The sequence below is a fragment of the Pelophylax lessonae genome (assembly GCF_965119305.1).
Source record: "Pelophylax lessonae genome assembly, chromosome: 10".
Lineage (NCBI taxonomy): Eukaryota > Metazoa > Chordata > Amphibia > Anura > Ranidae > Pelophylax > Pelophylax lessonae.
Window position 1 is genome coordinate 235,947,032 of NC_138777.1, and position 144,179 is coordinate 236,091,210.

Here is a 144,179-nt window from a genome sequence, read left to right on the forward strand (position 1 = left end):
AGCAGGCGGCTCCGATTGCCGCCTGACACCCGCGGTCGCTCCCCGCTAAGAGAGAAGGACGGTCAGCATTCCACCACCATGGGAGGCCCAAAGATGGCAGGAAGGGGACCCACTGCAGAACTTGTAATAAAGGGCCCCGCAATGAGCAGAAAGGGCCTCAGGATCAGTGGGAAGAGCCCCAGGCTTGCACTGGAGCCCTGAAGGTTCTAATTACGCCTCTGTCCTGAAAGTAATCAGAATCTCTGATAGCCTCTCCTGGATATAAAGGAGGGGGGGGCAGTCTTTATAAAACAGATTTTTTTTCAGCCTGCAAATATTTATAAAGCCCACAATGTGGCCCTTGTGCAAAAGAGTTTAGAGACTCCAGACTAGACAAACACTTGTTTTGTTGTGTCGGCTCCTTTTGCGCCCCCTGCCTGGAAATGAATGTACCATCCTCCGCAGTCGGCTATGGATTTCTTAGTAATAAAAGACTCCGAGCAACACAGAACTTGCAGCAGAGAGAGTTTTAGAAAGTCACATTGAATGCATTAGGCAGCAACAACAGATCAGCCGACGTCTTTCATCCTTGAGAAGTTCATCTAGTTGTCGGTGTTTGTACCCTGATCTCCGGCAGCCAACTGCCGTTTGATCTGTTGCTTATGAAAGCGTGGTATTGATTGAGGGATAATGCTGGATGCCGCGGATGTGCATGCATTTGCTGATGTTTGAAATCTGAATGTACTGGAGTCAGCTTTCGGAATTTGCTGCTGGCACTTTTCAACATTTGAACTTAAAAATAAAACGATATAAAGATGGAGGGAAGTGTGTGAAACTGTGAATAGCAGTTACCTGAACTAGACGGAAGTTCGTATTGTTCCAAGTTTTAGGAGAAAGCAAAGTGTTTTCAGGGAGCGCAAATTCTGCGGGTTCGCTGTCATGTTTGTCTTGGAGTGATTCTGTGGTTGCCTTCACTTTGTCTGCTGTACCATATTTCCATTACTGTATTCCATATACATAGCTCCCAAATAGTGATCAACCGATATCGATTTTTTATTGGCGATACCAATATTTGGTCATCGCATATCGGTATTTTCGTACATTAAAATTTTTTTTTTTGACAGGTACTCTTTTGGAGGGATCTGGGGGTCTAAAAGTCCCCAAACCCCTCCTCTGCACTTAAAAGCATTCAAAACGCCAAGTTTGGCTGTTTTGAATGCTGTAATTTTTTTTTAATCTGGCACCGAGTACCCGGAAGTTACATAGTTAGTGAGGTTGAAAAAAGACATCAGTCCATCCAGTTCAACCTATGATGTGTGTGTGTTTGCTTTTAACCGTACATTGTGTACCCCTGTATGTAGTGGTCTCCAAGGTGCCCATCTAATAGTTTTTTGAAACTATCAATGCTCCCTGCTGATACCACTGCTTGTGGAAGAGAATTCCACATCCTTACCGCTCTTACAGTGAAGAACCCCTTACGCATTTTAAGGTTAAACCGCCTTTCCTCTAGTTTTAGTGAGTGGCCAAGTGTCTTATTGTATTCCCTTTCTCTGAATAGTTTGTTCCATATGCTAGGGTCGCCAGTACAGTATTTGTACATTGATATCATATCCCCCCTCAATCGTCTCTTCTCCAGAGAGAATAAGTTCAGTGCTTGTAGTCTTTCCTCATAGCTGATGTCCTCCATTCCCCTAATTATTTTTTTTGCCCTTCTCTGGACTTTCTCCAGTTCCAGCACATCCTTCCTGAGGACCGGTGCCCAGAACTGGACAGCATACTCCAGATGTGGCCGGACCAGAGTCTTGTAGAGCGGGAGAATAATCTCTTTATTTCTGGAGTGAATCCCCTTTTTTATACATCCCAGTATTCTGTTGGCTTTGCTTGCAGCGGCTTGGCATTGCATGCCACTGCCAAGCCTGTTGTCTACCAGTACCCCCAGGTCCTTTTCCATCCTAGACTCACCCAGAGGTTCCCCCCCTAGTGAGTAGCTTGCTTTCTGGTTTCTGGCACCCAGGTACATTACTTTACATTTTTCAACATTAAATCTCATCTGCCATGTAGTTGCCCACCCCGTTATTTTGTTCAGGTCCGCTTGCAAGGTTTCCACATCCTGCATAGAAGATATTGGCATGCCTAATTTAGTATCGTCTGCAAATACTGAGATTGTACTAGATATCCCCTCCTCTAGATCATTTATGAATAAATTAAACAGGATTGGTCCCAGGACAGAACCCTGGGGGACCCCACTTTCCACACCCGCCCAATCCGAGTACTCCCCATTAATCACCACCCTCTGGACTCTCCCCTGGAGCCAGTTCTCTATCCAGGTACTCACCCTATGGTCCATACCTACCTTCCTTAGTTTGTACAGTAATCGTTTGTGGAGAACGGTGTCAAAGGCCTTTGCAAAGTCCAGATACACCACATCCACCGGCTTTCCTTTATCTAGGTGGCAGCTCACTTCATCGTAGAAGGTTAATAGATTGGTTTGGCAAGAACGATTTTTCATGAATCCATGCTGATTACTACTAATAATACAGTTTTCATTACTAAAGTCTTGTATGTGGTCCCTTAACATCCCCTCCAAAATTTTGCAGACTACTGATGTTAGGCTGACCAGCCTATAGTTACCCGGGATATATCTCGGCCCCTTTTTAAATATTGGTACCACGTTGGCTTTTTTCCAATCAGCTGGCACCATACCCATCTGTAAACTATCCTTAAAGATCAAGAATAATGGTCTGGCAATCACCTGGCTGAGCTCTTTCAGAATCCTCGGGTGCAAGCCATCCGGTCCCGCTGATTTATTTATGTTAAGTTTCTCTAGTTTAGTTTTAAGTCTATCTTCTGTTAGCCATGGCGGTATTTCCTGAGGTGTGTTGTTTAGTTCGGTCATGACATCACTTTGGGGATTTTACATGGAGACCCGATCAGAGCCGAATGTGGCTTTGATCGGGTATTCTCTTTGTCGGCCGTGCAGGCTGGTTGCCTGGGTCTCCCGGTGGGATTGGGAGACGCGGGCGAGCTGTGGAAGGCAGCGGGAGGGGGTACGTCCCCTCCCGCTCCTTGTAATGACAGCCGAGCGACTTCTCAGCCGCATTGGTTATCATTACAAGACAGCCGACCGTTGGCTATGGACGCCAGTACCGGGGTGATGCCTCTAGCTGCAGGCATCACTCTGGTACAGCACTTTCCTGAAATATCGGCAATATCGTTACCCTCGGAGGCCGATTCCGATATAGCGAGGAAAGTGCACATCGGTCGATCCTACTCCGAACTGTCCCGGATTTTGAGGGACTGTCCCGGATTTGGAACAAAGTCCCTCTGTCCATTTTTCCTCCTCCTTTGTCCCTCATTTTGGTCTGATCTATAGAGCTGTATATACAGTAAAATGTACCTTTTATCTTTCAAAAAGTGTTCCCCAGTGCTAAATCTTGCATACAATTTCTAAATTGCTGCATATGTAAATTTCAAAAGCCAATATAAAAGAATAGTGGTAAAAAAAAAAAAAAAAAAAAAAAAAAAAAAACATCTGTGGGTCTAACTAATCATTCTTTTTTGTGTAGCCCCCTCCTAGGTAGGTGCTAGTGAGGACATGGCTCGGTTTGGCGGGGGGTGAGTGTAGCCCCCTCCTAGGTAGGTGCTAGTTGAGAGAGTATAGTTTTGAGCTCTGTCTGCCTATCAGAGGGGCTGCAGGGAAATTTATATTGCTCTCTGCCTATCAGAGAGCAGGATCTATTAGTAAGGTCTGCTCATTGTGCTCAGCATGCAACTCTGTCTAGAGAGTGTTTCACGCTGGTCCAATAGGGAGGCATGTTGGACAGTGGGAGGAAACCTGACGAATGGGTGCATAGGCTTTTGATACAGTCCTATGATTGGCAGAGGGAAAGTTTCCTCAGTGCGTGCTGGGATACTGTATAAAAGCCAGGGTCACATGTGTTGCGGGGTCTTTCGTTTAGGGAGCGGAGTCCCAGAGGGAGGGGGCGGCTGCCTCCTCCTCTGCAGAGGCGCCATGCGGCCTCAAGGGGTCGTCCTGAGGGCCGGAAGAGTAGCGGAGAGGAGCTGAACCCAGAGGTGCAGGGAAGCTGGCTGACAAAGGAGACACCGGAGCATGGGCGTCCGCAGAACTTTTTTCAGGGGGGGCATCATTTTAAAGTCACCCATGCTCTGCCCTACATAGATCCAGTTTAGAGGAGGGTCCCCATAGATCCCCCTTTACAGCAGGCCAGGGCCCCCCATAGATCCCACTTTAGAGCAGACCAGGGCCCCCATAGATCCCACTTTAGAGCAGGCCAGGGCCCCCATAGATCCCCCTTTAGAGCAGGCCAGGGCCCCCATAGATCATGTGTATTAAACACAACATAGGATATACAGTGAAGGGGTCAGATATATAAAACACAACGTAGAACATACAACATAGCATATGAAACACGCACCTAACCCGGAAGACATCATGTCTGACGAAACGCGCCAGTGGAGCTACATGTTGACATCATCATGTTTCCTAGAAGTGGAGCCGAGCTGGTCCAGATTACTTTTTACTGCGCATTGACTTTTCTCTTACATGTAAATGTATTGTATGTGTTCAATTAAATTTCTCTTTGGGTTTTTTTCACTCTTTGGAGGGCTTGGTCTCCTGTTTAGTCCTTAACATGTACTGACATAGTGAAGGTTGATGGAGGATACCTGTGGCCAATTGTGCTTCATGTTAGAGGTTGATCCTGCCAAGCAGATCCAGGAACCTTATCTTTGGATGTCCAATATTTCCACGTGTTTTATATGACTTCTCTATAGTATGAGGGTCATACATTTTCAGTAAGCCTTCATTCGTGACCATATGGTGGTGGAGATCTTGTTTGGAGTGGGATACACTATTCAAATTTTCTCAAAGACACTTGGAATTATGTATGATTCATGGTGGACTGTTTTCACGTGTGGATTGGACTTCTTTTCTGGGTTTTGTGGGACTTTTAATTTTTTCTTGATATTTACACAATTTAGCGCAACACAATACAAGAGTATGTTGTGGTTACTATGGCGTTTGCAACCTTACTTGTACATTTATTAAAATTTTTCGATACAAGCGCGGTCTCTCCCACTGACCACCAATGAATGGTGGCACTTCTATCACTGACTACCAACATAAGGGGACACTCTCTTATCGACCACTAATGCAAAACAGCAGTCCTCATGCCAACCATCAATGTAAGGTGTCACTTCTCACACTGGCCACCAATGTATGGAGGCACTTATACACTGACCTCCAATCAGCGCTGCTGTTAGAAAAGGACAGGGCATAGTACAGCCTACCTGACCCGCACTCCATCCTAAACCTATCCCTTGTACCCAGGCTGGTTGGAGGGAGCAGAAGAAGCTATCAGCACTGCTGGAGGGGCACATGGGGGGGGGGGGACGGCGGGAGCAGCGGGAAGGAGATTATCTACAGGAGTGGTGATTGGCGCAGTGGGGGGTATTTACTAGAACAGATCCCCTGTAGTTCCCCCCCTGCAGAAGCTGAGAGGAGAGGAGATGAAGCCAGCAGCGCTGCAAGAAAAGGGGGGGGTGCATACAGGGAAGCACAGTCAGCAGGGGCATGGGGGAATTTGAACATGGACAGAAGGGGGTGATCAGGGCACTGGGGGAGGGGGGGACTGTCAGGAGAGAATTACAGGAATAGATCTCCTGTATGCCTTTCCCTACAGCAGCTGAAAACCAGCTTCTCCCCCCCCCCAGCAGGCTTTCAGCTTGCAGGAATAGGCATACAGGGGGATCGGTTCCTGTAATTGCCCCCCTCCCATCACCCATACTGTCAATGATCCTTTTCCTCCTTTGCCCTGCTGCAGGCTTCATCTCCTTTCAGCTGCTGCAGGGAGAGGCATACAGGGGATCAGTTCCTCTAATTACCGCCTCCCCCCTCACTGATCGCCCCCCTCCTGTCCATGATTCCATTCCTCCTTTCCCCTGCTGCCTGGATCCCCCTGTATGCACTCCCCTTTCTTTGCAGCGCTGCCGGCTTCATCTCCTTTTCCTCCTACCAGCTTTCAGCTGCTGCAGGGAGAGGCATACAGGGGATCAGTTCCTGTAATTGACGCCTCCCCCCCACTGATCACCCCCTCCTGTCCATGATTAGATTCCTCCTTTCCCCTGCTGCCTGGATCCCCCCTGTATGCACTCCCCTTTCTTTGCAGCGCTGCCGGCTTTATCTCCTCTCTCTCTCCTACCAGCTTACCCCCCAACTGCATTGGTCACCTCTCCTGTCCATGATCCAATTCCTCCAGAATTAATGAGGTTTGGGCCTCATGCAGGAGGACCGGTGGTACCCCCTTATTATCCCTGCCTCCAATGTCATGGAGCATTTTTCCTTCATGGTAAAAAGGCAGAGAAAGGCTTTATTAGAGGTAAGAAGGATCACGGCTGCTCTACAGAAGTGAGTACTGAGTCATTGTCAATGGGCTAAGAGTGGGGGGGGGGGGGGGGGGGGGTAGCAGAATGGCTGAACAGAAGCAATTCACCTGATAGGGCAAAGGGATCAGTTACTACATATTACAGTTTATTGTACAGCTGCTTCCGAATCACATGTAGCTGAGAACACATTTTAAAAATTCACAGAACCACTCATTAAATATCTGAAAGCTGGTAGTTATGAAATGGTTCATGTAGATGAGGTGCAGCGGTTTTGGCACTTTCTTTTTACATAAAAGTCCGACACCACAAGGCAGCCTTTTACTTTGCCAGGCCGGTCGTTCTGAGGACTCACAGCTGCCGCTGATATTATTAAAGTTACATTAATGAGGTATTGGGAATAGAGTGCAACTCGTCTCAATATCCTCCCCTGCTCCCAGTCATTGGACTGAATGTGAATCCGGTCTAAAAAATGAATACCTCTGTAGTGTAAAGGCGTCAGTGATAACAAGGAAATGTGCGTCATATTCTACAGAACAACAAAGCGCAGCAACCAATCAGAACCCATCGTTCCAAGACCTGACTCAAGCAAAGAGAAATTTGGTTGCTGCACTCTGCTCTTCGGCTTCTGTTCTGGTTGGTTGGTTGGTTGGTTGGGTTCTGTAGTGCCTCTGAAATGTGGAACCAGATTATTGCACACAAGAACATCCTAATATAACTGAGGAATAAATACAGTAAAACAAATTTGTATAGGCAACGAAGAAATCATATCATTGGGCCATTAAAATCTTAAATTACACTACACTGAACTGGGCCATTGACTAGACTCTGCAAAGTCTAGGTGGGCAACATGGGCCATAAGAAGTGGCTCTTTTTATATATCGGCGCGGTCAGCAGCTGACTTTGGCATGTGGAGCATGGAGTCTATTCTGTAAAACTTGCACCATTGTTGTCCACAAGTAGAGCCAAAAACCAAGGCCAACGGAGTTGGCTTGAGAAAGAGGCTTGAAAACATGTAGCCCCACCCCCTGATGTCACGTACGATCTACTCTGGCTTCTTTGGTATGCAGAGTAGACCGGAAGTGATGTCAGGAGGCAGGGCTACATGTTTCAAGGCCTCCCAAGCCTCTTTTTCAGGCCAACTCAATTGCTCTTTGTTTATGGCTCTACCGGAAGTGATGTCAGGGGGCCAGGACTACATGTTTCAAGGCCTCCCAAGCCTCTTATTTAGGCCAACTCAATTGGTCTTGGTTTATGGCCCTACTTGTGGACAACAAGGCTGCAAGTTTTACAGAAGAGACTCCATGCTCCACATGCCAGAGCCAGCTGCTGACCATGGCGATATAAAAAAAAAAGTGCAATTTCTTATGTACCATGTTTGGTACAAGTGAACACACAAGGATTGCTGGTGGCTAAGTGTCCTGCTATTCTGGAGATCACCACCAGAGGCCCTTACCTATTGATGAGTGAGTTCTTCTAATGGTTTGTATAAGTTGGCAACAATCCTTTACTCCAATAAATACATTTTATATTACACTTCGAGAATGAAGTGGCTCTGAGTGACGAGAGAGCGAGGAGAGGACGTGATCTAAGGAAGTGCTCATGGGGCCATAGGTCAAGTGTGCATTTGTTCTTAAATTACACTACGCTAAACTGGCCAATGACTAGACTCTGCAAAGGCTAGGTGGGCAACATGGTACATAAGAAATGTCTCTTTTTATATATCAGCGCAGTCAGCAGCTGACTTTGGCATGTGGAGCATGGAGTCTATTCTGTAAAACTTGCAGCATTGTTGTCCACAAGTAGAGCCAAAAACCAAGGCCAATGGAAGTGGCTTGAGAAAGAGGCTTGAAAACATGTAGTCCCACCCCCTGATGTCACTTCCGCTCTACTCTGGCTTCTTTGGGATGCAGAGTAGATCAGAAGTGATGTCAGGGGGCAGGGCTACATGTTTCAAGGCCTCTCAAGCCTCTTTTTCAGGCTAACCCAATTGGTCTTGGTTTATGGCCCTACCGGAAGTGAGTCAGGGGGCAGGGCTACATGTTTCAAGGCCTCCCAAGCCTCTTTTTCAGGCCAACCTAATTGGTCTTGGTTTATGGCCCTACCGAAAGTGATGTCAGGGGGCAGGGCTACATGTTTCAAGGCCTCCCAAGCCTCTTTTTCAGGCCAACCCAATTGGTCTTGGTTTATGGCCCTACCGGAAGTGAGTCAGGGGGCAGGGCTACATGTTTCAAGGCCTCCCAAGCCTCTTTTTCAGGCCAACCTAATTGGTCTTGGTTTATGGCCCTACCGAAAGTGATGTCAGGGGGCAGGGCTACATGTTTCAAGGCCTCCCAAGCCTCTTTTTCAGGCCAACCCAATTGGTCTTGGTTTATGGCCCTACCGGAAGTGATGTCAAGGGGCAGGGCTACATGTTTCAAGGTCTCCCAAACCTCTTTATCAGGCCAACTTAATTGGTCTTGGTTTATGGCCCTACTTGTGGACAACAAGGCTGCAAGTTTTACAGCAGAGACTCCATGCTCCACACACCAGAGCCAGCTGCTGACCGTGGCGATATAAAAAAAAAAAGTGCAATTTCTTATGTACCATGTTAGCCACCAGCCCACCTTGTGTGTTCACTTGTACCAAAGTGTCCTGCTATCCTGGAGATAACCACCAGAAGCCCTTACCTATTGATGAGTGAGTTCTTCTAACGCTTTGTGTAAGTTGGCAACAATCCTTCACTCCAATAAATACATTTTATATTACACTTAGAGAATGAAGTGGCTCTGAGTGAGGAGAGAGCAAGGAGAGGACGTGATCCAAGGAAGGGCTCATGGGGCCATAGGTCAAGTGTGCATTTGTATTTAAAATACACTACACGGACCTGGCCATTGACTAGACAAAGTCTAGGTGAGCCGGTGGGTAACATAATACATAAGAAATGGGGCTTTTTACTGTGCGTGCGCATATATATATATATATATATATATATATATATATATATATATATATATATATATATATATATATCCTGGTTGTCAACAAGTAGAGCCAAAAACCAGGGCCAACCGAGTTGGCTTGAAAAAGAGGCTTAGGAGGCCCAACCCCTGGCCTCACTTCCGATCTACTCTGGCTGCCCAACTCCTTTGGGATGCAGAGTAGACTGGAAGTCATATGAGGGGGCGGGGCTACATTTTTCAAAGCCGTCCAAGCCTCTTTCTCAAGCCAACTCGGTTGGCTTGTAACAACAAGGCTGTAAATTTTGCAGAAGAGACTCCATGCTCCACATGCCAGAGCCAGCTCCTGACTGTGGTGATATATAAAAAGAGCTATTTCCCATGTATCATGTCACCAACCAGCCCACCTAATGTGTCCACTTATACCAAGGTGTTTTGCTATGCTGGAGATTACCATCAGAGAACCTAACTTATTGATGAGCGAGTTCTTTTAAATGATTGTATAAGTTCCCAATTGTCTTTCACGCCCATAAATACATTTTATATTACACTTAGATCACACCCTCTCCTATCCGTTCACTCAGAGCCACTTCAGTCTCTAAAAAAGTGCTCATGGGGCCATCGGTAAAAAGTGTGAATTTGTTCCTAAATTATACTACGCGGAACTGGCCATTGACTAGTCTAGGTGGGTAACATGGTACATAAGAAATGGGGCTTTTTAGTGTATATATCACCTTGTTGTCCACAAGTGAAGCCAAAAACCAGGGCCAACCAACTTGGCTTGGCAAAAAGGCTTGGCTTGCCTCCATGCTAAACTTGCCAGAGCCAACTGCTGACCGTATTGATATATAAAAAAGCGCCATTTTTTATGTACCATGAGACATCCCAACCTGCAAGTAAGTCATTTCAGGGAGGTGGCACTCCACGCCGCCGCAACAACGTCAATACCCCCCCCCCCCCCCCCCCGGCCTGCCCTCTCTGCGCACCCTTCCCCCCAATGTAACACAACTATAGAGGGATGAAATGAAATAGTGCTGGGCTCGGTTGTATGCTGAGGACGATTTCCTGGCTAGTAGGGCAGTGTCAGAGCTGTCATGATGAAAGAGAACAGAGTCGCTATTCGCTCCCGAAATCCCAGCTCACAGGCGGAGTGATATGAAGTGCAATCCACCTGTGAGAGGAGGAGCCATACAGAGGAAGCACACGGCTGCAGTAGAGAGCAAAGCCGTGTGCTTCCTCTGTATGGCTCCTCCTCCCACAGGCGGAGTGCACTTCATATCACTCCACCTGTGAGCCGGGACTATGGAGCGAATAGCGGCTCCGTTCTGAGTCATTATGACAGCTCTGACGCTGCCGCCCTGCCGGGATATCACCCTGTGCTCGTGGGTGTCCGTGAGTGCAGGGCGAAATGCGGGAGTCTCCCGCAACTTGCAGGAGACTTGAGATGTCTGATGTTAGCCACAAACCCACTTTGTACCAAGGTATCCTGCTTTGCTGGAAATTACCACCAGAGGCCCTAACTTATTGATGAGTGAGTTCTTTTATGTTCCCTCAGAGCCACTTCATTCTCTACGGTGGTGCTCATGGGGCCATAGGTCAAAAGTGTGCATTTGTTCTTTAAATTACACTACTCCAATGACTAGATTCTGTAAAGTCTAGGTTGGCGGGTGGGTAACATGGTACATAAGAAATGAAGCTTTTTCACTGTATACATCACCTTGTTGTCCACAAGTATGGCCAACCAACTTGGCTTGACAAAGACAATCGGACGGCCTTGAAACATGTAGCACCAACCCCCCCCTTCGATGTCACTTCTGGTCTACACTGCATCCCAAAGAAATCCAGCCGCCCCATTTGTGGACAAGGCTGCAAGTTAACAAAAGAGACTCCATGCTTCACCTGCCAGAGTCAGCTGCTGACCGTGGTGATACATAAAACGTATGATATCTTATGTACCATGTTACCCTTCAGTTACCAAGGTATCCTCCTATGCTAGAGAATACCATCAAAGTCCCTAATGAGCAAGTTCTGTTAACCGTTTGTGTAAGTTGCCAATTGTCTTTCACACCAATAAACAGATTTTATGTTACACTTAGATAGCGACCTCTCGTTTTTTACACCAATACATTTTATATTACACTTAGCGATCGGGCCCTTTCCTCTATCTGTTCACTCAGAGCCACTGCAGTATCTAATGAGGTGCTGCATCAAGTGTCTGAGGCCAGCAAGAAGACTCCCCAGATGCTCCAACTGAACTAATAGAGTTTTTGTGAACTCATCGTATCATCATTATACACACAACACTCATTGCACCATATACCCCCCTTTTCTATCAATGGCTGTTCATTGCCTAGGAAGTTGATATCGCTCAGCAGAAAGAAGGGGAGGTGTTTGCCAATGTCTGTACAGGCTTAAAAAAAGAGACCAGAGCAGAAGGATGACGTTTGTTTGGCGAATGTCTGAAATAAGACATCACGAGGAGAATACAGATCCTGAAGAACCATTGTTAAAGAATTACAACATTATAACTGCAAAAAAGGTAACATCTGGCCATCTGATGACATCATAGGTAGTGCACGAGTTAAGAAGGAAGCCGACGTCATAGGGCCATAGACCACGGTCCACAAAGTGACAAACCCTTGCCTAGAATGTTCAGATTCCTTTTATAACTTACTGTTCTTTTTAAACTGAGACACCAAGCTGAGCACTTGGTCGGAGGCTTCAATGTGTTTCATCCTGAGATAATTAGAGCGGTTGGCATTGGTGTTCTCCAGAAAGTAGCGATAGTTCACCATCATGCCGCAGGAAGAGGTGGCTCCTCGGGGGCTGGTATCTGCCATCCAGTTCAGTCTCCACATGACCGCCCCGTTCTGCAAGTGAAAGTTAGCTACAGGGTTCAAGGCAAAGCCGCGGTGCTTCTCGCCGTACAAGTACCAAGCACAGAGTCTCATCATGGGATCCTCTAGGGCCTTGACCAATCTTTCCGATCTCATCCACTCGTTGTTTGCAAAGAGACGTTTCAAGGCTTCGGCAGCCGGCGCTCCGGTGATGTCCGATATCTCTTTACATTCTGACTCCAGGAAGAGCTCCATCCTGCCGCTTTCCTTTGTCTGTGAGTTTAGAGTTCCGAGAAGCCACTTTGTAAATCCAGGAATCGGGGACAGGCTGGAGAATGTGGAAATCTGGGGAAACTCAGCCTGAGGAAAAAAATAAAAAATACAATTAACATGAGCTTTACGCTAATAAAAAATGTCCATATGGTACTTTTTAAGACTCGTATACACTGTGGTGAGACACTTAAAGTAGTTCTAAAGGCTGAAGGTTTTTTTTTTTTTTAACCTTAAAGAGGAAGTAAACCCTCCTCTACAACTTGTACCTATAGGTAAGCCTATATTAAGGGGCCGTACAAAATATATGCATAAATGCAATAGACATTGCTTTGCGGCAAAAAAACGCTGTAAAAAATTGCGTGACTTTGAGGTCACAAAAGTGTGAAAGGGGCCTTCAGTAATCAAGGTATAGTGTTCCCCCTTTCAATGCAGAGTGACCACAGCGGGCCCCCTTTCAATACAGACTGACCACAGGTGCCCATGTTTAATGCAGACTGACCACATTGTGTCCCCTTTCAATGCTGACTGACCACAGCGTGCCCCCCTTACAATGCAGAAAGCCAGTGCTCTTACCTGCAGTGGCAGCTTCTCCTCGAGTCCTCCCACCTTCTCCTCGACCAATGGCATGTGTTCAACTTCTCGGCCAATCGGGAAGCGTGTTTCAAACTCGCTTCCTGATTGGCCAGGGGGAGGATCCATGTTAAAATACCGAATTTTCATTTGCTATTGTCACACAAATGGGCGGGATCGGGCGCACTGCTCTGCGCCCCGGGTCCACCCTTTTCTGAGACTCACACTGTTAGGACGGAGCCATCAGCTCCTTCTGACACAGCGGCACGGGGGGGGGGGGGGGGGGGGGGCGGACGCAACGATTGTGCGGGCCGCAGGTTCCCCACCCCTGGTTTAGGAGATATTTACTTTGCATGCAGCCAGTGACATCACTGGCGCATGCGCTCTGAAGGAACGGCCGCTCGTACCGTTCCTTCAGAGCTCGTGCCGTTACCGTCGGTTCCCGCGCGCATGCGCGGGAGTGACGTAATCACGGCTCCAGCCAATCAGATGCCCGGATGCCGCAAACCCAGAAGAAGGGCGACAGAACATGTCACCCATGGACAGGTAAGCGGTCGGCACTGCGGGGGCTTCGTTCTTAGGTAAGTATTTCATAATAAGCTAGTATGCAATGCATACTAGCTTATTATGTGTTTTTCTTTCAGGTGTTCGTTTTTTAAAAAAAAAAAAAATCGGAGGTTAACAACCTCTTTAAAGGATAAGTCCACCCGAAAACTAAAACCCTGCATCTAAAGATCTCCACAATCTATAACACTCGCCTATCTAGCCCTGTAAAGAAGAAATCAGTATACATAACAGTTTTGAAGCCATCCTGACCTGATCTTCAGCGGTGGAAGCTCTGCAGAGAACATGGCCGACAATGGTTTTGAAATGAATGGGAAGTGACATCACCCATAGAGTTATTATGGGGCTTCCGTTGTCAGATGTGTCCTCTGCGCCCGCTTCCACAGCGAAGACCCGGCTGACAGCTCAGCGTGGGATCGGGTCGGAGTGTCTTCAAAAAAGGTAAGTATATGAATTTCTTCTTTACAGGGCTAGATGTGTTAGATGCAGGGATTTTAGTTTTAGGGTGGACTTAATGTATTTGCTGACTGCAGTTAATCCCCCCCCCCCCCCCTACACCTATACTTATACCTATACTTGTACATGAGCCCCAGCGATATGGTTAAAGACAGCAGCTCGTTTGGCTCTTTCCCTCCTGATCCTGGTTCAGAGACAGCTGTCAATCACAGCTAGTGAGGGGGAAGTTGGGGGTAGGGCTGAGATGTGCTCTGTGTGTCTATGGACAAACAAAGCCGGCATTGGGAGTGAGCCTGTACATGTGCCCCCATAGCAAGCAGCTTGCTATGGTGAGCACTCAGCAGGGGGGGGCTAAGAGTATTTTTCCAACAATGGTCGCCAGGACAAATAGAGAGAGTGGATCTTCCTGGTAGGGACTCTAGGAGTTATAATCCTTCCGTATTCTATCCAATACAAAAAAAAAAAAAAAAAACACATTTGGCTGGGCATGCGCTTTAATACAAGTCAAGTAAAACAGTTGCAAAAGTGATCAATCTCTAAGTTTTGAGGAACAAGTTTGCCCCTCACCCTGCTGGCCCCAGGCACTGGCCCAGATGTGCCATTTTGGAAAAAAAAAGCCTTGCCTAGAGTTGAATAATGGATTGGAGACTGAAGTGCCCACACCGTGAGTTAAAGGAGAAGTACAGGGAAAGCTCTTTTGGCTTTACTTCTCCTTTGGATCACAGGAGTTAAGTCCACTCTGATCTTTTTACCACAGGTAAGCCTATAATAAAAGTGCACATCTAGGAGATATTCACCCTGGATGCAGCTGGTGAGGTCACAGCCGCTGTGAAGGTCCACCATACCGTGTCTGGTGAGGTCATGCGCTCTGAAGGTCCACCATACCGTGTCTGGTGAGGTCATGTGCTCTGAAGGTCTAGCATACCGTATCTAGTGAGGTCATGCGCTCTGAAGGTCCAGCATGCTGTGTCTAGTGAGGTCTAGCATACCGTATCGGAACTTCAGTGCTTCCTGCCGGACCTGAGGACATGTGTGGGAGATACATCATCATGGTTTCGGCCACTCGTACAGCAAGAGCCCATGAACCCGGAAGGAAGACTGGGGGAAGATGGAATCATGCAGCTGTAGGGCTTCATTCTAAGGTAAGTATTTCATAATGTCTTTTTTTTTTTTTTAAACTGCTACTGTTTACTACCACTTTAATGCATAGAATGAATTAAGATAAAAAAAACTTAAGACTTTAGAACCACATGAAGGTAAAAAACCTGTGGTCAACTCGCCCATCTCACTTCCCCAAATACGTACCTGAGCCCGATCTCGATTCAGCGCTGTGCTTGAGAGTAGCGGTGCTGCTTTCTCTTCTCACAGGGCATGCAGGCAGCAGCAGGAGCCATTGGCCCCTGCTGCTGTCAATCAAATCTAGTGAGGAGGAAGCGGTGGGAGGGGCAGAACTGTGCTGTGTGTGTCTATAAACTCACATGGCCTGGCTTGGGATTGAGCCCACACAAGTGTCTCCATAGCAAGCAGAATGCTATGGGGGGCACTCGGAAGAAAGGAGGACGTGGGAGTGCTGGTGGGGAACCCCAGAACAGAAGGTTCGGAACTGCTCAATGCAAAACCATTACACAGAGTGGAGAGGTATAACCTCTTTCTAATAGAATAAAAAATAAAAAAATCACTTTAATGACACCAATTTGATTCAAACCAATTCCCGAGAGCCCAGGTTGTCACGGTCTCACCCCCTGGGCTTACAGTACTGCAGTACAGAAAGTCTCTCAAACGTCATTGTGCGATTGCCGTTCTGTTCTGTAAGAAGGACCATGTCAGAGGAGAGCAAAGGTCCCCTGAACACACTGGATTGGCCAGAAGACTGCGGGGTTTAAAACAGGGATTTTTTTCTCAGAGAAGAGGAGCAGGAACTCCTTCCCCTTCTGAGTCACCCCTTGTTTCCACCCACTACCCACCTCTGAGCACTGTCCCTTGGTTCCACCCACTACCCACCTCTGAGCACTGTCCCTTGGTTCCACCCACTACCCACCTCTGAGCACTGTCCCTTGGTTCCACCCACTACCCACCTCTGAGCACTGTCCCTTGGTTCCACCCACTACCCACCTCTGAGCACTGTCCCTTGGTTCCACCCACTACCCACCTCTGAGCACTGTACCTTGGTTCCACCCACTACCCACCTCTGAGCATTGTCCCTTGGTTCCACCCACTACCCACCTCTGAGCACTGTCCCTTGGTTCCACCCACTACCCACCTCTGAGCACTGTCCCTTGGTTCCACCCACTACCCACCTCTGAGCACTGTCCCTTGGTTCCACCCACTACCCACCTCTGAGCACTGTCCCTTGGTTCTACCCACTACCCACCTCTGAGCACTGTCCCTTGGTTCCACCCACTACCCACCTCTGAGCACTGTCCCTTGGTTCCACCCACTACCCACCTCTGAGCACTGTCCCTTGGTTCCACCCACTACCCACCTCTGAGCACTGTCCCTTGGTTCTACCCACTACCCACCTCTGAGCACTGTCCCTTGGTTCCACCCACTACCCACCTCTGAGCATTGTCCCTTGGTTCTACCCACTACCCACCTCTGAGCATTGTCCCTTGGTTCCACCCACTACCCACCTCTGAGCACTGTCCCTTGGTTCCACCCACTACCCACCTCTGAGCACTGTCCCTTGGTTCCACCCACTACCCACCTCTGAGCACTGTCCCTTGGTTCCACCCACTACCCACCTCTGAGCACTGTCCCTTGGTTCCACCCACTACCCACCTCTGAGCACTGTCCCTTGGTTCCACCCACTACCCACCTCTGAGCACTGTCCCTTGGTTCCACCCACTACCCACCTCTGAGCACTGTCCCTTGGTTCCACCCACTACTCACCTCTGAGCACTGTCCCTTGGTTCCACCCCTACCCACCTCCCACGCACAACAAAATACCTCACCTAGCAGCAAAAGATCCACCCCAGCACTATTAGACGCCCTCCAGTAGCAACAACGGCTCTCCCAGCAACCAGTATCAATAGATCAGCCAATTATTAACCTCTACCTCAACAGGAGATCCCTACCAACAACATAAGACCCCCAGCAACAATAGATCCACTAGCAGAAACAATAGACCTTCACACGATAACAGATCCTTACCAGTGACAATAGATCCCCAAGCAGCCAGCATCAAGAGACCCTCCAACACACCCTACTCCCCTTGCTATTACATACATTCAGCACTGGAGGTGCCGGAACTGCGTTCCACCACATTCCTGCTGAAAAAAAGCCCCGATTTAAAATATATAGAGGGGGGATTTAAAAAAAAAGGGGGGGGGGTGTTTTTTCTAAGTGACCATATGCAGTCATTTTTTTCATCGTGCTATGGAACAAAGCTGGCTAGATAAGTCAAGTCACATTGGTCTCCATCCACCTTGGCCACATTCATGTCCTGCATGTATCAGACATAACAGTCAAACACTGAATATTTGAGGAGTAGAGAAAACGATTTACTAAATAATCCCAGTATACGGGGCTTTGTAAGCTCAGCCTCCTCCCCAGTGTCTAACTGGCTTCCATTAAATTCCTAATAGCCCCGAGTAAGGAGAAAACATGTTTTTATTAGAAACACCATTAATCAGACCCCGGGCACAAACTAATAGGAATGGCAGATTGCACGCAACTTTTTTTTTTATTTTCCCCTCTAACAGTCGCCATGGAGACAACTTACCCTTTAAACGTTTTCCTACCAGTTAAACGTAGATTTTTCAATTAAATAAACTCTTGCAAAAAACGACTGCTGACATTTTACAATGTGAAAAATTCGACTTCTTTAATGCCGGCAAATTTGACATCAATGTCTGCTTGTTAATGGTAAAGAATCAACCTTTCTGGTGGATATGAACCCTTCCCAAATCCCCGATGGATAGTTCACAACTGCTGCGTTTTCCTTTTAATTCTTGTTATTAAAATTTTTAAAGTGTGTAAAACACAGCAATGGTGGCACAACCAACGCCACCCAACAGGGCAACGCAGGGCCAACACAATATTACATCACCACCACTTGAAGGTGGTTACAACTCTAAGTTAAGGTGACCAGATTTTTTAAAATAAAATCCGGGGACACATATATATTTATTTGATGGCAAATGGCACAGGACTGCATAATACACAGAGCACTGGGCACAGGACTGCATAATACACAGAGCGCTGGGCACAGGACTGCATAATACACAGAGCGCTGGGCACAGGACTGCATAATACACAGAGCGCTGGGCACAGGACTGCATAATACACAGAGCGCTGGGCACAGGACTGCATAATACACAGAGCGCTGGGCACAGGACTGCATAATACACAGAGCGCTGGGCACAGGACTACATAATACACAGAGCGCTGGGCACAGGACTGCATAATAAACAGAGCGCTGGGCACAGGACTGCATAATACACAGAGCGCTGGGCACAGGACTGCATAATACACAGAGCGCTGGGCACAGGACTGCATAATACACAGAGTGCTGGGCACAGGACTGCATAATACACAGAGCGCTGGGCACAGGACTACATAATACACAGAGTGCTGGGCACAGGACTGCATAATACACAGCACTGGGCACAGGACTGCATAATACACAGAGCGCTGGGCACAGGACTGCATAATACACAGAGCGCTGGGCACAGGACTGCATAATACACAGAGTGCTAGGCACAGGACTGCATAATACACAGAGTGCTAGGCACAGGACTGCATAATACACAAAGCGCTGGGCACAGGACTGCATAATACACAAAGCGCTGGGCACAGGACTGCATAATACACAAAGCGCTGGGCACAGGACTGCATAATACACAAAGCGCTGGGCACAGGACTGCATAATACACAAAGCGCTGGGCACAGGACTGCATAACACACAGAGCGCTGGGTACAGGACTGCATAATACACAAAGCGCTGGGTACAGGACTGCATAACACACAGAGCGCTGGGTACAGGACTGCATAACACACACAAAGCGCTGGGTACAGGACTGCATAACACACAAAGCGCTGGGCACAGGACTGCATAATACACAGAGTGTTGGGCACAGGACTGCATAACACACAAAGCGCTGGGTACAGGACTGCATAACACAGAGCGCTGGGCACAGGACTGCATAATACACAGAGCGCTGGGCACAGGACTACATAATGCACAGAGCGCTGGGCACAGGACTACATAATGCACAGAGCGCTGGGCACAGGACTGCATAATACACAGAGCGCTGGGCACAGGACTGCATAATACACAGAGCGCTGGGCACAGGACTGCATAATACACAGAGTGCTAGGCACAGGACTGCATAATACACAGAGAGCTGGGCACAGGACTGCATAATACACAGAGCGCTGGGCACAGGACTGCATAATACACAGAGAGCTGGGCACAGGACTGCATAATACACAGAGAGCTGGGCACAGGACTGCATAATACACAGAGTGCTGGACACAGGACTGCATAATACACAGAACGCTGGGCACAGGACTGCATAATACACAGAGTGCTGGGCACGGGACTGAATAACACACAGAGCGCTGGGCACAGGACTGCATAATACACAGAGTGCTGGGCACGGGACTGAATAACACACAGAGCGCTGGGCACAGGACTGCATAATACACAGAGCATTCTGAAGAAATCATTGATTGTTCCTCTGTGCTGAGTGGCTCTAATGGGAGTGGTTTCATAATTATCTATCAGCTGTGGCAGCTGCAGAGCTCTAATGAGGAAAGCTGCTGGGCCTGCATCCCTTAAGGCTCCATGTACACGGGACGCTGGAAATGGTCGTTTAGGAGCAGTTGGGCGTTTTTTTCAGAAGCCCCTGAACCCATCTACATTTTACCTTATCTCTCCATGTACACCAGGTCGTTTACAGTCATTTGCAGGCAGTTGCGTTCAGGGACTGTTTTTAGAACGCAATTATTTGCGTTCGAACGTGTGTTTCCCGGCGTTTCAAACGCACAAACGCGTCTGAACGCGATGACCCGCGTTTAGCGTTCGCGTTTTTCCATTTTAAAGGGGAATAATTTTTATGACCTCCAGGAACGCTTCTAAACGCAAACGCTGCTAAACGCCCACTAAACGCGGGTACAAACGCGACTGAACGGATGTTTCAAACGTCCTAAAAATTCCAGCATTCAAAGGGACTTTTAACAACGTCCCGTGTACATGGAGCCTTAGACGTGTTCCTATTGGGAGGATCTCACCAAAAATGAGCGCTGGGCACAGGACTACATAATACACAGAGCGCTGGGCACAGGACTGCATAATAAACAGAGCGCTGGGCACAGGACTGCATAATACACAGAGCGCTGGGCACAGGACTGCATAATACACAGAGCGCTGGGCACAGGACTGCATAATACACAGAGCGCTGGGCACAGGACTGCATAATACACAGAGTGCTGGGCACAGGACTGCATAATACACAGAGCACTGGGCACAGGACTACATAATACACAGAGTGCTGGGCACAGGACTGCATAATACACAGCACTGGGCACAGGACTGCATAATACACAGAGCGCTGGGCACAGGACTGCATAATACACAGAGCGCTGGGCACAGGACTGCATAATACACAGAGTGCTAGGCACAGGACTGCATAATACACAGAGTGCTAGGCACAGGACTGCATAATACACAAAGCGCTGGGCACAGGACTGCATAATACACAAAGCGCTGGGCACAGGACTGCATAATACACAAAGCGCTGGGCACAGGACTGCATAATACACAAAGCGCTGGGCACAGGACTGCATAATACACAAAGCGCTGGGTACAGGACTGCATAACACACACAAAGCGCTGGGTACAGGACTGCATAATACACAAAGCGCTGGGTACAGGACTGCATAACACACAGAGCGCTGGGTACAGGACTGCATAACACACACAAAGCGCTGGGTACAGGACTGCATAATACACAGAGCGCTGGGTACAGGACTGCATAACACACACAAAGCGCTGGGTACAGGACTGCATAACACACAAAGCGCTGGGCACAGGACTGCATAATACACAAAGCGTTGGGCACAGGACTGCATAACACACAAAGCGCTGGGTACAGGACTGCATAACACAGAGCGCTGGGCACAGGACTGCATAATACACAGAGCGCTGGGCACAGGACTACATAATGCACAGAGCGATGGGCACAGGACTACATAATGCACAGAGCGCTGGGCACAGGACTGCATAATGCACAGAGCGCTGGGCACAGGACTGCATAATACACAGAGCGCTGGGCACAGGACTGCATAATACACAGAGAGCTGGGCACAGGACTGCATAATACACAGAGCGCTGGGTACAGGACTGCATAATACACAGAGTGCTGGGCACGGGACTGAATAACACACAGAGCGCTGGGCACAGGACTGCATAATACACAGAGCATTCTGAAGAAATCATTGATTGTTCCTCTGTGCTGAGTGGCTCTAATGGGAGTGGTTTCATAATTATCTATCAGCTGTGGCAGCTGCAGAGCTCTAATGAGGAAAGCTGCTGGGCCTGCATCCCTTTAGACGTGTTCCTATTGGGAGGATCTCACCAAAAATGACATTTGTGTTGCAGGGGATGCCAGAAATCTGACTTGTATCTTAGTGCAGACTTCTGGGGAAATTGGTGAGCCAATCACACAAGCAGGAAATGTTTCTGGGGGTGTGGTCAGTATACATTCTGTGTACAGAACGCCTCCAGGCGGCCATATTGCATTCTCAAAAAATTACAACAGCTGCAGATTGAAAAGGAAAGAATTTAATAACATTCAATTACAATATGATTTGTGTTGCAACTGTATACACTAGAATCTAGATTATTTTTTCTTTATTTGCCATTTTACAATGCAGCAGAACCCAATTCTCTGACAGTACTGCCCCTCCCCCTCCTTTTCCGATTCCTGCTGTGCAGATGATTACAGGAGGCCAATATCATCACCAAATTAAGATGCCATTCAAAATTACATTTGAAGATTTTTTATTTTTTTTTATTTAACCACTGAGGCTCCGTTCACATGTAGGCGTTTTGGGGCGTTTTTCTGCTCTAGGATCAGCTCTCAAAACGCCAAACAAGACAAATCCTATTCATTTCAATCGCCCCTGTTCACATCTGAGCGTTTTGACGCTGTGAGCAAAACGCCCAACGCTCAAAAAAGTACATGAGCTTCTTTTTGGGCAGATTACAGGCGTTTTCCATTGGTCTCTATTCAATCTAAAAACGCCTGTAAATCGCGGTAAAAATCGCAGCAAAATCGCGGTAGAAAACGCTATGCTCAGGTGTGAATGTAACCTTAAGCCCCGGAGGATTTTCCTGCTCAAAGACCAGGGCCTATTTTGCGATTCAGCACTGCGTGATTTTAACAGACAATTGCGTGGTCGTGCGACGCTGTACCCAAATGAAATTGACGTCCTTTTTTTCCCACAAACAAAGCTTTCTTTTGGTGGTATTTGATCACCTGTGCGATTTTTACTTTTTGTGCTATAAACAAAAAAAAGCGACAATTTTGAAAAAATTACAATATTTTTCACATTTTTTATATGAAATTCCCAACCCCCCCCCCCCCCCCCCCCTCCAAAAAAACGTAAAAATCTAATTTTTTTAACATTTTAGGCAAATTTTTTTCTGCTACATATGTTTGGTAAAAAAAAAAAAAAAAATTGCAATAAGCGTATTTTGATTGGTTTGCGCAAAAGTTATCGCAGCTACTAACTATGGGAAAGATTTGTCATTTTTATTGTTTGGCGGCGATCTGCAATTTTTTTTTTGCAGGACTGCGACATTGTGGCGGACAGATCGGACCCTTGACTGACATTTTTGACACTTTTGGGGGTACCAGTGACATTACTACAGTAATCAGTGCTATATATATGCACCGTTACTGTAAAAATGACACTGCCAGGGAAGGGGTTAACTTTATTAGTGATCAAGGGGTTAAGTGTGTCCCTAGGGGCGTGATTCTAACTGTAAAGGGGCGTGGCCTGTGATGTAACCACAGAGACATACGATCCTACATAGCAGGATTGTATGATCTCTGCAGTTACACCAGGGAGAATGACAGGCGGCTTTGTTTACATCAGCCGCCTGCCTTTCTCCCTCTGTAACGGACGATTGCGAGTGACCGGCGGACATCGGAGCCGCCGGTCACTCGCGTGGACATGTCAGGAAATGAGCGGGGGCGGGAGCTCGGCTCGTAGGCGAGCGACGTAGCCCTATGTCACTTTGCCTGTACGGGGCTGACTGCCGCAGTAAATAGTCGTGCGGCGGTCGGCAAGTCGTTAATAAAAGACATAAGTGGATTAAAATGTTGTCGTTAGCATCTGCCTATAGCTGCGCTTTAAGGAAGACGCATTCTGGTGCATAAAGCATAAAAACCAAGTGGAAAACATAGGACTTATTTAAGAACACAGCCCCAGTGGGCTTGCTTTCCGTTTCATACAAGTCGGAGTTCTGTAGCAATTAGTAATCTCTAACGTTTAAACAATGCAGCCGCTGCAATCCCCATCCAAGCTCAAGATGCAAATTAATTAGGCCCAACATGGGAACCGAGGTAATTACATAAACGAGCAGCAGGAAGCTGCAGCTACAGGAGAAGAGCAGCGATGTTTAGTTGAGGGATGGCGGCTTTGTATTCTATCCTTCTCATACAGACGCCGCACGCGGGATATAGAAAGCCAGTTCTGTCCTGCGGCTCGTTGGGGGCCGCTGCCCCATACTGGCGCCTGTGCCAAGTCATTTTACGAGCTTATGCTGCGGAAGCAGGTGCTGCCATTAAATGGAACGTCGAGAGCCTCGTCCTACATTACTGGCTACATAAATGTTTGCATTAAAACCTACGAGATGCAATTATTTACTAAATGTGGGGCATTGAGAGGCACAGATGTGATCGGACCGTTCAAATAAAAATCCACTAGAAAAAAAGAAGAAGGACTCGTGAGCTTCCCGGGATGAAGTGGTGATGAGCGCCCATTGATGGCTGAAACATTCACTTCTGAGTACCGAGAAATGCCAAGGAGATAAAACTCTTCATTCCAAAAAGAAAACCGAGAAAAAAAAAAAAAACAGAGCGCTGGGCACAGGACTGCACAACACACAGAGCGCTGGGCACAGGACTGCACAACACACAGAGCGCTGGGCACAGGACTGCACAACACACAGAGCGCTGGGCACAGGACTGCATAACACACAGAGCGCTGGGCACAGGACTGCATAACACACAGAGCGCTGGGCACAGGACTACATAATACACCGAGCGCTGGGCACAGGACTACATAATACACAGAGCGCTGGGCACAGGACTACATAACACACAGAGTGCTGGGCACAGGACTGAATAACACACAGAGCGCTGGGCACAGGACTGCATAATACACAGAGCGCTGGGAACAGGACTAATAATATGCAGAGCGCTGGGCTCAGGACTGCATAATACACAGAGCGCTGGGCACAGGACTGAATAACACACAGAGCTCTGGGCACAGGACTGAATAACACACAGAGCTCTGGGCACAGGACTGCATAACACAGAGCGCTGGGCACAGGACTGCATAATACACAGAGTGCTGGGCACAGGACTAATAATATGCAGAGCACTGGGCACAGGACTGAATAATACAGAGTGCTGGGCACAGGACTGCATAATACACAGAGCGCTGGGCACAGGACTGCACAACACACAGAGCGCTGGGCACAGGACTGCATAATACACTGAGCGCTGGGCACAGGACTACATAACACACAGAGTGCTGGGCACAGGACTACATAACACACAGAGTGCTGGGCACAAGACTGCATAATACACAGAGCTCTGGGCACAGGACTGCATAATACACAGAGCGCTGGGCACAGGACTGCATAATACACAGAGTGCTGGGCACAGGACTGAATAACACACAGAGCTCTGGGCACAGGACTGCATAATACACAGAGCGCTGGGCACAGGACTGCATAATACACAGGACAACATAATACACAGAGCGCTGGGCACAGGACTACATAATAAACAGAGCGCTGTGACTGAAGACTGCAGATACTGTTCAGTATCTACTTTTACGGGGTAACATCATCTTTTAGGCTTTACAAAAAAGTGGATACTGTATTGCGTTTTAGTGAACACAAGCACAATAAAGTGTATTTTTCCTGAAAATTTGCTTTTAACTACTTGCCGACCAGCCCCCGTCGATATACGGCGGCAGGTCGTCAGGTTCCCGCAAATCGCTGTACCTGTACGACGGCATCCGCAATCGCTCCCCATGGAGAGGGAACGGCGGTCTGCTGTTGTAAACACAGCAGACCGTGGTTCTCTCAGGAATCAATTCAGGGCTCCTCCTATTTGGGAACACAGGTCTCTGTGTTGATTCCATAAGCCCATCCCCCTAACAGTTAGAAAACACCCCCTAGGCTCACATTTAACTCTTTGATCGCCCTTGGGTTAACCCCTTCCCTGCCAGTGTCTTTAGTACAGTGACAGTGCATATTTTTAGCACTGATGTAATGTCACTGGTCCCCCCCCAAAAGTGTCAAAAATGTCAGTTAGGGGTCCGATCTGTCCGCCGCAATGTCGCAGTCCCGCTAAAAATCACAGATCGCCGCCATTACTAGTAAGAAAATAAAAAAAAAAAAAAAAATGATCTATCTATCTATAGATATATCTCTCTCTCTTTCTCTCTGATATAGATAGATAGATACACACATATACATCTATATATCTCTCTCTATATACATCTAGATCTCTCTCATATATATATATATATATATATATATATATATATATATAGATATATATATATATATATATATATATATATATATATATATATATATATATATACATATACACACACACATATATATATATATATATATATATATATATATATATATATATATATATATATATATATATATATATATATATACATATATACATATATATATATATATACATATATACACACACATACACGCGATAACTTTTGCGCAAACCAATCAAAATATTGGGATTTTTTTTAACCAAAATATGTAGCAGAATACAAATTTACCTAAAATGATGAAAAAAAGTGATTTTTAAATGTTTATTGGGAATGTTATAAAGCAGAAAATGAAAAATAGTTTGTTTTTTTTCAGAATTGTCGCTCTTTTTTGTTTATAGCGCAAAAAACTAACATCGCAGAGGTGATCAAATACCCCCAAAAGAAAGCTTTGTTTGTGGGGGGAAAAAGAAAAAAAAAGACACAAATTTTATTTGGGTACAGTGTCGCACGACTGCGCAATTGTCAGTTAAAGTAACGCAGTGCCGAATTTGCAAAAAATGACCTGGTCATTAAGGGGGAAAATTTTCCGGTCCAGAAATTGTTAATAAACTGCTATGTGACATAAAAAATTACAACCACCACCATTTTATTCGCCAGGACCTCTGCCTAAAAATATATGTTTGGGGGGATTCTTAGTAATTTCCTAGCAAAAAAAAAAATTAAAAAAATATGCTGATTTTTACATTGAAATGTCAGAATTGGGCCGGACTGGAACTGGTTAAATCAGAGGGCTAGAAGACCACTTATTCACCCCCTCATTGCCTGACAAATACGGCTGAAAATTGATTTGTAGATCACTTTTCAGAGGTGGGAGAAACATTACCCACAGATCTAAAAACGTACCCGAAGTGTGAATTAGCCCTGAAAAATGAAAAGGAATGCAGCCGCCATGTCTAAGGACTGGTAAGCTGCGATAGATTACATTTGTGTTCCCAGGTTTAGATACATTGTAAGTGACAAATCCCTCCTGTCACCATCTGTATTTTAAAGCTTCCCGTCTAGAGATATTACAGATAACGGAGGATCCATCGCCTCAAAATAAAAAAGGCAGCGTGGTGTCACGTTTGATATACATCTTCGTTTTACCAGTCAGCCTTCCTCGGCACTTATAATGGAAAAGATGCACCGGGGTATAAACCGCGACACGCATGTTGACAAAAATCTTCTGGAGGATCCTATGAAATATGGAGCTGCTTGTCATAAATCCCCGAGCCCCAATAAGATCTTCTCCCACCGAGCTCCGACCGCAGGAAATCTCTCTCTCTCCTTCGAATGTTTCACATTTTAGTTTAGAGGAGCGACAAAAAGGAGAGTGCAAGGCCGCAGCATCACAGAGCGGTGCCGCGCTCATCGCTGATGCTTACAACTGAAGATAGAAGATGTTTGTGGTCAGAACAATCACTGAGCCGCAGCGAGATGGTAAAGCGCATCGAAACCCAACAATCGTAAAAGTAATACGACCGTAATTCCAAAAAAGGAGTGCGGTGTAAAATCTTCACCAAAATAGAACTCAATAATCTGCAAATCTCATAAACCCGCATTTTATTCACAAGAGAAAATAGAAAACATATCGAATGTTTAACCACTTCAATACCGGGCACTTTCACCCCCTTCCTGCCCAGGCCAATTTGCAAATTTGAGCGCTGTCACACTTTGAATGACAACAGAAGCCAATAGAAAATCTATGGAAAGAACTAAAGATCAGAGTTCATAGAACTCCTCGCCCGCAGAACCTTCAAGATTTGAAGAATTGGCCAAAATCACACCTGAGCAATGCATGCGACTAGTTTCTCCATAAGGGAGGCATCTTGAAGCCGTCATTACGAACAAAGGATTTTGTACCAAGTATTAAATACATTTCAGTTAGTGTAGTGTACAACATTTGTAGGCGGCGCATGGGAACCCGCTGAAATGATCCAAGTTGAAGTGGAACGAAATTTATTGGATATTTCAAACTTTGTTAACAAATAAAAAAACTGAAAAATTGGGCGTGCAAAATTATTCAGCCCCTTTACTTTCAGTGCAGCAAACGCTCTCCAGAAGTTCAGTGAGGATCTCTGAATGATCCAATGTTGACCTAAATGACTAATGATGATAAATAGAATCCACCTGTGTGTAATCAAGTCTCCGTATAAATGCACCTGCACTGTGATAGTCTCAGAGGTCCGTTTAAAGCGCAGAGAGCATCATGAAGAACAAGGAACACACCAGGCAGGTCCGGGATACTGTTGTGGAGAAGTTTGAAGCCGGATTTGGATACAAAAAGATTTCCCAAGCTTTAAACATCCCAAGGAGCACTGTGCAAGCGATAATATTGAAATGGAAGGAGTATCAGACCACTGCAAATCTACGAAGACCTGGCCGTCCCTCTAAACTTTCAGCTCATACAAGGAGAAGACTGATCAGAGATGCAGCCAAGAGGCCCATGATCACTCTGGATGAACTGCAGAGATCTACAGCTGAGGTGGGAGACTCTGTCCATAGGACAACAATCAGTCGTATACTGCACAAATCTGCCCTTTATGGAAGAGTGGCAAGAAGAAAGCCATTTCTTAAAGATATCCATAAAAAGTGTCATTTAAAGTTTGCCACAAGCCACCTGGGAGACACCAAACATGTGGAAGAAGGGGCTTTGCTCAGATGAAACCAAAATCAAACTTTTTGGCAACAATGCAAAACGTTATGTTTGGCGTAAAAGCAACACAGCTCATCACCCTGAACACACCATCCCCCACTGTCAAACATGGTGGTGGCAGCATCATGGTTTGGGCCTGCTTTTCTTCAGCAGGGACAGGGAAGATGGTTAAAATTGATGGGAAGATGGATGGAGCCAAATACAGGACCATTCTGGAAGAAAACCTGATGGAGTCTGCAAAAGACCTGAGACTGGGACGGAGATTTGTCTTCCAACAAGACAATGATCCAAAACATAAAGCAAAATCTACAATGGAATGGTTCACAAATAAACATATCCAGGTGTTAGAATGGCCAAGTCAAAGTCCAGACCTGAATCCAATCGAGAATCTGTGGAAAGAACTGAAAACTGCTGTTCACAAACGCTCTCCATCCAACCTCACTGAGCTCGAGCTGTTTTGCAAGCAGGAATGGGCAAAAATTGTGCAAAACTGATAGAGACATACACCAAGCGACTTACAGCTGTAATCGCAGCAAAAGGTGGCGCTACAAAGTATTAACTTAAGGGGGCTGAATAATTTTGCACGCCCAATTTTTCAGTTTTTTTATTTGTTAAAAAAGTTTGAAATATCCAATAAATTTCGTTCTACTTCATGATTGTGTCCCACTTGCTGATTCTTCAAAAAAAATTAGTTTTATATCTTTATGTTTGAAGCCTGAAATGTGGCAAAAGGTCGCAAAGTTCAAGGATGCTGAATATTGCAAGGCACTGTATATCCATCTTTTACACACTGGGCACCCTGGGAGCGCCTGGATATTTTCCGTTTTGAATTTTGGTTAGCGTGTTCGAAACTTTTTCGCCCGTTTCAATCCATCTTAATACAAATAACCTCCTTTTTGAACTTATGTCTTTGTATGTATGGATTGCCTGGGTTGTTACAGACATGTGGTGAAACTTCATCTCAATAGCACCTTTAGAAATCAATTTTCCTAGAAAAACGGTGACGCGTTCAATACTTATTTTACTCGCTGTAAATCAACGTTCAGCTTTCAAGAACATGTCCTTTGACTGATGACATAAGGCTTTGTTGGGCCACATGGAGCTCTTGAAATCTATCCAGTCTTCAGGGAAAAAAAAACCCCTCCGGAAGGCCCATGGGGAAAAGAGCTACAGTTAAAACTCCAGCAACCGTGACGGGAGTGACATTGGCTGACCTTGAAATGGTGTAAACTCACCAGGACACACACAACCTTCACATTTACATGATTGCACGCGCTGACAACGACGTGTAAAAAAATTGCTTTGTTTTGAAGTATTGCCAATTTTGAAGAGGTCTATTCGCTAAGATGTCAATCACCCCCCCGGCTCTTCCACTTATCTCACCTGGAAACTCATCAGCTTTAAAAAGGGCCTTCCAGAGCCTGTCACATCTGTTAACATAGCACAGCTGTTAGCAGGAGATAGACATTGTTCAACGGTATTTAAAGCCTCATTTTCCAAGACCTGGTAGGGTCCTGAAAGCCCTCTGTCCTTCCTGCTAGATAATAAAAAAGAAGGCAACTATGCCACAAAAAAAGTCTTCTACAGATCCAAGACAGTTACCGAACAGGAGGAAAAAAAAAAAAGAAAAAGACAAGAACATCACACAAGCGCTAAATAACTTATCGAGCTCACAAAGAAATGACAGTAGAAGCGGCCCTTTGATGTTCTAGTGGCGCTGACAACTGCAAATGTCACTGCTAGATTACATTTTACTTCTGGAGAATAGAAAAAAGAAAAGCTGTAACTCTTTCATTGACAACGTGAACTGACTGCTGTCCGCGGTGCTGAACATGTGTGCAAAGGGAAACAAATCAACTAGAGTATATCCCTGCACATCTGTATACTGAAGATGGGAAACCTCAGTCCTTTTCATAGCCGGAGGTTCCTCCAGAGGTTGCTAGGGGTTCCTTGAGCAGAGTGGCCTCCTACCTACACTGATCATCAATAGAAGTGGTCAAATCCAAACTGACATCCAATGTAAGGCATACCGAGGGTGAGGAACGTCAGTACCTTCCAAAGGGAAGCTTTTAAATAGAAGTATATAGTGATTTCAGATTTCCTGTTTCATTATAGTATGGACCAGATCTTCTCAACCAGGGTTCCGTGGAACCCCGAGGTTCCTCCAGAGGTTGCTAGGGGTTCCTTGAGCAGAGTGGCCTCCTACCTACACTGATCACCAATAGAAGTGGTCAAATCCAAACTGACATCCAATGTAAGGCATACGGAGGGTGAGGAACGTCAGTACCTTCCATAGGGAAGCTTTTAAATAGAAGTATATAGTGATTTCAGATTTCCTGTTTCATTATAGTATGGACCAGATCTTCTCAACCAGGGTTCCGTGGAACCCCGAGGTTCCTCCAGAGGTTGCTAGGGGCTTCTTGAGCAGAGTGGCCTCCTACCTACACTGATCACCAATATAAAAGTGGTCAAATCCCAACTGACATCCAATGTAAGGTATAATGGGGATGAAGAATCACAGTCCCTTTCATAAGGAAGCTTTTTTAATGGGACTACTCTGTACACTTTACAGTATATGTCAATCTCTATATAGAGTAGTCCCATTAAAAAGCTTCCTTATGAAAAGGGACTGTGATTCTTCATCCCCATTATACCTTACATTGGATGTCAGTTGGGATTTGACCACTTCTATTGATGATCAGTGTAGGTAGGAGGCCACTCTGCTCAAGGAGCCCCTAGCAACCTCTGGAGGAACCTTGTGGTTTCATGCAACCCTGGTTGAGCAGAACTATGAAAGGGACTGAGGTACGCCATCTTTAGGATACAAATTTGCACGGATATACTCTGTACACTTTACAGTATATGTCAATCTCTATATAGAGTATATCCGTGCAAATTTGTATCCTAAAGATGGCATACCTCAGTCCCTTTCATAGTTCTGCTCAACCAGGGTTGCATGAAACCACAAGGTTCCTCCAGAGGTTGCTAGGGGTTCCTTGAGCAGAGTGGCCTCCTACCTACACTGATCATCAATAGAAGTGGTCAAATCCCAACTGACATCCAATGTAAGGCATACGGAGGGTGAGGAACGTCAGTACCTTCCATAGGGAAGCTTTTAAATAGAAGTATATAGTGATTTCAGATTTCCTTTGTTTCATTATAGTATGGACCAGATCTTCTCAACCAGGGTTCCGTGGAACCCCCGAGGTTCCTCCAGAGGTTGCTAGGGGTTCCTTGAGCAGAGTGGCCTCCTACCTACACTGATCACCAATGGAAGTGGTCAAATCCCAACTGACATCCGATGTAAGACATACTGAGGGTGAGGAACGTCAGTACCTTCCATAGGGAGGCTTTTAAATAGGAGTATATAGAGATTTCAGATTTATTTCCTTTATTTCATTATAGTATGGACCAGGTTTTCTCAACCAGGGTTCCGTGGAACCCCAAGGTTCCTCCAGAGGTTGCTAGGGGTTTATTGAGCAGAGTGACCTCCTACCTACACTGATCACCAATATAAGTGGTCAAATCCCAACTGACATCCAATGTAAGGTATAATGGGGATGAGGAATCTTAGTCCCTTTCATAAGGAAGCTTTTCTGATGGGACTACTCCATATAGTGATTGACATACTGTAAAGTGTACAGAGTATATCCGTGCACAGCATCTATTTAATAGATTGCACAACCAAAAAAAAAAAAAAAAAGGCAGCTCAAGCCATAAAAACAGAAAACATTGGCGTCCCTTGCGTTTGCTCAGTCAAAAGTAGTACATCGGCCAAAAAAGTAAATTGCAGGTAGATAGATCAGAACCAAATCTGGTACAATGGGTCATTGGGATTGAACAAGACCAACCCAGGAGGTCAAGGCATGACGGACAACCCAAAAGTGCAGAAAAGAATGCAATGCTGGGTAGCAAGTGAGTAAAGCCAGGACAGCGTCAGGAACTTCTATGGATTACGGGAGCGCAATTCGTTTTTCTGTGACCCGTTTTCAGCAGAGAGCAGGCTGAAGTCCGCTCTCTGCTGACGTGACAGAAGGCGGTCCAGGCTCTGCGTTATCATGACCACGGAGTCGGAATCCGCCAGATCCCTGGCCCGACACCCGGCTCAGCCTCTGTGAGCCACTGAGAGCCTAAACCGGACTCTCCGCCCTCTCCACAGCCCAGCGCACCAGTGAGTGATGAGGGGGGCAGAGCAGAGAGCATTGACTGACAGCAGCTCTCTGCTCACGGAGCTGTGGAAACTGAGTGATCAGCGGTGTTCGATCGCTCGGTTCTCAGTGTAGAGGTGTCAGGGGACAGATGCTGCATCCACCTAGGTAAGTATGAATAAAAAACAAAAAACCCAGAAACCCATACATCTCTTTTAAAGGAGGTTGTAAACCCATTCTTATAACTTGTACCTATAGGCAAGCCTATAATAAGGCTTACCTATAGGTACTGTAAACATCTCCTAAACTTGCACCGTTTACGAGATATTTACATTTCATGCAGCCGACAACATCGGCACATGCGCTCTGAAGGAATGGCCACCCGTGCCGTTCCATCAGAGCCCTGTGCCGTGACCTGCGGCTCCCCCACCCATGCGCGGGAGTGATGTCATTGCAACTCCGGCCAATCAGATGGCCGGAGGACGTGAACCAGGACGGCCGAAAATGTCAGACGTGTCACCGGTGAGTGGGCGGCACTGCGGGGGCTTTGTTCTAAAGCAAGTATTTCCTAATGAGCTAGTATGCGATGCATACCGTGTTTCCCCGAGAATAAGACCTAGCCTGAAAATAAGACCTACAGTTATTTTCGGGGAGGGCTGCAATATAAGCCCTACCCTGAAAATAAGCCCTAGTTTAGGGTTTGTAAAATCCTAAAATCCACTCTATTACTGTTTTATATAATGTCCGTTGTGTTTCTGTAATCTAATTGTGTGACATACCTTCAGTTCAGCGCTGCTCAGCTGATCTCCCGCTCTGCTCTCCTTCTCTTCTCCCAGCTGTCAGTGGGGGATCTCAGCCCCTCCCCTCTGCAGGGTTCAGAGCGGGTCACGGTGCCGAGTATTATATTATACCGTAATTGTGTGAAATACCTTTGGTACAGCACCGCCCGGTGCTTCTGTGACCAGCTCTAAGCACTGCAGAGGGGAGGGGCTAAGATACCCCACTGACAGCTATGAGAAGAGAAAAAACAGCAGCAATATCAGTTGAGCTCCGATCGGCACTGTACCAAAGCCATTTCACACAATTACGGTATAATATAATACTCAGTGCCATGACCCGCTCTGAACACTGCAGAGGGGAGGGGCTGAGATCCCCCGCTGACAGCTGGGAGAAGAGAAGGAGAGCAGAGGGACATTAGCTGAGCACCGAACGGCGCTGTACCAAACGTATTTCACACAAATACGATGTAATATAATACTCGGTGCTGTTATCCGCTCTAAGCACTGCAGAGGGGAGGGACTGAGACCCCCCCCCCCCCGCTGACAGCTGGGAGAAGAGAAGGAGAGCAAAGCGGGAGATCAGCTGAGCGCCGTTTTACCAAACGTATTTCACACAATTATGGTGTAATATAATACTCTGCGCTGTGACCCGCTCTGAACACTGCAGAGGGGAGGGGCTGAGATCCCCGCTGACAGCTGGGAGAAGAGAAGGAGTGCAGAGCGGGAGATCAGCTGAGTGCCGAGCGGCGCTGTACCAAAGGTATTTCACACAATTACAGTATAATATAATACTCGGCGACATGACCAGCTCTGAACACTGCAGAGGGGAGGATCTGAGATCCCCCGCTGACAGCTGGGAGAAGAGAAGTAGAGCAAAGCAGGAGATCAGCTGAGTGCCGCTGTACCAAACGTATTTCACACAATTATGGTGTAATATAATACTCTGCGCTGTGACCCGCTCTGAACACTGCAGAGGGGAGGGGCTGAGATCCCCGCTGACAGCTGGCAGAAGAGAAGGAGAGCAAAGCGGGAAATCAGCAGTATTTCACACAATTAGATTACAGAAACACCCACTGGACATTATATAAAACAGTAAGTGGATTTAAGGATTTTACAAACACTTTTAGTAGGTTCACACAGGGGATTCCCCACAGGCAGAGAGGGAGATAAGACCTACCCCGAAAATAACCCCTACTGCGTCTTTTGGTGCCAAAATTAACATAAGACCCGGGCTTATTTCCGAGGAAACGCAGTACTAGCGCATTATGCATTTGTCTTTCGTTTTTTTTTTTTCTGAGGTTTACAACCTCTTTAAAAACCAACATATTATACAATGACCGGGATCACACCGTCCGCACAAACAGATCCTACAACACGAGAGATGCCAGAACGTGACAGCAATACTCCGGTGTATAGAGGGGAAATAGCCAATGTGTATATGGGTGCGATTCCCAAAACCTTTGAAGTAGGTTTAGCCGTCATCCCTGAGAGAAGTTTGGAAAGAAGTTGGTGCCTCAAGCCAGATAAAGTGGGACTTTATGGGCTAATACAACAAAATTGTGTTTATACAATTTATTGAAGAAAAAGGGGGGTATTCCAACATAAATATACAAAAATAAACATAGGGTGTATGGGTTATAGACCCATTGGTGATAGTCAGTAGAAATAGTGATATGGTGACAATGGTATGTCTCTCTATCTGTCCACGTTTCTGGTGGCGTGGGATCTGTAGGCAGAGATATCCTGTGTTCCTACGCGTTTCGGCGTGTTGCCTTTTATCAAGGAAATTTTTCCTTGATAAAGGCAACACGCCGAAACGCGTAGGAACACAGGATATCTCTCCCTACAGATCCCACGCCACCAGAAGTGTGGACAGATAGACATACCATTGTCACCATATCACTATGTCACTATTTCTACTGACTCACTATCACCAATGGGTCTATAACCCATACACCCTATGTTTATTTTTGTATATTTATGTTGGAATACCCCCCTTTTTCTTCAATAAATTGTATAAACACAATTTTGTTGCATTAGCCCATAAACTCCCACTTTATCTGGCTTGAGGCACCAACTTCTTTCCAAAATATCCAATGTGTTGGGGGCAAATCCACCCCCTTTCTCAAAGACAGACGACTCACAGTGGACTGTAAGCTCCTTGGTGACAGACAATGAAATGAACGGTTTGGTTGCTCTGAAAAGTGTTAAAAAATAATAAAAATTGTATCAAGTTTGATAACCGGACAACCTGGAAATAACAGAGAGGATTAAACAGAAAATATATATATATTCCCTGTGTGAAGAAGATAAGCATTTAGAAGGAATAAAGCAAAGATGGTTTTGTGCCCTTTGAAAGGCTTATCAATGACTTCATTTATAGGTAGCAGAAAAAAAAAAAAAAATGCACTCACACAACGGATAACCGGTCACAAAACAGAAGAGTCGGCGCCATGTGTGAATGTGGGGTGAAACAATCTGTACCTGAAAGGTGATGGAATTTCTCAAAGTAATATTTCTTATCTAAAAATAGACCTCGGCACAATCTTTTCTTTAATTCACTGTATTGTGAAAACCCAACAAAAGATGAAGACGGGATTGTTACAAAGGAGTGATAATCTGTGGAGGGTTAACCCCTTCCAGGCAAGAAGCCGCCATTGCTTTCCAACACTGCAACCATAACCTCCCCCCCCCCCCCCAACCAATAACTTCATTTCTTTTTAATAATACTTTCTTAGAAAAAAAGGGAGTTATTGATTGCAGTTTGTCCAGAGAATGAACTCCAAGCAGCTATAAAAGATACACTGAACAAATTTATAAAAACGCAACACTTTTGTTTTGCCCTCATTTTTCATGAGCTGAACTCAAAGATCTAAGACTTTTGGTCCATCATTGGTGTCAGTGTGTGTGGGGGGGGGGGGGGTAATCGTGTCCCATCATTGGTGTCAGTGGGAGGAATAGTGCCCCATCATTGGTGTCAGTGGGAGGAATAGTGCTCCATCATTGGTGTCAGTGGGAGGAATAGTGCTCCATCATTGGTGTCAGTGGGAGGAATAGTGCTCCATCATTGGTGTCAGTGGGAGGAATAGTGCTCCATCATTGGTGTCAGTGGGAGGAATAGTGCCCCATCATTGGTGTCAGTGGGAGGAATAGTGCCCCATCATTGGTGTCAGTGGGAGGAATAGTGCCCCATCATTGGTGTCAGTGGGAGGAATAGTGCCCCATCATTGGTGTCAGTGGGAGGAATAGTGCCCCATCATTGGTGTCAGTGGGAGGAATAGTGCCCCATCATTGGTGTCAGTGGGAGGAATAGTGCCCCATCATTGGTGTCAGTGGGAGGAATGGTGCCCCATCATTGGTGTCAGTGGGAGGAATGGTGCCCCATCATTGGTGTCAGTGGGAGGAATGGTGCCCCATCATTGGTGTCAGTGGGAGGAATGGTGCCCCATCATTGGTGTCAGTGGGAGGAATGATGCCCCATCATTGGTGTCAGTGGGAGGAATGATGCCCCATCATTGGTGTCAGTGGGAGGAATGATGCCCCATCATTGGTGTCAGTGGGAGGAATGATGCCCCATCATTGGTGTCAGTGGGAGGAATGATGCCCCATCATTGGTGTCAGTGGGAGGAATGATGCCCCATCATTGGTGTCAGTGGGAGGAATGATGCCCCATCATTGGTGTCAGTGGGAGGAATGATGCCCCATCATTGGTGTCAGTGGGAGGAATGATGCCCCATCATTGGTGTCAGTGGGAGGAATGATGCCCCATCATTGGTGTCAGTGGGAGGAATGATGCCCCATCATTGGTGTCAGTGGGAGGAATGATGCCCCATCATTGGTATCAGTGGGAGGAATAGTGCCCCATCATTGGTATCAATGGGAGGAATAGTGCTCCATCATTGGTGTCAGTGGGAGGAATAGTGCTCCATCATTGGTGTCAGTGGGAGGAATAGTGCTCCATCATTGGTGTCAGTGGGAGGAATAGTGCCCCATCATTGGTGTCAGTGGGAGGAATAGTGCCCCATCATTGGTGTCAGTGGGAGGAATAGTGCCCCATCATTGGTGTCAGTGGGAGGAATAGTGCCCCATCATTGGTGTCAGTGGGAGGAATAGTGCCCCATCATTGGAGTCAGTGGGAGGAATGGTGCCCCATCATTGGAGTCAGTGGGAGGAATGGTGCCCCATCATTGGAGTCAGTGGGAGGAATGGTGCCCCATCATTGGAGTCAATGGGAGGAATGGTGCCCCATCATTGGAGTCAATGGGAGGAATGGTGCCCCATCATTGGAGTCAGTGGGAGGAATGGTGCCCCATCATTGGAGTCAGTGGGAGGAATGGTGCCCCATCATTGGAGTCAGTGGGAGGAATGGTGCCCCATCATTGGAGTCAGTGGGAGGAATGGTGCCCCATCATTGGAGTCAGTGGGAGGAATGGTGCCCCATCACTTGAGTCAGTGGGAGGAATGGTGCCCCGTCATTGGAGTCAGTGGGAGGAATAATGCCTTGTTGTTGGTGTCAGTAACAGGAATTTTGCCCCATTGTTGGAGTCAGTGGGAGGAATGATGCCCCATCATTGGTGTCAGTGGGAGGAATGATGCCCCATCATTGGTGTCAGTGGGAGGAATGATGCCCCATCATTGGTGTCAGTGGGAGGAATGATGCCCCATCATTGGTGTCAGTGGGAGGAATGATGCCCCATCATTGGTGTCAGTGGGAGGAATGATGCCCCATCATTGGTGTCAGTGGGAGGAATGATGCCCCATCATTGGTGTCAGTGGGAGGAATGATGCCCCATCATTGGTGTCAGTGGGAGGAATGATGCCCCATCATTGGTGTCAGTGGGAGGAATGATGCCCCATCATTGGTGTCAGTGGGAGGAATGATGCCCCATCATTGGTGTCAGTGGGAGGAATGATGCCCCATCATTGGTGTCAGTGGGAGGAATGATGCCCCATCATTGGTGTCAGTGGGAGGAATGATGCCCCATCATTGGTGTCAGTGGGAGGAATGATGCCCCATCATTGGTGTCAGTGGGAGGAATGATGCCCCATCATTGGTGTCAGTGGGAGGAATGATGCCCCATCATTGGTGTCAGTGGGAGGAATGATGCCCCATCATTGGTATCAGTGGGAGGAATAGTGCCCCATCATTGGTATCAGTGGGAGGAATGATGCCTCATCATTGGTATCAATGGGAGGAATAGTGCTCCATCATTGGTGTCAGTGGGAGGAATAGTGCTCCATCATTGGTGTCAGTGGGAGGAATAGTGCTCCATCATTGGTGTCAGTGGGAGGAATAGTGCCCCATCATTGGTGTCAGTGGGAGGAATAGTGCCCCATCATTGGTGTCAGTGGGAGGAATAGTGCCCCATCATTGGTGTCAGTGGGAGGAATAGTGCCCCATCATTGGTGTCAGTGGGAGGAATAGTGCCCCATCATTGGTGTCAGTGGGAGGAATAGTGCCCCATCATTGGAGTCAGTGGGAGGAATGGTGCCCCATCATTGGAGTCAGTGGGAGGAATGGTGCCCCATAATTGGAGTTAGTGGGAGGAATGGTGCCCCATCGTTGGAGTCAGTGGGAGGAATGGTGCCCCATCATTGGAGTCAGTGGGAGGAATGGTGCCCCATCATTGGAGTCAGTGGGAGGAATAGTGCCCCATCATTGGAGTCAATGGGAGGAATGGTGCCCCATCATTGGAGTCAATGGGAGGAATGGTGCCCCATCACTTGAGTCAGTGGGAGGAATGGTGCCCCATCATTGGAGTCAGTGGGAGGAATGGTGCCCCATCATTGGAGTCAGTGGGAGGAATGGTGCCCCATCATTGGAGTCAGTGGGAGGAATAGTGCCCCATCATTGGAGTCAATGGGAGGAATGGTGCCCCATCACTTGAGTCAGTGGGAGGAATGGTGCCCCGTCATTGGAGTCAGTGGGAGGAATAATGCCTTGTTGTTGGTGTCAGTAACAGGAATTTTGCCCCATTGTTGGAGTCAGTGGGAGGAAAAGTGCCCCAAGGCAGGATAAAAGCAAGCAAGGGACTACAGTTTGGAGACCCCTGGTATAGATTATTAGCATCCTGATAAATATCCGTGTATTAAAAAATGTTTCAGCTGCAGGCCGAGTTCCCCTCTGCAGTCCATTATTGTCACACGCCGTGTAGCGCTAATGCACAGCAGAACGCTGGGATCACATTATGCGGCATCAATCTAAGCCTCCCGCAAGAAATGGTTCATTTTTGTTAACAAGAAACCACAAATGTTCTGGGAAATGTGTTTTTGGGGGAAACAAACAGAGGCATTCTGTATGCCGAATAATTGCGAGGAGATTACGCATGCATTCGCTGTGTACTGTAATTGGGCAAAATAGGCAAAAGGAAAGAATTACTATTAGTCTCTGGAAAAATTCCTGAAGCCGAGTTCAAAATCCTGTTTGCAGTGGCAGTAATAACGGCGGTGCAGTCCGAGTCTGCGGGGGCTGTGCTGGGCGCGCTCAGAAATGCGGAGAGGATAACTAAAGCCATGGCAAGAGGTTAATGCGTCAGGATGGGAGTTTAATGGCTTTAATTGTGCTGCAGGACACGGACATTTGTTGAGCTACACTAAACTTCCTTATATTCACTTCAAAAATGAAGTTCTACTTTTGTTATAAAATCCACAAAGCCGAAATTACTCAACGCACAAAACAATCCTCTCATTTAACCACTTAAGCCCTGGAAGATTTTACCCCCTTCCTGACCAGGGGGTATTTTGCGATTCGGCACTGCGTGAATTTAACGGACAATTGTGCGGTCGTGCGACGCTGTACCCAAACGAAATTGACGTCCTTTTTTTCCCACAAACAGAGCTTTCTTTTGGTGGTATTTGATCACCTGTGCGATTTTTACTTTTTGCGCTATAAACCAAAAAAGAGCATACATTTTGAAAAAATAATAATATTTTTCACATTTTTTTTATATGAAATTCCCCAAAAAAAAATGTAAAAATCTATTTTTTAACATTTTTGGCCAATTTGTTTTCTGCTACATATGTTTGGTAAAAAAAAAAAAAAAAAAAAAAAAAAAAAAATCGCAATAAGCGTATTTTGATTGGGTTTGCACAAAAGTTATTACATTTACTAAGGGAAAGATTTCTGTCATTTTTGGTGTTTTTTTTTTTTTTAACGAGTAATGGCGGCGATCTGCGATTTTTTTTTTGCAGGACTGCAACATTGCAGCGGAAAGATCGGACCCTTGACTGACATTGACACTTTTGGGGTTACCAGTGACATTACTACAGTAATCAGTGCTATACATATGCACTGTTAATGTAAAAATTACACTGGCAGGGAAGGGGTTAACTTTATTAGAGAGCAAGGGGTTAAGTGTGTCCCTAGGGGTGTGATTCTAACTGTAAAGGGGTGTGGCTAGTGGTGTAACAACAGAGACATACGATCCTACATAGCAGGACCGTATGATCTCTGTTCTTACACAGGGAAGAATGACAGGCCGCCTGCCTTTCTCCCTCTCCATGGGGAGATCGCGAGTGACCGGCGGACATTGGGTCCACTGTTCACTCGCGCGGACTGCTTAGGGAACGAGCAGGGGCGGCGCGCTCGCCCCCTAGAGCCTCACAGGCGAGCGACGTAGTACTACGTCACTTTGCCTGTGAGGGGCTGACCGCCGCAGTAAATAGTCGTGCGGTGGTTGGCAAACGGTTAAAGAGACACTGGGCTCAATTCAATAAACGTTATCTACTGCTCTAAGATCAACGGTAAAAATAGCCCATTGCGATTTTTTATGGGTGGATAAAAAAAAAAAAAAAAATCTGATCCACTGTGAATAGCTGGGTTGTTAAGAGGTTGGCACCTGTGTCCTTAAAAGGGTAACTTCACTTTATTGGGGGGAAAAAAATAGCAAATAAAGAACAAACAATACAGCGTATACAATTGCGCGACAAATTATATTGTAATTGAATGTTATTAAAAATTTCCTTTCCTTTTCAATCTGCAGCTGTTGTAATTTTCTGAAAATGCAATACAATATGGCCGCCTGGAGCCGTTCTGTACACAGAATGTATACTGACCACACCCCCAGACACATCATTTCCTGCTTGCGTGATTGGCTCACCAATTTTCCCAGAAGTCTGCACTAAGATACAAGTCAGATTTCTGGCATCCCCTGCAAAACAAATGTCATTTTTGGGGAGATCCTCCCAATAGGAACACGTCTAAAGGGATGCAGGCCCAGCAGATTTCCTTATTAGAGCCCTGCAGCTGCCACAGCTGATAGATAAATATGAAACCACTCCCATTAGACCCACTCAGCACAGAGGAACAAACAATGATTTCTTCAGAATAATAAAAGGTAGAAATCTGCAACAAAGTTTGTTACATTCCCTGCAATGTACAGAGATCACCCAGAGGGGAATGTTTTTTTTCCTCAACAAAAGTGGAGTTACGCTTTAATTATTTGCCTACCGAGCCAATTCTGACAGATCGATATGCTTTTTCTTTGCTAGAAAATTACTTAGAGGCAAACACACACACACACATTATATATATATATATATATATATATATATATATATATATATATATATATATATATATATATATATATATATATATAAATACATACACACACACAATTATATTATATATATATATTTTTTTTTTTATTTTTTTTTTTAGCAGAGGCCCTATAGAGAATAAAATAGTGGGCTTTGCAATTTTTATGCCACAAGGTTTTTGTGCAGCAATTTTTGGGAAAAATACACTTTAAGGAGTTAAAAAAAAAAAAAACAAACACTCATATATACATATATAACCCATTTTTTTTTTTTTTTTTTTGTTTTTACACTGTCCCATTTATTTATTTATCACTTTTATTGCTATTGCAAGAAATGCAAACATCCCTTGTGATAGCAATGGAGCATGACAGGTCCTCTTTATAAAGAGATGTGGAGTCTATAAGATCCCAAATTTACCTTTTACCTTTAAAAGCAAAAGATAAGAAAAAAAAAAAAAAAAACCAGAAAAATTGTATCAAACACTAATTGTAATTTTTCTTTCCTGACGCCAATCCATGGCAGTATACATAAGATATAGCTCCGCCCCTATATCATAAGTATGCTGCCATGGATTGGCGTCAGGAAAACAGAAAATTGTATCAAACAGTAATTCAATTGTAATTTTCCTTTCCTAGCGCCAATCCATGGCGATATACAAAGGATATAGCTCCGCCCCTATGTCATATGTATGCTGTCATGGATTGCTGTCAGGAAAACAGAAAAGTGTATCAAATACTTAACATAATTTTATTTTCTGGACGCCAATCCATGACAGCATACAGAGGATATAGCTCCGCCCCTACATCATATGTATGCTGCCATGTTGGCGTCAGGAAAACGTTTTTGATTTTTTGCTTTAACAAAAAAAAAAAAAAGCCTTGTTTACATGCCGGAGGAACTGGAAGGGACATCGATTTAGTCCAAGACCCTAAAGATGAAGGTCTTGGAGGACCGGTGCAGGGGTGGCTTGGCTTATAGCTACCCAAGAGAGGAGGTCACATGCTCCCTCACCGACTTACAGTTGCAGGGGTGGCCTGCCTAATGGCCAATCAGACACAATCCATGTCAAAGAGGAGGTCACATGAGCCCTTTTGGAATGAAGATGTAGCTAGAGATACATTGTAAGCCCTTCTATTTCTATGTTACCTCTCCCAGCATCTGTACAGAATTACACTTTATAAGCAAGGACCGCACATTGGGACTGTTCTACCGACCTGTAACTCCCTCACTACCCGCTTGATGAGGTAGTTGCCGAGTTCCACGCCCTGCAGGCCTTGCTGGGTTGAGCTGATAGAATAGAATATGGCGGACTTGATCTTGTTCCCATCTTCAATTTCTAATGGAGGATTCTCTTTTACAATTGTCTGGGGGGAAAAAAAAGGGAATACAAAGGGCAATAAGAACAGCGAGTGAGGAACAGTTCCTCTAAAAAGATATAAAGGACATCTATTCAGAAAATATGCGGCACCCTCTTCTGTGCAGCTAAAAATTCTGCACAATAAAAAGGTGAAGTATACTGACATCACATGGAGCATCATAGTATGTGACAACCCCATCACAGCCGCCTCTATGGTATATTATATATATATATATATATATATATATATACACATATACATACACACACGCTGCTTAAAATAATTAATGAACACTTTGAAAACACTTCAGATCTCAATGGGGAAAAATTTCATGCTGGATATCTATACTGGTATGGACTGGGTAATGTGTTAGGATCTATACTGGTATGGACTGGGTAATGTGTTAGGATCTATACTGGAATGGACTGGGGAATGGGTTAGGATCTATACTGGTATGGACTGTGGAATGGGTTAGGATCTATACTGGAATGGACTGGGGAATGGGTTAGGATCTATACTGGAATGGACTGGGTAATGGGTTAGCATCTATACTGGAATGGACCGGGGAATGGGTTAGGATCTTTACTGGAATGGACTAAAGAATGGGTTAGGATCTATACTGGAATGGACCAGGGAATGGGTTACGATCTATACTGGAATGGACTGGGGAATGGGTTAGGATCTATACTGGAAAGCACTGGAGAATGGGTTAGGATCTTTACTGGAATGGACTGGGGAATGGGTTAGGATCTATACTGGGATTGACTGTGGAATGGGTTAGGATCTATACTGGTATGGACTGTGGAATGGGTTAGGATCTATACTGGAATAGACTGGGTAATGGGTTAGGATCTATACTGGAATGGACTGGGTAATGGGTTAGGATCTATACTGGAATGGACTAGGGAATGGGTTACAATCTATACTGGAATGGGTTAGGATCTATACTGGAAAGGACTGGAGAATGGGTTAGGATCTATACTGGAATGGACTGGAGAATGGGTTAGGATCTATAACTGAATGGACTGGGGAATGGGTTAGGATCTTTACTGGAATGGACTGGGGAATGGGTTAGGATCTATACTGGGATTGACTGGGGAATGGGTTAGGATCTATACTGGGATTGACTGGGAAATGGGTTAGGATCTATACTGGAATAGACTGGGTAATGGGTTAGGATCTATACTGGAATGGACTGGGTAATGGGTTAGGATCTATACTGGAATGGACTGGGGAATGGGTTAGGATCTATACTGGGATTGACTGGGGAATGGGTTAGGATCTATACTGGGATTGACTGGGAAATGGGTTAGGATCTATACTGGAATAGACTGGGTAATGGGTTAGGATCTATACTGGAATGGACTGGGTAATGGGTTAGGATCTATACTGGAATGGACTGGGTAATGGGTTAGGATCTATACTGGAATGGACTGGGTAACGGGTTAGGATCTATACTGGAATGGACTGGGGAATGGGTTAGGATCTTTATTGGAATGGACTGGGAAATGGGTTAGGATCTTTACTGGAATGGACTGGGGAATGGGTTAGGAGTTATACTGGAATTGACTGGATAATGTTTTAGGATCTATACTGGAATGGACCTGGATGATGGGTTAGGATCTATAATGGTATGGACTGGGTAATGTGTTAGGATCTATACTGTACTGGTGATGTAAAGTAATGCTGTAAAGTAAGAATGCTTTCAAAAATATCTATTTTAAATAGCTTATTTTTATCAATTTACAAAATGCAAAGTGAGCGAACAGAAGAAAAATCTAAATCAAATATTTGGTGTGAACCCCACCCCCTTGGCTTCAAACCGGCATTCCTACAATTGCACACTCGCACAAAAAGGTGTACGATTACCAATTATACCAAGCAGGTGCTAATGATCATCAATATAATATGCTATAGGCTGAAACACAGTAATTAATTGAAATAGAAAAAGCTGTGTAGAGGCAAAAAACTGGGTGAGGAACAGCCAAACTCTGCTACTAAGGTGACGTTGTGGAAGACCGTTTCAGGTCACAAGTCATACACCATGGCAAGACTGAGCACAGCAATAAGACACAAGGTAGTTATACTGCATCAGCAAGGTCTCTCCCCGGCAAAGATTTTAAAGCAGACTGGGAGTTCAAGATGTGCTGTACAAGCGCTTTTGAAAAAGCACAAAAACGGGTAAGGTTGAGGAGCGTAGAGGCAGTGGTCGGCCAACGTTGAGGGCCGTAGAGGCAGTGGACGGCCAACGTTGAGGGCCGTAGAGGCAGTGGACGGCCAACGCTGAGGGCCGTAGAGGCAGTGGACGGCCAACGTTGAGGGCCGTAGAGGCAGTGGACGGCCAACGTTGAGGGCCGTAGAGGCAGTGGACGGCCAACGTTGAGGGCCATAGAGGCAGTGGACGGCCAACGTTGAGGGCCATAGAGGCAGTGGACGGCCAACGTTGAGGGCCATAGAGGCAGTGGACGGCCAACGTTGAAGGCCATAGAGGCAGTGGACGGCCAAGTGCCATCAGCACAGAACTCAAGGAAACCAGTGGGACCCAAGTACATCCATCTACTTTCTGGAGACCTCTGGCCAGAAGTGGTCTTCATGGTCAAAAACGCCTACGACGTGGAAACATGGCTAAGCGACTCAACTATGCAGGAAAACATAGGAACCGGGAGCAGAAAAATGGCAGCAGGTTCTCTGGACTGATGATTAAAAATGTGAAATATTTGGCTGTAGGCGAAGGAAGTTTGTTGGGGGAAGGATTGGAGAGCGGTACAATAATGAGTGTCTGCAGCCAACTGTGAAGCATGATGGAGGCTCCTTGCAAGTTTGGGGCTGCATTTCTGTGAATGGAGTTGGAGATTTGGTCAGGATCAATGGTGTCCTAAATGCTGAGAAATCCAGGCAGATACTTCTCCATCATGGCGTACCATCAGGCAGGCATGCAAATGGCAGTCGCCTTTCAGGCAAAGTGTGGCTTTAAGGAGTAAATCAAATGCTTCAATTAGATGTAAATCTTTTTTTCCTCTGGAATCTGTTCAGTACTTACACAACGTATAGGCAGAATAGGAGTTCTTCTGCTGATTGGTGCTTTAAACTGCCCCCAATCATTATTTTTTACTCTCTAAACATTTGTCAGAAGCGAGTCCTAAATCACGAAAGTTTTTCTGTTCTTAGCTTTGCATATAAAAAAAGGTCACAACTTCCATTCTCATCGGACGAGTCATTTAGCGGCTCGGTGGGGTCCATTCTGCACAGCGGTGGGCCGCACAGCACGCTACAGGCCGACTTGCTCCAACTTCCAGGGTGTCGGAGGTTTTATCTCAATGAATTAGCTGCCTTTTCTTCCATCAAATTCTTTTCTTTTTAAAATCAGAGGCTGGAGTGGCATTTGCTATCCATGGGTGTCCAGCTGCTATAATTGCAGTGCGAGCCGACAATTCATTTTTTTAGACAATTAAACCCCTTTTGTTAGGCGAGGGAAAAGTTTCTGATGAAGAAGAGGAAAACGCTTTGAAAGAAAAAAAGAAAAAAAATCCCATCTATATATAAATGGGGCGAAATTAACACCTTTGTGACCACTTGTAACTTCCTATCCTTTCTGATAACAAGGATTATGTATGGAAACTATAAATGTGATCTTTAAAGCAGGGGCGTCAAACTCAACTTTATCATGGGCCGCATTATTATTGCCCTCAAAAGGGACAGCTGTATCTGTAAGACTAGATGTCCAGAGCCCCCCCCCCCCCTTACATCAGATGTTCAGAGCACCCCCCCTTCACCCTTACATCCAATGCCAAGAGCACCCCATCCCCTTACATCAGATGTCCAAAGCACCCCCCCCCTTACATCAGATGTCCAGAGCACCCCTCCCCCTTACATCAGATGTCCAGAGCACCCCTCCCCCTTACATCAGATGTCCAGAGCACCCCTCCCCCTTACATCAGATGTCCAGAGCACCCCTCCCCCTTACATCAGATGTCCAGAGCACCCCTCCCCCTTACATCAGATGTCCAGAGCACCCCTCCCCCTTACATCAGATGTCCAGAGCACCCCATCCCCCTTACATCAGATGTCCAGAGCACCCCATCCCCCTTACACCAGATGTCCAGAGCACCCCATCCCCCTTACACCAGATGTCCAGAGAACCCCCCTACATCAGATGTCCAGAGCACCCCTCCCCCCCCTTACATCCAATGTCAAGATAACCCCCCTCCCTCCCTTACATCACAGTGCACCCCCCTTACATGCTGCTGTCAAGAAAAGCTGGGGGTAGAACTGGGTGGTAGAAAGTGGGTCTGGAGGAGGACTGGAGTCAGCTGCCGGAGTCTGCTGAAACCAGGGGAGGTGGAGATGAGGGGGTACCGCGACTTCACAGAGAGGTGGAGGATCTGTAAGAGTTCTGTTCTCTCTGCTGCAGATTGCCGAGATGCTGGGGGGGGGGGGAAGTGCAGGGTCTGGTGGAGGACCAGAGGAGGGCTGGAGTCTGCTGAATGCTGAAACCAGAGGAGGCAGAGATGATGGGTTGCTGTGCCTGGACAAAGTGGTGCAGGATCTGTGGGAGTAGTTCTGTCCTCTTCTCTGCTGCCGATTGGTGACACACGAGGGCGGAGATGGGAAGCAGAAAATGCAGGATCTGGAGGAGGACCAGAGGAGGGCTGGAGTCAGCTGCTGGAGTCGGCTGAATGCAGAGACCCAGGGAGGTGGAGATGAGGGGGTGCTGCGGCTGCACAGAGAGATGGAGGATCTGTAGGAAGAGTTCTGTCCTCCTCACAGCTGTCGATTGCTCAGACGCTAAGGGGAAGAAGAGATAGGAAGCAGAAAGTGCAGGCTCTGGAAGAGGATCAGAGGAGGGCTGGAGTCAGCTGCCGGTGTCAATGTTGAGACCAGGGGAGGTGAAGATGAGGGGGTGCTGCGGCATAACAGAGGCGCAGGATCTGTAGAAGGAGTTCTGTCCTCCTCCCTGCTGCCGATTACTGATACATGATAGAGGGCAGAAAATGCAGAAACAAGCCGGGGAGACACATCTAACAAATCTGTGCTTAGTTACATGCTGTGAAGAATAGGGGAGACATTGAAATCTATTAGACTGCTAAGGTCTCCAAAAAGAGTATCCATCACCTGCCCAATGCCATCACCTGGAGGTTTATTAACTAGACAGGAGGAGTTTTCTAATCCTCCAAGATAACTAGGAACATAACTGATAAGAACGCAGCACAGGAAGTTATCAGCTCCCAGCATTTTTGGCAGGATCAACAAGCAGTGTTGCACCGAAATTAAAATTTTTGCCCCAAAACCAAAAATGTAGGATGCATTTGGCCAAAATCGACGTTTTAAATATATATTGTAAAGTTTGGGGGTTCTAGCTCCACCGGATTGAGTGCACAACCGTTTAAAACATAAACAAAAAGGCTTTATTTCAGCAAACTTAAACAGGCTTCCAGCAGTGCATAAATCAAACACAAAATAAAGTCCGCTTTTCTTCAGCACAAAGGAATAAAGCAAGAAAAAAGGCACATACGGTTTTGTGGATGGGTCTTCACCCCAAGGTTTGAAACAGTCCTTAATAGACCTCTCAGCAGCTTCCAGCAAACTTGCAGCTCCTTCAGACAGGTGCAACCACCAAACTACTCCTCCCCCACACTCACCTATTGCTGCTTCCTGTCTCTTAAGGACTGCTTCTCATGGGTCTTAACCCTGTATGTGCTGGAATCCCTTATGGTCAGGGGTGGGGGCTCTTTCCCACCCGAATATCACTACAGAGCCCCCCAAATTCCGGGTCCCAAATATCGCTCTATTCAACACAGAGAGCACTGCGATTCAGTCCTCCTGATTTTAGCTATTTCCAGGAATTTCTCACCCGTCTTGGGTGACCCCCTGAACATTTCCCAACTTCCCTTAAAGAGACCACAACCCAAACACAGGAGATATATAGCGATTGTCCAGGACCCAACCTTGGCGTCCTGTACAATATATATAAATGATTGCAATATATTTGACTTTAACGGACAATTGCGCGGTCATGCGACGCTGTACCCAAATAAAATTGACGTCCTTTTTTCCCATAAACAGAGCTTTCTTTTGTTGGCATTTGATCACCTGTGCGATTTTCCTTTTTTGCGCTATAAACAAAAAAAGAGCGACAATTCTGAAAAAAAAAAAAAAAAACCATTTTTCACATTCCCAAAAAAAAAAAAAAATGTAAAAATCAAGTTTTTTCATCATTTTAGGCCAATTTGTATTCTGCTACATATTTTTGGTAAAAAAAAATCCCAATAAACGTACTTTGATTGGTTTGCGCAAACGTTATCACATCTACAAACTAGGGGAAAGATTTGTCATTTTTATTTATTGTTTTTACTAGTAATGGCGGCGATCTGTGATTTTTAGCGGGACTGCGACATTACGGCGGACAGATCGGATCCCTAACTGACATTTTTGACACTTTTGGGGGGACCAGTGACATTACTACAGTAATCAGTGCTAAAAATATGCACTGTTACTGTACTAATGACACTGGAAGGGGTTAACCCAGGGGCGATCAAGGGTGGGCCTAGGGGGTGCTTTCTAACTGTGAGGGGGATGGGCTTGTGGAATTAACACAGAGACCTGTGATCCTAAATAGGAGGAACACAGGTGCTCTGTGTTCATTCCACAGAGAGCAACAGTCTGCTGTGTCTACAAGAGCAGACCGCCGTTCTCTCTCCACAGGGCGCAATCGCGGCCGCCGGCCCCGTGGATCAGCTTCCCGCTGCCCAATGGGAGCACGCTCCCCAAGGAGCGCTCCCGCAAACTAGGGTACCACACATATACTGCGGCAGGCTGTGCGAACCGACGTATGGGTAGCAGGGGATGCCGATGCATGGGGCAGGTGGCTCCGATTGCCGTTGGCCACCTGAGAGAGAAGAACGGAACGGTCGGCTGTTGTAAACACAGCTGACCGTTCTTCTCTTTGAAATGATCATAGAGCTCCTGTGATCCTTCTATATAAGATCACAGGTCTCTGTGGTCATTTCACAAGCCCCTCCCCACACAGTTAGTAACCACTCCCCTAGGCTTACATTTAACCCTTTGATCACTCCTAGGTAAACCCCTTCCCTGCCAGTGTCATTACAGTGACAGTGCATATTTATAGCACTGATTACTGCAGTAATGTCACCGGTCCCCCCAAAAGTGTCAAAAATGTCAGTTAGGGGTCCGATCTGTCCGCCGCAAAGTCGCAGTCCTGATAAAAATCGCAGATTGCAGCCATTACTAGTAAAAAGAAGAAAAAAAAAATGACAAATCTTTCCCGTAGTTTGTAGACGCGATAACTTTTGGGGAAATCAATCAAAATACGCTTATTTCGATTTTTTTTTACCAAAAATATTTAGCAGAAAACAAATTGCCCTTGAATTAAAGAAAAAAATTGATTTTTAATTTTTTTGAGAATGTAATATAGCAGAAAGTGAAAAATATATATATTTTTTTTCAGAATTGTCGCTCTTTTTTGTTTATAGCGCAAAAAATAAAAATCGCAGAGGTGATCAAATACCACCAAAAGAAATCTCTGTTTGTGGGAAAAAAAGAACTTCATTTCATTTAGGTACAACGTTGCACGACCGTGCAATTTTTCGTTAAAGTAACGCAGTGCCGAATCGCAAAATATGGCCTGGTCATTAAGGGGAAAAATCCTTTCCGGCCCAGAAGTGGTTAACAAGTATTTTTTTGCAGTTCTGGAAGAAATCTAACAAAGCACAAAGTTCTATCTAACAGAAATAAGAGAAGTTTATTGTTACACTTTACATGGATCCAAGCACAACAAAGCCTTCTGCAGGTCACATGGACTCACCTGGACGTTGCCTGTAATATGTTGCATCAGAGCTACGTGTAGGACAATGAGAGGCTCGCCAGGCATGGCGCTGTGGGTGAAGGCGAAGCACCGCCGGTACGGTCCCACTCTACGCTTCATATCTGTCCAGTTCCTGACCGGATGCACCGCCTCGTACCTGCAAGGACAATCACATGAGAGGGAATCAGAGGCGACTTCCTGTTCTGTCTGACAATTAGGAAGTGAAGAGAGATCTCCAAATTGGGGACACACATATGAATAAAAGGCTTAAAGCGGAACTCCACCCCAAAAAGGGGAGGTCCACTTTAAGGACTCGCGCCCCCCCCCCCCCCCCCCCCCGCTCCTCTTGCACAATTGGCACTTTTGAGGAGCAGGGGGGAAAGCAGGTACCCGATTTTGACAGGTATGCGATTTGCACTTCGGCGGCGCTTGGCAACAGAAGTTCTCCTCCCTCTCCCCTCCCCTCCCCTGCAGTCTTCTGGGACCTTTCAGTGTCCTAGAAGACTGCAACCACCATCCAGGATGCGCAGCCGGATGCCCATAGTGAAGATCCCGGCGCCCCCGAAGGAGGACGGAGGATGAAGACAGCTGGGGTGAGCTCACTGCTGGACCATGGGAAAGGTGAGCGGCTGTTTTTTAAAGGTCAGCAGCCACACTTTTTGTAGCTGCTGACTTTTATTGATTTATTTTGATAGGTGCCTGGAGCTCCTCCTTAGGATGGCCATAGATGGATTGAATCTCGACCAGTCCAGCAGGGACCGGCCGAGAATTGATCCATGTATGGGCAGGCAGATTCTATCCAAGGAGGGCACAACCAGCATGTTGGATCCCTAGCTGCCTAGCAAGCGACTACTGCCAGCAGCTATAGCCACTAGCAAGAAATCACTCTCCTGGCCAGCTGGGACCCCCCCTTTCTGGGACAGCTCTCTGAGCTGGCCCAAGCAGCCCCCCACACTCTGAGCAGCTTCCCACCCCCCACACTGGGACACCTTTTGGCGCTCGCTCTCGGGAGTCTAGGGGGCGAGCACGTGCCGTCGGCGGCGCGCTCCAGCCGCCACTCGTCAGCGGGGAAGTCAATGCAAGGGGCAGGTGGCTCCGATTGCCGCCTGACACCCGCGATCGCTCCCCGCTGAGAGAGAAGAACGGTCGGATGTTGTAATCACAGCTGACCGTTCTTCTCCCTGGAATGATCACAGAGCGCCTGTGATCCTTCTATATAGGATCACAGATCTCTATGATCATTTCAGAAGCCACACCCCCCCCCCCCCCCCCCCACAGTTAGAATCACTCCCCTAGGCTTACATTTAACCCCTTGATCACCCACACCGTTAGCCCCTTCCCTGCCAGTGTCATTATTACAGTAGCAGTGCATATTTATAGCACTGATTACTGTAGTAATGTTACTGGTCCCCCCAAAAGTGTCAAAAATGTCAGTTAGGGGTCCGCCGCAATGTCGCAATCCCGCAAAAAAAAAAAAATTGCAGATTGCTGTCATTACTAGTAGAAAAAAAAAAACACAATAAAAATGACAAATCTTTCCCGTAGTTAGTAGTAACTTTTGCACAACCCAAAACAATTTTTTTTTTTTAACAAAACTATGTAGCAGAAAACAAATTGGCCTAAAATGTTAAAAAAAAATCTAGATTTTTAAATTTTTTTTTGAGAATGTCATATAGCTGAATGTGAAAAAATATTGTTTTTTTTTTTTTCAAAAATTGTCGCTCTTTTTTTTGTTTATAGCGCAAAAAATAAATAAATAAAATATAAATGAAAAAAAAAAAAAAAGCCACAAGAATAAAAATGACATAAATCTTTCCTGTAGTTAGTAGATGCGATAACTTTAGCGCAAACCAAACCAAAATACGCTTATCGCGATTTTTTTTTTTTTAACAAAAATATGTAGCAGAAAGCAAATTGGCTTAAAATGTTAAAAAAAATTAGATTTTTACATTTTTTTTGGAAATGTTATATAGCAGAAAGTGAAAAATATTGTTTTTTTTTTTTTTTTTTTTAAATTGTTGCTCTTTTTTTGTTTATAGCGCAAAAAAAAAAAATAAATAATAAAAAAAATAAAAATGCAGTGGTGATCACATACCACCAAAAGAAAGCTCTATTTATGGGGAAAAAAAAGTACATCAATTATTTAGGTACAGCCTACCACAACCGCGCAATTGTCCGTTAAAATAACGCAGTGCTGAATCGCAAAATATGGCCTGGTCATTAAGAGGGTAAATTCTCCCGGTCCAGAAGTGGTTAAAAGGGATTGTAAAGTCTTGTTTGTTATGTAAAAAAAATAAATGAGAAAAAAAACAAACCTGTTCTACTTACCTCCTCTATAAAGATGGTTTTGGACAGAGCAGCCCGGATCCTCCTCTTCTCTGCCCATGGCCCCTCCCACCTATTGAGTGCCCCCACAGCAAGCAGCTCGCTATGGGACCCCCCTGGTAAGATTATCTCCCATATCCTGTCCCCTTGGCCATACAGAAAGCGAGGAGAAATCTCCACAACATGAACATAGACAGCGATACCCAACATGACAGACTCCTCTTTTCTTCACCATCTGAAAAAGGTAGAAAATAAATAAAAGGGAAAAAAAAAAAAAAAGGAAAAAATGATTTTGGATTCCAAAAGCAATAATCTGCAGGAAGTGCACTTACTCGCTGATCTTCTGCAGAACGTCACAAGGAGACTGCCATGTAATTCTCTGCAAATGGAGGAATCCTACGGAGAACCACTCTGACAGCATGCTCCTCAGGACCCCGTTCATCTCCTGCAGACACACAATGGAAATCCAAATGTCATCCTAAAAGTTCAACAGCAAAAAAGTCCAACTTTTCACTTCAAAACTAAAGAATGCATTTTACACACCTTAAATCTGACACTCAACTCTACATTAAATTCCATAGAAGTCTGTATTCCGAACTCAGAAAAGTTCCTTCCATTACTCTCGGCCTCCTCCAAATCTACAAATTTATTTGTTTTTGCTGAGGTGTTTGGACTTCCTGCTCAAGGGTGGCTACATTTCTTTTCCATGGTCTCAATGTATGTAGGAACGTAGCCACCCTGCCTTGGTCCCCCTGTATGTAGGAATGTAGCCACCTTCTCTTGGTCCCACTGTATGTAGGAATGTAGCCACCCTGCCTTGGTCCCCCTGTATGTAGGAATGTAGCCACCCTGCGTGGGTCCCACTGTATGTAGGAATGTAGCCACCTTGCCTTAATCCCCCTGTATGTAGGAACGTAGCCACCCTGCCTTGGTCCCACTGTATGTAGGAATGTAGCCACCCCGCCTTGGTCCCCCTGTATGTAGGAATGTAGCCACCTTCTCTTGGTCCCACTGTATGTAGGAATGTAGCCACCCTGCCTTGATCCCCCTGTATGTAGGAATGTAGCCACCCTGCGTGGGTCCCACTGTATGTAGGAATGTAGCCACCTTGCCTTAATCCCCCTGTATGTAGGAACGTAGCCACCCTGCCTTGGTCCCCCTGTATGTAGGAATGTAGCCACCCTGCGTTGGTCCCCCTATATGTAGGAATGTAGCCACCCTGCCTTGGTCCCACTGTATGTAGGAACGTAGCCACCCTGCGTGGGTCCCACTGTATGTAGGAACGTAGCCACCCTGCCTTGGTCCCACTGTATGTAGGAATGTAGCCACCCTGCCCTGGTCCCCCTGTATGTAGGAACGCAGCCACCCTGCGTGGGTCCCACTGTATGTAGGAACGTAGCCACCCTGCCTTGGTCCCACTGTATGTAGGAATGTAGCCACCCTGCCTTGGTCCCACTGTATGTAGGAATGTAGCCACCCTGCCTTGGTCCCACTGTATGTAGGAATGTAGCCACCCTGCCCTGGTCCCACTGTATGCAGGAACGTAGCCACCCTGCGTGGGTCCCACTGTATGTAGGAACGTAGCCAGCCTGCCTTGGTCCCACTGTATGTAGCCACCCTGCCTTGGTCCCCCTGTATGTAGGAATGTAGCCACCCTGCGTTGGTCCCCCTTTATGTAGGAACGTAGCCACCCTGCGTGGGTCCCCCTGTACGTAGGAACGTAGCCACCCTGCCTTGGTCCCATTGTATTTAGGAATGTAGCCCCCCTCTCTTGGTCCCCCTGTATGTAGGAATGTAGCCACCCTGCCTAGTGTGTTTTTTTTAAAACAAGGGGATAGTTCACTACGAATTCATAGAACATGGTACAACAGTCAACCAACACTTTACTTGGGAACTCTGAAAAGGTTTCGGGAATCTCCACTAAGACCATGCTTCTGCACAAATCTATTGTTTTTTAGGGCTCATTTACACTTACTTCAACAACTCTGCCAATCCTCCCGCTCAGTTGCAACCCAAAGCTCTGCCAATCCTCTCCCCCCGCTCAGTTGCAACCCCAAGCTCTGCCAATCCCCCGCTCAATTGCAACCCCAAGCTCTGCCAATCCCCCGCTCAGTTGCAACTGAAAGCTCTGCCGATCCCCCCGCTCAGTTGCAACTGAAAGCTCTGCCGATCCCCCGCTCAGCTGCAACCCCAAGCTCTGCCAATCCCCTGCTCAGTTGCAACCCCAAGCTCTGCCAATCCCCTGCTCAGTTGCAACCCCAAGCTCTGCCAATCCACTGCTCAGTTGCAACCCCAAGCTCTGCCAATCCCCTGCTCAGTTGCAACCCCAAGCTCTGCCAATCCCCTGCTCAGTTGCAACCCCAAGCTCTGCTGATCCCACGCTCAGTTGAAACCCCCAGCTCTGCTGATCCCCCGCAGAATTTTTTATTTTTTTTATTTTATTTTATATTGGCTATGTTTTAGCAGTGCCCAATAGAAAAAATGGCCTGGTCATGGGGGTGGGGCAAAATATTCTGGAGCTTAAGTAAACGTGTGCGCAAAGAAAAAAAAAAAAACCTCTGCAAAAAAACCGGTAGCGAAACGGTTAAAGTTACTCAGCACAGGAAAGAATTCAAGCAGCAAAAAGTTTGGCACAAATAATTCAAGGCCAAAAAAAAATTGCCAATTTTGAGAAGCTGGAAGACGCATATTGTTAGTCCTCGCCGCGTCGCTCTCTTTTGTTCAAATTTCATTCAGCCACTCAGTACCGAAAATAACTCCCCGCTACCAGCCGGGCGCATTCAACAGCAAACAAGCTTTATGTCCAAAAAAAACTATTAGCGGGTCTTTTTTTCAGTTTGGAAAAAAATAAATTTGAACAATTCCATGTTTTCCTTCAAAAAAAAAAAAAAAAACATTCTTATTTTCCTCCCCGTCCCGCCGCCGTGTTTACAGAATTCTGGAGAACGCAAAGTTTTTAGGGAGCCGCGATCGGCAACGAGAAATCTAAATTAAATTTATAGAGACGTTCCGATGGATTGCTGCGCTGTCTGAAAATTTCTAATCAATTGTTGGGTTTTTTTTTTTGGCGATTATTTATTTGTGCCGTTGGCATTCGCTGACGATCCGCCGCTGTACTCCGTGCACGCCATTGTTCTCCCTCCCCCGCTCGCATTCATGGGACGGTCTTTATTTTTATTTTTGGCTTTCTCTTATCTGTTTCCAGTACGCGGCGTCTTGATGTGAAAGGGCCGCGCTGCACACAATTAATTCTATTCCTGACTTAATTGAATCAGAATTTTCATTCAGAGTCTGAAAAACGTTTCACTGAAGCTGGGAGGACAAACCTTCTTAAAGGGGAAGAAAACGTTCATAGGACAAAGCTGAGATTATTCGTGGTATGGAGTATACAACGTACAGCATAGCATTCACAGTGGACTGGCCTGGAGTATGCAATGTACTGCACCGCATATAGAAAGGGACAGTCTGGAGCACACAAACACACACACACATAATATATATATATATATATATATATATATATATATATATATACATACATATACACACACAGTATCTCACAAAAGTAAGTACACCCCTCACATTTTTTGTAAATATTTTATTCTATCTTTTCATGTGACAACACTGAAGAAATGACACTTTGCTACAATGTAAAGTAGTGAGTGTACAGCTTGTATAACAGTGTAAATTTACTGTCCCCTCAAAATAACTCAACACACAGCCATTAATGTCTAAACCGCTGGCAACAAAAGTGAGTACACCCCTAAGTGAAAATGTCCAAATTGGGCCCAAAGTGTCAATATTTTGTGTGACCACCATTATTTTCCAGCACTGCCTTAACCCTCTCTTCTGCTGCCCATTCACAGAAGCCTTTGTGAGAGTTCACACAATACAAAGGCTTCTGTGATTGGGCAGGAGGAGGGGAGAGGGGGCATATTAAGCTGCACAGACTCTACACTTGAAGGGGCTTAAGACCAGCTCAGTCCAGCATCTGAGATCCGGAAGTTGTGTTCTGGTGCACAATAAAGCTGTAAGATACACACAAAAGAAATCAGCCTAGGAGGTGGCAGGCACCTCGTTGGACTTAATTTGGAGTGCCTTCATTTTTATAAAGCTGCTAAATTCTTGGAATTCTGCTTTAACATTTAGATTAGTGTCCATGTTTGTTCGGCTATAAAAGTGTATGGATAATCATAGAAAAAAAATTGCTTTTGGCAGTGGACCAGTGGATGTGTTAATTCTGTTACAGTATATCACAAAAATTAGTACACCCCTCACATTTTTGATTTTTTTTTATCTTTTCATGTGACAACACTGAAGAAATGACACTTTGCTACAATGTAAAGTAGTGAGTATACAGCTTGTATAACAGTGTAAATTTGCTGTCCCCTCAAAATAACTCAACACACAGCCATTAATGTCTAAACCGCTGGCAAAAAAAGTCAGTACACCCCTAAGTGGCAATCTCCAAATTGGGTCCAAAGTGTCGATATTTTGTGTGGCCACCATTATTTTCCAGCACTGCCTTAACCCTCTTGGGCATGGAGTTCACCAGAGCTTCACAGGTTGCCACTGGAGTCCTCTTCCCCTCCTCCATGATGACATCACAGAGCTGGTGGATGTTAGAGACCTTGCGCTCCTCCACCTTCCATTTGAGGATGCCCCACAGATGCTCAATAGGGTTTAGGTCTGGAGACATGCTTGGCCAGTCCATCACCTTTACCCTCAGCTTCTTTAGCAAGGCAGTGGTCGTCTTGGAGGTGTTTGGGGTCGTTATGTTGCAATACTGCCCTGTGGCCCAGTCTCTGAAGGGAGGGGATCATGCTCTGCTTCAGTATGTCACAGTACATGTTGGCATTCATGGTTCCCTCAATGAAGTGTAGCTCCCCAGTGCCAGCAGCACTCATGCAGCCCCAGACCATGACACTCCCACCACCATGCTTGACTGTAGGAAGACACACTTGTCTTTGTACTCCTCACCTGGTTGCCGCCACACACGCCTGACACCATCTGAACCAAATAAGTTTATCTTGGTCTCATCAGACCACAGGAGATGGTTCCAGTAATGTCCTTAGTCTGCTTGTCTTCAGTAAACTGTTTGAGGGCTTTCTTGTGCATCATCTTTGGAAGAGGCTTCCTTCTGGGACGACAGCCATGCAGACCAGTTTGATGCAGTGTGTGGCGTATGGTCTGAGCACTGACAGGCTGACCCCCCACCCCTTCAACCTCTGCAGCAATGCTGGCAGCACTCATACGTCTATTTCCCAAAGACAGCCTCTGGATATGACGCTGAGCACGTGCAATCAACCTCTTTGGTTGACCATGGTGAGGCCTGTTATGAGCGGAACCTGTCCTGGTAAACCGCTGTATGGTCTTGGCCACCGTGCTGCAGCTCAGTTTCAGGGTCTTGGCAATCTTCTTATAGCCTAGGCCATCTTTATGTAGGAGCAACAATTCTTTTTTTCAGAGAGTTCTTTGCCATGAGGTGCCATGTTGAACTTCCAGTGACCAGTATGAGAGAGTGAGAGCGATAACACCAAATGTAACACACCTGCTCCCCATTCAAACCTGAGACCTTGTAACACTAACGAGTCACATGACACCGGGGAGGGAAAATAGCCAATTGGGCCCAATTTGGACATTTTCACTTAGGGGTGTACTCACTTTTGTTGCCAGTGGTTTAGACATTAATGGCTGTGTGTTGAGTTATTTTGAGGGGACAGTAAATTTACACTGTTATACAAGCTGTACACTCACTACTTTACATTGTAGCAAAGTTTCATTTCTTCAGTGTTGTCACATGAAAAGATAGAATAAAATATTTAGTAAAATGTGAGGGGTGTACTTACTTTTGTGAGATACTGTATCACACGCTCTTCCACACACAATATCATCCGGTTTGTTTTCTCTTTCACAACTTTTTTCTGCTCATTTCATAACTTCACCATTAGAAGGAAGGACGGCCAACTTCCTTTTTCTATTATAAAGATTGAACGTCTATTAGAGAAATGACAACCTACTGAGTTATGAAGTGCGGCTCCCACCAAGGTGAACATTACAACGACGCGCCCCGCTGCGACCAACAGGTTAAAATGCCCATTAATGGACCATTTCCAGCTGCCGCCATGCAAGAACTGCTTAAAATGCACATGAAATATGACACAGCATGAGCACAACGCACAGCTGATTATAATTGTGGTAATTAAGGACTTCTATATATACACGCGGATTTCTCCTCATTGGCTGAGAAATTTATGGTACCTGCTGGAGGCGTCAGCGGCCCTAAAAACAAATCGCTCGGGGGAGAGCGGAGCGCTATTCATAGGGAGCCCCCGAAACCTGAACTGTAACACCTGAGATTTTATATTTTTTATCATTTCTATATTATTTGTAATAGGGATAGACCGATTATCGGCGGGGCCGATATGCACTTTCCCCGATATATCGGTATCGGCCTCCTGGAACTGGCCGATATTTTTGTGGCATCATTCTTCCTTCTTAGGCCGCCTCCCTCGCCTTGGACAGCCTCGTCTGGAGTCAGGACTAGTCTCGCGGGAGTGTATCACAGCCATACACCCACCCACAGCAGCCCGGTGCCAGCCAGCCACATCCACAGGCCCTGTACCAGCGAGCCAGCTAGCCAACCACAGGCCCTGTACCAGCGAGCCAGCCAGCCAACCACAGGCCCTGTACCAGCGAGCCAGCCAGCCAACCACAGGCCCTGTACCAGCGAGCCAGCCACCTACCCACAGGCCCTGTACCAGCGAGCCAGCCACCTACCCACAGGCCCTGTACCAGCGAGCCAGCCACCTACCCACAGGCCCTGTTCCAGCGAACCAGGCACCCACAGGCCCTGTACCAGCCACCCACAGGCCCTGTACCAGCCACCCACCCACAGGCCCTGTACCAGCCAGCCAGCCACCCACAGGCCCTGTACCAGCCACCCACCTACCACAGGGTGCCAGCCAGCCAGCCCCCACAGGGTGCCAGCAAGCTAGCCAGCCAGCCATCCAGCCACCACAGGGTGCCAGCCAGCTAGCCAGCCACCACAGGGTGCCAGCCAGCTAGCCAGCCACCACAGGGTGCCAGCCAGCTAGCCAGCCACCACAGGGTGCCAGCCAGCTAGCCAGCCAGCCACCACAGGGTGCCAGCCAGCTAGCCAGCCAGCCACCACGGGGTGCCAGCCAGCCACCACAGGGTGCCAGCAAGCTAGCCAGCCACCACAGGGTGCCAGCAAGCTAGCCAGCCAGCCACCACGGGGTGCCAGCCAGCCACCACGGGATGCCAGCAAGCCAGCCAGACACCACGGGGTGCCAGCTAGCCAGCCAGCCACCACGGGGTGCCAGCCAGCCACCACGGGGTGCCAGCAAGCTAGCCAGCCACCACAGGGTGCCAGCAAGCTAGCCAGCCAGCCACCATGGGGTGCCAGCCAGCCAGCCACCACGGGGTGCCAGCCAGCCACCACGGGATGCCAGCAAGCTAACCAGCCACCACGGGGTGCCAGCAAGCTAGCCAGCCACCACGGGGTGCCAGCAAGCTAGCCAGCCACCACAGGGTGCCATCCAGCCAGCCAGCCACCACAGGGTGCCATCCAGCCGGCCATTAATCATTAAACAAAAATGAACATGTTCAGTAGCCGATTTGTATCAAAAATTGTCTTTATTTTTCAAAACTTTAAATGTACAAAATATCGACCAATATCGGCCGATACCGATACGTTGTGACCAAAATATCGGTATCGGCCCTGAAAAAACCATATCGGTCTATCCCTAATTTGTAACTATTTCAACTGTTTTGAATTGGGAAGCGATCCTCACTCTGGATTTCACTGCTGTCCCACTTTGTAAGATTTTACTGCACTTCCTGTCCCTGTGACCACACAGGAAGTAAGAGTAAATCATCCAAATGGGAGAGAGTGTATATATACACTCTATTACCAAAAGTATTGGGACGCCTGCCTTTACACACACACATGAACTTTAATGGCATCCCAGTCTTAAGCCCCGTACACACGATCAGATTATCGAAAGATCCGTCGTCCGTTTTTTGTGGCATGCTAGTCTGATGTGGAAAGTGAAGAGGTTTTTTTCATACGAATTTTCCCGTACGACAGAATTCTACTTCAGAAGTGATGTCATGTGTTGGATTGCTTTGTATGTGTTCTTTCCTCTCTGAGCATGCCTAGTCTTGCTCTTAAGATTTTTTTCCGTCAAAATCTTTACTGAGACGAAAATCGGACGTTGTATTACGGACAACAAAAATTTTATAGCCTGCACATCAGGATTTTGTCAGCCAAAAAGTCTGAGTCGGCTGTCGAAAGCACCATACTAACAATCCAAAAATCGGCAGATCGGTCGTCGGACGAAATTTCCCTTCAGATTTTCTTATTGTGTGTACGGGGCTTTATTCTGTAGGGTTCAATATTGAGTTGGCCCACCCTTTGCAGCTATAACAGCTTCAACTCTTCTGGGAAGGCTGTCCACAAGGTTTAGGAGTGTCTATGGGAATGTTTGACCATTCTTCCAGAAGCGCATTTGTGAGGTCAGGCACTGATGTTGGAGAGAAGGCCTGATCGCAGTCTCCACTCTAATTCATCTCAAAGGTGTTCTATCGGGTTCAGGTCAGGACTCTGTGCAGGCCAGTCAAGTTCCTCCACCCCAAACTCACTCATCCATGTCATTATGGACCTTGCTTTGTGCACTGGTCCAAATCATTTTGTGTGTGGGGGGGGGGGGGGGTTGGATTACGGTGTGGGGTTGTTTTTCAGGGGTTGGGATTGGCACCTTAGTTCCAGTGAAGGGAACTCTTAAGGCGTCAGCATACCAACACATTTTGGACAATTTCATGCTCCCAACTTTGTGGGAGGAGTTTGGGGACAGCCCCTCCCTGTTCCAACATGACTGCGCACCAGTGCACAAAGCAAGGTCCATAAAGACATGGATGAGCGAGTTTGAGGTGAAGGAACTTGACTGGCCTGCACAGAGTCCTGACCTCAACCCGATAGAACACCTTTGGAGTGAATTAGAGCAGAGACTGCGAGCCAGACCTTCTCATCCAACATCAGTGGCTGACCTCACAAATGTCCTTCTGGAAGAATGGTCAAACATTCCCATAGACACTCCTAAACCTTGTGGACAGCCTTCCCAGAAGAGTTGAAGCTGTTATAGCTGCAAAGGGTGGGCCAACTCAATATTGAACCCTACGGACTAAGACTGGGATGCCAATAAAGTTTGTGACAAGGCAGGTGTCCCAATACTTTTGACAATATATTTATACACACACAGTATAAAAGTAAGTACACCCCTCACATTTTTGTAAATATTTTATTCTATCTTTTCATGTGACAACACTGAAGAAATGACACTTTGCTACAATGTAAAGTAGTGAGTGTACAGCTTGTATAAGACCGCATTCACACTGAAGTGGCACGACTTGGGGGGGCGACCTGTAAAGTCGCATGCAGCGCGACTTTGGCGCAACTTGCACGGACTTCACATAATGGAAGTCTATGCAAGTCACTCCAGGTCGCCCCGAAGTAGTGCAGGAACCTTTTTCTAAGTCGGAGCGACTTGTGTCACTCCTATTAGAACGGTTCCCGTACCACACAACGGACCGCGACTTGTCAGGCTGACAAGTCATATAAGTCTCCATTTACACTAGTACGACTTGTCAGCCTGACAAGTCGCGGTCCGTTGTGTGGTACGGGAACCGTTCTAATAGGAGCGACACAAGTCGCTCCGACTTAGAAAAAGGTTCCTGCACTACTTCAGGGCGACCTCGGAGCGACTTGCATAGACATTCATTCTGTGAAGTCCGTGCAAGTCGCGCCAAAGTCGTGCCGCTGCAGTGTGAATGCGGTCTTAGTGTGAATGGAGACTAACAGTGTAAATTTGCTGTCCCCCTCAAAATAACTCAACACAGCCATTAATGTCTAAACCCCATTGGAGAATTCTCCTGAAGAAGCGCGTGACGCGAAACGGCCGTAGAGCAGGGTTATATGCCAGAGGTCCATAAGTCGCCAGTCTTTTCAGTCTGGTGGCTTCATATGCCAGTGCTATATATGTTGTTGCACTTTATGGATCTCCATTTGTGTTTTGTACATTGTTTTTAACATTTGTGGAAGTTTTAATCAACCAGTTGCCAACCGCCGCACGACTATATACTGCGGTGGTCAGCCCCGGCCAGGCAAAGTGACGTATATATACGTCACTAGCCTGTCACTTCCTTGTGAGCCAATAGCGGGCGAGCACATGCCCGCGCTGGCGCGTGCCCGCCACGGCTCGTTCCCCAGCAAGTCCGTGCTTGTGACCGGTGGACCCGATGTCTGATGGTCACTCGGCGATCGTCGGGTGGAGAGGGAGAAAGGCAGGCGGCTGATGTAAACAAAGCCGCCTGTCATTCTCCCCTGTGTAGGAATGGTGATCATACAGTTCTACTATGTAGGACTGTTGATCACTGTTCCTACACCAGTAGCCATGTCCAATCACAGTAGAAAGCACGCCCCTAGGGACACACACAGCCCCTCCTTCCCCCAATAAAGTTAACCCCTTCCCTGCCAGTGTCATTTTACAGTAACAGTGCATATATATAGCACTGATTACTGTAGAAATGTCACTGGTAACCCCAAAAGTGTCAGAAATGTCAGTCAAGGGTCCGATCTGTCCGCCGCAATGTCGCAGTACCGCAAAAAAAAAAAAAAACGCTGAGGAAGCCTCCACCCACGGGAGGCGATACGCGTGCGGGTCGGTTAGGAGGAGCGTCTGATGTCACCCGCTGACACTTCGGAAACCGGCGAGGACCGCGCTGGTCTCCTAGCTCCCGTCGTTGCCACACATTTGTACTGCTGATCATCTCAGAGTAAGAGGCCAATTTTATGTTTCTAAGATTATTAAAGTTCGTATCAGGTTTACGCTATGGGCTGCTTGCTTTTGTCTCCCTTTTAACGTTTTATGTTGGAGAGAGTCCTGGAGTAGACTGTTCCATGGTTTCACACTTATAGCGGCACCCTGTATTTTACCTGAGGAAAGTGGAGAGTGGAGATCTGGTTGCCTGATTATTTTAGGTATCACCACAGCCCACCACCATTCTGTATGGTGGTGGGCTGTGTGTGGCACGCTGAAGAGCACCTGTAATACCTGCATCTCCCATCAGGATTCTTCCACTACAGTCTGCACCTGTGGGCTACTTGCATGGACAGTTACTTGCATGGACATGTTATGCTATTACATTTCATTTAGCGCTACACTATTTGTTTTATATTCTATGTGCTGGTTTTTGTACTTGAACCTGAGTGTATAGCTGCTTATTGTTAGGTTTCTAAGCGCTGATATTATTCACCTTCTATCTTCTCTGACACCAATGCTGGGGGTTATTATTGCCTCCACTGACACCAATGCTGGGGGTTATTATTGCCTCCACTGACACCAATGCTGGGGGTTATTATTGCCTCCACTGACACCAATGCTGGGGGTTATTATTGCCTCCACTGACACCAATGCTGGGGGTTATTATTGCCTCCACTGACACCAATGCTGGGGTTTATTATGGCCTCTACTGACACCAATGCTGGGGGTTATTATGGCCTCTACTGACACCAATGCTGGGGGTTATTATTGCCTCCATTGACACCAATGCTGGGGGTTATTATGGCCTCCACTGACACCAATGCTGGGGGTTATTATGGCCTCCACTGACACCAATGCTGGGGGTTATTATGGCCTCCACTGACACCAATGCTGGGGGTTATTATGGCCTCCACTGACACCAATGCTGGGGGTTATTATGGCCTCCACTGACACCAATGCTGGGGGTTATTATGGCCTCCACTGACACCAATGCTGGGGGTTATTATTGCCTCTACTGACACCAATGCTGGGGGTTATTATTGCCTCCACTGACACCAATGCTGGGGGCTATTATTGCCTCCACTGACATCTATGCTGGGGGTTATTATGGCCTCTACTGACACCAATGCTGGGGGTTATTATGGCCTCCACTGACACCAATGCTGGGGGTTATTATTGCCTCCTCTGACACCAATGCTGGGGGCTATTATTGCCTCTACTGACACCAATGCTGGGGGTTATTATTGCCTCTACTGACACCAATGCTGGGGGTTATTATTGCCTCTACTGACACCAATGCTGGGGGTTATTATTGCCTCTACTGACACCAATGCTGGGGGTTATTATGGCCTCTACTGACACCAATGCTGGGGGTTATTATGGCCTCTACTGACAACCAATGCTGGGGGTTATTATGGCCTCTACTGACACCAATGCTGGGGGTTATTATGGCCTCTACTGACACCAATGCTGGGGGTTATTATGGCCTCCACTGACACCAATGCTGGGGGTTATTATTGCCTCCGCTGACACCAATGCTGGGGGTTATTATTGCCTCCACTGACACCAATGCTGGGGGTTATTATTGCCTCCGCTGACACCAATGCTGCGGGTTATTATTGCCTCCACTGACACCAATGCTGCGGGTTATTATGGCCTCTACTGACACCAATGCTGGGGGTTATTATTGCCTCCACTGACATCTATGCTGGGGGTTATTGTTGCCCCCACTGACACCAACGCTGGGGGTGATTATTTTGGGGTGTTAAAATGTTAAAATGTGCCGCTTTGCGGGGCCCTCTGGAGGTGGGGGCTGCACTCAAGGCCCTCTAGAATTTTCCAGATGAGCGCCCCGTCTTACCCGGATGTGCGGTCCGTCGACCATCTTGGACGCCATGCTCTCTATGAGGTCGGCTCTCAGGTCCACCAGGAACTTGACGCCCCCCTCCAGCTTGCTGATGTGACAGAAGAGCCCCTTGTACTGGGGGGTGAGGTAATAGCGGAGTCGGTCCTCCACCTGCAGCACGGTGCCCAGATCCCTCTTCTGCTGATCCTGGACCAGCTTATCGCTCAGCTCTGCCACCTGGGCATGGTCCACGCCGTACCCCGCTGCCAGCTCACCCAGCAGGGCCGCCCTCCGCCCCGCGTCCAGCTTCCCATACTGCTCCATGAAGTGCAAGCTCTGCGACTCAGGGGGAGGAGGGGTCTTTTCTTTGGTCTCGTAGGGGGGCAGAGGGGGCACACACCTGCTCAGGAGGTCCTCCAACATGGCTGTGGGCAGAGAGCTGGCCTGCCTGGAGGCGAGCCTTGGCATGGGATGAGCCTGCAGCCTCCCCTGGCCGCAGCAGGCCGAGCACAGGCGGCTGGTGACGGCGGCTACTTGCTGCAGGCGCTGAGGGAGCAGCAAGTGAACCAGGCGCATGATACCAGCCAAGGGACAGACAGCTGACAGCTTCTACTACACTGCTTCCGGGTTCCAGAGGCGACGTCATGACGCCTGACCGCGGCTGACCAATCACAGAAGCGGCTTCGTGGGCGTCGGCGGCAGCACGAAGCCGCCATGTTGAATGTGGCGCCTGACCTTTGTTTTCCTATATAGACAGTGAAGGAGGTGTACCTGGAGCTACTGGAGTTCACAGGGGAGGCTAAAAACCAATCCTGTCTGCTCTCCGGGAAAATAAAAGTGAAAACAAGTCATTCTACCTGAGAATACATGTAATAAACATGAAGCTTGTTGTTGCTTAGCAACCTGGCTGCTGTCCTAAGCAATGTTTTCCTTTCTCACACACGTTAAAATATACATATATATACAATATTTTGGGGTAATATGACATTTTCTAGCACAAAATGCTGATATATGTGAATATATATATATATATATATATAAAATAAAAATGTATAATATATATATATATATATATATATATATATATATATATATATATAGATAGATATACACTAAACATTGAAGGAACACTTTGAAAACACATCAGATCTCAATGGGGGAAAATATAATGCTGGATATCTATACTGGTATGGACTGGGTAATGTGTTAGGATCTATACTGGTATGGACTGGGTAATGTGTTAGGATCTATACTGGTATGGACTGGGTAATGTGTTAGGATTTATACTGGTATGGACTGGGTAATGTGTTAGGATCTATACTGGTATGGACTGGGTAATGTGTTAGGATCTATACTGGTATGGACTGGGTAATGTGTTAGGATCTTTACTCGTATGGACTGGTTAATGTGTTAGGATATATACTGGTATGGACTGGGTAATGTGTTAGGATCTATACTGGTATGGACTGGGTAATGTGTTAGGATCTTTACTGGTATGGACTGGGTAATGTATTAGGATCTATACTGGTATGGACTGTGTAATGTGTTAGTATCTATACTGGTATGGGCTGTGTAATGTGTTAGGATCTATACTGGTATGGACTGGGTAATGTTTTAGGATCTATACTGGTATGGACTGGGTAATGTGTTAGGATCTATACTGGTATGGACTGGGTAATGTTTTAGGATCTATACTGGTATGGACTGTGTAATGTGTTAGGATCTATACTGGTATGGACTGTGTAATGTGTTAGGATCTATACTGGTATGGACTGTGTAATGTGTTAGGATCTATACTGGTATGGACTGGGTAATGTGTTAGGATCTATACTGGTAAGAACGGGGTAATGTGTTAGGATCTATACTGGTATGGACTGGTTAATGTGTTAGGATCTATACTGGTATGGACTGGGTAATGTGTTAGGATCTATACTGGTATGGACTGGGTAATGTGTTAGGATCTATACTGGTATGGACTGGGTAATGCGTTAGGATCTATACTGGTATGGACTGGGTAATGTGTTAGGATCTATACTGGTATGGACGGGGTAATGCGTTAGAATCTATACTGGTATGGACTGGGTAATGTGTTAGGATCTATACTGGTATGGACTGTGTAATGTGTTAGGATCTATACTGGTATAGACTGGGTAATGTGTTAGGATCTATACTGGTATGGACTGGGTAATGTGTTAGGATCTATACTGGTATGGACTTGGTAATGTGTTAGGATCTATACTGGTATGGACTGGGTAATGTGTTAGGATCTATACTGGTATGGACTGGGTAATGTGTTAGGATCTATACTGGTATGGACTGGGTAATGTGTTAGGATCTATACTGGTATAGAACTGGGTAATGTGTTGGTATCTATACTGGTATGGACTGGGTAATGTGTTAGGATCTATACTGGTATGGACTGGGTAATGTGTTGGGATCTGTCGATGTCCACTGGCACCCTCTGATCATTTTGTACACAGGCAGAACGGTGATCTATCTATGTAAACAAGACAGATTGCCGTTCTGTCAGTACAGAAGGCATGGATCCTGTGTCCCACAAAAAATGGTCAAACATTCCCATAGACACTCCTAAACCTTGTGGACGGCCTTCCCAGAAGAGTTGAAGGTGTTATAGCTGCAAAGGGTGGGCCAACTCAATATTGAACCCTACAGACTAAAGGCCCGTACACACGATACCAAAAAATTGGAAGTAAAATTTTGTCTGACGAACGATCTGCCGATTTTCGGATTGTTAGTACGGTGCTTTCGACAGCCGATTACGAATTTTTGGACTACAAAATCTGGATGTGCAGGCTATAAAATGTTTGTCGTACCTGAACACAACGTCCGATTTTTGTTTATTTAGTACAATTTTCGTCCGAAAAAAAATTGTAAGAGCAATACTAGGCATGCTCAGAAATGAAAGAACACAAAAAAACAATTCCACACATGACATCACTTCTGAAGTTGAATTCTGTCGTACGGGAAAGTAACCTCTTCACTTTCCATATGAGACTAGCATGCAACAAAAAATGGATGAAAGATCGTTCGATAATCTGATTGTGTGTACGAGGCTTTAACCACTTGCCGACCGCCGCACGACTATATACTGCACCAGTCAGCCCCCAACAGGCAAAGTGATGTAGGGGTACGTCACCGCCCACGAGCCGCCCCCGCTCGTTCCCTGCCTAGCCAGCGCGTGTGACCAGCGGCTCCGATGTCCGCCGGCCACTCGCCATCTCCCTCAGGAGAGGGAGAAAGACGGACAGCTGATGTAAACACAACCGCCTGTCATTCTCCCTTAGATCATCACAGAGGCTATGCGATCCTGCTATGTAGGATCAAATGTCTCTGTGATGATCTAACAAGCCACGCCCCTTGACAGTTAGAATCACGCCCCTAGGGACACACTTAAACCCTTGATCACCAATAAAGTTAACCCCTTCCCTGCCAGTATCATTATTATAGTAACAGTGCATATTTATAGCACTGATTACTCTAGTAATGTCACTGGTCCCCCCAAAAGTGTCAAAAATTTCAGTCAGGGGTCCGATCTGTCCGCCACAATGTCGCAGTCCCGCAAAAAAAAAAAAATCGCAGATCGCCGCCATTAAAAAAATAAACAATAAAAATGACATAAATCTTTCCCGTAGTTAGTAAACGCAATAACTTTTGAGCAAACCAATCAAAATACGCTTATTGCAATTTTTTTCTACCAAAAATATGTAGCAGAAAACAAATTGGCCTAAAATGTTAAAAAATTTTGATTTGTAAATTTTTTGGGGGGGAATGTTATCTATCAGAATGTTAAAAAGATTGTTTTTATTTTCAAAATTGTTGCTCTTTTTTTCAAAAATTAAAAATCGCACAGGTGATCAAATACCACCAAAAGAAAGCTCTGTTTGTAGGGAAAAAAAAGGACATACATTTAATTTGGGTACAGCTTCGCAGGACCGCGCAATTGTCAGTTAAATTCACGCAGTGCCAAATCGCAAAATATGGCCTGGTCAGGAATGGGGTAAAATCTTTCGGTCTTAAAGCGGTTAAAAATACGCTCATTGAGAATTTTTTTTGTCAAAGACATGTAGCTAAATACATTTTGGCCTAAATATATGACAAAAATAGAATATATTGGATATTTTTTAACTGTCAAAGTAGAAAATGTCAATTTTTTTCACAAAATTTCCGCTCTTTTTTTAATTAATATCGCAAAAAATGAAAAGCGCAGAGGTGATCAAATACCATCAAAAGAAAGCTCTGTTTGTGGGAAAAAAGGACATCAATTTAATTTGGGTACAGCGTTGCATGACCGCGCAATTGTCAGTTAAATTCGCGCAGTGCCGAAGTTGAAAAAAATAGCCTGAACGTTAAGCAGGAAAATCCTCCGGTCTTAAAGTGGTTAAGGTTGGATACACACGTTACAATTTTCTTTTGATTTTTTTCCTTTAGACTTACCAAAACCATATAATATGAGGTTAAATCTGAACGCTTTCAATTTGTAAGCAATCAGGCCGGCCCTTGCACTACATAGTTGAAGGTAAATCTAAAGGAAATCTACCAACAAAAGTTGTATAGTGTGTACAGGGCCGCTGATAGGGGGGGACCACCAGCCCTCTTGTAGGGGGCCCGAGCACACAGGGGGGCCCACACAGAGAGGAGGATTAGTGATGGACAACAAATACAGAAATCTTCCTCCAGCACCTGAATCTGATCTGTCCCTCTCCCTGCTATCAGCTTTTATCTGCTGAGAAAGAGACATTCGTCCCTCATTAATCCCCCTCCCTGTATGGGCCCCCCTCCCAGCACTGGCTCTAATGTTATCTCTGCTCAGGAGTTTATTTGTAACTTTGTTTCTGTCTCTCTGATCCTGGAGCTCCAACTGCCCAGCCTGTATATTTTTCTCATTTCATCTTCATTTTTATTTAACATTTTTTTTAGATTTAGCAGGAATTATGCGAGTTATGTTATATTTGTGTCTGATAATAGTGATTTTGTTGTAATTTTAGCTAAATATATCTTTAATATTTTCTTGGGGGGGCCCTGCCAGGTAATCTGTATGAGGCCCCGCGATTTCTAACAGCAGCCCTGAGTGTGTATCCAGCTTTAGACTGGGATGCCATCAAAGTTCCTATGAGTGTAAAGGCAGGTGTCCCAATACTTTTGGTAATATTGTGTATATTCTCAGTACAGGCTTCCCCTATGGCCCACTTGTGCCTTTCTTCCTTTATTCAAGTGATTCGAATGCAACTCCTCACTCAGTATTCCAGCGGGGGCTTTTATAATAAAACCGGCCTGACAGGCGTACATGGGTACTGCAAAGTATTATCGCAATGCTACTCAACAAACACAAAGGCCGATACATAGAGAACAAATAACGTTTTTATTACTTATTTATCTGTTTCTTTAGGGCTCTTTCACACGGGCGATCCGATCAGATCCACCTGTCAGTTTTTTAGGCGGATCTGATCGGATCCTCCATGCAGCTCTATGGGGCAGCGGGTGTCAGCGGAGGTCACCTCCGCTGACACCCGCTGCCATCCGCATCCGATCCTGTGCTGAAATCTGGACGGATGGAAACCCTATTTTTCCATCCGTTCAGTAATCGGAGCGGAGCGGATCTGATGAGAGCGGACAAGTGGTCCGCTCTCCTCCGATCCCCCATAGAGGGCAGCGGGTGCTGAGACACCTCCCTCTCCGCTCTGCAAACGGAGACGGAGCTGTCATCCGCCCGGCTCAGCGGGGATCGCGGATCGATCCCCGCTGAGCAACACGGATCCGCCTGCGGAGGCAGACCGTGTGAAAGAAGCCTAATTCTTTTGTTATTTGTTTGTTTATGTGTTTGTTTATCCGTTGTATCCATTATTTATTTGCTCCTTTATTTCTAGACCATCGTGACTTTCTCCATCTGCGTCTCTCCACCACCTTTATCCTACTTGGCACCTTGCAGCAGTGGAGTAAAGGTGACAACGTGACTTTCCCCCAGCAGCCCCATTCCCGCTGAGATATTTTAATCCTTCAATTTCTCGGCATCAGCAAGTTCACATTGTTGAGTTCTGAAGTTTAAATGTCTTTAAAGAGGAATCGTCCCCTAATAATGGAATGAGAATGGGACACATTACCTAAAACAACTAAAACTAAAACGAAATCCTTGTTGCTCGACCTCAGGAAGTGTCGATATCATCGTCTCTACATGAACTGACTACAAGCTGGCCATAGAGCACCATGGACTGGTTTTATATGTTTGCCTAGGAAAAAGGGGACTGTCAGTATACAGAACTTTCCGAAAGTATTCACGGCGCTTCACTTTTTCCACATTTTGTTATGTTACAGCTTTATTCCAAAATTGGATTAAATTCGTTATTTTCCTCAAAATTCTACAAACAATCCCCCATAATGACAACGTGAAAGAAGTTTGTTTGAAATCTTTACAAATTTATTACAAATAAAAAAATCCCATTTTCATAAGTATTCACACCCTTTGCTCAATACTTTGGTGAAGCTCCTTTGGCACCAATTACAGCCTCCAGTCTTTTTGAGTATGATGCTACAAGCTTGGCACACCTATTTTTGGGCAGTTTCTCCCATTCTTCTCTGCAGGACCTCTCAAGCTCCATCAGGTTGGATGGGGGGGGGGGGGGGGGGGTCAGTGCACAGCCATTTTCAGATCTCTCTAGAGATGTTCAATCGGGTTCAAGTCTGGGCTCTGGCTGGGCCACTCAAGGACATTCACAGAGTTTCCCGTAGCCACTTCTTTGCTATTTTGGCTGTGTGCTTAGGGTCGTTGTCCTCTTAGAAGATGAACCTTCGCCCCAGTCTGAGGTCCAGAGTGCTCTGGAGAAGGTTTTCATTAGGTTGGATGGGGAGCGTCGGTGCAGAGCCATTTTTAGATCTCTATAGAGATGTTCATGCCTGGGCTCTGGCTGGGCTACTCAAGGACATTCACAGAGTTGTCCCGTAGCCGCTCCTTTGTTATCTTGGCTGTGTGCTTAGGGTCGTTGTCCTGTTGGAAGATGAACCTTCGCCCCAGTCTGAGGTCCAGAGCGCTCTGGAGAAGGTTTTCATCAAGGATGTCTCTGTACATTGCTGTATTCATCTTTCCCTCCATCCTGACTAGTCTCCCAGTTCCTGCTGCTGAAAAACATCCCCACAGTATGATGCCACCACCATGCTTCAGGGATGGTATTGGCCAGGTGATGAGCGGTGCCTGGTTTCCTCCAGACATGACGCTTGCCATTCAGGCCAAAGAGTTCAATCTTTGTTTCATCAGAGCAGAGAATTTTGTTTCTCATGGTCTGAGAGTCCTTCAGGTTCCTTTTGGTAAACTCCAGGTGGGCTGTCATGTGACTTTTACTGAGGAGTGGCTTCCATCTGGCCACACCCATACAGGTCTGATTGGTGGAGTGCTGCAGAGATGGTTGTTCTTCTGGAAGGTTCTCCTCCCTCCACAGAGAAACGCTGGAGCTCTGTCCAAGTGACCATCGGGTTCTTGGTCCCCTCCCTGACTAAGGCCCCCCCTCCTCCGATCGCTCAGTTTGGCAGTTTGGCCTGGCAGCCGCTCTAGGAAGAGTCCTGGTGGTTCCAAACTTCTTCCATTTACAGATGATGGAGTCCACTGTGCTCATTGGGACCTTCAATGCTGCAGAAATGTTTCTGTACCCTTCCCCCGATCTGTGCCTCCATACAATCCTGTCTCCGAGGTCTACAGACAATTCCTTGGACTTCATGGCTTGGTTTGTGCTCTGACATGCACTGTTACCTGTGGGACCTTATATAGACAGGTGTGTGCCTTTCCAAATCATGTCCAATCAACTGAATTTACCACAGGTGGACTCCAATCAAGTTGTAGAAACATCTCAAGGATGATCAGTGAAAACAGGGTGCATCTGAGCTCAATTTTGAGTGTCATGGCAAAGGGTGTGAATACTTATGTACATGGGATTTTTTATATTTAATTATAATAAGTTTGCAAAGATTTCAAACAAACTTCTTTCCCACATAGACTCCAGGTGCCTCAATCAAACATTATACTGTCCATTGCAGGATCTGGCAATTCCCTTTCTACAAGAGACCAAAAAACTGACACCCAGCGCCGGGACAAGGTTATCTGGAGCCTAGGGTGAACATGCCCCCCCCCCCCAAACATGTATGAGAATTATGTGTCAGCAAAAAGCCCCCCACAAAAACACTGAGCACTGATCTGCATGCTTACCCCCTAAGTATAAACTCCCCCTCCTCCCATTACAAATCCGCTCCCCTGCTGAAATTCCTCCTCCCAGCACTGCCCCCTAATGCCCCAAACCCCCCAGCTCAAATGCCCCCCCCCCCCCCGCGAAAAAAAAGAAATCACCTTTCTTAGCATAAATCCCACTAAATCACCACTCTTAGCAACCCCCCCCCCCCCCAAATTTCCCCTCCTAGAACAATACTTACCCTGTGTTGTTCCCCCAAATTCTCCCTTCCAACACTAATGCTCTCCCCCCAATCTCCTTGTGGCACCCCTGAGCTCACATGATACCACAGTACCCAGGGCAGCCACCCCAAGGGGAGGACTGGGGCAGGGGGGAAATTGCCCCCCGGGCCGCTTTGATGACCTGTAAAAAGGCTGCACTGCTTCTGCCACAGACATGCCTGAAGGATTCCTGGTGAAGAGAAGTAAAAAGTCCCCCCCGAGTGCGGGTTGAAGATAAGGACAGAGCGCAGGCACCCCCCCCCCCCCTAGCATGGATGATGTAAAGTCCAGGGGTGTCAAACTCCATTTAATCGCGGGCCGCATCAGCATTATTATTGCCCTCAAAAGGGCCGGTTGTATCTGTAATACTAGATGTCCAGAGCATCCCAACCCTTTTACATCAGATGTCAAGAGCCTCCCCACCATCAGAAATTGAGTCCCCCACCCTCCCTTACATCACAGTGCACCCCCTTATCTTGTGTTGCTGCTGGGAAGAAGCTGTAGGCATTGCTGAAAAGCAAAAAGTACAGGGTCTGGAGGAGGGCCAGAAGAGGACTGGAGCTCTCCTGCAGCTGCAGGAGAGGTGCAAGGGCCACATGAAATGGCCTTGAGGGCCGGATTCGGCCCGCGGGCCTTGTGTTTGACACCTGTGGTGTAAACTGTGCCGGAGCAGAGGCTGGTTCTATGCCCCACTGGAGACTCTCCTCCCCTGGCCAGCCCCGACCAAGCTATCCCAGCTCCTTCCAACTGTCCCCTGTTGGCCAGGTTGGGAACACAGATTCAGCCAGTGAGTAGAGAGTACCTGGAGCCGGGCTTCAGCCTGGAATGGGGGTCAGAAGGAGGCCAGGAAGAATGAGAGTGGGAGGGGGGGCCAAGTCGCTGCACCATGGGCCTCTGGCTTGTACTTGCCCCCTGGGTCGAAAGTTGCCAGTCAGTCCCTGGCCGCCCCTCTTGCCCACCCCTTGTCCCGGGCCCAGCTGACACCACACAGACCAACAGGCACCAGGAACTGGTCAGCTGGGTGCAGGAGGCTGGCTGGGGTATACAAAATATTAATTTCAAGAGAATTAAAAGAACTGCAATAGTTTGCTCACCGAAAACGGAGGCATGTGGTGATAAACTGACCTCTGAGCACCCTGGTCTGCCAAAGTACTGTAAATATTCACTGACTACAAACAAAAAAAAAATGTTGTCAGATTCCCTGCTAATAAATTCGAGAACTTGGATTGCCAGGATACAGTCGTATGACGCCAGAATCGACCTTTGTACTAATCATGAGATACGAGGAGGTCCCACTGCCAGGGACTTATTATAGATATTACATTGCTGCCATTCCGCTACTGCCAACGCCTGCTGCCAATGTCCTCTGAGGGCAGAACTCTTTACCCGTTGTTTATCCATGGCCATTAGTGGTTTACTGTATCTATGAATGGCCTAATTACAGGCTTTAACCACTTGAAGACTGGGCCTATTTTTGACACTTGTTGTTTACAAGCTAAAATCAGTTTGTTTGTTTTTTTTGCTAGAAAACTACTTAGAACCCCCAAACATTATATATATATATTTTTTTTTAGCAGAGACCCTAGAGAATAAAATGGAGATATTTTTTATCACACCGTCTTCCAAAAGCAATTGTTTTTGGAAAAAATTCACTTTTTTAAATTAAAAAATAAGAACACAGTAAAGTTAGCCCAATTTTTTCCATAATGTGAAAGATGATGTTACGCCGAGTAAATAGACACCCAACATGTCATGCTTTAAAATTGCGCACACTCGCGGAATGGCGACAAACCTTGGTACTTAAAAATCCCCATAGGCGACATTTTAAAAATTTCTGCAGGTTACCAGTTTAGAGTTACAGAGGAGATCTAGGGCTCAAATTATTGCTCTTGCTCTAACGATTGCGGCAATACCTCACATGTGTGGTTTGAATACCGTATACATATGTGGGTGGGACTTGCGTATGCGTTCGATTCTGCACGCGAGCTAACGGGGACAGGGCGCTTAAATTTTTTTTTTCCTATTTATTTTATTTATTATTTTTTATTTTTACACATTTTTTTTTTAATTTTGATCATTTTTATTCCTATTACAAGGAATGTAAACATTCCTTGTAATATAAATAGCCATGACAGGTCCTCTTTATTGTGAGATCTGGGGTCAAAAAGACCTCACAACTACACTAAAAAAGAAAAAAAAATGTTGAAAAAAAATTGGCCCTTTAACCACTTAAGCCCCAGAAGATTTTACCCCCTTCCTGACCAGGGTTTTTTTTGCGATTTTTTACTGTGTGACTTTAACGGTCGTGCGACGCTGTACCTAAACGAATTTCACGTCCTTTTTTTCCCACAAACAGAGCTTTCTTTTGGTGGTATTTGATCACCTGTGCGATTTTTGATCATGCGCTATAAACAAAAAAAGAGCGTAAATTTTGCAAAAATAACAATATTTTTCACATTTTTTTATATGAAATTCCCCAAAAAAAATTTAAAAATCAAAATTTTTTAACATTTTCGGGCCAATTTGTTTTATGCTATATATGTTTGGTAAAAAAAATCACAAAAAGCGTATTTTGATTGGTTTGCGCAAAAGTTATCGCGTTTACTAACAAAGGGAAAGATTTTTGTCATTTTTGGTGTTTTTTTTTTAACGAGTAATGGCGGCGATCTGCAATTTTTTTTTGCGGGACTGCGACATTGCGGTGGACAGATCGGACCCTTGACTGACATTTTTGACACTTTTGGGGTTACCAGTGACATTACTACAGTAATCAGTGCTATATATATGCACTGTTACTGTAAAAATGACACTGGCAGGGAAGGGGTTAACTGTATTGGAGAGGGAGGGGTTAAGTGTGTCCTAGGGGCGTGTTTCTAACTGTGATTGGACATGGCTACTAGTGTAAAAACTGAGATCAACGGTCCTACATAGTAGAACCGTCTGATCTCCATTTTTACACAGGGAGAATGACAGGCAGCTTTGTTTACATTAGCCGCCTGCCTTTCTCCCTTCCCGGCGAACGATTGCAAGTGACCGGCGGACATCGGGTCCGCCGGTCACACGCACTGACTTGTTAGGGAATGAGCCGGGACGGGCGCGCGCCTCAGCTGGCGCGCGCTCGCCCGCTATTGGCTCACGAGCCAGTAACAGGCTAGTGACATACCCCTATGTCACTTTGCCTGGCCGGGGCTGACCGCCGCAGTATATATACTTGCGGCGGTCGGCAAGTGGTTAAACCGGTTGCTAGGCAACAACGTTTGACGTCTCTCCGGTCCTCCAAGACCATAGAGTCGAGTGAGGGCCATCTTGCCCTCACTCAACTTCCTGTCTCAGAGGATCCGGGACCGGATCATTTTCCCCGCTGCCGACAGTTCCGGTGCGCGGGGAAAACGGCCAGGACGCGGCGGGAGGGGGGGGGCACCTCTTTAAAGGGTGTACCGTAAGGGTGATCCGCCGCTAGGACCACCCTTATCTGAAAGCCGATCGCCCGCCTTTTTAAAAAATACCGGAGTTATGGCAGCTATCTGCTGCCATAACCCCGGTATTTAGCGTCAAAGGACCGACGTAAAACTGCGGCGGGCGGTCGGTAAGTAGTTAAATCAAAAGATCTTGAGTGAGGCTGGAAAACCCTGAAAATGTAGTTAGATGGCATCGCAGACTTACCATGGTTACTGTTTACTACCAGGTGGTAAAATAATTGCTGGCCTTACCTGGGCACTTCTATTAGCAAAAAACATGCGATGACGAACGCAACGGCGCATTGGCGTACGCCGCGGTGCCTCCTTATTACCAGCATCCACTGGCCTATGTAAAGTCAGCATTGGCTATCAATCATTGCTGGATTATCTTCAGCCAGTACCCTGTGTTCCCTATGCCTTGAACATCAGCTTAATTACCCGGCTATCCTTGACCTGCTCCGGCTTCTCTCCTGGCTCTGAACCCGGCTTGCCTTACGGACTTTCTCCTGCCTGCTCCTGATTGCCTTCTCGTGTTTGACCCTGGCTTGATCCCGACTACTCTACCAGCCTCTGCTCCTGATTAATCTCCCGTGTTTGACCCTTGGCCTGGCTACTGACCTTGCTTTGCATTGACCTGCCTGCACTTCCAGTGATCCAGTGGTTGTGACCACCTTCTCCACTACAGATCCGATTCCTGAAGCTGCTACACCTTCAGGCAACCCATGCACCTTTGGGCATGGCACCCTCTGTCACCATCTCCAAGGGTGCTCTGCACTCAGCCGCATGGGGAGCCCTCTCGTCATCTCAGCCTCCAGCCTGGTTCCTGACACACAGCCTTTGCCATGAGACTCTAAATTGAGCTCAGGTGCATTCTGTTTCCACTAATCAGCCTTGAGATGTTTCTACAACTTGATTGGAGTCCACCTGTGGTAAATTCAGTTGATTGGACATGAATTGGAAAGGCACACACCTGTCTATATAAGGTCCCACAGTTAACAGTGCATGTCAGAGCACAAACAGATCGGGGGAAGGGTACAAGCTTCTTCCTGATGGTCTTGTAGCCCATTCCAGCCTTGTTCAGGCCTACAATCTTGTCCTTGACCTACGTTGACAAGTCTTTAATGGTGAGGTTTGAATGGAAGAAAGAGATTCTGTGGACAGGTGCCTTTTATACACATAACGAGTTGTCGTTAGGAGCACCTTCTTACATTGTGCACCACATGAGCACATACTGTAGCCAATCTGTCAGAGAAATGGTCATACTGTGACTGGCAACTCTGCCAGTACCTGTAATGGGCGCAATAGACTCCTTCCCGCGCGCATGCCGCGGGGTGCGTACGCGAACACGCGTACGCATTACGCCATAGACTCGCCCAATTACTGGCCTATATAAGGACTCTGCTCAGCCCATCAAATTGCTGGATTGTCTTCAGCTCTTCCTGTGTCCTGAGCATTTGCTGGCTCGACCCTTGGCTTTGTCTGACCTCCTCTGCTCCAGTTTGGCTCTTCTGTTATTTGACCCCGGCTTGGCCCACGGACTTGCTACCTGTCTTCCTGCCCACCCATACCTGATCTTGGCTACCCTATGGACTTGCTTGTTCCTGGCCTTCCTGTTATGACCTCGGCTTGCTGCTGTTGCCGCTACCTGCCTGTGCCCTGTGTTTGACCCTCTGCCTGGTTGCTCCTCCAGCCTTCCCTTGGACTTCCTGTGGATTTCAGTCCAGCACGCTTTGGGAGACCACCCGTCTACTCCCAGGACCCAGCTGGCAACCAGTGCTTCTGTGGGCGCTACACCCAATGTCTCAACCTCAGGGGTCTTCCACACTCAGCCACAAGGGGAGCCCTCTCTGCATATCTACCCCGGATCAGGTACGTGACATAATCTGTGGGAGCCAGAATTATTGTTGGCTGGTAGGGAAACAAATACTTATTTTACTCGCTGAACTGAAACTCATTTTTTTTTTAACATTTGTATCATGTGATATTTCTGGATTTTTGGTTGATATTCTGTCTCTATCATTTAAAAGACACCTAGGATAAAAAATGATAGACCCTTCATAGCTTTGTAAGTGGGCAAACTTACAAAATCTGCATGGGATCAATTCATTATTTTCCCCACTGTGTATATATATATATATATTTACACATATACAGTATATGGTCTACATTCGCTCATTACTCGTTTTTCCTCCACGTTCGAACGCCTTTATTGTGTTCCCAAAACATCCAACCGATACATCCCCCATCTTGATGATCACGACATTTCAAGAGGATCCAATAACCCAGGCAATTTAGGGAAGCATTGTTTCCCGCACGCTGTTCAAACAACCGTCATTTTCCAAAATAGCCTTATTACGCGTAGCGGTGAAATAAACCGCCTGTGTTTGTGCATCCACTGGAAGATTATATCTGTTGGCTTGCGCTGGTTTTGTTCCTTCTTTTGATTGTGTCTTCCTTTGTCCCGGAAGAATGATCGGATTGATAGCAAACGCAGAAAAATAAGTCCATAGAGATCTCCTTACATTCTATCATAAGAGTACTTCACGCTGAGTGAAAACTCTTCATTCTCATTGAGCCATGAGAGTCCATGGAAAGGTTGTATGAAGAAGGTAAATAACTGCGTAATGGAAATGACTTATTTTGTGCCTTTGCCTCGTCACAATTTACATAATTTTACTTTTGACTAAGGTTGGTCCCTGCCCCCCGAGGATTCTACAGTCTATAAATAGGTGCAGTCTTCTGTCTCCACTGCAGTTGGCGCTCTACAGCAGCAACAGAGCAGAGGGAGAGGAAGTCATGAGGAACACAATTCCTCTATGGTTTTCGGGCTCATTGGGGCATTCATTTGACTCTGGTGGCCATCTTAGGTGTGGCAGAGTCTATTTAAAGCGGGGTTCCACCCCCACCCTCCTCCAAAAATTAAAAGTCAGCAGCTAAACATACTGTAGCTGCTGACTTTTAATATTAGGACACTTACCTGTCCTGTAGTCCAGCGATGTCGGCACTGCAGCCGATGCTTCCATCGGCTGTTGGGTGCTGCCACCGCCATTGCAGGTAAGGGAACCTGGCAGTGAAGCCTTGGTGATCAAAGGGTTAAATGTGTGCCTAGGGGGTGCTTTCTAACTGTGGGGGGGGGGGGGGCTTATGGAATCAACACAGGGACCTGTGTTCCTAAATAGGTGGATTCCATCGGCTGTTGGGTGCTGCCACCGCCATTGCAGGTAAGGGAACCTGGCAGTGAAGCCTTGGCAATCAAAGGGTTAAATGTGTGCCTAGGGGGTGCTTTCTAACTGTGGGGGGGGGTGGGCTTATGGAATCAACACAGGGACCTGTGTTCCTAAATAGGTGGATCACAGGAGCCCTGTGTTGATTGCTAAGAGAACAGCAGATCGCCTTTCTGTCTCCGGGGGGAGTGATCGCAGGTGCCCCGGCGGCAATCGCGGCCACTGGCCCCGCAAATCAACTTCCCTGCTGGTGAATGGGCGCGCACGCGCCCCCACGATCACTTCCACTTCGCGGGAACCTGCCGCCGTATATATCTGCTGCAGCTGGTCAGCAATGGGTTACATAGTTACATAGTAGTTGAGGTTAAATAAAGACAATAGTCCATCCAGGTCAACCTGTGTAGGTGTGTGTGGCCGTAATCATCTCTCATATCCCTGAATGTTCTGATCCTTGAGATTTACGTCTAAGAGTCTTTTGAAAGTAGCCATACTTCCTACAGTAACTATCTCCTGTGGTAGAGAATTCCACAATCTTGTAGCCCTAACAGTAAAGAACCCCCCATGTTGCCTGAGGTTAAAACGCTTCTCCTCTAATTGCATTGTATGCCCTCACGTCCTCATGCAATCCTTGCGACTGAATAGCTTTTTTTCTATGCTGAGATCACCATTGAGGTATTTATAAATTGCTATCATGTCCCCTCTCAGGCGTCTCTTCTCCAGGGAGAATAAATCAAGGGGTTGATGAGAGATCTGGGATCAAAAAGACTTCAGATCTCTTATGTACACCTAAAAGCAAAAAAAAAAAAGTTATTTAATTTTTTCTAATAAAAAAATAATAATAATTGGCTGGAAAAAATTGGGAGGAAGCGACGTCTGACGTTGCTCCAGTCCTCCAGGGGCATAGAGTGAAGGGGTTCCATCTTGTCCTCATTCAACTTCCTGCCCATCAGGAGAGCGGATCGGATCGTTCTGCCCACTACCGACGGCCCTGATAAGCTGGGAAAACGACTGGGGGGTTCACCTCTCTCGCTGCTTATGAAAAAGATCTGTGGAGAATCTGCCGCCAGGACCACCTTTATCAGATTCCGGGTCGCCAGCTGTGTAAAAAATACCAGGAATATGGCAGCTATCTGCTATCTGCTGCCATAAACCCGGTATTTAACGTCAAAGTACCGACATAAATACACGGTGGGCGGTGGTTAAGCGGCCATATGTCACATTGACATCAAAATTTTGATAACCACTAAACTTTCTTAACCACTTCCACACCGGGCCTATTTTGGCATTCCTCTCCTACATGTAAAATTCTGTCCACCGCAATGTCGCAGTCCTGCTAAAAATCGCAGATCGCTGCCAATACTAATAAAAACAAAAAAATAATGAAAAAGTCCAAAAATCTATCCCGTAGTTTGTAAACGCTATAACTTTTGCGCAAACCAATTAAAATACGCTTTTTGCGATTTTTTTTTTTTACCAAAAATATCAACCCGATTCCAAAAAAGTTGGGACGCTGTACAAATTGTGAATAAAAACAGAATGCAATGATGTAGAAGTTTCAAATTTCAATATTTTATTCAGAATACAACATAGATGACATATCAAATGTTTCAACTGAGAAAATGTATAATTTTAAAGGAAAAATATGTTTTTTTTTAAATTTCATGTCATCAACACATCTCAAAAAAGTTGGGACAAGGCCATGTTTAGCACTGTGTGGCCTCCCCTCTTCTTTTTATAACAGTCTGCAAACGTCTGGGGACTGAGGAGAAGTTGCTGAAGTTTAGGAATCGGAATGCTGTCTCATTCTTGTCTAATTCAGGCTTCTAGTCGCTCAACTGTCTTAGGTCTTCTTTGTTGCATCTTCCTCTTTATGATGCACCAAATGTTTTCTATGGGTGAAAGGTCTGGACTGCAGGCTGGCCATTTCAGTACCCGGATCCTTCTTCTACGCAGCCATGATGTTGTAATTGATGCAGTATGTGGTCTGGCATTGTCATGTTGGAAAATGCAAGGTCTTCCCTGAAAGAGACGACGTCTGGATGGGAGCATATGTTGTTCTAGAACTTGGATATACCTTTCAGCATTGATGGTGCCTTTCCAGATGTGTAAGCTGCCCATGCCACACGCACTCATGCAACCCCATACCATCAGAGATGCCAGTTTCTGAACTGAGCACTGATAACAACTTGGGTTTTCCTTGTCCTCTTTAGTCCAGATGACATGGCGTCCCAGTTTTCCAAAAAGAACTTCAAATTTTGATTCGTCTGACCACAGAACAGTTTTCCACTTTGCAACAGACCATTATAAATGAGCCTTGGTCCAGAGAAAACGCCTGCGCTTCTGGATCATGTTTAGATTTGGCTTCTTTTTTGGCCTATAGAGTTTTAGCCGGCAACGGTGAATGGCACGGTGGATTGTGTTCACCGACAATGTTTTCTGGAAGTATTCCTGAGCCCATGTTGTGATTTCCATTACAGTAGCATTCCTGTATGTGATGCAGTGCCGTCTAAGGGCCCGAAGATCACCGCCATCCAGTATGGTTTTCCGGCCTTGACCCTTACACACAGAGATTGTTCCAGATTCTCTGAATCTTTGGATGATATTATGCACTGTAGATGATGAGAACTTCAAACTCTGCAATTTTTCTCTGAGAAACTCCTTTCTGATATTGCTCCTTTATTTTTAACCACTTAAGCCCCGGAGGATTTGGCTGCTCAAAGACCAGGCCCTATTTTGCAATTCAGCACTGCGTGACTTTAACGGACAATTGCACGGTCGTGCAACGCTGCACCCAAATGAAATTGACGTCCTTTTTTTCCCAAAAACAGAGCTTTCTTGTGGTGGTATTTGATCACCTGTGCGATTTTTATTTTCTTGCACTATAAACAAAAAAAGGGCGACAATTTTGAAAAAATAACAATATTTTTCACATTTTTTTATATGAAATTCTCAAAAAAAAATTTAAAAATCTAAATTTTTTAACATTTTAGGCCAATTTGTTTTCTGCTACATATTTTTGGTAAAAAAAAAAAAAATCCCAATAAGCGTATTTTGATTGGTTTGCGCAAAAGTTATCGCGTTTACTAACTACGGGAAAGATTTATGTCATTTTTAATGTTTTTTTTTTTAACGCGTAATGGCGGCGATCTGCGATTTTTTTTTGCGGGGCTGCGACATTGCGGCGGACAGATCGGACCCCTGACTGACATTTTTGACACTTTTGGGGGTACCAGTGACATTACTACAGTAATCAGTGCTATACATATGCACTGTTACTGTAAAATTGACACTGGCAGGGAAGGGGTTAACTTTATTGATGATCAGTGGGATAAATGTATCCTTGGGGAGTGATTCTAACTGTGGGGGGGGGGCGGGGCGTGGCTTGTGATGTAATCACAGAGACATATGATCCTATATAGCAGGATTGCATAGCCTCTGTACTTACATCAGGGAGAATGACAGACGGTTGTGTTTACATCAGCCGTCCGTCCTTCTCCCTCTCCTGCGGGAGATCGCGAGTGACCGGCAGACATCGGAGCCGCCGGTCACATGCACGGGGATGTCCGTGAACGAGCGGAGGCGGGAGCACGCTCGCCACCCTACAGGCTCCTGGGCGAGCAACGTAGTACTACGTCAGTTTGCACCAGGACCGGCTGACTGCCGCAGTAAATAGTCGTGCGGCGGTCGGCAAGTGGTTAAAGGGTCAGTCCACCTACCTTTCACATTATAGAAAAAAATTGGGCTAACTTAACTGTTGAATTTTTTTTTTTTTAAACGCAGTGAAAAGTGGATTTTTGTCTTACAGTAAAATTATTTTCTCTGACGTTCATTGACAGACACAGCTCCATATCTTCTTTGGGTCAAAGAAGATATGGAGCTGCGTCTGTCAATGAACGAAAGAGAAATTTATTTTTCCCCCAAAAAAATTGTGTTTGAAAGACCACCTGACAAAAAATATTGCAACGACCGCCATTTTATTCTCCAGAGTCTTTGCTAAAAAAAAAAAAAAAAATATATATATATATATATATATATATACCGTATATACTCGAGTATAAGCCGACCCGAATATAAGCCGAGACCCCTACTTTTGCCACAAAAAAGTGGGAAAACTTATTGACTCGAGTATAAGCCTAGGGTGGGAAATGCTGCAGCTACTGGACCCAACTGGACCACCACGAGACACAAAATAGGGGCTGCGGGCATGGTACAGGAGATGGCGCAGGTCATAGTACAGGCATTGCACAGGTCATGGTAAGGGCATGGCACAGGTCAGGGCACAGGTGAAGGTATAGGCATGGCACAGGTCATGGTACATGCATGTTACAGGTCATGGTACAGGCATGGCACAGGTCACGGTACAGGCATGGCACAGGTCACGGTACAGGCATGGCACAGGTCACGGTACAGGCATGGCACAGGTCACGGTACAGGCATGGCACAGGTCATGGTATAGGCATGGTACAGGTGATGGTATAGGCATGGCACAGTAAGTACAGGCATGGCACAGTATGTACAGGCATGGCACAGTATGTACAGGCATGGCACAGTAGGTATAGGCATGGCACAGTAAGTACAGGCATGGCACAGTATGCACAGGCATGGCACAGTATGTACAGGCATGGCACAGTAGGTATAGGCATGGCACAGTATGTACAGGCATGGCACAGTATGTACAGGCATGGCACAGTAGGTATAGGCATGGCACAGTAGGTATAGGCATGGCACAGTAATTACAGGCATGGCACAGTAATTACAGGCATGGCACAGTAGGTATAGGCATGGCACAGTAGGTATAGGCATGGCACAGTAATTACAGGCATGGCACAGGAGATGCAGTGCTGCGGGCATGGTACAGGAGAATGTCCTGTACCATGCCCGCAGCACTGCATGAGGAAATACAGGGGCTGCGGAGGCATCTCACTTACCTGTCGGTGAGGCGCCGTCTTCGATTTAAAAATCGCGCCACCCGGCGCCCCCATACGTCACCGCAAATACGCCACCGATGCTCGGGAAAAGCCGAACACGTTCGGCTATTTCCGGGCATGCGGCACATGCGCAGTGACACGTCGGCGCCGAGCGGCGCCATTTTTAAAAAGACACTCCAGTCAGTGACTCGAGTATAAGCCGAGGGGTGCATTTTCAGCATGAAAAAACATGCTGAAAAACTCGGCTTATACTCGAGTATATACGGTATATATATATATATTAATATATATATATATATATATATATATTTTTTTTTTTTTTTTTACATCAGTATATATAATGCTTGGGGGTTCTGAGTAATTTTCTAGCTAAAAATACAGATTTTAACTTGTAAACAACAAATGTCAGAAATAGGCCCGGTCCTTAAGTGGTTAAAAAATTGCTGCGCAAATACCGTGTGACATAAAAAATTGCAACAATTGCCATTTTATTCTCCAGAGTCTTTGCTAAAAAACAAATATATATATATATATATATATATATATATATATATATATATAGATAATGTTTGGGGGTTCACAGTAATTTTCTAGCAAAAAATACAGATTTTAACTTGTAAACAACAAGTGTCAGAAATAGGCGCGGTCTTGAAGTGGTTAATCACAAATTATAACTGTTATTACAGAAGCAGAAAAGGTTTAAGCAGCAATCCATTAGCACAGCAGAGTGACTTCATTTTATTAATCTCTCTAATTTGCGGGAGATTAGGCTCTCACACAATTTAAATTATAATGTGTGTTGCAATCATCCTTAACGAGAATGAAATGCAATTATATTTTACATTGCTAGGAAAAAATAGGAGCATAGCAGATTATTACTAATTTATACTGAACTACTGTAAACTGCAAAGAAAAAGTAGGTAATGCGCTTTAACAGGGCGGAAGTTTATAATTGAAAAACAAGGCTTTATTTTATTTTTTTATTTTTTAAAGCAGTTCCGATCGCTAAATTTAACAAAGTGATATAGTAACCTTAAGAGCTCATCAGTGCCACCTATCAGCGTCTATCAGTGCCCATCAGTGCCACCTATCAGCGCCGTCTATCAGTGCCGTCTATCATTGCCATCTCTCAGTGCCCTTCAGTGCTGCCTATCAGATTCCAGCAGTGCCACATACCAGTGCCTATCAGTGCTCATCAGTTCCACCTACCAGTGCCTATCAGTGCCCACCAGTGCCACCTATCAGCGCCGTCTATCAGTGCTGTCTATCATTGCCACCTCTCAGTGCCCTTCTGTGCTGCCTATCAGATTCCAGCAGTGCCACTTACCAGTGCATAACAGTTCCTATCAGTGCCACCTATCAGTGTTACCTATCAGTGCCCATCAGTGCCACCTCTCAGTGCCCTTCAGTGCCATCTATCAGAGCCCATCAGTGCCACCTATCAGTGACCATCAGTGCCACCTCTAAGTGCCCTTCAGTTCCGCCTATCAGAGCTCATCAGTGCCACCTACCAGTGCCTATCAGTACCCATCAGTGCTGCCTATCAGTGCCCATCAATGTCAACTCTAAGTGCCCTACAGTGCTGTCTATCAGAGCCCATCAGTGCCATTTATCAGTGCCCATCAGTGCCACCTTTCAGTGCCCTTCAGTTCCGCCTATCAGAGCTCATCAGTGCCACCTACCAGTGCCTATCAGTACCCATCAGTACCCCCTATCAGTGCTGCCTACCAGTGCCCATCAGTGTCAACTGTAAGTGCCCTACAGTGCTGTCTATCAGAGCCCATCAGTGCCACCTATCAGTGTCTATTAGTGCCACCTCTCAGTGGCCTTCAGTGCCATCTATCATAGCCCATCAGTGCCATATATCATTGCTGCCTATCAATGCCCATCAGTGCCACCTATCAGTGCAGGTTCATCAGTGCCCATCGGTGCCACCTAACAGTGCAGGTTCATCAGTGCCCATCTGTGCCACCTAACAGTGCAGCCTCATCAGTGCCCATCAGTGCCACCTATCAGTGTAGGTTCATCAGTGCCCATCGGTGCCACCTAACAGTGCAGCCTCATCAGTGCCCATCAGTGCCACCTATCAGTGCAGGTTCATCAGTGCCCATCAGTGCCACCTAACAGTGCAGGTTAATCAGTGCCCATCGGTGCCACCTAACAGTGCAGGTTCATCAGTGCCCATCGGTGCCACCTAACAGTGCAGCCTCATCAGTGCCCATCAGTGCCACCTATCAGTGCAGGTTCATCAGTGTCCATCGGTGCCACCTAACAGTGCAGCCTCATCAGTGAAGGAGAAAAATGACTTGCTTCCACAATTTTATAAAAACTATGAAAATTTTTTTTTTTCCTTAAACAAAAAATAAAACCCCAGTGGTGATTAAATTCCACCTAAAGAAATCTCTATTTGTGGGAAAAATATGATAAAAATGTCATTTGGGTACAACGTTGCATGACCGTACAATTGTCATTAATAGTGTGACAGCGCTGAAAGCTGAGAATTGGCCTGGGCAGGAGGGGGTGGATGTTTTTTTTTTGTAATGGTGGCAATCAGTGACTTCTAGCGGGACACTTTTTGGGATTTTTTTTTTTTTTTACCAAAAACATGTAGCAGAATACATGTTGGCCGATGTTTTATAGCAGAAAGTTAAAAATATTGTTTTTTTTTTTGTTTTCAATAATTTTGGTCTTTTTTCGTTTATATCCCAAAAAAAATTGAAAAAACCCAGCAAGTACCACCAAAAGAAAGCTCTGTTTGTGTAACAAAAATGATATACATTTTATTTGGGTACAGTGTTGCATGACCGCGCAATTATCAGTTAAAGTAGCGCAGTGCTGAGTAGCAAAAAAATGGCCTGGTCATGAAGGGGGGTAAAATCTTCTGCCGCTCACGGAGGGGTAATGACTGCAGTTTGCTTTGCAGGAGAAATTAATTTCATGGCTTTTTTTTCCCCAACAATGAAGAAATTTGGGGATCTGCCTGTGTGAATGAAATAGTTAACAAACTCATCCTCAGGTAAGGAGGCGATAAAAGGAAGCCCTCCCCCCGCCCTTCCTCTGTTTGGAGGTGACACAGCAGGATCAGCAGCAGGTGAGTGAAGATTTTTTATGGTTTTTTTTTTTTTTTTTTTTAACCATACAAAATACTCTAAAGCTTCCAATACAATTTTCTTATTTAATTTCCTTTAGATTTACCTTCATCTACATAGTGAAAATTCCTGCGTGATTACAGAAGGAAAGGGTTTAGGTTTGACCTCCTGCTATCTGGTCTAAGGGAAGATTGTGCAGAGAATTGTATAATGTATGGCCTGTATAAGTGGTAGAATCTCTTTTGAAATGGCGGGGAAAAAAAAAAATCTTTAAATATTGACTTCATGCTAAGAAAATCCTACTTGTGTTTTTAAACGGACAATATGAAGGCCCATTGACACCAGAAACTGCACATGTGCATGCGGTTAATGCGCGGTTTTCCATCTTCATTCGTCTTGTGAGGTCACTTCCTCCTTTCTTTGGGTGTTTATGCACTGCGATGTATTGGGGTGCGATTGCACACATTTGCATGCAGAGTTGGATCTCACCAGGGCTTTACTTGATCCCCTTGCCATATGGTAAGAAGGATCAACACTGTCTGATGAGTGGGAATTGTTTTACCTATCGTCATGGAGGGTGCCACCATCCTTATTAGCAGGACTCCCGTTCAGGGCGCATCTGGCCGTAGTGGCAGGAAGATTGCGGCGTCTTTCGGTAATTCACGGAGGACTATTATCAGGACTCGTGTCACTGGACGCCATTTCAAATTTTGAGTGCACTAGGTTTCTAGGGGCCAACAAACCATTCTCTTTCTCCCCCCCCCCTCGTTTCCTCCCCCCCCCCCCTGTTTCCCCCCTCTTTTCTTCTTCCTCCCCCTTCCCCCCACTCTTTTCTTCCCCACTCTTTTCTTCCCCCCCCTTTTCTTCCCCCCCCCCCTTTTCTTCCCCCCCCCTTTTCTTCCCCCCCCCCTTTTCTTCCCCCCCCTCTTTTCTTCCCCCCCTCTTTTCTTCCCCCTCTCTTTTCTTCCCCCCCATTTCTTCCCCCCCATTTCTTCCCCCCCTTTTCTTCCCCCCCTTTTCTTCCCCCCCCCCTTTTCTTCCCCCCCTCTTTTCTTCCTCCCCCCCTCTTTTCTCTCCCCCCCTCTTTTCTCTCCCCCCCTCTTTTCTCTCCCCCCCTCTTTTCTTTCCCCCCCTCTTTTCTTTCCCCCCCTCTTTTCTTCCCCCCCTCTTTTCTTCCCCCCCTCTTTTCTTCCCCCCCTTCTTTTCTTCCCCCCCTTCTTTTCTTCCCCCCCTTCTTTTCTTCCCCCCTTTTCTTCCCCCCTTTTCTTTCCCCCCCCCTTCTTTTCTTTCCCCCCCCCTTCTTTTCTTTCCCCCCCCTTCTTTTCTTTCCCCCCCCCTTCTTTTCTTTCCCCCCCCCTTCTTTTCTTTCCCCCCCCTTCTTTTCTTTCCCCCCCCTTCTTTTCTTTCCCCCCCCTTCTTTTCTTTCCCCCCCCTTCTTTTCTTTCCCCCCCCTTCTTTTCTTTCCCCCCCCCTTCTTTTCTTCTCCCCCCCTTCTTTTCTTTCCCCCCCTCTTTTCTTCCCCCCTCTCTTGTTGTTTTCTCATTTCTCCCCCACCCCCTTTCTCCCCCACCTTTTTTTTTTTTTCTTACTAGCACATGTGTTCTATATTATAATTTTTTTATTTTCACTTTTCCACTTTGGGTACCATTTTTACACTGTTTATTTGTGATTCTGGTGATGGTTTATTTTGTAGCGCTAGCGCTGTTTATCACATAGTGTACCACTCTTGCGCTTTTTTTCCACTCAGCTGGATCCCACCCGTCTGATTTGGGGGGGGGGGTGCAAAATGACAGCACACTCATGTTATGCTTGTGGCTATGTGCACCGTGGTAGTTGGGCTGGGCTTCAGTGTCTCATTATAGGGTCTGCCCTGTTGATACCTTTGGCTCCTTGGGGGGGGGGGGGAAACCGAAATCTGAGGGGGCACAGCCCACCCCACCCCAGCACCCCCCTAGATCTGACTTGGTTTGTGTGCATTTTTGTGTTTGGGGTGCAGAGAATATGAAGCATGATGTTTTTTTTTTTTTTTTTTCCGCACTGCAATGGTGTGGACTATACCCATGATCCCCGGTCACACCAGTGCCACTCACAAATGCGCTTCTGGAAGAATGGTAAAACATTCCCATAGACACTCCTAAACCTTGTGGACAGCCTTCCCAGAAGAGTTGAAGCTGTTATAGCTGCAAAGGGTGGAGCCAACTCAATATTGAACCCTACGGACTAAGACTGGGATACCATTAATGTTCATGTGCGTGTAAAGGCAGGCGTCCCAATACTTTTGGCAGTATAGTATGCAGTGTGTGTATATATATATATATATATATATATATATATATATTGCTTTAGAAGCCGTTCAGATGTAGAGTTGGCATAAATCAGAATTTATCTCTGGCCAGCATGGAGCGTGTAGCACCCTCTAGTGTGCTACTAGATGAATGCCGACCGCCTAACGTACATTTACTGTGGCATGTACCTGTACGTCGTCGTGCGTCAGCCACGAGTCAATAATTCTAGCATCCTCAAAACAATTCAAGGCCTCCGGTCTAAATCTAAACCGATAACCTGTAAAGGCTTTTAAAATGTTACCTATGAAGATTTTGAGGTACCGTTGTATGGGGCGGTTCCACGGGCGCACACCATTCCAATTGACGTGTTTGGTATCTATTTACTCGGCGTAACATAGTTTGAATTTTAACAAAGTGCGTAATATGTTTATGTGCAAAAAAATTAATTACATAGTTGGTGAGGCTGAAAAGACACCAGGTCATTCAGTTCAACCTATGATGTGTGTTTGTCAATAGTACATTGTATATCCCTGTATGTTTGGGCTTTAACCACTTCCCGACCACCCGCCGCATATATACTGCGGCAGGGTGGCTCTCCTGCGAAAACAGACGTAGGTATACGTCGGTCGCGCACGGGAAGCTAGGTGGCGCGCGCTTCTGCCGCGCTTCCGCCCCCACTCGGCAGCGGGGAAGCCGATGCAGCGAGCAGGCAGCTCCGATTGCCGCCTGACACCCACGATCGTTCCCCACTGAGAGAGAACAACGGTCAGATGTTGTAAACACAGCCAACCGTTCTTCTCTCTGAAATGATCATAGAGTGACTGTGATCTTCTATTCAGGATTACAGGTCTCTATGGTCATTTCACAAGCCACGCCCCCCCCCAACAGTTAGAATCACTCCCCTAGGCTCACATTTAACCCATAGATCACCCATAGGGTTAATCCCTTCCCTGCCAGTGTCATTATTACAGTGACAGTGCATATTTTTAGCACTGATTACTGTAGTAATGTCACTGGTCCCCCCCAAAGTGTCAAAAATGTCAGTTAGGGCTCTGATCTGTTCACCGCAATGTCGCAGTCCTGCTAAAAATCGCAGATCGCAGCCATTTCTAGTAAAAAAAAAAACACTAAAAATGACATAAATCTTTCCCTTAGTTTGTAGACGTGATCAATTTTGAGCAAACCAATCAAAATATGCTTATTGCAATTTTTTTTTTTTTACCAAAAATATGTAGCAGAAAACAAATTGGCCTAAAATGTTAAATTTTTAGATTTTTACATTTTTTTTTTATTCCGGGATGTTGCACATTATGGAGTTTAATCACAGATACCCCTAAAAAATATGCAACACCCACCATTTTATTCTTTAGGGCCTTTGATTAAAAAAAAAAAAATGTTTGGGGATTCTAATTAGTTTTCCAGCAAATAAGTATTTAATATGTAGGAGAGGGATGCCAGAATTGCCCCGGACTGGAAGTGGGGGGGGAATGGAAAGCTGTTTGTGAATGGCTGCGTGGTTAAGGGCTTGGATTGAAGAATGATGGATATCAAAAAAGTTTGTGTTGCTGTTGAAATATTTCTCCCCCTTCAGCCATTTTCCATAGACAAGGAAAAATCTACAGCCTTTTGACGCAGATGAGACATTATTTTTTTTTTTTTTTGCGGTATCTGCAAGGAAAAAAAAAATCTCCAAACCTTTCCAGCCAAGTATGACTTTAATAAGAAAAATAGATTTCCTGGGCTGTATCTGGACATTACCTGTAATCAAGCTGCAGGAGCTATGTTCTTAGGATGATTGCTGCAAAATTATACCATTTTTTACAATGCTATTTGTATTATTGTGGAGAGATTCTGGATCATTTTCTTGAAAGGGTTTCTGTGATTGGTGCTGGTCCTTAAAGGCAAAAACAACACTTATATATAAAGTTTCTTTTTCTATAAAAGTTTTGCCTAGGCTTTATCTATCTTTTCTTTTAGCAGTAGGAAAGTTTTGCTTTGGCTCTGGAGAAAACAGAACAATTTAGTCTGTCTCCGTAGGAACGATCAAGCAACCTTCATCAAGAATTTATGGGCAAAAATGGGCAATTGTGGGACGTAGACATCAATATTATTCTCATGCTTTCATTTTCCTTACTGAACCAAAAATACTGAAGGTGGAGTGTACATTCTACACAGGGTTGTAACTACAGTTCATGGGGCACCATAGAAAATTTATGATGGGCATCCCATGGCAACTTCTGGGGCATCTGGCAGTGTCAATGGTCAGACCTTGGCCTAGGCTGTCGACTAGACCTTGGCCTAGGCCGTCGACTAGACCTTGGCCTAGGCCGTCGACTAGACCTTGGCCTAGGCCGTCGACTAGACCTTGGCCTAGGCCGCCGACTAGACCTTGGCCTAGGCCGCCGACTAGACCTTGGCCTAGGCCGCCGACTAGACCTTGGCCTAGGCCGCCGACTAGACCTTGGCCTAGGCCGCCGACTAGACCTTGGCCTAGGCCGCCGACTAGACCTTGGCCTCGGCCGTCAGAGCTGACAGCGGTCAGCACACTACTAGGGACCAGTGCTGTGGATAGAAGTGGTCAGGGAAGAGCAATACTGCAGGGAATCAACTTTAACCTTAATGTTATGATACCACATGGTCACTTATAAAAGAAGCCCCATCTATACTTTGTGTAGCACCCTCCTAGGTAGGTGCCAGAGAGGGAGTATAGTTTTTTGGGTATTTTTGCTTACCAGAGAGATCACCAGGTAGATTTATGTTGCTCTCTGCCTACCAGAGAGCAGGCTCTGCTAGTGAGGCCTGCTCATGGTGCTCAAGAGCAGCTCAGCTTGACTGAAATGATTCACACTGGTCCAAAAGGGAGGCATATTGAACATTGGGAGGAAACATGACAAGTGAGTGCACAGGCATTTGTTACAGCCCTGGTGATTGGCAAAGTGCCTTGGTGTATGCTGGGATACTGTATAAATGCCAAGGGCACATGTGCTTGAAGTCTTTCAGCTGAAGTGCAGAGTCCCGGAGGGAGGGGGCGGCTGCCCCTCTTTTGTAGAAGCTGCCATGTGGCCTCAGGTGGTCGACCTGAGGGTCTGAGACTCGAAGGAGCTAAACCAAAAAGGTCCTGCAGTACTGACTGGAAGGGAAACACTAGAGAGGATCTGATTCTGCCTACAGTTAGTACAGATCTGTGTTATGGGGCCTGTCTTGAGTGGGCCACCCCTTCTGCTAGAAGAGTCAGTGGAAGGGTGTCAGTCAAGAGGATGCTAGAGGGTATCCTGAAGATAATGTAGTTGCATCAAGTCTATTGCTATGGAGAGCAAAAGAACCTAATTCTTCCATACAAGTGGCAGTATGGTTAAAGCAGTGTCTGCTTCCACAAATAACCCGGTGAGGCCAAGTGAGAGTTGTCCCTCTCTACTGTAAATAGTTCAAGTTGGAGTATCCCACTATTCGCTTCTCCCATCCAAGTTCCCCAATGAACGTAAAACCAAATTCCCTGGACTGTTTGAGTAACGAGCAGCTGGAACTAAGGATGGATGTGTGAAAAAATCCCCTAGTGACTGTCTGCAGGTAGTCAGAGGGAGACCCAAGAAGTCCTCACTCAGCAAGCCCTTCGGGGACAGGGATAAACCTGCTTTTCCGCTGGCCGATGTCTTGAAATGCCACTGGTTCACTGGTACCACCAATGCAGGTTTTGGACCCTTTTGGGTGGAATGAATACCTGTTCCCCTGATGCACGCATTGGCATGGCCTCGTAGCGACATACAAGGCAGCAGGAGGACCAGAAACGTACACATCAGAAGCACGGAAGAGGCAGCTTGTGGGCACGGCCAATAGGTTGATGACAGATGTGGAAGAATGGCACATGGGAGACCAAGAAAAGTGGCACAATTTGGGTTAACTTGGTAGACTGATGAGGTGAAGTAATATCGGAAATGTAACCGTACCAAGAACTGTGGAATTAGCACCACAAGAACCCAGGTGTAGAAGTACTCCGCATTGTTAGCGGTGCGTCGGAAAGGTTCCAGCAATTTTTTCTTTTCGGACCTTACTTGACCAGAGCAGCATCTTAATAGAGGGAAGAGGTCATCCAGTGTTGCCGCATCCGATCGTACCACTACTTACCCGCAAGTGCCAGGAACTGGAGGTACTGGATCTCCTTAGCTTGCAGTATCTGCTTGCTTTGACCAAGTCAGTGTCAGGAGTTTAAGCCAGTTGTTGGAAGATCAATCCTGCATTGAAGGCCTTAGTGGCCAAGCATATGGGTAGGGGAAGGACTGGATCCAGACGAACAGCTCATGCCACCTGGTCCTGACTGTGCCCCCTTCTGCTCCAGGCCTTATAGTAGCCATGTGGGCTGTTGTAGCAGGAGTTCTGCTAGAGCTTTGGTTCGGTGTTCCTTTGTTCTGCTCTGGAAGCCTCTGGATTGTAAGTGGCCTTTATTTAAATCCAGTTTAAAGTCACTAGACCCATATCGTAAAAAACGATGAGTAAATGGTGTATTCCATAGTGTTCATATTCATCACTAGGAGATTCTTTTTCTGTATATTGCAAAAATCCTGCTTGATCCTGCTGCTCTCTATCTCCCCCTTTTGACCATGTCCCCAATTCAGCTAGGGATTTTGCAGCTGTGGTGGCAACTCTGCACATGCTCAGTTTTCAGTGAGTTTCTAAGCTGAGCATTTCCTCCCTATCACATCTGAGCCGTCAATGGGACTATAGTCACACATGTGGGCGTTTATGCAGTGCTAAACGATAGCCCACTCCCTCCCACCTCCTGCATTCCCACTAACCAGCTAAACACAATAAGGGCGGGATATTACATGTAGATTGATGGAGGCTTCACCTTCCTCTTATTCTGAGACACAGGCTGGAGGGGTGTGACCCAGCCTGTGACTGGTAGATAAATAAATACCAGTGAAATATGCCCACACCAAGTTGCCAAAAATAATTAAAATTTAATTTCAAATATAGATTTGTATGACACTTTAAAATCGTTTATTGATATTAATTTTACTCTGTATTCCAAAGGCTGTTTTTTTTAACATGTGACCAGCAGAAATGGACTAGAAGCTCCTCCTGCTTATGTTTCCCTGCAGCCAGGCTGGGGGGAGAGCAGGGTCATGTGACAGCTGGATATCCATTAGGAAAAGGGATTTTTTTTTTTTTTAAATAGCCATCATTCACATACAGAAACGGAAGTTCTGTTACTAAGCATCCTTTATATACCCCACGGGCTGGGACAAAGAAGGGGGGGGGCAGGAGGGGGGTCTTCCCTGGGCACTATGGCATCCCGTTGTAAGGGGGAATATAGGGAGACAGCAGGCAGTAAGGCTTGTCATAGGAGGGAAAATTAGGGCAGGGGGTGCTAAGAGTCGTGATTTAGGGGGATCTGTTGGGAAGGGGGATGGGGAAAATTTGTGCTAGGAGAGGGGGTTGTGCTAGAAGAGGTGGTATTAATAGGGATGATTGTGGGGCTTTGTACTAGAAGAGGAAATTTGTGCTGTGGGGGAGAGATGTGATTGGGGGGGGGGGTGCAAGGAGTGGGCAGGCTGGCTGCTCTGGGCACTGTGGTATCATGTGAGGTGGGAGGACACCGTGAGGAGATTGGAGGGGGATTTGTGTTGTAAAGGGGAATTTGGGGGAGGCAGGCGTTAAGAATTGTCCTAGGAGGGGAAATTTGGGGGGAGGGTACTGGGAGTGGTTATTTAGGGGGATCTGTGTTAGGCGGGGGGATAGGAAAGATGATTTGGACTGGGAGGGGATTGGGGGGGGGGTCTTGTTCTAGAAGAGGAAATATGGGGGGGGGGGGATTGAGCTTGGAGGGGACATTATTTGGGGGGGGGGGAGAGAGGATTTGTGCTTGGAGGGGAAATTTGGGAATTGTCGGATTTGTGCTGAGGTGGGGATTTGGGAGTGGGAGGGAGAGGTGTACTAGGAGGGGAAATTTGGGGATTGTAGGGAGAGGTGCTTGGAGGGAAAATTTTAGTTGGGGGGGGGGGGGGGGGGATTTCAGCAGGGGGGCGGACTTGTACTGGGAGGAGGCAGCGTTTATGCTTGGGTAGTAATCATGCAGATTAGTGCTTATTTTTTTATTTTTATTTTTTGTAGGGGACTTTTGCTGACCCATAATTCTCATCCATCTTTGGGGTCGGCAGTTTGGCATATTCGCCCTGAGCTCTAGATGACCTTGTCCCGGCACTGAATACCCCTTGCTGCTTATGTTTTTGAGGTGGGGGGGGGAATTTGTGCTGAAGGCTGATTGTGGGTTATCTGTGCTAGGAGGGGAAATTTGGGGATTGTGGGGGAATTTGCGCTGAGGTGTACTGGGGGGGGGGGGGGGGGATTTTTATGCTAGGATGGGAAATTTGGGCATTGGGGGGGAGGAGAGGTGCTTGGAGATTTGTTTTGGGAGGGGAGATTTCAGCAGGGAGGCGGACTTGTACTGGGAGGAGGCAGAGTTTATGCTTGGGGGGTAATCATGCAGATTAAATGTGGGGGCTGATTGTTGGTTATTTTTTTTGCTAGGAGGGAAAATTTGGGGATTGTGGGGGAATTTGTGCTGAGAGGGGGGATTTGGATTGGGGGGGAGAGGTGTACTTGAAAGGGAAATGACGTCCAGCAGGATAAGCTGTGCACAGCCCGGTGATCGGTAGTGGGGTGTGTCGCTCTGACACACCACATCTCCGATCTTGGTAAAAAGCCTATGGTGCAGGCTCTTTACCATGTGATCAGCTGTGTCCAATCGCAGCGGGTCACATCGTAGCCAGGAAGTGCCACTTATCTGCTTTTCTTCTATTCTCACTGACAAGGCGCGCGTAGAAGAGAGACAATCAGCGGCTCTGCTGATGGGGGGTCCACACTAATAATCAGCACATCAATTATCAGTGCAGACCCACCTGGGATGCCGTCAGTGCCCACCAAGGATTCCCACCAGGAATGCCCACCAGGGATGCCTGCCAGTGGCCACCAGGAATGTTCCACATCAGTGCCGCCTCACCATTGGTGCCCATCAGTGCCGCCTCACCATTGGTGCCCATCAGTGCCGCCTCACCATTGGTGCCCATCAGTGCCGCCTCACCATTGGTGCCCATCAGTGCCGCCTCTTCAATGACTGTCAGTGCAAGAGAAAACACTTATTTACAAAATGTTATAACCGAAACAAAGAAACTTGTATCACCAAAAGAAAAGCTCTATTTGTGGGAGAAAAATTATAAAAATGTAATTTGGGTACAGTGTTGCATGAGCACGGAATTGCCATTCAAAATGAGACAGTGCTGAAAACTGAAAAATAGCCTGGGCAGGAACGGGGTATAGAAGTGCCCTGTATTAAAGTGGGTAAAAAAAATAAAACCATATAAAAAAAATAAAACTGAATTTAAAAAAAAACGTATTTAAAAAGCAAAAAAATGTCAAACCTTTATTAAAAAAATGATATATTAAAAATAAATAATATTAAAAATAAACAAAATTTGCCTGTTTTTCTGAAGCAGCATTTCCTAGCATTTTTTGTTTTTCCGGCACTGCTAATGTTGAACCATCAGAAAGTCCCCATCCATCATACGTACTTCTGTCATGACACAAATAAGAGCAAAACCAGCTTTTTGTCAGCAGCACTTGACATAATCAGGCAGCTGTTTCAGGAGCGATAAAGAAAATGAACTGGGAAAGGTCTCCAATCCCACAGTAGAATTCTTCTTTGACTTTAATGAAATGAAATGTATCCGGAAGGCTTGTGAGTGACAGGCTGAGCCAGCAAACGGCGTATGAGCCAGTTACTTATTTTTCCCTCGTCTGGTGGAATATCGGTGCAAATGCAGCATGTGTGAGAATGAAAACTGTGTGGCGTATTGCTTAAAAGCCCGTTTCCACATTCAGCGCATGTTTCCCAACTTTCACAAGTGCTTTCTGTTGGTTTCCTACGTGAATTAGGTTGAAGAATAGAGCCCAATGTGCAGAATGGAGGGGTGTGGAGCAATTTGAAGTCTCTGTTGTAAAGCGCAGTGTACAGAGCAGAACAGTTTGAAGCAGAGGCATAAGTAGAACCTTCAGGCAGGGCCATCTTGCAGAATGGGCACACTGGGCAGTTGCCTGGGGGCCCCACTTGCCCGAGGGGCCCAACCTGCCCAGCGACCGACCCCCAGCAAGGCATTAGTCCAATTCCCGTGTGTATCCTCAGCAGGTGGCAAGTGCCTGTCGGCTCTACGCTGCTGTCAGGCCACTTGGGCCATGGAGCCTACAACTGCAGGAATGCCTGTCCGCCTCCACAGGAACAGGCGCACACAGGACAGTCGGGTCTGACTCCCGTCCCCTGTGTGTGTGTTCACCGGACCCAGCCGCCCAACTTGCAAGCTGTCATTAGCCTGGCACTGGTGTACCATTAAATATCGCCTTATCGATAATTTGCATTTTTATTCTCGTGGGTAATTGTGTAGGTGGGGCCCCAGTGCACTGCATTGCCCGGGGCCCTTAATGCTCTTAAGATGGCACTGTCTTCAGGGCCCCAGTGCAAGAAACCATAAAGGGGCCCCCCAGACGGGGCCAAAATTTTTATAGGAGGCTTTATTGAGATTTCAGGGGTCTAGACAGATCTCTGGTCAGTGGCGGCCCATCCATTGGGGGCGCAGGGTCGCCTCCCCCCTATACATGCATTCGGCCCCCTAATCTACATGCAGGGCACCAGACGCATGGATTCCAATGAGGTTTTTTTTTTTAAAGCACCTGATTAGAGCCAGAGGCTCTAATAGGCTTCAAAAAAGGGTGGGCTCGGGGCGCAGAGCACTGCACCCTGAGCCCACCCTCTTGTGTGACATTAGCGAATTAATATTCCCTATTGCCCCACTGATTCTCCTCCCGGCCAATCAGGAAGCGGGTCCTGAGACCTGTTTCCCGATTGGCCGAAAGGAGAAGGCATCCTAGCTGCCAAGAAGGGACCTGAAGAGGGAGAAGACGCCGCCTGTCATTCCAGAGGAACAAGGTAAGTAAACTGGCGGGCAAGCGGGTGGGGGGGAGAGATGTGGTGGTTCAGGCTGGAGAGATATGGGGGGGCAGGTCTGTCTGCCGCCCCCTCCCCCCCGACTGATAGAGCACCAGCCGCTACTACCTCTAGTGTGTGACCTTTGAGACAGAATGAGATTGAGGACACAGCCCTCAATCTCCATTTCTGAAGCCTCAGCTGCACAGAATGAATGGACTTAGAGGCTTCCCGTTCACAAACTGAAACATGGTAACCAATTTACCAATCAGTGACTGCTCATTAACCACTTCCGCTCCGGAAGGTTAACCCCCATTAATGCCCAGGCCATTTTTTGCAATATGGCACTGCGTTACTTTAACTGGCAATTGCACGGTCGTGCGACGCTGTACCCAAATAACATTTGTCCTTATTTTCCCACAAATAGCACTTTCTTTTGGTGGTATTTGACCAACTTTGCGGTTATTTTTTGTGCTATAAACAAAAAATGACGATTTAAAAAAAATAAATATTTTTTACTTCTAAAACATCCAAAAAAATGTAAAAAATAAAAATGTCTTTATCAATTTAAGTCAATAAAATTCAAAAGAATTTTACCGCGCTAATGAAAAAACACAAAATGAAAATCAAAGCTGCTCGCACCGCAATCCACAAAAAAATTGTATAAACAATTATAAATAAAAGTGCGGCGCTATAAAATATAGATGTGTGATCATATATACAAATTCATGAAGAAACTAAAAGTTCATGAGAAAAAAGGGTTTATTTACGTTTGTCCTACAGTATTCAAGCAAATTCTCTCCAGACGGCCAACCAAACGGGCCGCCGCTATGCGAATAACTGAAATGCGCGATAATGTTTTATGCCTTTTCTGCAATTACCTTAAATTGGTTACGTTTTTTCTTTGTCAGCCCAACTAAATGCAATGCAAGTGAAAGCGCTCGGTTATCTCCAGCCTTGGAGCGATACCGGTATTTGTTCACCGGGGCTGTTGGACTTTGAAAGCTTTTAATATTTTGATTGTTGGCATATATAGAAAATGGATTCTCGTTTTAACATCTACTTACCAGTCTAAGAAAAAAAAAGGGAGCTTTTAGTGGCGTCCAGCTTCTATAGGTTTGTTCTGTTCAGCCTCCATTAATTTATGGTTATTGTATGCCGGACAAAAGAAATAATGGTCATGAATACAGGCATAACCCTGCAGGCTTCGAATCGGGAAATTAAAGTTGAATACTATAAAATGTGTATAATTTTTTTTAAATGTCCATTAATTGCTAACACTGCTGCAGTACTTCTAGTGCATCTACTTTAAAAACCCTATAGATGAGTATATTTTTATGTTAAATGCATGCATAAGTAATGTGTAGGTGTAACCCTTCTCAGTATTCCTTCTAGAAGAGATCACGATGCTTTCCTCTTCTGTTTTTTTACACGCCATGGCGCCATCTTTGGTTAGGCATCAGCCAGTGTCACCATCTGTTTCCTGGACTGAGATGCCCACTCACAGAAGATATGATTATATGAAATCACTAGAGCCTGGGCAGTTCTGTTCACAAATCACAAATTTACGATGAAACCAAATTCAGACACAATTTTAGCTCAGAGATTCAGATGTATCCAAATCACAAAAGTAACGAATTTCAATGAGTCTGAAAATATAACGAAACAAATTATCCAAATTTGAAAGTGAATTGGAAATGGAAACGTATTGCAAAAACTACAGTAAAGTATAAAAGTAAAATAACATATAATCCTTTCTTAGGCTGCTTTATAGAATGGAATAAGGATGGGCGAGGGAGAGGGATGGATCATGGAATATGAATAGAGCCATCCTCCAAAAAGGAAATTTAGAATAAATGCAAATTTTGATTCTATTTGAATATAACGAATGTATAAATCAAATCCGAATATACAAAACAATTTCCAAAAAAAATATCATTGTAACATCAAATATGACCACTAATATATTAATATAATACAGGATTTATATAGCACCTAAATTTTACGCAGCGCTTAACAAAATTAAGGCAGACATTACAGTTGCAATACAGTTTGATACAAAGGGAATTGGAGGGCCCTGCTCGTTAGAGCTTACAATCTAATTGCACTTTTCCACTGCAAGTACTGGCTTGGCTCCACTCATCACTGCTTGGCCCAGCTCGGCTGTTTGCTTTTCCACTGCGTGGTACAAGTCGGCACGTTTCAGCACTAAAGTAGTAAGTGGATGGGATTACTACTAGCCACCAATCAGTGGCTAGTAGTGACAAACAATCAAGGCTGCATGCAAAGGATTGTGGGATATGGTATAGGTACGGCCCGCTTGGAACCACGACCGAGGTGGTACTGTTTAAGCGAGCATTACCATGTAGTGGAAAAGCGCCGCTGTACCGAACCGTTCTTCTAACACGTACCATGCAGTGGAAAAGCGCCAAACCAAGCCGTACCATGCAGTGGAAAAGCGCCATAAGAGGGAAGGTCTCTAGCTTGGGGGGGGGGGGGGGAGCTGATGGAGAATGTGAAACAGTGTATTAGTTAGAAGCCGTATAGGCTTCTTTAAAGAGAAGGGTTTTCAGGGATCGTCTAAAGATGGATAGATTAGGGGACAGTTGGACAGATTGCAGTAGGGAGTTCCAAAGGATGGGAGAAGCTCTTGAGAAATCCTGGAGGCAAGCATGGGAAGAGGTGAAAAGGGAGCTAGAGAGCAGGAGGTCTTGGGAGGATGGAAGAGAGCAGCTTGGTTGATATTTTGAAATCAGGTTAGTGATGTAGCTGGGGGAAGAGTTGTGGATGGCGTTGTAAACTAGTGTGCTTTAAATTTTATTCATTGGGTGAGTGGAAGCCAGTGGAGGGATTGACAGAGGGGGGTGGAGGACACTGAATGGTTAGTAAGGTGGATGAGTCTTGCAGCAGCATTCATTATGGACTGAAGGGGGGAATAGTCTATGTAAAGGTAATCCATTGAGGGAGTTGCAGTAGTCAAGGCAAGGGATAACCAGGGAGTGAATTAGAAGCTTGGTGGTGTAGTTAGTTAAAAAGGGGCGTGTTCTTGAGATGTTGCCGGGGTTAAGGCGGCATGATTTGGACAGGCATTGGATGTGGGCATGAAAGGAGATGGGGAGAGAGATGGGACAGAGCTTGTAGAGCAGGGGGTCTTCAAACTTTCTAAACTGTTTATGGTCCCTCAGACTTTAGGGGGGCTGGACTGTGGCCATTTGAAGTAGAAAAGGTTCAGATGTCAGTGAGAATAAACAATGCCCCAATTTTGGTGTCAGTGGGAGAAATTATGCCCCATCTTTGGTGTCAGCGGGATCAATTGCGCCCAATCATTGGTGTCAGTGGGCCCAAGTGTTGGTGTCAGTGGGAGGAATTGTGTCCGTTCAGTGGGGTAAATGATGCCCCATTGTTGGAATCAGAGGATGGAAAGGGCCAGATGAAAGCAAGCGAAGGGCCACATCTGGCCCCTGGAATGCAGTTTGGAGATCCCTGTACTAGAGCTTAAGGGGGATCAAATTCCCAGCCTGAATATTTAGTAGGGCCTAGCCAATCCCTGGGAAGGTGTGCCCAGATGGTGGCTGGGTTACTGTTAAATAAGCCGGAAACCTGGAGATAGTTGTTGTCTTTTCTCCCCTCTGTGGGGATGGATGCATGTGCTCAAGGGAAGGGGACCATTGCCTCTGGACCCCTTTTCTTGGACTGGAAGCCAGGCTACTCTGCTTGAGGTCATATCTCTGGACTGAGCATTGTCAGGATTAGAGTAGAACCAAACCCCCATGTTTGCAGTGTCTTCTGGTTCTGTAGCTGCAAGAAGCTAGACCATTTCAGCTGATTTCTGCCAAACTTATCCAGTGATCTTCCCTGGTTCCCTGCTGGGAAAAGATACAATATTGCTGCTGCTTGGAGATGGAGAAGAGTCTTCCTTCACCAAATTGTTGTCAAAATTGGGAATTGTCCACCAACACGAGTCACTGTGGTGCAAAATGGTTTTAAAAAGTTCCCCTTTAAAGCCAGGAGACGCAGTTCTTCAAGAACATATTCAGTAAACTCTAAATTAACCTGAAGCATTGAATTTTTTTTTAAACCAATGTCGATCAAACCCGGTACAGTGTACCTAATTTCATAATTAAAAAATTAATTATACTCTTCTATGTACAAAATAAACATATTCTAAAACGTTAAAGGGGATTGTTCAGCATGCAGGGCTGCTGAGACTTGAATTTCATAAGCCGCACAAAAAAATATTTGTAAAAAATCGCCGGTCTTTGATCTATGAAATGTCACCAGGACCTGAACGGGGGACGTAAAACCACCATTCAGAGGAAATAATGAAAGCTTTGGCGTAACGAGAAGATGAAAGAAAGCCATGTGCTGATAGAAAACCTTGAATTGCTCTACAATTTAAAGTTCTAATAGAAATGAGGGAGTTATGCAAATTATCTTTTAGGTTTGTATTTTACAAAACAAGCTTTGTAATTCTATAAAGTAATCTGGTTTGGAGAATCAGTTAGAATGAAGGGAGAGTCATAGATGAGGATGATGCTTGTGTATTTTGATGTGTCAATCTTGCCATATATGAAGCCCTGGCCGGGCACTCCCCTGGGCAGCCCTGGCCGGGCAACGGGCCCCCCCCTGGGCAGCCCTGGCCGGGCAACGGGCCCCCCCACTCCCCTGGGCAGCCCTGGCCGGGCAACGGGCCCCCCCACTCCCCTGGGCAGCCCTGGCCGGGCAACGGGCCCCCCCACTCCCCTGGGCAGCCCTGGCCGGGCAACGGGCCCCCCCACTCCCCTGGGCAGCCCTGGCCGGGCAACGGGCCCCCCCACTCCCCTGGGCAGCCCTGGCCGGGCAACGGGCCCCCCCACTCCCCTGGGCAGCCCTGGCCGGGCAACGGGCCCCCTCCCCTCCCCTGGGCAGCCCTGGCCGGGCAACGGGCCCCCTCCCCTCCCCTGGGCAGCCCTGGCCGGGCAACGGGCCCCCTCCCCTCCCCTGGGCAGCCCTGGCCGGGCAACGGGCCCCCTCCCCTCCCCTGGGCAGCCCTGGCCGGGCAACGGGCCCCCTCCCCTCCCCTGGGCAGCCCTGGCCGGGCAACGGGCCCCCTCCCCTCCCCTGGGCAGCCCTGGCCGGGCAACGGGCCCCCTCCCCTCCCCTGGGCAGCCCTGGCCGGGCAACGGGCCCCCTCCCCTCCCCTGGGCAGCCCTGGCCGGGCAACGGGCCCCCTCCCCTCCCCTGGGCAGCCCTGGCCGGGCAACGGGCCCCCTCCCCTCCCCTGGGCAGCCCTGGCCGGGCAACGGGCCCCCTCCCCTCCCCTGGGCAGCCCTGGCCGGGCAACGGGCCCCCTCCCCTCCCCTGGGCAGCCCTGGCCGGGCAACGGGCGCCCCCCCCCTCCCCTGGGCAGCCCTGGCCGGGCAACGGGCCCCCTCCCCTCCCCTGGGCAGCCCTGGCCGGGCAACGGGCCCCCCCCCCCACTCCCCTGGGCAGGCCAGGCAACGGTTGGTGTCCTTCCATGTCACCCTTGTGATTACCATTTTACCCCTGGAATACAAGCGGCATCTGGTATAACTGTGTGCTTTACTTGGATTTATTATTCTATACATGTCCCAATTTATTATACATCAATATCTGGAATAATTAGTATTTTGAATACCAAAGTCGGCAATATCCTGTGTGCCCTGAAACAATCTTCCGAGATTTGCTTTGATAGTGTGCCTTACATGCCCTTTGAGATTTATTCTGAGATGATACAGTATATGGAGGTTGTACAATACAGTATATGGAGGTTGTAGGTGTAGCACCCTCCTAGGTAGGTGCTAGTGGGAGAGTATAGTTTTGAGCTCTGTCTACTTACCAGAGAGGCTGCAGATAAATATATATTGCTCTCTCTTTGCCTATTAGAGAGCAGGATCTGTTGGTGAGGTCTGCTCCTTGTGCTTGGTATGCGATTCATTCAGTCTAGAGAGTGTTTCACACTGGTCCAATAGGGAGGCATGTTGGACAGAGAGGAAATATGACGAATGGGTGCATAGGCTTTGATGCAGTCCTGGTGATTGGCAGAGGGCACGTTGCCTCGGTGCATTCTGGGATACTGTATAAAAGCCAGGAGCCCATGTGCTGTGGGGTCTTTGGCTGGAGAACAGAGTCCTGGAGGGAGGCTCTGTGTCAGTGGCATGCGGTCGCAGTATGTCGTCCTGAGGGCCAGAGGAACAGATGAGAGAAGCTGAACCCAGAGGTCCAGGAGAGCTGACTGAGGGAGAGACAATGGAGAACCTAGGATCACAGTATGGTGAGTAAAGAGACTCGTGTCAAGGGGCCTGACCTGAGGGGGGCCACCCCACGTGTAGGATAGTCAGTGGATGGGTGTCGGCAGCGAAAAGGAACAGGATACTAGGGAAAGTGCCCTGAAGATAACTGCAAGTTCACTAAGTCATCTTAGGAAAAGAGACATGATCCAAATTCACCCATAGTGGCAGGGTGATTTAACAGCCTGGCTGTACCTGAAGATAGGAGTCCTCAACCATTGTGCATAGTTAATTTGGAGTATCCCACTATTCCCTTCTATCCCTAATTTATAATAAACACAAAACTAAATATCCCTGGACTGATTATTGGAACGAGCCGAGGAAGGATGAAGTAAAGATTTGTTTCTGTCACTATAGTGTTCTGGTAACGCGGGGGAACCGTAAAGTCTAAATCTGGCCGTCCTTGCGGGGGAAGTGCTACATAAAATACAGTATTTGGTGGTTGTAGAGTAGATGCGGGGGGCTATTTTAAATAGTTTTTAATATAATTTGTACTCCACATGATGCATATTTTCTCCTGTCATATGTAGCACCCGCTAGTGTGCTAATTTCAGAGTCGGTTAAAGCATAGTCTGACTCGTGTTTATACTCTGGGAGTCTTTGAATCTGGCTCAGGGTTACTAGTTCAGGGCATGACTCAGTCAGCTCTCTGGTGCCGCCCCCCCCTCTCGGATCTAGAAGGTTATGGAAGCTAGAGGGTGAAAGCTAGAAGGGCTGTCCTGCATAGCTAGGGGCCCTTAGCCAATCCCCAGGAGGTGAGCCTGGCAGGGGACTAAGTGAGCCCTTAAATAGACATGAGTCATGTTGGGTAGGGAGTCGGGTGGAAGATGGAGATGCAGTGCTGGGGAGACGGTCAGTGGCCCTTCAGGTGAACCTCCTAGTTTGGGGGGGGGGGGGTGCTCTGCTTCGGACTGGGGCTCAGGTGCTGGCCTGGAAGGATCCTACCACAGGAGAAGTTGGAGGGAGGCTTTCCTGAGAGGCAGCCGGAGCAAGGAGAGGAAATTGTGAGTACTACAGTACAGTGCAGGAACTTACAAGGGGAGAGACTGCCACATGTAGCAGGTCTCGAAGACAGTGGTATGCCGAAGTCTTCTAAAGCCTTGCTCTGGGAGATCTCCAGTGTCAGTGGGATGGACTAGCGAAGAGTATCAGCCAGGTGGGCTAGCATTTCCTGCAGTGGTAGAGCTGGGACCATTGTCTATAGAGGATCTGGAGGTACTCCAGGATGCACTTCACAACACATTGTGCTACTTTCTAGAGGGACTGAGTTCCTAGCCTGTGAGGGGCTGTTGCTAATTTAACAGACCGTTAGCTTGTACCAAAGAATCAGAGTTGTATATAGGGAGAAAGTGGTGCCTGGTTTTGTCACTTTCAAGTTGGGCATCCTATAATTCCTATCCCCATCCAAGTTAACCCCCCCCCTCCCCCAAATAAAACCACAAAAACAATCATTCTACAGATTTTGTCTGGGCTCTGACTAGGCCATACAAGGACATTCACCGCCTTCTCCAACCGCTGTGTGCTCATCATTGCTGTGTGCTTTAGGTCATTGTCATGTTGACAAATTTCTGCCAGCAGAGGGCAGCAAATTGTCCTCAGTTTGGTATTTTGCCCCATCCAATTTTCCTTCTATCCTGACAAGTGCTCCAGTCCCTGCTGCAGAGAAACTCCCCATGACAGGATAGTGCCGCCTCCATAACAGGATAGTGACGGGAGTCACTTTGGGTGGGTGACTCGTGGAAGCCAGCTTACCTTAGAAAGGTGGGGAAACCCTTTGTTTCAGCTCTCCAGGCCCTTATGTGTAAGTCACCCTGTCTATCGGGGGCACAGGGTGACTGAGAAAATGGACAACTACTTAATGGACACTGAGAATATGGTTTGGATTAATTAAAATGGGACAGCAATATTTATCAACAATATCAAGAAATATATGAAGACTATTCCTTGTTTGTTTCTGAACTATACATTTTCATTGAAAGAGCTGGTCACATTGATCTGTTCCATGTACTCCAATGTAGGAGCCAGACAGTCTGCTACTGGGGTCTCCTGCTATTGTCTAATAAGGTGTTATGTGTTTATACTTAGGATAATTTGTAATGTACTTTGTTTTAGCCTTGTTGCCGGCAGTCTAGTCACCCAGGCTAGTTTAAGTGCTAAGCTAATTAGCACGTTAATTATATCATTGTCAGCTAGTAGTTGCTGGGGGGGGGGGGGGGAGGTCATGGTGCTAATTCACCCATTGCTAGTTGATGTATTTACATTTGTAGTAATGTGTATTTTATGTTATGAGCTTGATGGCAAGTCTGACCTGAAACGAAACCCCTGATTGTCCAGGTGGTTCATTTAATGAATTAACTTAATGTTTAGCTATGGGAATTATATTCCTGTGTGCAGTTTGTATTGTTGGGGTAATATGATCAGGAGGGGGATGTCCCTCTGTGGGGTATATATTCTGTGTGAGTTTGTTCAATAGAGTTCCCGATCTCATACAAGCTATTGGTTAGTCTTGTATGTTGTGCAGCTAGAATATCTGATATCTATGTTAAGATTGGAGAAAGCGGTGTACTGACGGAAGCACTCAAGTGGAGTGTGGGTCGGTTCAGTGACAAGGATATTACCACCCTCCATAACAGGATTTGAGCCCCTCCATGTTTTCTGTAAGAATGGTGTTATTTGGATGGATTTCCACCAGACATATTTGGTGTTGAGACCAAATCATTCAATTTTAGTCTCATTTGACCATAACCTTTTTGCATGTGGCATCAGAATCTTCAAGGTGCGTTTTTGGCAAAGTTCAGTGATTGCATGTGGCCTTTCCTGAAGAGTGGCTTTTTTCTTGCACATCTCCTTCCATACAAGCCACATTTGTGGAGAATTTGCGATATTGTTGTCACATGCACACAATGACCACTTTTTGTCAGTTGCTGTAGGTTTCTTGGTTGCCTCTGACCATTCACCCAGTTTGGCGTGATGTCCTGATTCAGGGAGGGTCTGTGTTGTACCAAATACCTTCCACTTCCTAATAGACGTCACTGTGATTCTAGGCATTGATAAAGCCTTTGTATCCATCTCCTGACTTTTTCCTGTCCACAACTTTATCCCAGAGATCCCATCGACAGCTCCTTGCCACTCATAGGGGATGTTTTGCTTCAGTTGCACTATCAGGGACTGAAATGCTCCAGGAAAGCTCTTCATGAACCATATCACAGGTGAATGACAAGATTGGCTGCAGACACCGATCTCAAATGATTTAAATGTTTTATTGTCCAATCGGGAAACTGGGGGTTCATCTTTGACAAACCTGTACTACAGTGGAGAAAAGTGAGCCCACTGAGCGGTCTATGCAGTGTGGTAGGGCATGGCATAACTAGTCGCACAAATGATAAATACCACGGCAAGCAAAACCATTCCTATATACACTATATTGTCAAAAGTATTGGGACATACGCATATGAACTTTAATGGCATCCCCACTTTTAGCCCGTAGGGTTCAATATTGAGTTGCAGCTATAACCGCTTCAACTCTTATGGAAAGGCTGTCCACAAGGTTTAGGAGTGTGTCTATGGGAGTGTTTGACCATTCTTCCAGAAGCGCATTTGTGAGGTCAGGCATTGAGGTTGCTTGAGAAGGCCTGGCTCGCAGTCTCCGCTCCAATTCATCCCAAAGGTGTTCTATCGGGTTGAGGTCAGGACTCCGTGCAGGCCAGTCAAGTTCCTCCACCCCAAACTCACTTGTCTGTCTATAGACCTTCTGTTGTGCACTGGTCCAAATAATTTGGTGGCAGGGGGATTATGGTGTGGGTTTGCCTTTCAGGGGTTGGGATTGGCCCCTTAGTTCCAGTGAAGGAACTCTTAAGGCGTCGGCATACAAAGTAAACAAGCAAAAAATTGGGGGAGCAAACCCTGAACATGTATATCTAAAGCCGGTGCAGCTATGGACCAAGCAAAATGTATATTAAAAAAGAATATACATGTTCAGGGTTTGCTCCCCCAATTTTTTGCTTGTTTATTATGTATTCGGTCTGACCAGACTTCTGTGGTTGAGCATCCCACCCCCCCACACACACCTGTACTCTATCAGAGTCCACCATCAAGTAGATACAGGAGGAGTCCTTTGTAGTGCATTAGCACATCCATCCCAGCAAGGAGTGTTGTCTCCAAGGGTTGGAGAGGCTGGATTCACCCCTTTTCTATGGATAGTGTAGGACCCACTGATAATGGGGTACTTTGACGCAGTGGTGGGCTTGAGCACGATATGGCCATATGGTGGGACTAAACCCCCATTTTTATTTATGGATTGTCTCCATATTTAATAGTCATTTCTTTTGCATGGTTGCGCTATTCTTTTTTAATATACATTTTGTCAGCATACAAAGACATTTTGGACAATTTCATGCTCCCAACTTTGTGGAAACCGTTTCAACATGACTGCGTAGCAGTGCACAAAGCTAGGTTCATAAAGACATGGATGAGCAAATTTTGGGTGGAGGAACTTGACTGGCCTGGCCTCAACCTGATAGAACAGCTTTGTGATTACATAGAGCAGGGGCTGCGAGCCAGGCCTTCTTGTCCAACATCAGTACCTGACTGTCACGGAACCATGAACCAGACGCACAACAACAGATAAGTGAAAATAAGACAGCTTTATTGAAAAACAAGCTATAAAGCAAAAGTCCAAACGGATGGCGAAACCGATGCAGAGTCTTTGCGAAGCCAGGGGTCAGGAACCAGCAGGGTAGTCAGACGAAGCCAGGATCAGGAACCAACAGGGTAGTCAGACGAAGCCAGGATCAGGAACCAACAGGGTAGTCAGACGAAGCCAGGATCAGGAACCAACAGGGTAGTCAGACGAAGCCAGGAACAGGAACCAGAAGTAGCAGCAGTCTAGTAGCATGTGAACACAGGAGGACCAAGCAGGGAACTGAAGCCACAGACCTCCTATATATATGAGCTAGGCATCCAGCTCTCCCAGTGGGAAGGAGGAGCCGCAGGGTGGGAGGCTACAAGAAACCCAGAAACCAAGATGGCCGCCAGCACATGTCAAACGAAGGAGAACAGCAAGAAGGTAAGACCATGACAGTACCTCCCCCTCAAGGGCCCCTCCTCCGCGGAGTAAAGAACGGTTTCTGAGGGAAGCGTGCGTGGAAGGCTCGGAGCAAGGCAGGAGCATGGACATCTGCGGAGGGAACCCAGGAACGCTCCTCTGGACCATAACCACGCCAATGAACCAAAAACTGCACCCAACCACGGACCAGGCGTGAGTCCAGGATATTGCTCACCTCATACTCCTCACGATTGCCCACTCGGACCGGACGAGGCCGAGGAACCGAGGAAGTGAAACGATTACACACCAGAGGCTTCAACAGGGAGACATGAAACACGTTGGAGATCCGCATGCCAGGAGGAAGCGCAAGGGCATAGGCTACCGGGTTTACCCTGCGAAGCACTCGGAAGGGACCAACAAAGCGAGGCGCCAGCTTGGGAGTGGGCACTCGAAGGTTGAGGTTGCGGGTGGACAACCATACACGGTCTCCGGCCTGGTAGGAAGGAGCAGGCGCTCGTCTGCGATCAGCCTGGAGTCTCTGGCGCTGCGCAGAGACCTCAAGGGACTTCTGGATCTGTACCCAAGAAGCACGTAGGACGGAAAGGTGATCCTCCACAGCCGGAATATCCTGGGGAGTGAATACCTCCGGTAACACGGCAGGTTGGAACCCATAGTTGGCCATGAAGGGAGACGTCCCAGAGGAAGAGTTCACCGCCGTGTTCCTGGCAAACTCAGCCCAAGGCAGGAGGTCAACCCAATTGTCTTGGTGATCGGAGACATAGCAACGAAGGAATTGCTCCAAGGCCTGATTGGATCGTTCTGCGGCCCCATTGGACTGAGGGTGGTAGGCCGAGGAGAAGGAGAGATGAATCCCCAACTGGGAGCAAAAGGCGCGCCAGAACCTGGACACAAACTGACTCCCCCGATCCGACACAATCTCCTTGGGCAAACCGTGCAACCGGAAGACCTCCCTGGCAAAAATCGTGGCCAACTCCTGTGCAGAGGGTAACCTCTTGAGAGGAACACAGTGACACATTTTGGAAAACCGATCCACAATCATGAGAATGACCGTATGGCCTCGGGATGCAGGGAGGTCCACAATGAAATCCATCCCCAGGTGTGACCATGGGCGCTCCCCGGTGGCTAAGGGTTGCAGAAGGCCCAACGGAAGGTGCCGAGGGGACTTACTCTGGGCACAAACGGAGCATGCCGCTACATATGCGGCGATGTCGGAACGTAGGGAAGGCCACCAGAACAGACGTGAAACAGCCCAGGACAGCTGATTCTTTCCAGGATGCCCCGCGGTCTTGGAGTTATGGTAGGTTCGCAACAACCGAGTGCGCAACTCCTCAGGCACAAAACATCTGCCGTTGGGTCTCCCAGAGGGAGCACCAGATTGAGCCGCCAAAATCTGCTCACCCAGGGGAGAGGTCAGGCTGGTGCGAATGGCAGCCAGGATCTGATTCGGAGGTATGACCGAAGTCGGAATCGACTCCTCCCTGGACAGGTCGGAGTACTGCCGTGATAAGGCATCAGCCCTGATGTTCTTGGAACCGGGTAGGTAGGAGACCACGTAATTAAAACGTGACAAGAACAGAGCCCATCTGGCCTGACGTGGTGTCAATCTCTTGGCCTCAGAGAGGTAGGTCAGATTCTTGTGGTCCGTAAGGATGAGGACCGGAACCACCGAACCCTCGAGCAAGTGCCTCCATTCTTTAAGAGCCTGCACGATGGCCAATAACTCCCTGTCACCAATCTGGTAGTTGCACTCCGCGGAAGACAGTTTCCGGGAGTAAAACCCACAAGGAAGCAGAGGACCCTCTGGTGTTCTACGCTGAGACAGAAGGGCGCCTACTCCCGTCTCAGACGCGTCCACCTCGAGGACAAAGGGCAACCCAGGGTTGGGATGCGACAGAATCGGAGCCGACACAAAGGCGGACTTTAGAGCCTCAAAAGCTCGGATGGCCTCGGGCGGCCAGACCTGGGAATTACTGCCCTTCCTGGTCAGATCCGTGAGAGGCTTGGCTAGCATGGAAAAGTCCCTGATGAACTTCCGATAATAATTGGCGAAGCCCAAAAAGCGCTGCAGGGAGCGAAGACCACTGGGCTGGGGCCACTGTAAGACAGCCGAAACCTTCTCAGGATCCATGGAGAACCCCTCAGCGGAAATGATGTAACCTAAGAAGGTTACCTGGGATCGGTGAAATTCGCATTTCTCAAGCTTACCGAACAGCTTGTTCTCTCGTAACCGTTGCAACACTCGTTTGACATCCAGAATGTGGGTCTCCATGGACTCAGAATATACCAAGATGTCATCCAGGTAGACCACCACACACTGCTGCAACAGGTCACGGAAAACATCGTTGATAAATTCCTGAAAGACTGCGGGCGCATTGCACAGCCCAAAGGGCATAACCAAGGATTCATAATGACCGGTCCTGGTGTTAAACGCGGTCTTCCACTCATCGCCCGCCTTGATCCTTACTAGGTTATATGCCGCCCTCAGGTCGAGTTTGGTAAAGACCGTGGCCCCTTTAAGGCGATCGAACAGCTCGGAAATCAAGGGTATCGGGTAAGCGTTCTTGATCGTGATGCGATTGAGACCCCTGTAATCGATGCAAGGCCTCAACTCACCGCCCTTCTTTTTCACAAAGAAAAATCCAGCCCCTGCCGGGGACGAGGATTTGCGAATGTGTCCACGTGAAAGCGCCTCCCTCACGTACTCCTCCATGGCCTCATTCTCCGCTACCGACAGTGGATAGACTTTGCCACGAGGAGGAACGGCACCAGATTGTAACTCGATGGCACAATCGTATGGGCGGTGCGGAGGTAGGGCAACCGCGCGCACCTTATCGAATACATCCCGGTACTCCTCCTATTCAGGGGGCAACAGAGAGTCCGAGGAAGTACACAGCAACTTGACAGGCCCATGGATGCAACTAGCCCCACACTGCGGTGACCACGAGAGGATCTCGGCCGATCTCCAATCGAAAATCGGATTATGCTCCTGGAGCCAGGGGTACCCCAAGACCACCGAGTAGTGTGGAGACGAAATAACCTGGAAGCAGACCGACTCTCTGTGGACGGCACCAATGGCTAACCCCACTGGAAGGGTCTCATGAGTCACGTGTGGCGGCAGAAGGGGTCTGCCGTCTATCGCCTCAAGAGCCAGAGGAGAACCTCGAGCCTGCAGAGGAATGGAATTGGCGGCAGCGAACGCACTGTCAATGAACAAACCACCAGCACCAGAGTCCACCAACGCCTGGGTCGTCACCGAGCCCCCGACCCAGGAAAGGACAACAGTGATCAGTGGTTTGTCAACACGGGAAACCGGGGACGAGGAGACTCCACCCAAGATCTGCCCCCGACAGGATCTCAGGTGCGAGCGTTTCCCTGGACGGTTCGGACATGCCAACCGAAAATGCCCACCGAGACCACAGTACATGCATCGGCCCTCGCGTCTCCGGAGTACCCTCTCCCCCTCGGACAGGCGAGCAAACCCCAGCTGCATGGGTTCACCCCCAGACAAGTCATCCCCAGGAGGCGTGGGAGGAGAGGGAGGCACGGGTGGGACAACAAAGGTAGGCGCCAATCTGTTAGGAGGCCTCCGCAGACTCTCCTTAAAGGAAGGTCTCTCCCTGAGTCTGGTGTCAATCAAAATCAGGAAAGAAATAAGAGACTCGAGCTCCACTGGTAGGTCCTTAGCTGCAACCTCATCCTTCAAGGCATCCGAGAGACCATGAGAGAAAGCAGCGACCAGAGCCTCATTATTCCAGCCCACCTCTGCTGCCAGGGTACGAAACTCAATGGCGTATTCAGCTACGGATCGTGAACCCTGTCTGATGGACATAAGGAGCTTCGCAGCAGAGGCAGCACGAGCCGGCACATCGAATACCTTCCGAAGAGAAGCAACAAAACCGGAAAACTCGGCAACCACCGGATTGTTGTTCTCCCATAAAGGGCTGGCCCAGGCCAAGGCCTTGTCCGAGAGCAGCGAGATTAAGAAGCCCACCTTTGATCTCTCAGTAGGAAAGGCATGTGGCAGCAACTCGAAATAAATGCCCACCTGGTTAAGGAAACCTCGGCACTGAGTTGGCTCTCCCCCAAAGCGCTGTGGAAGGGGGGCAGAACCGGACATACCCCGAAACACCGCGGGCGCAACAACAGGTGTCGGGGTAGACTCTGGCGCAACAACCGGAGCGGCAGTAGGAGCGGACCCAGGAGCGACAACCGACCCATCGGCAACGGGAGCGAAATGAACCGTGCGTTCAAGCAGGGTTTGCAACGCCACGGCGAACTGACCCAACAGGTGATCCTGCTGATCAAGTCTGGCAACCAGCGTGGGTAGTGAGGATGGCCCTGTACCGTCAGAATTCGTGACCTGTGGTACCGTGCGTTCAAGCAGGGTTTGCAACGCCACGGCGAACCGACCCAACAGGTGATCCTGCTGATCAAGTCTGGCAACCAGCGTGGGTAGCGAGGATGGCCCTGTACCGTCAGAATTCATGGCTTGGTCCTAATGTCACGAAACCATGAACCAGACGCACAACAACAGATAAGTGAAAATAAGACAGCTTTATTGAAAAACAAGCTATAAAGCAAAAGTCCAAACGGATGGCGAAACCGATGCAGAGTCTTTGCGAAGCCAGGGGTCAGGAACCAGCAGGGTAGTCAGACGAAGCCAAGATCAGGAACCAACAGGGTAGTCAGACGAAGCCAGGATCAGGAACCAACAGGGTAGTCAGACGAAGCCAGGAACAGGAACCAGAAGTAGCAGCAGTCTAGTAGCATGTGAACACAGGAGGACCAAGCAGGGAACTGAAGCCACAGACTTCCTATATATATGAGCTAGGCATCCAGCTCCTCCCAGTGGGAAGGAGGAGCCGCAGGGTGGGAGGCTACAAGAAACCCAGAAACCAAGATGGCCGCCAGCACATGTCAAACGAAGGAGAACAGCAAGAAGGTAAGACCATGACACTGACCTCTCAAATGCGCTTCTGGAAGAATGGTCAAACATTCCCATAGACACACTCCTAAACCTTGTGGACGGCCTTCCCAGAAGAGTTGAAGCTGTTATAGCTGCAAAGGGTGGGCCAACTCCATATTGAACCCTACGGACTAAGACTGGGATGCCATTAAAGTTCATGTGTGTGTAAAGGCAGGCGTCCCAATACTTTTAGTGTATATCAGCTGTATTGGCAGAATCACTGAATTTCGTCCTGCACAGGAAAACCTCTGTAATTTTAGTTCTTAAGACTTCGTAGGAAGACTGAATAATGCTTTCCAGGTCATACATTTTAAAAGGATTAAAGAGTTAAGTTAATATTCAACAAGATGAAAAGCGGCTTTAGCAGCCTTTCCTGGCATCCTCCCGGCGGGCTATTTATGCATATCCATCGCTGTCTCCCCTCGGGGAGAGGATTCATTTTATTTAATCTAACAGATTATAATTGCATTCAGGACCCCTATTGGTGCACGGTGTGTAATTGGGCCAGACGAGTTTCCTAATAGTATTGTGTGTTTGGAGCATTTAATTAAAGGAGGAGGGGGGAGAAATTGACTTTATCTTTTGATCGTTAAGGTGTATAGCTACGGAATTAGGAGTTAATAACGGTCTTTAAAATGGACTTGGGTTGATTGCTATCAGTGGTCCAGTAAACCTAAATTATAGTAATGTGGTTGTATGTAAAACGGGCACCTATGTGCCTTCATCAGATGCAGTGAGAATTCATGCATTTCTGCCAGAAGGTCTTTATTTAAAGTGGTATGTCTGGGCAACCAACCCCAAAAAGATTCTGTACATCTCTGCAATACGGTCACAATTTCTCATGAACAATGAACAGTCCACTTCCTCATAACTGAAGACCACGAGAGAAGTCTCTCTTATGCATTATTATTATACAGGATTTATATAGCGCCAACAGTTTGCGCAGCGCTTTACAGTGTGGGAAAGACAATAGTTACAGTACAATTCAATACAGGAGGAATCAGAGGGCCCTGCTCGTTAGAGCTTACAATCTAGAAGGGAGGGTCAAGTGAAACAAAAGGCAGTAACCGAGGGGGATGGGCGGATAGATAAAATTGGTACTCAATATGATCTCAAGGACACTGCACAGGCACCAGGAATCAATTTAGAGGCTTTACTCATGTTCCCAGGGCAGCTTCCTCCGGTAAGCGAGTAACAGGCCTTCTCTAGACAAATCCCTTCAATGAAGTCCTACACGTTCCAGATCACTTCCAGGTCCCAGCTGTGCCACCGCTGAGAGCCCACAGAACACCAACCCAGTTAAACAGATTTCCTTAGGGGCAACAGCCTCCTGAGGCTGGGAACTCAATTGGCTGTGGAAAGATGAGCTCTTCAGCTCTTTCAGGCGAGCTCTTCAGCTCTTTCAGGCGAGCTCTTCAGCTCTTTCAGGCGAGCTCTTCAGCTCTTTCAGGCGAGCTCTTCAGCTCTTTCAGGCGAGCTCTTCAGCTCTTTCAGGCGAGCTCTTCAGCTCTTTCAGGCGAGCTCTTCAGCTCTCTTTCAGGCGAGCTCTTCAGCTCTCTTTCAGGCGAGCTCTTCAGCTCTCTTTCAGGCGAGCTCTTCAGCTCTCTTTCAGGCGAGCTCTTCAGCTCTCTTTCAGGCGAGCTCTTCAGCTCTTTCAGGCGAGCTCTTCAGCTCTCTTTCAGGCGAGCTCTTCAGCTCTCTTTCAGGCGAGCTCTTCAGCTCTCTTTCAGGCGAGCTCTTCTGCTCTCTTTCAGGCGAGCTCTTCAGCTCTCTTTCAGGCGAGCTCTTCAGCTCTCTTTCAGGCGAGCTCTTCAGCTCTCTTTCAGGCGAGCTCTCCAGCTCTCTTTCAGGCGAGCTCTCCAGCTCTCTTTCAGGCGAGCTCTTCAGCTCTCTTTCAGGCGAGCTCTTCAGCTCTCTTTCAGGCGAGCTCTCCAGCTCTCTTTCAGGCGAGCTCTCCAGCTCTCTTTCAGGCGAGCTCTCCAGCTCTCTTTCAGGCGAGCTCTCCAGCTCTCTTTCAGGCGAGCTCTCCAGCTCTCTTTCAGGCGAGCTCTCCAGCTCTCTTTCAGGCGAGCTCTCCAGCTCTCTTTCAGGCGAGCTCTCCAGCTCTCTTTCAGGCGAGCTCTCCAGCTCTCCTTCAGGCGAAAATGCAAATCTTCCACATTGAGGAAGCATATTAAACAGGCATGCGTGTGTAAACACCAATACACTACGATACACCAATACAATATGCTTCTTTTGGCTGGCTGCGGCCGCGTACGGCCATGTGCTGCTATGGCTGGACATATGCACAACCCGCAGCTCCATGGGTGCAGATAAAAAAACAGGTGTGGCTCCCTGCCAGTTTGGCTGTTGGGTAAATGTAGTTTTGGCTGTATAGTAGAATGGTTGTGGTTTTGATTTTGATCTGCTCAGGGTTCCCAATATTCCAATCACGGCTGCACATGCATGGTGACTTCACGATTTCTGGCTCCAACCTACATGTTTCGCCAAATGTGCCCGATTTATGTCCGATGAAATGCGTAGGTTGGAGTCGGAAGTCGTGGCGTCACTACACATGCTTGGTTGCGATTGGAATCTGGGGAAATGTAGTTTGTTGGATGCCGATTGTAACCGCCTGCTTGTAAGTGTGTTTAACCAGCGTGATAAACCACCATGCTGGAGGAGCGGTGGTTGTAAATACGCCTACACTTTATTGCAGATTAGTATATGGGCTTTCACTTCTCATGCTTCGAGAGTCGCATTTGCTTCTGGTAAGCTCATAGGTGTGATGAGGTGGACTGAGCATGCGGAGGACCACATATGAAGATTGCTTTATGAACAGTCTGTTATGTTACATCTTTGGATGATTACCCCTCCCTGCTGCTCGCTACCGAAAGGAAGAGGCTGGTAGAGGGAGAGTGGTGGCAGCAGTTTTGGGTGGGGGGAGGGGGTACACAGGGAGGACTGGGCAGCAGGAAGAAAAATACTGCACAGGGAGGATGATCGGTGTGGCAGGGGGGGCAGTTACAAAAAACGATCTCCTGTATGGCTCTCTGCAGCAGCTGGCATCTTCTCCTCTCCCTCCTGCTTTCAGCCATCAAGGGGATCGGTTCCAGTAATTGCCCCTAGGCTGTGACGTCCCCCCTCCCTGCTCACATCTGATTCACCCAGCTGCCTGCCCCCCCTGCTGGCCTGGGCCCTGTACAGGAGGACTGGTGGTATCCCCATCTACGGCCCTGCCCGTGAACCCTAAACCCCTCTCCAGAGATGCCTGAAGCAAAAAAAAGTGAAGGGCTGTTATGAAAAGGTTAGCAGTAGTTAGAGGGTTAAAAAATGTAAGATAGCAGGGATAAACGTGTGGAGAAAGTGATTGGGGAAAAGTAAGGTGTGGTGGGAACAGGAAGCCTGAGGGGACACTCGAGAATTGGATGAAGTTGTTTCCCACCCTTCTGCCCTGTGATTGTTTGTATTGGATGGTCATAATGAGTTCGTATTGGATGGTCATAATGGTCAGGTGGTTGGGGTCCTTGGAGGAATTCAAAATTTTCTGGGTAATAGCAGAGTAAGGACCAGTCTAAGGTATGGCGTCCTATAGTTAAAACCAGTTAACAGTGGGTTAACGAGAATTTGTGAAAATGGAGTGGTCTATTGGGAAATTTGGTATTGTCCTTGAGCCGGTGTTCTTCGGCTGAGGGCCCTTAAGTGGTCCCACAGATACAATTTGGTGTTTGTTCGGTAGTGCCTCCAAAGATCGGCAACCTAGGGGTCAATACTGTTCTATATTTCTGGTCTAAGGAATTTTGTTGTGGTGTTTTTGGTTAGTAAAGGGCTGATACGGCCAAATTTTACTCCAAAGGTGTGTGTGTTGTATTATTTTAGGTATAAGTGGGGGAGTGGGGTTAATTTTGGCCATGGTGGTATGGGAGCACAGTGGGGTAATACCTCTGGTATGCCCCAGTCATGTTAAAGTTCTTCAGCAATAAATTCTAAAAAGACACCCCCCCCTAGACGGAGTTTTAATTTTTGGTGTGAGTGGTGGTGGCTTCTGGTACTATACAGGGAGAACCTGTCTGTTCCCAGCAGCCACTTCGGGGTGAGGGCTATACAACCATCCGTGTACATGAGCCCCAACTTAAACTCAACTCACTCCCTCCTGGCATTGTGCCCATGCTTCTCTCTAGATAAAATCACGAGTTAAAATTCCACGTTCAGTCTGCCACCAACTCTTTAAAATCTTGGCTACAATGTAAGTCCAATATATTGATCACAACGTGCCTCTTTAACTCTTCCATTCAATTCTATTCCCAGAACGATGACACAAGAGACGGCGACAGCAGATCACGACGTCTTCTGGGACACTTCTGAGAACGTCAAACCGGAGAAGAAGCAGCCTTCAAGAAAGTCAGAGGGGAAGGCAGCCAAAGAGAAGAAGAATGAAGGGAAATCGGGACATGAAAACAGAAAAGAAAAAGCCAAGAAAGGAGACAATGAGAAAAAAGAGGAAACTGACAACAAAGAGGGACCAAAGAAAAGGAAGGACAAGAAGAACAAGGTGAATGGGTTTGTTTTGGAACGGTTATTACAAAAATATCATCTCGGGGGACTAGATCTCTAGCAGTGTTTTGTATTTCAAAAGGCTCTGAAGTTGTCAAAAGGAGTAAAACTTTTCTGGTTAGTTATAACGGTCCATGTTTTGCTGTATAAAAAATATACAGCCGGTCCTTGGGTCCCATAAAGCTGTATTGGCGTCATGGTGATCCCAATTTCTGAGCCTGCAAATACCAGTCCTTGTACCATCCATGGATGAGTGGCTGTAGAGCTGAACAAAATTTATGACTTCCATTTCCTGAAATTTCCCAAAAATTGAGACATTTTGGGGCAACATCTCCATTTCATTTAGGCAAAATGTATTTAAAGTATTGAGGTTAAACCAAAAAACAAAATTAGTATACATTGCAGCTTACCAAGTGTGGTGGCTGGTTGGAGTGTGTGGTGGTGTGTTTTTTTTTTAATCACCTAGGGAACTGGTCATTAAGTAATATACTTCCTATCTTGGGTAGGTGAGTAGGCTGCAGCCTCCCAGAAATATAGTCAGAGACTATATACAGTAAAATATGAAATTCAAGGTATGGGAATGGCGCTGCCTACTGAAAAATGTGTAAATAATTTGACAGGAAAAGGTGTGTACAAAGAATGTACAAGGATAAATATCAAAACTGAATAGAGATAAATAAATATCACAAAATAGACTTAAATATGATGTGACAGATGCAAACCTTATGAAATATTTAAAGAATACAATATATAAAGTGACTAGGTGCATCCAAAAAAAAAAATATATAAACGGGTCCAATAAAGTGCAATGTGTAAATTAAATGACACTTTTTAGATAGATAAGGTGACCAGTGCAAATAATTGAGGAGATCCAAAATAAAGTGACTCAGTGACAGCAAAAAACTGTGCTGCGTGTATCTGGTGTATCTAAAATGATAATAAATATAAGTAAAATGAACTAAGTGACAAAAACTGGTAATTCAAAAAAGTGACAAAGTGGCGTAATTAGTCCATATAAGTGACAGAATTCTTCATATAAAAATACTGGAAGCAACCCCGTGGTGGGTGGTAGGTGAGGTGCTCGGTGACCCCCCTAAGGTAGGTAGCCCACTCACCGGAAGTACCCACCCCACACAGGGGTAAAGAGCGGGTATATGGATATAGGAGGTAATACCTCTGTTGGGTCGTGGTCCTGTTCCTCTCCGGGCGTCCTGGGATAATAGGGGTATATCAGGGGTGCCCAGTAGGGCTCCGGAATGGTTCCTATAGGAATGCCCAGGTCTCAAGGGGGGTCCGCTCTCATATAAGGTATATGCTCCAGTGTCAGCCAGGTATAGCGGGACAAGTTGTGGGCAGATGGATCATGTAGGGCAAGTAAAAGGCCAATAGTGTAATATTGCTTAAACTCTTCACATGTAAACAGGTAAATGGGTACTCGCAATAATCCAATGTAAAACGAGCGTGGTACAGGTCTTTGGAACGCAATGCGTTCCACGCGAATGCCGGAACCGGAAGTGATGCAACGGCGCTGTACACGTTTCGTCATCCAACGTCTTCAGCAGCGTGATATTGATACTGGCTGCTGGAGGGTCTATGGATGCTGGCTGCTGGAGGGTCTATGGATGCTGGCTGCTGGAGGGTCTATGGATGCTGGCTGCTGAAGGATCGGTTGTTGCTTCTGGGGGGGGGGGGTTAATATCACTGGGGTGAATCTTTTGTTGCTGGGTGTGGTATTTTGTTGTAGGTGGTCCATTGTTACTGGGGGGATCTATTGTTACTGGGGTGGTGTATATTGGGCCGAGTCTCATTGTTGGCCCGCGACGGAGGGTCTATTTTACTGCTTTTCTTAAGAAATTTATATACAAATTTAGCACCGCAAGATGATACTTGGTTCTGTATTCTCTAAAACAGGGATTCCCAAACTACGGCCCTGCAGTTGTTCAGGAACTACAATTCCCATCATGCCTAGTCATGTATGATAATGTCAGAGTTTTACAATGCCTCGTGGGATGTGTAGTTCTGCAACAGCTGCAGGGCCGTAGTTTGGGAATCCCTGCTCTAAAAGGGATAGTACAGGGAGGTAGGTAGGGGGGTGGAACCAAGGGATGGGGGTAGGGGGCAGAGACACAGGTGGACTCAGAAGGGGGGAGTTCCTGCACCTATTCTCTAGGGAAGTGATCGTATGGTGGAGTTGGGACCCACTTCCACCACCCACAGAAGTGATCGAGTGGCTAATTAGCCACTGGGATTACTTCTGCATGAAGGAGAATTGCTGGCTGAAAACCCATACCGGAATGATGCCTGTAGGTGCACCCACCATCGCGGTATAACCAATGAAACCAGGGAACATCCTCCTGGCGGAAAATGGTTAATGCATAGAATTTAAAATTTTTTTTTTAAAAAAACCTACTGTTAGCCCCTTTCATATTGGCAGAGCCAACCTGTGACTCCACCTGCTCCCTGGGGAATCTCTCTGCTGAGCAGGCAGTTGTCAGGTCCATGTCTGCTCCGCTGATACAGAGTGGACACAGACACAGCCCACTGTTCTATATGGGGCAATCTGATGAAAACTGACCACCTGTCCCTTTTTCTATTTGATAGTCATCTGATCTGATGGACAGATGGGAGGACATCCGCTGCTCCGATCAGGTCTGCCTGAAAAAAAGGACCACTTAAACCACTTCAGCTCTGGAAGGTTTACCCCTCTTCATAACCAGGCCTTTTTTTTGCGATATGGCACTGTTACTTTAACAGACTTCTTTGGTGCAGAAGTACTTGGGTACATGGCACTGTACCCAAATAAAATGAAGAAACGCACCAAATGAATTAGTAAAAGGTGGTCTTGATATATTGTAATACATCATAACTGGTAGTGATAAAGGCATGAAAGGAGATTAGCAATAGAAGTAGTGCAACTGAACACAGTATGACCAATGGTCAGCGGGAGGAATAAGATAAAACAGTGCAGCAATGGACAGCAACGTGATAGAATTACAGTAACTGCATTCAGGAGACTATACTGCCAAAGTACATTAATGGTGCCTATGCTAGGCCTAGGCTCACTGGATGAAGGTAGTCTTTAAATTAATAACGGGGTCTAGTAGAATGGCTTTGTAGGGACAGTTTTTAACGTTCTTCTGCCAGCTATAGTTGGGGCCCATAAGCAATGTTGGTGCACTTTAACAGTGTGGATGAATTGGAATGCAGTGTAGGTGCTATGTAGTATTTTTCCTCCAGTAATTCAGCCCCTTGCTATCGGTGTGTGAATGGTGGCTAGTGAGCCCTCTCACCAGTCCCTGCAGTGTGGCTGTAGACTGTAGAAAATGGGCCCCTTGCCTCTGTGCAGATGGCTCCAACATTTAGAATCGAAGGAAGAGAGAATGGGAAGATGTTCAGTCTCCCTACAGCAAGCTCTCAAGCTTTTGTCCCTGATGGTCTGGTCTCCCGCACACGGGCTGATGTGCTCACATGGAATCCTGCGCTGCCAAGAGTAAAAAGTCTAGAGAAATCCGATACAAGCTCTTCCACCATTCCACATCTTGAACTTCGGGGTCCATGAGTCCCATTCTATGGTTGATATATAGGCGAAGAGAATACCCAATTATTTGGAATCCAGGATGAAGGTGGCCATCGTCCCAGTAGAGAAAAGAAAAGGGAAAAAAAAACCCCAATTGGGTGGGACTATGTAGGCAACCAATCATTCACGTTCCTATGGTTGATGTTCCAGACTTCAATTCCCATAATCCTCTGTTCTGCATAGAAGTCCATAGGCTTTCCTGGCTCTAGCTCTCCCCCTGCTGACTGGAGGGGATAGTGCAACACATCAGCTTAGCAGTATAAAGTGAAAGTAAAAAAAATGTCTGTAAAGAGGACAATTTTTTTTAATTTTAATTCTTTATTTTCTAGGCAAGCAAGAAGTCTCAATCTGCATCCCAAAAGGAGGCTGAGCGCTCTGGGTAAAAATTTTCTTCCTTTTTAAAAATAGATTCTCAGCTGAGATATTAAGATTTTATGATGCCACTATGGCCTTTTATAGGTGTGTGCTTATTTCCTGGTCCTTTAATGGTACTCCAGTCATCCAGAATTTAGATTTCACTGCACACTGTGGGGTTCCCATAATGTGCATTAGAAGCTGCAGCAAATCAGAACCTGCCTCTTTCTGCAAAATATATATATATTTTTTTTACTATAATATTTTAAGAATATTATAGTTAGAAATAGAATCTATTTTAAGAATATGATAAAATATATTTTAAGAATCTGATAAAATATATTTTAACAATCTGATAAAATATATATTTTTAAGAATATGATAAATATTGGTATTTTTAAATTCTAATTTAATATGATAATAAAAATAATAAAATATATTATTTTAAGAATATGATAAAATAGAATATTTTAAGAATATGATGATAAAATAGAATATTTTAAGAATGATCAATTATATTTTTTTTAAAAATTGATAATATAATGATAAAAGTATTAAAATAAGTATTTTAAAAGAATATATTTGATTATCATATTCTTAAAATATAAATCTTTTAAGAATATCATGATAAAATGTATTCTAAGATAATTTCTTAAATATATTTTATTCTTAAATATATTTTATTTTGTTTTTCTTCCGATGTCATTCTCGGTAATCCTGTACAATTTTGACTGTATGTGTTTTTTATTTGGGTCAACAGATACCTACTGTTCTTTTTGTTTTTGCTATGCAAAATCCTAATAAAAAATATATTATATATATATATATATATATATATATATATATATATATATATATATATATAATATAATTTTAATAATTAAAATATTTTCGTAAATGTATAATATATTTTCTTAAAAGAATATATTTTCATATCCCTAAATATATTTTTATTGTCGTAAGAGTATTATTTTCTTAAATTTTTATTTTAAGAAAATGATAGTATATGCTGCTTTTTACTAAAGATCTGTTTCTTATCCCTGCTTCGCAGGAATAAACAGATTAATGATCAACACAGGGCTCTGTACAGAGGGAACAATCAGCAGGCCCAGGACTTGCTGACAGACTGCCGCTGTGTACTCATGGGTGCGTCCTTCCTAAACCAACAGGCAGCGACGTACTAGAACATGGCTTTGCCTGTATGGGCCGCCCATCCACATTACAACTACATAGTGTGCAGATAGTCTGCAAGTGGTTAAAATTAAAAGAATATAATACACACGTAACACATTGCTAGGCGCACAATTAACCCTTTGATCGCCCTAGATGTTAACCCCTTCCCAGACAGTGTCATTAGTACAGTGACAGTGCATATTAGCACTGATCACTGTATTAGTGTTACTAGTGATGTTGGTGTCAATCAGTTACTGTCACACAATTGCATGAATTTCAATTAATAGATGCTTGGCGTGTTTTCCACCCTTCAGATAGGGATTACTCGTATTTTTCCAAAACACATAATTCATATTCAAGACTTGACTATTTCTTGGTGGACCATTTCCACCTTGAACTAGTTGACTCTATCACTATTGCTTCATCTTCTATTTCGGATCATTCCCCTATTTGTCTGACTTTGAAGATTCCTTCTCTCCTTTATAAAAAATCCACATGGAAGTTAAATGATTCCCTAATTCTGAGCCCCCCGGACAAACAAATTATAGGTAAAGAACTAGATAACTTTTTCGTGGATAACTCCTTGCCGGAGGTCAATACTGCTGTTCGCTGGGAGGCCCATAAAGCCTATATTAGGGGTAAACTAATAGAATTAGGAGCAAGGAAGAAGAAAGAGCGCTTATCATGTCAAAGAACTCTTGTTGCTGAAATACAGGTTCTTGAACGCTCTCATAAGGCCTCCCTTGCTGTTTCTACCCTACAGTTACTGACTAAAAAACGGGAGGAGCTTAAGGCCCTATTTCATGCACAAAACAAGGCCATATATCGCAAGGTGTCCCAAAGGATATACGAATGGGGTGATAAACCTGGCCGACACCTCGCATGGTCTTTGCAACAACAAAAAGTAGCCTCTTATATTCCTAAAATCAAGCGACATGATGACTCTTTGGCGCACGATTCCACCTTGATCGCGGCCGAATTTCATAAATTCTATTTAAATCTCTATTCTGTTCCGAAAGCTATCTCGGATCCAGAAAAGCGTAGATCATTGATGTCAGAATATCTTGCTAGTGCTAATCTCCCTTGTATCCCACCAGAGAAAGCTAATTCTCTGGAGGATGAAATCTCGGTGGAAGAACTCCGAGCCGCTTTAATCTCTACCCCAATGGGGAAGGCCCCGGGCCCTGACGGCTTTTCGGCCTTTTACTATAAACAATACACCGAAACCTTGCTTCCTCATCTGGCCTCCTATGCTAACTCTATTCTGGAAGACTCTTCTTTGCGTCCGGAGACTTTGCATGCGTATGTTTCGTTAATCCCGAAAGAAGGTAAAGACCCCTCTTTATGTTCCAGCTATCGTCCCATTTCTTTGTTAAATATCGATGTTAAATTATATGCCAAGGTAATCGCCAATAGATTACTCCCCTTTTTACCCGCTAGTATCGCTAGCAGTCAAACTGGTTTCATTCCTGGTCGTGAGGTGAGGGACAATGTGTCACGTACAATTTCACTTTTATCTTTTGTTCGCCGGCGCTCCCAGCCCACCCTGTTGCTTTCCACGGATGCTGAAAAAGCGTTCGACAGGGTGGACTGGGAGTTCCTGATGGCGACACTACAGGCGTTTGGTCTAGGCCCCCGCCTGTGTCGTTTGATTAATGCGTTATATAAATCCCCTACTGCTCAGATTAAGGTTAATGGTATTCTTAGCAAATCAATTAAGCTCTCTAATGGGACCAGACAGGGCTGCCCGCTCTCCCCTATACTTTTTGTTTTATCTTTGGAACCTTTTCTGGCTAGAATTCAAGCAAACCCCTCGATTCACGGTATCACGGTCGGGTCTATGCCACAGAAATACGCGGCTTATGCGGACGATGTTCTTTTTTATGTACAACAACCCATGATATCTCTGCCTAATCTTCTTTCTGAATTTGATAGATATAGTGCTTTGTCTAATTTTAAAATCAATTTAACGAAGTCGGAAATCTTAAATGTTACAATTGCCCCGGCAATGGCACATGACATCAGCCCAGCATTTCCCTTTATATGGCAACCTTATTCTTTTAAATACTTAGGGGTAGTGTTGAGCGAACTCGGACTGTATTATTCGTGTTCGTACCGAATAATTGGATTTTTTTTACCCGAACACGGACACGGACACTTTACTGTATGTTCGGGTAAAAATCCGTGTTCGGTCGTTTTATTTCCGGGTTTTGCATGCTTTGGCGCTCTTTTCATGGCGGGCTTTCAACAGCCAATCAACAATCGTTTAACTGGTGTGCCTTAAGCCATCCCAGCCATGCCTGCAAATGTCTTAGTAGCTGTGATTGGCCGTCTGAAGCATGTGACCAAGTCTTTATAAGTTCGAGGCAGCCGCCGCAGCAGCGTCATTCTGCTGCTTAGCTAAGGGACAGAGCACACATCAATGTGCTGGCTGCTGATTAGGGAAAGATAGGCAGGAAAAAACCATTTGTGTCCGGATAGAATTGAGGGACAGGTCGGAGTGTTTAGGCAGGGCGAGTTGTAGGCATTTTAGGGATAGAGTCTGCTGAATTATAGGGTCAGTGTCTTCTACAAACTACAATCGATATTGCTGTGTGGGGGGTGGGGTGAATCTGCACTCAATCCTGATCTACGATCTCTTCTCAATCCTGTTAGGGACAGAGTCTGCTGAATTTTAGGGAAACTGTGTTCTACAAACTACAATCGATATTGCTGTGTGGTGTGGGATTGGAGATAGGCAGGTGTCAGTGATCCACATCCATTTTTCTGTGTGTGAGCTGCAGTGAACACAATCTTTTTGGGCTGCAGTGAACACAATCTTTTTGGTGTGCAGTGAACACAATCTTTTTGGGCTGCAGTGAACACAATCTTTTTGGGCTGCAGTGAACACAATCTTTTTGGGGTGCAGTGAACAAAATCTTTTTGGGGTGCAGTGAACACAATCCTTTTTGGTGTGCAGTGAACACAATCTTTGTGGGGTGCAGTGAACACAATCTTTGTGGGGTGCAGTGAACAAAATCCTTTTTGGGGTGCAGTGAACAACATCCTTTTTGGGGTGCAGTGAACACAATCTTTTTGGGGTGCAGTGAACAAAATCCTTTTTGGGGTGCAGTGAACAAAATCATTTTTGGGGTGCAGTGAACACAATCTTTTTGGGGTGCAGTGAACACAATCTTTGTGGGGTGCAGTGAACACAATCTTTGTGGGGTGGAGTGAACAACATCCTTTTTGGGGTGCAGTGAACAACATCCTTTTTGGGGTGCAGTGAACAACATCTTTTTGGGGTGCAGTGAACACAATCTTTGTGGGGTACAGTGAACAGAATCTTTGTGGGGTGCAGTGAACACAATCTTTGGGGGGTACAGTGAACACAATCTTTGTGGGGTGCAGTGAACACAATCTTTGTGGGGTGCAGTGAACACAATCTTTTTGGGGTGGAGTGAACAAAATCATTTTTGGGGTGCAGTGAACAACATCCTTTTTGGGGTGCAGTGATCAAAATCTTTTTGGGGTGCAGTGAACACAATCTTTTTGGGGTGCAGTGAACACAATCTTTTTGGGGTGCAGTGAACAAAATCCTTTGTGGGGTGCAGTGAACAGAATCTTTGTGGGGTGCAGTGAACACAATCTTTGGGGGGGTACAGTGAACACAATCTTTTTGGGGTGCAGTGAACACAATCTTTGTGGGGTACAGTGAACAGAATCTTTGTGGGGTGCAGTGAACACAATCTTTGGGGGGTACAGTGAACACAATCTTTTTGGGGTGCAGTGAACACAATCTTTGGGGGGTACAGTGAACACAATCTTTTTGGGGTGCAGTGAACACAATCTTTGTGGGGTGCAGTGAACACAATCTTTGGGGGGGTACAGTGAACACAATCTTTTTGGGGTGCAGTGAACAACATCCTTTTAGGGTGCAGTGAACACAATCTTTGTGGGGTGCAGTGAACACAATCTTTGGGGGGTACAGTGAACACAATCTTTGTGAGGTGCAGTGAACACAATCTTTGTGGGGTGCAGTGAACACAATCATTGTGGGGTGCAGTGAACTCAATCTTTGTGGGGTACAGTGAACACAATCTCATACTTCTGAAGATTTGAGGGTGCTGCCTGTTCCATACTCCCCCTACTCCTCATCTAGCCTTTTAGGGGTACAAACAATAGTAATTGGGGCCTAGTGTGGTTGTGTACGTGTGATATACATACACTTTTTTTGGATCATATTTTCTATTCCGCTATTTAATCAAAAACCTTTGGGGATCAGTTAAATTGGGGGATAGTCTGTGTTGGTACGTGTGAGAGAGATCCACCTTTCCAAGTTGTTGGGGTTCATCTCATACTTCTGAAGGTTTGAGGGTGCTGCCTGTTCCATACTCCCCCTACTCCTAGCCTTTTAGGGGTACAAACAATAGTAATTGGGGCCTAGTGTGGTTGTGTACGTGTGATATACATACACTTTTTTTGGATCATATTTTCTATTCCGCTATTTAATCAAAAACCTTTGGGGATCAGTTAAATTGGGGGATAGTCTGTGTTGGTACGTGTGAGAGAGATCCACCTTTCCAAGTTGTTGGGGTTCATCTCATACTTCTGAAGGTTTGAGGGTGCTGCCTGTTCCATACCCCCCCTACTCCTCATCTAGCCTTTTAGGGGTACAAACAATAGTAATTGGGGCCTAGTGTGGTTGTGTACGTGTGATATACATACACTTTTTTTGGATCATATTTTCTATTCCGCTATTTAATCAAAAACCTTTGGGGATCAGTTAAATTGGGGGATAGTCTGTGTTGGTACGTGTGAGAGAGATCCACCTTTCCAAGTTGTTGGGGTTCATCTCATACTTCTGAAGGTTTGAGGGTGCTGCCTGTTCCATACCCCCCCTACTCCTCATCTAGCCTTTTAGGGGTACAAACAATAGTAATTGGGGCCCAGTGTGGTTGTGTACGTGTGATATACATACACTTTTTTTGGATCATATTTTCTATTCCGCTATTTAATCAAAAACCTTTGGGGATCAGTTAAATTGGGGGATAGTCTGTGTTGGTACGTGTGAGAGAGATCCACCTTTCCAAGTTGTTGGGGTTCATCTCATACTTCTGAAGGTTTGAGGGTGCTGCCTGTTCCATACTCCCCCTACTCCTAGCCTTTTAGGGGTACAAACAATAGTAATTGGGGCCTAGTGTGGTTGTGTACGTGTGATATACATACACTTTTTTTGGATCATATTTTCTATTCCGCTATTTAATCAAAAACCTTTGGGGATCAGTTAAATTGGGGGATAGTCTGTGTTGGTACGTGTGAGAGACATCCACCTTTCCAAGTTGTTGGGGTTCATCTCATACTTCTGAAGGTTTGAGGGTGCTGCCTGTTCCATACTCCCCCTACTCCTAGCCTTTTAGGGGTACAAACAATAGTAATTGGGGCCTAGTGTGGTTGTGTACGTGTGATATACATACACTTTTTTTGGATCATATTTTCTATTCCGCTATTTAATCAAAAACCTTTGGGGATCAGTTAAATTGGGGGATAGTCTGTGTTGGTACGTGTGAGAGAGATCCACCTTTCCAAGTTGTTGGGGTTCATCTCATACTTCTGAAGGTTTGAGGGTGCTGCCTGTTCCATACCCCCCCTACTCCTCATCTAGCCTTTTAGGGGTACAAACAATAGTAATTGGGGCCTAGTGTGGTTGTGTACGTGTGATATACATACACTTTTTTTGGATCATATTTTCTATTCCGCTATTTAATCAAAAACCTTTGGGGATCAGTTAAATTGGGGGATAGTCTGTGTTGGTACGTGTGAGAGAGATCCACCTTTCCAAGTTGTTGGGGTTCATCTCATACTTCTGAAGGTTTGAGGGTGCTGCCTGTTCCATACCCCCCCTACTCCTCATCTAGACTTTTAGGGGTACAAACAATAGTAATTGGGGCCCAGTGTGGTTGTGTACGTGTGATATACATACACTTTTTTTGGATCATATTTTCTATTCCGCTATTTAATCAAAAACCTTTGGGGATCAGTTAAATTGGGGGATAGTCTGTGTTGGTACGTGTGAGAGAGATCCACCTTTCCAAGTTGTTGGGGTTCATCTCATACTTCTGAAGGTTTGAGGGTGCTGCCTGTTCCATACTCCCCCTACTCCTAGCCTTTTAGGGGTACAAACAATAGTAATTGGGGCCTAGTGTGGTTGTGTACGTGTGATATACATACACTTTTTTTGGATCATATTTTCTATTCCGCTATTTAATCAAAAACCTTTGGGGATCAGTTAAATTGGGGGATAGTCTGTGTTGGTACGTGTGAGAGAGATCCACCTTTCCAAGTTGTTGGGGTTCATCTCATACTTCTGAAGGTTTGAGGGTGCTGCCTGTTCCATACTCCCCCTACTCCTAGCCTTTTAGGGGTACAAACAATAGTAATTGGGGCCTAGTGTGGTTGTGTACGTGTGATATACATACACTTTTTTTGGATCATATTTTCTATTCCGCTATTTAATCAAAAACCTTTGGGGATCAGTTAAATTGGGGGATAGTCTGTGTTGGTACGTGTGAGAGAGATCCACCTTTCCAAGTTGTTGGGGTTCATCTCATACTTCTGAAGGTTTGAGGGTGCTGCCTGTTCCATACTCCCCCTACTCCTAGCCTTTTAGGGGTACAAACAATAGTAATTGGGGCCTAGTGTGGTTGTGTACGTGTGATATACATACACTTTTTTTGGATCATATTTTCTATTCCGCTATTTAATCAAAAACCTTTGGGGATCAGTTAAATTGGGGGATAGTCTGTGTTGGTACGTGTGAGAGAGATCCACCTTTCCAAGTTGTTGGGGTTCATCTCATACTTCTGAAGGTTTGAGGGTGCTGCCTGTTCCATACTCCCCCTACTCCTAGCCTTTTAGGGGTACAAACAATAGTAATTGGGGCCTAGTGTGGTTGTGTACGTGTGATATACATACACTTTTTTTGGATCATATTTTCTATTCCGCTATTTAATCAAAAACCTTTGGGGATCAGTTAAATTGGGGGATAGTCTGTGTTGGTACGTGTGAGAGAGATCCACCTTTCCAAGTTGTTGGGGTTCATCTCATACTTCTGAAGGTTTGAGGGTGCTGCCTGTTCCATACTCCCCCTACTCCTCATCTAGCCTTTTAGGGGTACAAACAATAGTAATTGGGGCCCAGTGTGGTTGTGTACGTGTGATATACATACACTTTTTTTGGATCATATTTTCTATTCCGCTATTTAATCAAAAACCTTTGGGGATCAGTTAAATTGGGGGATAGTCTGTGTTGGTACGTGTGAGAGAGATCCACCTTTCCAAGTTGTTGGGGTTCATCTCATACTTCTGAAGGTTTGAGGGTGCTGCCTGTTCCATACTCCCCCCTACTCCTAGCCTTTTAGGGGTACAAACAATAGTAATTGGGGCCTAGTGTGGTTGTGTACGTGTGATATACATACACTTTTTTTGGATCATATTTTCTATTCCGCTATTTAATCAAAAACCTTTGGGGATCAGTTAAATTGGGGGATAGTCTGTGTTGGTACGTGTGAGAGAGATCCACCTTTCCAAGTTGTTGGGGTTCATCTCATACTTCTGAAGGTCTGAGGGTGCTGCCTGTTCCATACTCCCCCTACTCCTAGCCTTTTAGGGGTACAAACAATAGTAATTGGGGCCTAGTGTGGTTGTGTACGTGTGATATACATACACTTTTTTTGGATCATATTTTCTATTCCGCTATTTAATCAAAAACCTTTGGGGATCAGTTAAATTGGGGGATAGTCTGTGTTGGTACGTGTGAGAGAGATCCACCTTTCCAAGTTGTTGGGGTTCATCTCATACTTCTGAAGGTTTGAGGGTGCTGCCTGTTCCATACTCCCCCTACTCCTAGCCTTTTAGGGGTACAAACAATAGTAATTGGGGCCTAGTGTGGTTGTGTACGTGTGATATACATACACTTTTTTTGGATCATATTTTCTATTCCGCTATTTAATCAAAAACCTTTGGGGATCAGTTAAATTGGGGGATAGTCTGTGTTGGTACGTGTGAGAGAGATCCACCTTTCCAAGTTGTTGGGGTTCATCTCATACTTCTGAAGGTTTGAGGGTGCTGCCTGTTCCATACTCCCCCTACTCCTCATCTAGCCTTTTAGGGGTACAAACAATAGTAATTGGGGCCCAGTGTGGTTGTGTACGTGTGATATACATACACTTTTTTTGGATCATATTTTCTATTCCGCTATTTAATCAAAAACCTTTGGGGATCAGTTAAATTGGGGGATAGTCTGTGTTGGTACGCGTGAGAGAGATCCACCTTTCCAAGTTGTTGGGGTTCATCTCATACTTCTGAAGGTTTGAGGGTGCTGCCTGTTCCATACTCCCCCTACTCCTCATCTAGCCTTTTAGGGGTACAAACAATAGTAATTGGGGCCCAGTGTGGTTGTGTACGTGTGATATACATACACTTTTTTTGGATCATATTTTCTATTCCGCTATTTAATCAAAAACCTTTGGGGATCAGTTAAATTGGGGGATAGTCTGTGTTGGTACGTGTGAGAGAGATCCACCTTTCCAAGTTTTTGGGGTTCATCTCATACTACTGAAGATTTGAGGGTGCTGCCTGTTCCATACTCCTCCTCCTACTGCTCAACCATCCTTTTAGGGGTACAAACAATAGTAGTTGGGGCCTAGTGTGGTGGTGTACGTGCGAGATACATACACTTTCTTTTTGATCATATTTTCTATTCCGCTATTCAATTAAAACCTTTGGGGATCAATTCAATTGCGAGATAGTCTGTGTCGGTACGTGTGAGATCCACCTTTCCAAGTTGTTGGGGTTCATCTCATACTTCTGAAGATTTGAGGGTGCTGCCTGTTCCATACTCCTCCTCCTACTGCTCAACCATCCTTTTAGGGGTACAAACAATAGTAATTGGGGCCTAGTGTGGTTGTGTACGTGCGAGATACATACACTTTTTTTGATCATATTTCCTATTCCGCTATTCAATAAAAACCTTTGAGGATCAATTGAATTGCGGGATAGTCTGTGTCGGTACGTGTGAGATCCACCTTTCCAAGTTTTTGGGGTTCATCTCATACTTCTGAAGATTTGAGGGTGCTGCCTGTTCCATACTCCTCCTCCTACTCCTCATCCATCCTTTTAGGGGTACAAACAATAGTAATTGGGGCCTAGTGTGGTTGTGTACGTGCGAGATACATACACTTTTTTTGATCATATTTCCTATTCCGCTATTCAATAAAAACCTTTGAGGATCAATTGAATTGCGGGATAGTCTGTGTCGGTACGTGTGAGATCCACCTTTCCAAGTTTTTGGGGTTCATCTCATACTTCTGAAGATTTGAGGGTGCTGCCTGTTCCATACTCCTCCTCCTACTCCTCATCCATCCTTTTAGGGGTACAAACAATAGTAATTGGGGCCTAGTGTGGTTGTGTACGTGCGAGATACATACACTTTTTTTGATCATATTTCCTATTCCGCTATTCAATAAAAACCTTTGAGGATCAATTGAATTGCGGGATAGTCTGTGTCGGTACGTGTGAGATCCACCTTTCCAAGTTTTTGGGGTTCATCTCATACTTCTGAAGATTTGAGGGTGCTGCCTGTTCCATACTCCTCCTCCTACTCCTCATCCATCCTTTTAGGGGTACAAACAATAGTAATTGGGGCCTAGTGTGGTTGTGTACGTGCGAGATACATACACTTTTTTTGATCATATTTCCTATTCCGCTATTCAATAAAAACCTTTGAGGATCAATTGAATTGCGGGATAGTCTGTGTCGGTACGTGTGAGATCCACCTTTCCAAGTTTTTGGGGTTCATCTCATACTTCTGAAGATTTGAGGGTGCTGCCTGTTCCATACTCCTCCTACTCCTCATCCATCCTTTTAGGGGTACAAACAATAGTAATTGGGGCCTAGTGTGGTTGTGTACGTGCGAGATACATACACTTTTTTTGATCATATTTCCTATTCCGCTATTCAATAAAAACCTTTGAGGATCAATTGAATTGCGGGATAGTCTGTGTCGGTACGTGTGAGATCCACCTTTCCAAGTTTTTGGGGTTCATCTCATACTTCTGAAGATTTGAGGGTGCTATCTGTTCCATACTCCTCCTACTCCTCATCCATCCTTTTAGGGGTAGAAACAATAGTAATTGGGGCCTAGTGTGGTTTTGTACGTGCGAGATACATACACTTTTTTGGATCATATTTCCTATTCCGCTATTCAATAAAAACCTTTCTAGGGCAAGATCTTAAATTACAGAAATATGAGGAGACCGTCAAATAAGGGCCGTGGCCTGGGTCGTGGTGCTGCTGGTAGAGCTCCTGTTGCAAGGAGAGGACGTGGTCGATCTGTGCCAGCTACACGCACAAGTGAAACACCTTCCTCAAGTGTGAGTAGGCGACAGAACCTGCATCAGTATTTGGTAGGGCATCAAACGCCCCTAGAAGTGATGAGGCCAGAACAAGTTGAGGCGATAGTAGATTGGTTTGCTGCTGACAGTGCCTCCAGTTCCTTCACATTGTCTCCCACCCAGTCTACTGCAGAAAGGTCAGAGTTGGCACCTGCAGCCAATGTCCAACCGTCTTTCACCTCACCCCCTTGCAAATCAGGCCAGCAGTCTGAGCCCCAAGCCATACAGCAGTCTCTTATTCTTTTTGAGGACTCTGTCAGCAGGGTTTCCCAGGGCCATCCACCTAGCCCTGCCCCAGAAGTGGAAGAGATTGAGTGCAGCGATGCCCAACCACTTATTTCTCAAGATGAGTACATGCAAGGATCATCGCAGCACGTCTCCGATGATGACGAAACGCAGGTGCCAACTGCTGCGGCGTTCAGCATTGTGGAGACCGACAAGGAGGGCAGGGGTGAAGACTGGGTGGAAGATGATGTGGAGGACGATGAGGTCCTCGACCCCACATGGAATGAACGTCATGCAGGTGACCTGAGTAGTTTGGAGGAAGAGGCGGTGGTCGCACAGAGCCACCAGCACAGCAGAAGAGGGAGCAGGGTGCAGAAGCGGAGCGGCCGTGCCCTAGACACTACGCCCGCTACTGCCCAACGCAGCAAGGGAACGAGCGCACCAAAGTCAGCTCAAAGGAGTTCTCTAGCGTGGAAGTTCTTTAGAAAATGTGCTGATGACAGGACACGAGTGGTTTGCACCCTGTGCAATCAGAGCTTGAAGCGAGGCATAAACCTTCTCAACCTGAGCACAACCTGCATGATCAGGCATCGAAGTGCAAAGCACGAGCTGCAGTGGAGTACACACCTTCAAAACCAAGAAACGTCTCTGGCTCATCCTGCTTCCTCTTCTGCTGCAGTCTCGGCCGCTCCAGCCACATCTGTAGTGATACCGGCACCTGCCACCCCGCAAACAGACGATCTGTCAGCAACACCACCACCTGGGTCACCAACAACCATCTCCACAATGTCCCGTGGAAGCGTTCAGCTTTCCATCTCCCAAACACTTGAGAGGAAGAGGAAGTACCCCCCTACCCACCCGCGATCCCTGGCCCTGAATGCCAGCATTTCAAAATTATTGGCCTTTGAAATGCTGTCATTCCGTCTGGTGGAGACGCACAGTTTTAAAAACCTTATGTCGGTGGCTGTCCCACAGTACGTCGTGCCCAGCCGCCACTACTTTTCCAGGCAAGCCATCCCTTCCCTGCACAACCAAGTGGGGGAAAATATCAGGTGTGCACTGCGCAACGCCATCTGTGCCAAGGTCCACCTAACTACGGATACGTGGACCAGTAAGCACGGTCAGGGGCGTTATATCTCCCTAACGGCACACTGGGTAAATGCAGTGGCGGATGGGCCTGAGGCGGATAGCAATTTGGCGCATGTCCTTCCACCACCGAGGATTGCAGGGCGCTTCAGTTTGCCTCCTGTTCCTAACTCCTCCTACTCCGCTTCCTCATCCTCTACCGCCTCCTCATCCGGACAGCGTAACACCTTCACCACCAACTTCAGCACGGCCAGGGGTAAACGACAGCAGGCAGTTTTACAACTTGCCTGTTTGGGGGACAAACCACACACCGCGCAGGAGTTGTGGAGGAGCATGGAACAGCAGACAAATGAGTGGTTGCTGCCAGCGAGCCTCAAGCCCGGCCTGGTGGTGTGCGATAACGGGCGAAATCTCATAGCAGCTCTGGGCCTAGCCGGTTTGACGCACATCCCTTGCCTGGCGCATGTGCTGAATTTGGTGGTGCAGAGGTTCCTTAAAAACTACCCCGATATGTCAGAGCTGCTGCAGAAAGTGCGGGCCGTTTGTGCGCACTTTCGGCGTTCTCACCCTGCTGCTGCTCGCCTGGCAGCGCTGCAGCGTAACTTCGGCCTTCCCGCTCACCGCCTCATATGTGACGTGCCCACAAGGTGGAACTCCACCTTGCACATGCTGGAAAGACTGTGCGAGCAGCAGCAGGCCATAGTGGAGTTTCAGCTGCAGCACGCACGCGTGAGTCGCTCTGCGGAACAGCACCACTTCACCACCAATAACTGGGCCTCCATGCGAGACCTGTGTGCCTTGTTGCGCTGTTTTGAGTACTCCACCAACATGGCCAGTGGCAATGACGCCGTTCTCAGCTTAACTATCCCACTTCTATGCCTCCTTGAAAAAACAATTCGGGCGATGATGGAAGAGGATGTGGCACAGGATGAGGAGGAGGAGGAGGATGAAGAGGTAACATTTCCAAGGCTTTCAGGGCAGTCATTCGCAAGGGGCTCCGAGGGTGGGTTCCTGCACACGCAAACGCCAGGGACGCAATTGTCCAGCAGGGGCACAGTTCTGGAGGATGAGGAGGATGAGGAGGAGGAGGAGCTGGAGGAGGAGATGGAACCATGTTCACAGCAGGGTGGCACCCAGGCCAGCTCATGGCCATCACTGGTGCGTGGCTGGGGGGATACAGAGGACACGGACGATACACCTCCCACAGAGGACAGCCTTTCGTTGCCTCTGGGCAGCCTGGCACACATGAGCGATTACATGCTGCAGTGTCTCCACAACGACCGCCGAGTTGCCCACATTCTAACTTGTGCTGATTACTGGGTGGCCACGCTGCTGGATCCCCGTTACAAGGACAACGTACCGTCCTTAATTCACTCACTGGAGCGCGATCGCAAGATGCGCGAGTACAAGCGCACGCTGGTAGACGCCATGCTGCTGGCATTCCCATCTGACAGCGGGGCCACAGTGGAAGCACAAGGCAGAGGAGGAGGAGGAGGAGGTCGCCAACGCAACCAGGGCACCGCCAGCACCTCAGAAGGCAGGGTTAGCATGGCCGAAATGTGGAAAAGCTTTGTCAGCACGCCACAACAAACAGCAGCACCAGCAGCTCAGATGGAACGTCTTAGCAGGAGGCAGCATTTTACCAACATGGTGGAGCAGTATGTGTGCACACGCCTACATGTAGTGAATGACGGGTCTGCCCCCTTCAACTTCTGGGTCTCCAAATTGGGCACATGGCCTGAGCTTGCCCTTTACGCCTTGGAGGTGCTGGCGTGCCCTGCAGCCAGTGTATTATCTGAACGGGTATTTAGCACGGCTGGGGGCGTTATAACAGACAAGCGCAGCCGCCTGTCCAGAGACAATGTGGACAAGCTCACGTTCATTAAAATGAACCAGGCATGGATCCCACGGGACTTTTCCGTACCTTATGCAGAATAGCAATGGATACCGACCTTACCCACCCATTGTTCCATTTTTGCTCTTTCTCACTCTTTTGGGGTGTACCCTCATTTAAAATTTTTGAAAAGAAGCAGTGTTGGCTACCTCGTCCTCCTCCTCAGGGCCAGATTAATGTAGGGGCTATTGGAGCTGCAGCTCCAGGCCCCTACCTTTTATATAGGCCCCGGGTTGGCCATATTCACTGTTACCGCTCTTCTGTCACTTGTAAACACAGAAGTCTGGCTTCTATGCTCGCTTCCCCAGGCAGCACCCTCAGAACCTCCCCACACAGCGTGAAGGCCGGACAAGGAGGGACAGTTGGCGATGCATGGATGTGTTTATGGGCTTCAGAGACAGCATCCCATGTTGAATTAGGCATGCATGGCTGCACCCTTCCTCCTCTGGGTGCATGGCAAGGCACGGCCCTTAAGGCCCTTCAAAATCCTCAGCACCAAGCCCATGATGCTGTTAATCCGGCCCTGGTCCTCCTCCACCGCCGCTTCCACCTACACCGTCCATAGGTGTGCGCAGCCTATTGCATTAAGGTGTGCACCCCAAAGTTGAAATACACATGCATGTGTTTGCCAGCAGGGAGAGTAATGTATCGGGGCCATGTACCTGTAGGCAAGGAGAAATAGAGCAGAGCAGGTCCCAGGGAGATCTTTCCCATCTCCTCACTGGCAATGCTATGTGCCCTAGGTGATTAGGGTGTGCCCAGGCACACCCAGCACACCCTGTGCGCACGCCTATGTCACCGCCACATCCACCACCACCTCAACCTCCCTCCTACTCCATATGGGCCTCGTCCTTCAGAGATGAAGAAGAACATTGTTTTATTTTTCTGTTTTTTTTTGTTGTTTTAAGTTATTTCCCTATCCACATTTGTTTGCAGAGCACTTGCCATGCTCTTAATTACGTTTTGCTGCCATTTGCAGCACTCTAGCCCTTTCCTTTGGTGTTTTAGAGCCATTTTAGTGCCTTAAAGTTCGGGTCCCCATTGACTTCAATGGGGTTCGGTGTCCGGGAAAAGTTCGGTAAAAGTCCGGGACACGGACCCGGACTTTTTTTTAAAGTTCGGCCGAACCCGTCGAACACGGACATCTAGGTGTCCGCTCAACCCTACTTAGGGGTACATATTACTGCCCAGGTGGAGGATCTAGCACGAGCAAATTATATTCCTTTACTTAACACAATTAGAGCTAACTTTGCGAATTGGCATCATTTAGCCACCTCTTGGATAGGGAGGGTGAATGTTGTCAAGATGAATGTGTTGCCCAGGGTGCTCTTCATGTTTCAAATGCTTCCGTTTAATATACCCGTCAATTTGGTGAGGACCTTAAATTCTTTGGTTAGAGCATATGTTTGGCGCCGCTCACAGCCTCGGCTTGCGCTCTCGCTACTTTTGCGGGGCAAAAGCCGCGGGGGGTTGGCGGTGCCGGACTTCGGGAGATATCTGAATGCCATCTCCCTGGTTCGGATAGCCGATTGGAAATTTCATACAGAGGAAAAGCTCTGGGTTCAGCTGGAGCAGAAGCTGGCAAATACAGCATTATATACTCAACTTTGGATACCGCCGGAGACTAGAAATTTTGCTGACACCATTTCGCCTTTAACCAGTTCGGTTTTCCGCGTCTGGGATCGGCTTCATAGGCTCCATAAAATTCCATACAACTCACCGCTTATGCCGATTTTAGGCCATAGCCTTTTCCCGCCTGGTTATAAAGATCACTCTTTCTCCCAGTGGCTACCACAGGCCAATGCTACGCTGTTGCATCATATAACGGGGATGGAAGGAATACTCCCATTCTCTAAAATATGCCAGGCCTCACCAAAGACATTTATGGATTGCTGGAAATACCACCAACTCCAGCAATTTGTGAAAAAACTGCCTCACCCCTTACGCAACATACATTCCCTGAACCCGATTGAACAAATCCTAGCACGCCCTGAATCAAGTAAAGGTTTATTATCAAAGTTTTATAAGGCATTGGACGCATTAAGTCCCAACTCCACCCCACATTTTTTGAAACAGTGGCAACTAGATTTTAAATGTACTTTTTCGCCGACACAGGAGGAGGTTATTCTTCAATTGTCTCATAGTTCAGGAACATCGGCGAGGACAGCAGAAGCCAATTATAAGTTTCTCACTAGATGGCACTACTCCCCCGTTAAGCTACAGAGGATGACACCATCTCTCTCGGCTGCCTGTTGGAGAGGCTGTGGGCTTAGAGCTACGCACGCACATATATGGTGGTTCTGCCCAGCAATTCGACCCTTTTGGACTAGCGTACTATCTTTAATTGAAGAGATTCAGGGTTCACCTATTGCTAGGGATCCGTTGTCGGTCTTATTCCATGACACTAAACTTCCTCCGGCCCAGTATCGAAAGTCTATTACCCCTCACCTTTTAAATGCAGCCAAAGCATTAATCCCAAAATATTGGAAACAGTCTACAGTCCCCTCGATACCTCAATGGCTGCGGGCAATCGACCGTACTTACTACCTGGAAGACATGACATTAGATCTTCATGGTCAGGCATCTCTGGCACGTAAGATTTGGTCATGTTGGTTAACATTTACCCACACTAACATATACGCTTCATATATGGCTGAGGCCTCTCTAGGTTAGAACGTCAAGACTGGTGAAACACCAAGGGACCTTTTTTTTTTTTTTTTTTTTTTTTTTTTCTCTCTCTTTTCTTTTCTTCCTCTCCTCTCTTTAGTGGAGCGCTCCCGCTTAAACAACTGGTCTAAAATGCTTAATAATCCCAGAAATATTGATTTTTGTAGGTATATTAAACCGTATGTTTTCTGCATTGGTTCTAGTTATGACGAGCAGAGATTGCCTAACTGTATAAAATTTGGGGAGATCCCCCTTTTTCCTTTCTTTCTTTCATGCTTGTATAATCTGTATAAAATTCAATAAAAAACATATTAAATAAAAAAAAAAAAAAAAAATCAGTTACTGTCAGATTGTCTGCCGCACTATTGCAGTCCCATTATAAGTTATGGATCACCACACCACTATTGGTATAAAAAAAATAATAAAAAAAATTCCGGTATATATCCCATAGCTTGTAGATACACTAACTTTCACAAACCAATCAATATACACTCATTGGGATTTTTTATACCATAGACATGTAGTGGAATACGTTTTGGCCTCAATTTTTGAAGAAATTAAAAAAAAAATATATATATATATATATATATATATATATATATATATATATATATATATATATATATAATTTTTTTTATAGCAGAGTAAAAAAAAAAGTTTTTCTTTTCCCTTTATATAACACAACAATCCCAGCAGTGATCAAATACCACCAAAAGAAAGCTCTATTTGAGTGAAAATATATATTTAATTTGGGTACAGTGTTACATGACCAAGCAATTGTCCGTTAAAGCCGCGCAGCAATAGCAAAAAAAGCCCTGGTCATGAAGGGGGTAAATCTCCCAGAGAGGAGGTAGTTAAAGCCCTTTTTATTTTTCAGTGAAGCCCTCTTTAGTGGTAATTGTGATCTGCAGCGGATCTGAAATGTAAGATGAGTTGTAAAAAGTTAAAGTAATGCACATTAATTACTAATGTTCCTAGATCTGTCCCAAAGTACTCTTCAGAGCTCAGGTATTTGCATCCGATATCAAACGCGCTTTGATCTCAAACATGCGCCTTTCCTGTACACACGTCAGGCTTACCTGTCAGTGAGATCAGCGGGGTTCCTCTTAAGATCCTAAATTGGCTGGTGACTGGAGGGAAGAGCCGGTAACACGCAAAGTTCAGTTTATCTCTCTTTTGGCGCGTTGTACGTCGCGCTACCGAGAATTTTTATTATCGGTTTAATGGATGCTAAACGTGGAGGAGACCATCGCCTTGATCGAGGAAGCAATTGTTTTTTGCTTTACACACGAACATCTAGTATTATTGTGAACAAGGCCATCTCATTTTAAAATCCACTTTCATGTTCAATTTTAAA

At 46.4% G+C, this 144,179-nt stretch overlaps 1 protein-coding gene across 1 annotated transcript; it reads right to left on the bottom strand.

The window, feature by feature from the left end:
• Nucleotides 1–11,685: 11,685 nt before the first annotated feature.
• Nucleotides 11,686–66,802, bottom strand: MLYCD (malonyl-CoA decarboxylase). Its single transcript, XM_082270267.1, has 5 exons — nt 66,172–66,802; nt 53,799–53,911; nt 51,142–51,298; nt 43,176–43,325; nt 11,686–12,517 (listed from the first exon to the last, which is right to left on the bottom strand). Exons 1-5 carry the CDS (start codon nt 66,730–66,732, stop codon nt 11,984–11,986), a joined length of 1,515 nt encoding a protein of 504 aa, XP_082126393.1. The 5' UTR covers nt 66,733–66,802; the 3' UTR covers nt 11,686–11,983.
• Between the last annotated feature and the right edge of the window lie 77,377 nt (nt 66,803–144,179).

Coding starts and splice junctions, on each gene's coding strand:
- MLYCD (XM_082270267.1), bottom strand. CDS start 66,732: ATGCGCCTGGTTCACTTGCTGCTCCCTCAGCGCCTGCAGCAAGTAGCC. Junction 53,912..66,171: donor TCGACGGACCGCACATCCGG/GTAAGACGGGGC, acceptor GTGTGTCTGCAG/GAGATGAACGGGGTCCTGAG. Junction 12,518..43,175: donor GGGTAGTGAGGGAGTTACAG/GTCGGTAGAACA, acceptor TTTTTTCCTCAG/GCTGAGTTTCCCCAGATTTC.